Genomic DNA, 144,179 nt, shown 5'->3' with positions numbered 1-144,179 from the left:
TGGCCGCCTTCCTGGCACTGCCTGCTGCTCCTCCTCCTCTTGCCAACAACCCCCCCCAAAAGGACGGCTTCCTCCCTCCCATTCTCTCTCTCTCTCTCTCCATTTTCAGTCTGGCTGTGCCTCACTCTCACTCCGAATGCTTGTCTCCACCCAGTCCAGTGACGCCCCCCCAGCCTCCGTCCTTTCTGACCACCGTTTTAGCCTGGGACGCCGTGGGCGGCGCCGTGTCCCAGCAGCCGCACCCAAGGGCTCGCGCTCCCCTCCAGCCTCAGGCTTGTGCGGCTCTCCTTGCATTCCAGCCGTGCTGGGTCACGAGGGCCACCAGGAACCTGAAAAGGACCGGCTGCCTGGAGACTGCTCTCTATTGCTGCTCTTCCAACATTAAAAACCACAACACAATGAAACAAACAAACAAACAGCCCGCTGGGAGCTGAAGGCCTGAGGACCACAAACCTGCGTGAGCAGGGACAACCCACCCCAGCTAAGCCCAGCCCCAGGCACCAGCCCCCAGGGCCACGAACAGATAAACGGCTGTTCCTTAAGCAGCTGAGTTCTGGGGCCACTGCTCATCAGACTGGATGACCTTGTTCTTCCTGGAACTTAATTTCTCTGGCTTGATTCCATGTTACTGCTGCTGGCTCTTTCTTTCACTCCTTCTGCAATCTGTCTCTCTCTCTCTCCTCCTTTTCTGTTCTTTTTCAAATGTAGAAAGAAGTGGGATGTATTAACTTCAGCGAGGCTAGGTCACAAAGTGGAAATAAAAAGACCATCGGTATCCAGACCGTTCTCTGTCCTCACGATCCTTGTGGAAAAGTGCAAATGACCACTGGCTTTTGGGTAATGAGGAAACCACTCTTCTCTGCTCAAAGCTTGTAACTGGAATGGTGCTTGTCATTATCTGCATCCTGTTTACGAACATCAGACTTTCCTAATACACCTTTGGAAAAAACCCACAAAATTTTTAATGTACCATCTGTGTGAATTATCGACGCTCACTGCTGTATCAAGGAGAGGTGAATCATCTGGCTTTTGATTTCCCACATCTACTTTGCATCATTTGTTGCTGTTAAGGTGGCAAATGTGCATATATTCTGTGCATAATCAAGGGTTATTTATATAGTCACTGTGAGTCACTATACAGCACATTCAATTACTTATGCAATCTTCCTTATGGTTATTTATGTACAACAGTAAAAGCCAGAGCTTGGTCTATTAAATAACGGTACAGTGTGGACATACACTCCACCAACAGGATATTTAGTTAAACCAGAAGAATGTTTCAATCCACTGACAGTGATATGTCACATTTCTGACTTCAGTCAAATCAAATGACAAACCTGAAGAATATTCTTCAAGCAGACCTGCCTGTATATGTTTTCAGACGTGAAGTGAAGCTGTACCCCTTTGTAAGCACCGGTCTTCCTTTGGGTTATTCCAGTTGGCATTTCTTCCTGACACTACCTTACGCTGGGCTTAAGATATGGAAAAGCAACTTTTGGGCTGGTTTACATGAAAATACTCCATGATCATTATAAACACACTAAATGCAGCACAGAATACCCCAATCTTCAGTGCCTTCCATGTCTGCACGCAGGATAACAGAGCATGTTTTTAGCTGCCATTGCATGAGGAATAGCAAAGCCAATTTTTTAAAAATATGACTGAATGGGAAGTTTATTTAATTTCCTGTGAACTATTGTGACACACCTGGATCTAGGGAAGTTTACTGGCATGTCCTGAGTTTTTAATGCCTTGAACACGAAGTCATTCAGGGGATCTAGTTTGGAAGGATTCATCTTCCGCCAAAAGGAGTGCCAATACTTGTTAGTTTGAAATATATTTTATTTCATCGAATCGGAATTACATGAATGAGACTGTTTGTTTCTGAGTCCTCCAGACTTCAACCTTTGAATGTTTTTGTTCTTTCTTTTCTCCATCCAAAGCAAGCTTAAGGAAAGTTAAACAGCGCGGACCGCAGGGCTCGCACTGCCGTGCAGCACGGACTTCAGCCCTTCGTGTCTCCTGAGCACGTGACTCCCATTTCCACTGAGCTTCTTACCTGCTAACTGCTTTTTCCGTTCGTTGCAGGCCTGACCTGAACAACTGGGTTTCTCCAGAATCACCTTTTTGCAGGTATTTTTACTTTATCAACTTGCCTTCTTTGTCTAATTTCAATAGAAACAGTTGCGAACGACACTAGAAACAAGCCTACGTCGGCTCATCGGGAACTGTATCCCCCCCGCCTCCGGATTTGAAATAGTTTAGACCAAGACTACAAATGAGAAAAGATATGAAAACTTCAGTAGAATTCTAACTCTAGCCACTGAAATAGTGATGGTTACTTTTTTTTTATGATGTGGACACTAATTTCATACATTTATTGGCATTGTCCAAAATATTGTCTCATTCTTTAATGGAAAAAAGCCATTAACATTCAAATGAAGGATCACATTAAAAATAAAAACTTGTGTGTAAGAAACAGCCTCCAAGAACATTCAAGTCGTGGTCAGAAGGAGGGAAAACCATTTCAATAGCCCACCAGTATGAACTCTTGATATTTAATCTATGGTGAAGCCTTAAAAAAAAGCATAATGCCACGTATTCTGCTAAAAAATGAACTAGTTTGAGTTGCCTTCTTTTTCAGCTCTGTGAAGGAGCCATTCTATTAATTATGTCAGAAAGTATGCAGAAACAAAACCCCAATAATTAGGTGTTCATAAAAATTTTTACAGCCATACATCGTGGGATTATTTTTAAATTAATGTTCTGGTTGTGAGATATTCATAAAGAGAAGTAAAAATGTATTTCCAAAGTCATAAACACTCCTGATCCTTTCTTTTCCTTCAAAAAATAAATAAAAGTCAACATACTCATTTATTTTTTAATGTTTGCTTCATCCTTAGAAGGCACACTTTGGAGTCATCCTGCTGTGAAGGTGAGAAGTGGTGGCTTGGAGATGCTGGTATGTGCAGAAGCTGCCGGCTTGTAGGCTGAACTGTGGATCCGACAGAAGCTGCGCCTGCGTGCCTGCATTTATGTCCCGAAGCTCCCATGTCCCTGTGTGACACGTGGTGAGGTACTTACCCCCTCAGTTTCTGCTGCGTGGGGTCCAGTGCCCACAACATAAGACGTACTATGCAACTCACGGCACTGCTGTCATTTCCATGTTTGGCTAATGACTTAAGATTAACTTCCATAAAGAGTAAATTAGAAACAATAGTTTATTAACAACTTTGGGTTAATATCCTTGTTTCTCGAGAAAGGCACACAGAAGGGGAAGGCGGGATTGGTGGTAAAAGCTGTGCAGGTGTCCAGCGTAGGGACACAGCCTCACACACAGTTACATCTCCTTGAAACTGAGAAGTGGAGATTCCTCGTGCGACCACATCCAGGCTGCCGGCTTCGGGAGCAGTCACGCCAAGCACGGGAGCGAAGCGGCACCTCCAGATCAGCATGAACTAACGAGAATGTGCTTCGTGTTCTTTCCTTGCCGTTTGAATGGGAAAGAAGTGTGGTTCCAATTGTATATTATACTGTGTTCTGCGGCAGAGACGGACCCAGTAGTCAGCAGAGAAAGCGACGGAAGGAGGCAAGCTTTACATGAACTACAGGGAAGGGGAGCTTCTCCTTTAACTCAATTCTCTTACAGGGTTCAAGAGATACTATAAAAGTGTGTAAGAGAGAGGGGAAAAATCAAGTCAGAGCTCTAACTGAAACCCCTCTTCAAACCACAAAGAGTTATGTAAAACGTAGTCGCCATTTACTTCATCCCTGACACACTCACTGACACCTGCACACACATATTCGGTCTAATTCATGAAGTGAATCCTATAAATCTAGTTAGACGTCAGGAAATTAGGTCACTGTCATAATGACGATCACAGGAACGTGACAGCCTCCTTGCTGAGGACGGTCTGAGCCGCTGTAATCCGGAGGGGCCTCGGCTATCCCGGCAATGGAGACAGAGCTGAGTCTGTGCAAATGTGTTCTGCTCTCCAACATCCTTCTTAACCAGTGGGAGGAGTGTCAGGTACTCTGGTTGATCTGAGAGATCACGGTTGTAAAAACCAGCTCACAAAGACTCTGCTGACCCAGCCTTCACTGACTGAGTGAACCTGAGACAGCAGGGAGGCGGCAGGGCACAGCGTTGAAGGAAGGACGCAGCAAGCAGCACCCAGACGGCGGAAGGTTCCCCTCCCGGAAGACCGGGAGGCCCAAGATGGCTGCAGAGTCAACCTCCTGTAGACCTTGAGCTCATCGTAATGTGAATGATGAATGACACACACCCACAAACGCCATGACAGTTTCAAGGTCAAAAAGTGGGTGATGGCCCGATTCCTGGGAGTCCCAGCCCCTTCACCAAGGTAGTTGGAATAACCCTCCCACTTGTGAGCATATGAAGTCACCGAGCCCACAAAAACCAGCCACACCGCACCTCGTGGCCTTTCGCTCCCTCACCTTCTGAGACGGCCCACTCTGTCTATGGAGTGTGCATCTCTCTAAATAAATCCACTTTTACTCAACTGTGGCTCACTCTTGAATTCTTTCCTGCGTGAAGCCGAGGACCCTCACTTGGTGGCACGTGTCCCCAGGACTCAACTGAGACCTGGGACACAGCCATCCTTTTGAGCCCCATCTTCCTGTATCATACCCCAAATATGCTCAATGTTGTCAAAAAGATAAAACTAATTTTCTCACTGCTTCATTTCTTCCATTTAGTTGCTATCTTTGATTGCTAAAGTTTCATGATTATTATACAACCATAATTATTCTTTTCTTTTCATTAACCATTTTCCCTATTAATTTTCCTTAAAAATCTCTTGAATCCCTGCTCAAAGGGCATGACACCTCTCCTTGAGACAATTTCAGAAACAGCTACAGCTTTGTCTTAAGAGAAAATTACCCCTATGTCCTCAAGACACCAGCTTTGTTCTCATAAGGTGAAATTCATGGAATTACGGTGATTTTTTTTTTTCATTTTATTTCAGCTGATCTGTAAGTTTTAATTAGCTATAGAAATGGATTTACACTTTGGGAAGAAGACTTTGACTCTTGCAATTTCTTTGTAAATGGTTTTACTATAGACTATGAATTTCATTGCTTTGGTGAATAATTCATTCGCTTTCACTCTCTGCTGTCAATCACACATGACTTCTTCCTTTTTTTTTTTTTTTTTTTTTTGAGTGGTGTTCACGACTGATAGCAAATAGGAGCAAATTTGCCCAGAAAAACCACCGAGTCTGCAAAAAGAAAAGTGCTTCTCCCGAAACGTGTGCTATTTTGGTTGTTCATCTGCCCAAATTGAATATGAAATTTAACATGTCCTAAAATCTTCTGATTTTCTAATTTATTTTGCTCATCAAAAAGGAAAACAACTCCAGAGCTCTGAAACACCCGTTATTTGAAGTCTCTCCATACCGGCTTCATTGCTGTATGGTTACTAGTCACAATGAACGCCTACGGGAAAGGTAGAAGCCCATTCATTCAAGCATATTTGTTAATCCTCCCTGAGCAAACACCATCGGGATGCGCATGTAGAAGAGTCCTTACATCCTCTGAGCCGACAAGAGATCACACATTTGAGGCGACAAGTGGCCTGGAGCCGACAAAGAAACATGGGAAAAGGCAGGAATCTCCAGCGTCCGAATGCAACCTTTTGCTCATTGTGCCCTCATTTCAATAAAATCAGCCTTGCAGATGAGAAGTCCCCGTCATGCACGGAGGCCAGGACACTTCCGATCCAGACCAAATGAGGACAAAAGTCCCCCCTCCCCTCGGGAGGTGGAGCTGGGATGGACATCAGGAAACACGAACGCAAACCCTTCCCTCCCCAGTGAGCACCCCACCCATCCATTTTCACACCCTACGTAACCAGCTTGCCAAAGAAACTCACTCGGGACCGCTGCTCACCTGGGCCTGCTGCTCCCCCCTCGAGAGTGTCCTGTGCATCCCTTGATAAACCCCTACTTTACTATCTTAACCTCCGCGTCTGGTCTCTGAATTCTTTCTGCGATGCGACAAGAACCCACTCACCGGCAACACACTTGTGTGCAGAGGGGCCCTAAGGCGCTTCAGTCAACTCGTGGGGGTGGAGGGAAGGGCTTCCCAGTTTTGCTCAAGCTTGGCCCCACCCAGAATGCCTTCCATGCCTGCCTCTTATCTATTTGTAAGGGTTTGATTCAGGGCTAGGTAACCAAACCACCTCGCTCATTCTTTTAATTTCTAATAGCACTTCCGGTAAATACGTCTCACGCTCTAATGAGAAAATAAAGCAAGATTGCATCCAGCAGACCTGGTCTTGAACGCTGGCGTGCTCCACAGCAGACTAGCCTTACAGCCTTGGTCCGACCACGGTGACCTCCTGAGCCGGCTGCTTCATCTGGATTACTGGGATATGGAGGTTTACTTTAAAAGGCAGACGTACGGATTGAACAATACAATGTCGTAGAAACACCCGGGGCTGCCTGTCACGCGGTAAGCACCCTGAAAATTTAATCACTCGTGTTACCACTGTCACTGATTCTATCTTTCTTTGTGCAAAAGCATTATCTCCAAACTTGACCATAAAATTCATAAGGTTTATATAAGTTTCTGTATTTTTACTCTTTGAAGCTGGGGGAATTGCAGATAAAAGGCTTTCAATTAATATTTGGAATAGGAATAAAATACTAAATTTCTAATTTTGGTATTGTGATTAAAAATTTTCACTTTTACTGTTGCCTATACTGTGAATTGCTGAGCTCAAGCATAACTTGATTTCCCAGCTAAGAAAATTGTTTTATAAATATATTTATTCAGGAAAATTTTAATTACATCATTTTTATTTTAAGACGATTACGGTTACAGAGAATTCTTAGAGCCATAATGACTGTGTTTGAACTGCATTTCCGATATCAGCTGGAGTCTTGGCCACAGCCTCTGTGGCTTTGGACAACACGACAGCGGTGTCTTGCCAGCCCTGTATGAGGTGCGTAAGCACTGTTGTGCTTCCTGCCCCCTCAGGGAGAATGTGAGAATTATTAATTCTATGCAAAAGCATACGGGTCTTGAATGCAAAGAGGTCTGAGCCAGTATCAAAAGCATGTGGGTTTCAGAGTGTTGAATGCCAGGAATGTGAATCATATTATCCAGTCCTAAATTTCAGAGTAGAACTGAGTAGGTGGGTTTTTCCCCCAAACTTCTTAGTTTGGAAATCGATCAATATTAGGATATCTATTATTATGCCTTTTAAAAAAACTGAAGTGTAGTCATTTACAATGTGTCCATTTCTGGTATGTGTTATTTTACTACGTCTTAAATGGAGTCTCAGAATAAGATTCAGTTCCCAGTCCAGTCTGTTCCTTTTTCATGTCCATATCCTGACATTCTGCATAAGCTTTTTAGGCGAGGTGCACACATAAGTTCTTTTTTCAGCTTGAATGCCGAAAGTACTGATGTTTATAAAGTACTGGAGAACGATTCAAAAATGTTTTACTTGCTTCCTTTGTTATTCAGAAGTAAAAACAGTCCACTCCACTGATGCTAATCTCACATCTCCAATTTTAAACAAGTTGTCTTTCAAGTATTTGACAAAAAGAATTACCTAGAGTATAATATTTTACTAACTGAAGAAAACTTGTGATCGCTGTATCTTGCAAACCAATCAATCCACTTTAAACAACGGCATCAGGTTTTAGGACGTGAAAAGCAATAGTATCTTTACCTTTGCAGCGACATGCAAAACGAGGTACGTGCGATCCGTCTCTCTTCCCTCCTCTCTCTCAGGTCTTACAACAGCCCCGCAGTGCAGTCACCGCATCGCTTTGGGGACAAGAAGGCGCAGCGATGCTCGGGCTCTCAGAGCTCCCTGTGACAAACCTGGTGTTTCAGTTCAGCCTTCCGATAACAGATTCAATTCCTACACTTCACTAATTCCTACACTCCGGAGAGACTGAACCTGCTGTGCCGCTCCTGCTAATTGCTCGTACACGTTTTTTCCTTGTGAAAACACGTTAAACTGATTTGAGAGCCACACTGTGCTCTACGTATATAAGACGCAATCAAATGCGCTAACTTTTCCCACTTCAAGCTACACGTGCAGTGGAAGCCGAGGAGGGTAAGGGCCTTGTGAACCTCCCTGGAGAGGTTCATCCAAACTGGGATTCACAGCTTCAACACATTTCAATCACGTACTGAGCAAAAGGCACAGACCTGGCACACTGGTAACAGTCATGGATGAGTGCTTGGTTCAAATCCCACCTGCGTTTAGAAGGAAGCTTCTCATCTTCAGTTTTCTTACCTCCTTTGGTAAGTTTCTGTTTTATATTTTTCCTGTAATACATGTCACATCATAATTTAAGATTTATTTTCTCATTCAGACTATGAAATTCTTTTTCTTTTAAACTGAAGTATAGTCAGTTTACAATGTTGTGTCAATTTCTGGTGCACAGCATGTTTCAGTCATACATGTACATATGTATATTCCTTTTCATATTCTTTTAAATTATGAGTTACTACAAAATATTGAGTACAGTTGTCTGTGCTAAACAGAAGAAACTTGCTGTTTATTTTATATATAATAGTTAGTCTCTGCACATCTTGAACTCCCAATTTATCCCTTCCCACCCCCTATAACTTCTGATAACCATAAGTTTGTTTTCTATGTCTGTGAGTCTGTCTCTGCTTTGTAAATAAGATCATTTGTGTCTTTTTTCTTTTTTTCTTTTTTAGATTCTACATATAAGTGATATCATACGGTATTTTTCTATCTCTTTCTGACCTACTTCACTTAGAATGATGATCTCCAGGTCCATCCGTGTTGCTGCAAATGGCAATCTTCTATTCCTTTTGATGGCTGAGTAGTATTCCATTGTAGAAATAATACCACAACTTCTTTATCTAATCATCTGTGGATGGACATTCAGGTTGCTTCCATGTCTTGGCTGTTGTAAACAGTGCTGCTATGAACATTGGGGTGCATGTGTCCTTTTGAACTAGAGTTTCCTTCAAATATATGTGCAGGACTGAGACTGCTGGATCATAGGGTAAGTCTATTTTCAGTTTTCTAAGGAATCTCCATACTGCTTTCCATAGTGACTGCATCAGAATACATTCCCACCATCAGTGGAGGAGGGTTCCCTTCTCTCCAGCATTTGTCATTTGTGGACTTTTGAATGATGGCCATTCTGACTGGTGTGAGGTGATACCTCATTGTACTTTTGATTGGCACTTCTCTGATAATTAGCAATACTGAGCATTTTTTCATATGCCTAATGGCCATTTGTATCAAACTTTGAAATTCGTAAAGCCGAGATCTGTCTTGCTAATGTTCCCCATTGATAGCACTTACTAGAAGGTGGAGCACAGAACAGGCGTCCACAAATATTTATTGAAATGAATAAACACACTTTTATATTGTAGCTTGCTTCTCAGGGAAGTTCAGTTTCTAAGACCATTGATCTGACATTCACTTAAGCTCCATTTGCTCCCACAGCCCCATTAGGTATCCAAATTGCACTCCATGATTAAAAACAGTGCTGTGGTGCTCCGAGACAGTGAACGGACAGGTCTGAGCCGCTGCCCGCTCCCGGGGCTGAGGGCTTCGCTGTGCTGACCCCCTCTCCTGCTCTCCCTGTGGCCACGTGAACCGAGCAGCCTGAGTTTACCTCATTTCCATATTCATCTCCTTCCCACGATGGGTAAACACAAATGAAAGCTCTCCTTTTATCATCACAGGTGATTTTAGTTTTCAAAACTCAATATATCCATGGGTGATACGTCTCAAATGCAGGCTAATGGAGCCTCATATAAAAATTACCTGTGCTACGTTTATATCAAGGTCAGTATGAATAAGAAAAGAACATGGAGAGAAGATGAAAAAGAATCCTCAACTTGAAGTATATCATATTTGTGCAATTAAGAATTCTCAAGGCCGTGATGTTTACTTTTCCACACCTTCATTCACTCGCCGTATAGGACAAGTGGTCTAGCGTCCATGAACAACTTACACAGCGTGTGTGACAGGACGGAAGCACCGCTATGCTGCCCAATGAGCCGCAAGCTGACACAGACCTGATCTGTGAGATCCTGAAGACGCTGACGAATCGTACAGCATGGGAAGCCCCTGCTACTCACTGTGTCGTGTCACTAGCTCTAAGCTTGGTCTCTGAGAAAAAGGAACTCCAAATGCCTCAGTTGAATGATTATCTCCCTGCTCCCCTCAGAGTCACAGCATCTGTGATGATCACAGCGACTCAGCGAGTGCTTTCTGAGGCTGTTTACTACGCTCAACAAGAAGCTGCAGAGTAGGGCTGGCTGGGGGTCGGGTCTCAGCTTTCAGCTCAATCATCCTGTCAGTCTGGGTTGACGGCTGACGTCCTGACCTACGAGCAGTAGAGACAAAAGGCACGAAGCTTCTCCCAGGATGCCTTTAGGGAAACTGGACGGTGCTCACTCACCCACAGGAGACGATTAGCGAACCACAAACACATTACGCAGATGAATCCTAAGATCTTAACAATGGCAGTGATCTGGGACACGCGGATCGTTAACTGAATAGGATTCCAGAAGAGTGAAATGACTGCAGGCGAGGGTCCTTCTGAGAAGACTTCGTGGAGGGAGGCTTTTGAAAATGAGCATTATTTGGAGGGCTAGAGAAAACTGGAGAAAATTTCCAAAGGAGAACTATACAAGCAAAGCTACAGACAAAAGAGACAAACGTGAGAGTTCTTCCCCAGACATTTAAGGAATTGGATTTAGAAGTGCAGAGAATAAAGGCAGGCAGCAGAAAACATTTTGACAGGTATGCTAGGGCCCAATTAAAAAAGGGTACCGAATGTGAGAAAACAGGAGTTAACTTTAATGTCTTAAATAAAATGCAGTTAATCACATATTTAGACAAGTGAGGTACCATGATAAAAATTATAACTGATGAAAATTAAGACAGAAAGGAGAGACGACAGTCATGGAGGAGACTCGGAGCGGAAGAAGCAATGATGGCGCCGACCGGAGGGGACACGCGCGAGGCGAAGAGGAGGTGCTTGACTTGCTCTCACTGATGTGAAAAGCAGGTGGGACCCCCAAGTGAAAACCGCAGTAGGAAGGGTCAGGGATGCAGATCTCGGCGGCAACCTAATGCGTTAGAACTGGCAGTTGTCGTAAAGACACCTGATCATCACTGGCAAATGAAACACTGAGGTCCAGAGAAATTGAGAAATTAGCTTGTGAACTGAGTTCAGGGCTCCGATCCAGCTCCCAGCCCAGCAGCATCTCCCTCAAGACGGCGTCTTCGCAGTGAGCATGGATGGAGGCCCCGGAGGGGAGACGGATGTCAGGAGAAGAACTCAGGGCTGCAGATGGTTAGCGGGAGGGAAGGGGGAAAGCCAGCGAGGAAGTCGCGGGGGTGGTCAGACACAGAAGGGGATGGTTGTATCGTGGTTCATGGGGCTGAGGGAGGAAGACGCTCTCCGGCTGAGACGGCGTTCAACTGTGTCCGCACTTATGGACGAGGACGATGAACAGAAGTACTGCATTTGGCAACAGGAAATAAACCACAAACTTTAAGGTGAGCAGACACCTGGGTAAAGGAGATTATGTGTGAAGACAGGAACATAAATTAGTGAGGGATTTTTGAGAGGCTTGGAAGAGGACAGCAGAATGACATTGGGTCGTTTGCTTCATAATAATGTGAGTGCGGACAAATGTGAAGACGGAGCAGAGGATGTAAATGCGTGAGGGAGTCCACGCTGGCCAGCTGTGCAGCGCGTCCAGGACAGAGATATTCAGGGAAGGGACCGAAAGGCCTCAGACACACAGGTTCGCTTCAGCCATGGGAAGGGGGGCTTTATTCAAGACCAAAGGGAGAGATAAAAGGATGTTTTGGTTATAAAAACACAGCTGTTAAACTAGAAAGAAAGATAAAGGTGAACGCCTTTCAAATTTATCTTTATTGGTAGGTCTGTTTGGAGCAGAGTAAAAGTCAAACTCACTCACACACAAACAGGAAGGCCGTGAGGCGTGGGTGAATTCTTATTTCACAAAGAGAATTCCTGAAGAAGTTGGTATATTGGGGGGGGGGGTGAATTAAGGAGATCAATAAAGATACTGTGTAGGGATGCAAACAACAAAACAGCTGGCTGTGGCTCAGTACAGATCCCCCATTACAAGAGCAGCAGAGGAAGCCAGGCCCAGCTTTGTCTCAGCAAGTCAGTGATGTCACAGTGTCGGCCCCGCGTCCGTCCACAGCGGTCTCTCGGCTTCTCCCCCAGGGTCCAACTGCCGTATCTTCACAGGGCAACAAATAAGGTGAAAGGAAGGGACAGTGAAAACAGAAAATCTCCTCATTCATTTGTTTGTCGTTTAACAGGAAACAAATTTTTGACCTTATTCAAATGAAACCTATTTTATTATCTACATTGTGTGGAAGAATCCAGGTATGAAGAACCAATTAACAAAGTCTGATCGCTCTAACTCCCTAAGTGGCCTAAGTTAGACGTGACGGCCACGGTCATCTTCAGGGGCCGCACTCCTTTAAATCACAAACACCTGTTGATGGTGTCTGATGCGCGGTGCAAAAGCCCTGCTCGATCAGAGCGGCCTCGCCTTTAGTTTGAGTATCTTTAGTGTCAAACACCAAGACTGAACATGTTAATATGATGCCAAAAATGTGTTTTATTTTAAAAGACATATCTTTTCAAACTGTGGGACTGCAGTATTCCACCCACTAACCTAACAGCCAAATGCAAAGTTTCACCTGTGAGCTGTATCAGTCCAAATGTTGTAAAATGACTTGATAAAAAAAAAAATATGAGAAGGACTAAAAAGTTCACAATGCTGGTCTCTAATTTAGGATGGAGAAAATTAAATGTAGCTTCTTTCATATTGTGTAAGTTGCATGAATGACTAACTGATAAAAAATGAAGAAATGCAGCATTTTCATATGATAGCCCACAAAACAAGTCATAATAAATTTAGGAAACTTGAAGTCATATCAAGCATTTTCTTCACCCCAATCACATGAAACTAGAAATCAATTACAAGAAGAAAACTGGAAAATGCACAAATATGTGGAGATTAAACAACATACTACTGAAAAAAGGGTCAACGAATAAGTAAAAAAATATCAAGACAAATGAAATCAGAAATACAACAGATCAATACTGCCAGGATGCAGCAAAAGCGGTTAGAAGAATGAAGGTCTTAACAATCAATGTCTACATGAAGAAAAAAGAGCTCAAAGAAACTACCGAAGTTTACACCTCAAGGCACAAGAAAAAGAACAAGTGAACCCCAAGATTAGCAGAAGGAGGGAAGGAAAGAGAGATCAGAGCAGAAGTACACAAACACGAGGCCAAAAATACGATAAAAAGATGAATTAAACTACGAGCTTGTTTTTTGAAAATATAAGAAAATAACCATTACAACTGATAAGGCAGAAACACAAAGGATCACATGAGAATGGCTGTGAACAGTTACAAACCAACAGATGAGCAAACGTGCAGACGTGAATAAACACCGAGAAACACACAGTCTTCCAAGCCTGAACCACGGAGAAACAGAAAATCTGAACAGACCATTTACCAGCAAGGAGACGGAATCAGCAATCAAAAGCCTGTGAACAATGAAAAAAGCCCAGGACCAGATGGCGTCCCTGGTGGATTCCACCGCACAGTCGGAGAAGAATTAACACCAACCCTCAAATTCTTACAAAAACAGAAGAGTAGCAAACACTTCCACACTCGCTTGACGAAGCCAGCACTCCCATGATACAAGAGCCAGCCAAGGACTCCGTACGGAAACTGAGTCACAGGCAGACGTCCCCGAGGAACATGGGCACAAAGAGTACCAACAACACGTTAGGAAGCAGAATTCAAAGGACCGTCCACCACAAGAGTGGAATTTATTCCAGAGACATAAGGACGGTTCAACATTCACAAGCTAGTCAACGTGATACGCCACATCAACAAAACAAAGGCTAAAAAAACCGTATGATCATCTCAATAGATGCAAAAGAGCACTGGACAGACTTTGACATCATTTCATGATAAAAACTCTCAACAAAGTGGGAATCAAAGGGCACGAGCTTCCGTGGAGCAGGCCACTTCGGGGAGGCCCACGGCCTACAGCACACTCAACAGCGAGAAACTGAAACAAGGTAAGGACGCTCACTCTCACCACTGTATTCAGGAGGGCGCCGGAAGTCCCAGCCAGAGAAAGCAGGCAAGGCAAGCCAGCTGTCTAGATCGGAAAGATTTTCAGATGTTTTCAGATGTCATGACATTATATACAGTAAACCCTGAAGAGGACACCAAACCTGTTAGAACGAGTAAACAAATTCAAAACAGTTGCTGGATACAAAATTAATATACAAAAGTCAGTTGCGTTTCTATACACTGATAACAAACTGCCATAAAGAGAACTTTTTTAAAGATCCATTTACAACTGCATCAAAAAGAATAAAACACCTAGGAGTAAATTTAGTCAAGGAGTGGAAGACATGCACACCGGAAACTGTAAGACATTGATGCAAGAAACTGAAGACACAAACAGTGAAAAGATGTGTCCATGCTCGTGGACTGGAAAAATTAATACTGTTAAAATGGTCACACTACCCAAAATAGTCTGGCGGTCCTGCACGCGGGCTGCCTGAGACCCCCACGTATGAGACTCCGGCCATGCGTCTGGGGAGGAGTGTCGTGGGGGTGACGACGCGCCCCTGCCGGTGCGTCCTGGCGGGAGGCTCCAGGTGTCACTTGGCCCCGTTACTTGTGGTGCTTACATTGGATACCTGTTAGTCTTTCCTTCTGCAAAATCACCAGACTTCATTTTGTTATTAAGAAACGTTCTGAAGGGGCTAGTTTAGTTCATGTAAAAAAATGCTAAGCAGTCCTGCCGTGAATGGCCGTACCACAGCCTGCCAGTCCTTGGGTCTGCAGATGGAAACTGAGCTGTTCCCAGGTTTGCGCTGTTATGAACATTTTAGTGCGGCTGTTTTTGTGGACCTGTGTTTTCACTTCTCACATGTAGATACTGGGAGTGAAACTGCAGGTGATCTGGTAGATGTATGTGTAATTAAAAATCTGAATAAAGGAAGAGAGATACACAAAACCAGGAAGGCTTCCAAGGTAGCAAATGTGTTCCCATTGCTCCACCGACCTCTTCTTAAATTTCAGTCATTTGAGTGGGAGACAAATGGTGTCTCCCTTTGGTTTTAATTTTTATTTCCCTGATGATTAATAATATTGGACATAATGATGGCCATTCATATATCTCCTTCGGAGAAGTACCTTTTGAAATATTTTGTCCACTTAATAGTGTTTTTTTAATGTATTATGCCTTTGTAGGAATTCTTCACATATTCTAGACACAACACTTTGTTTTTGATTCCTTTTTGTGGATTATTTGCGTATTCTGGATACCCACCCACCGTCATGTGTGCAGACTGTGAAAACTTCCTTCCAGGCTATGCCTTGCCATTTCAGTTTTTAATTACATCTTTTAATTAGGAGAAGTCTTCATTTTAACAAAATCCAACTTTCATTTAAAACATTACGGCTATGCCCTGACGCGCTCGGTCCGGCAGAGACTCCTAGGTTTCCAGCAGGCCTAAGGCAGCCTGTGAAAGAGCCTGGAAGAGGGGGTCACTTTCCTGCCATCACGAGGGGCTACCCTGCGGAAAGACAGCCCTCTCACTAGAGATGCGGGGACTTCCTCTGGGTTTGTGTGGGGCCCAGCGGGGGCCTGTGGACAGATGCTGGCCCGGCCGAGAGCCAGCGGTGGATGGTGATGGAGATAATACTTGACCTTGATGGAAGATTTCCCCAAAGGAAGCGAAGTTTTAAACCAAACGGGAAAAGAATAACTGGAAATGTCATGATTCTGTTAGCCCTTGGCCAAGGGGAAAGAATGGGGTCTTGAGAAAGGAAACCCAATTCTTATCAAAACAGAGTTTTTTAACGACCCTGCAGACACTGGGTTTTGCAGTCTGATTCCTCCCTGCCAACAGTGCAGCTCAGGAGTGCTCTGATATTCAGAGCGCTTTCCCGTGAAATGAGACCGTCTTCACTCTTGGGACTGGCCGCGTAGATGGTGACCAGCAAATAGCCAATCAGAGTCAGTGACTTAAATATTGACATTAATTTTATTCTGCCAGAAACATTATTTGTTTTGATTTGACAATAACTGGAATGGGTATGGATAGAATTAGCATTTCTTTCTTTCTTTTTTTCTTTTTTTGAATTAAGTGTTTCTTAGTCTGAACAAACAGCCTCGGAAAAGTAGTGACTTCTGACTCACAGGCCGGTGACTAGTCTGCTGCCCCCAGCTGCCTACTTGGAATCAAGAATTCCCAGGGCTTGGTTCAGGGACCCCAGCCTCAGAGTCAACTGGAGTATTTGTTAAAAACGTAGACTTCTGGCTGCTTATCCGATGTGTTGAGTCCAAACATAGAGATGTTAACAGCATCTTAACCACCCTGCCCAGAATCTCCCTCAGATCTGAGAATTACCCTAGACCACTGCTTCTCTGACTAATGATGTTGAAATGGCTCTGGGGTTTAGTTGTGAATATGGCTGAAAATGTACCAATTTCTGGTTTTGAACTTTGTAATTAAGGATGCATTTAGAAACCCTCTCCTTTTACCTCAAAAACATGCAAATCTCAACTGTAAACGATGGTGATTAAATCATCCATGGTCTGAAATGCCATGGCTGGGGGTGGGTCTAGCTCAGTGGTGGAGTGTGTGCCCGGCACGCACGAGGTCCTGGGTTCCATCAATCCCCAGCACCTCCATTAAATAAGTAACTAAACCTAATTACCCCCCAACCAAACAAATAAATTAATACATTAAAAAATTTTAAAAACTAAACACTACAGCTGACAACTTTGACCTTGGCAGACAAATCATTGTAAAGCAGAATATGCAAATGACTTTTCCTCTGCTAAGGAGGTGATTAGCTTTTCCGGCCGTGACTCTCGGCTTCGCTTTCTCTGTCACGTCAGACCTTTGAGCCATCCTCCATCTGGCAAGAAATTTCGTTGTACTTTCTTCATTCACTGCCTTTGGGAACCACTGCAGTCTGTTCAGATAGATGAGTGAGTCGCTGACGGAAGCCCTGTTTCGTTCCTGGCTTCACGCATGTTTTTTTCATTTGTACGTTTGGAAAAAAAACAAAACTACAAATATCTTAAGAAAATAAAAGAAAGGGGAGGATTATGACCTGAGAGCCCGTGGATGTGTTTATTAAAGACACAGGGATGTCCCAGCCGGCGCAGAGCAGGCTGCGCCACTGGGCTTCGGAGGGGCTGGGGCTGGGCTGGGCAGCCTCTGGGGGGCGGGACTGTCTCAGCCGGTTCTCTCCGCAGGTACCTGGTGTCTGTACCTTTTCTCTCTGCACATCAGCTTTATTCTTCCCACTTGATGGACTAAGTCCTCTCCTAAAGGCGCATGGGTGTCCTCAGCTCCAGGTTCTCTGCGCCCTCCCTTTTAGGCGCGGAGACACCCTGAACCCAGACCCCTGGGGGGAGACTCTGACCCGCCCAGCCTGGGCCGCAAGAGCGTCTGCCTGCTCCGCCAGGACGGCGCTGGGCCGCTGCCGGCAGGGCACCGCGGGCCCGGTCCCAGGAGGGGGCAGGTCCTGAGGAACGGGACCGTTCTGGGCCGGCGGAACCTGAGGTGTCGGCTGCCTCTCTGCTTCTTTGCTCTCTGTCTCTGCCGCCAAAGGCTTCCCATCCAACAGAACCCGCCAGCTCAGGAGCACCCCCAGGTGCGCCGTCCTCCCACAACGGGCGGTGACCGAGTCCAGGTGTCCCCCTGACACAGCGCGCAGCACCTATGCCACGGCCGTAGCTCTTCTCACACGGCCCCAGAATGGCGTCGTTTCATTCCACATCTTACGAGCAGTGTGATCAACCTGCACCACACCACGCGCAAAATTCACCTCAATAAATACGGCGTAAAAAGAAGAGGACGGCCAAATCCCCATTCGGGCGCTGAGAGCAGCTTCCTGAGCAGAACGTTCGTGGCAGCTCCGGCTTCAGGTCTCTGCTGAGGTGTCGCCAGCTGAGTGAGGCCCGACCCCCCGGCTTCTGCATGCCAGGTCGCAGCTCCTCCCGCCCCCCCCCCCCCACAGTCCTATCCCCTCTTCTGCTTTCTTGTCTCGCATTATGCAGTATATGATTTATCTGTTTCTCATGTTTAATGCCTGTCACCCCTCACTGGAAAAGAAGTTCCACCAGTGCAGGAACTCTGCCTTTTGACTGTTTTTCTCCAGTGTTTTAAACAAAGCCTGGTATGTAATAGGTGCTCAATAACTGTTTGTTACATTAATGGATTCACTGCTGGATTATAAACGATAAAAACAAGTGGTGTTTTTTTCAAATGGAGACACTTTCAGTATTAGCGTAAGTCTAGGGGTCACGGCACCCCTAGGGTGGGCTCTGCCCAGCATCATTTGAGGCAGACCTGAGGGACGTTCTGCGGCAGACTGCATCAAGTCGGTGCCCGCCGCCCGTGTGCCTGGGCTGTGGCGCTGCCCAGGGAGTGGAGACTCCAGACGTGTTTGCTTGGATCAAGTATGAGTTCTCTTCTCCTAGGATGGAGTGTGTGTGTTTTCATTACACTAATCTCAGAGAAACTTTTCCTGGCAATTGGTCAGCACCAGAGAACCCGCAGTGCTGGGCTGCTCCTGGAATGGCCAGGGTCTTTGGGGACCACGTCAGGCTGGCTAGGAGCTGGAAGTGGGCTGGCGGGTGCCAGGGGGGCCTTCTCCTCCAGCCGTCCTCGGCTTGTTAACTCCTGACGCCCACGACAGGCACTTCACAGCTGGGTGTCCAGGGGGTCAGCGCCACCAAATTCTTGACATCTTAACATCATCACCCTCCCATCCAGCTGCCACAGCATCAGCCTGCAGTCCATGCACCACATTTCTCCAGGCTGAACAACAGCAGAACGGGGCCACGACATTCCAGCAAGACGCCGTGAGGACCAGGCAAGGCCAGTGGTGGGTGCAAGGGACCATGCCCTCCTCTGTCTCTGGCTGGAAAACCCAGGACTGGAAAATGTTCTATTTATGGTATACATAAGTCAAACCCAGAACCTGGACTGGCTGACCTAAGCTATCCGAATCGAAGTCCCTTAGATAGAAAAAAGGCAGTTTGTTACGAGGACCACGCTTGGACAGGGCATGTCATGCCCCACCTCATCCCTGCCGCCTCTGGGCTCAAGATCCCAGTTCCCACTTAGACTCTGGACGTGCCCTGGGTCCGTGCGCCCAGACGTGCAATGGTATTTGAAGCCCAGTGTCTGCCAGCTTGAGCTCTTGTCCCCAAGTCCCCATTCCCTCAACGTGCCCCGTGGTGCTTCCCGTCCCGGAGAAACGACTTTGCTATTCGCTCAGCTTCTTTGCTGTGGCACTTAGGTGTCCTCTCTTATCTCAGTCGTTTCCTGGAACCCGGGACGTACTCCCTGTCCGTCTTTCAGCTTGATCTTGAGGACATGTGCTGAATCTGACTCCTCCTTGCTCCTTCCTCCATCCGGTAGTCCCCTGACACACCAGCTGTTTTCCAGGCCTGTCTTCCTTGTAATTCGCACAGCGCCCAGAGCAGCAGGTCCACACGAGATCGCCCTCCATGCCTTCCTGTCACACGCAGAACAGCACACCTTCTCACCCAGCCCAGGCCTCCGCCTGCATCCCCACCTCTGCCACCCTGTGTACTTCCTGCTTCCCTCCATCCCAGTTGTCATTCTGTCTTTCCTAGAATCCCCCAGAATCATGGCCACTAATTCGTTTGCCTTACAGGCTCTTCCCCCGGATATTTAAAGGGCTGGTTCCTGACTTACCTTACACTTATGCTCAAACGTTGTGTCCTTAGGAATTCCTCCCCTGGTTGTCCTCGCTGCCAGGGCTCTGTCTCCAGCAGCCCTCTGTGTTCACCCCACACGATCTGTCTTTGTGGCACTCATCACTGCCCCAGGTGCACGTCTATTTTTCATTTGTCCATGTTCTGTCTTCTGGGACTATTGTCATGTCCACTGCTCGACTCCGGGACCTTGAATGCTGCTGAATGAGTTCCTGAATTCTCAAAAATGAATGCTCGGTTATTGATCCTATTACCATTTACCTTCCAAATACTAGGGGTTTTGTCACCTGAGCTACTCAGTGTTATGCAGCCCAGTGTCACTGTCGGGCAGTTGGATGAGTGGGGGCCCCGGGCAGAAGGGTGGAGGCGGGGAGGAGGGCCTGAAAGATGGCAGCGTGCCCGCCTCCAGCACAAGGGGGCTTCACCTCCTTTAAGTGAGGGCCAGCGAGAAACCAGTTAGAACCCGACAGCCACGACGGCGCGGTGGCGACGGGGACCTAACCGCACCCCACCAGTGGGCTTTTCTGCGCGCAGCACGGGCGAGGATGTGCACAAAGGGGGGCGCGCACGAGTAAGCACTCTGTGGCAAGAGCTGTCCATCAGCCAAGGGGCCACCTCCGAGCGAGGGTGTGAGAGGCGGGCAGGCGGGAACCACTGCCATCCGCCCCCCTCGGATCAGCCCGCCTCCCGCGCCCGGTAATAAAACCGTTAAAATCTTCTGCTACACAACGCGTCTGTCTCCCGTCTGACTTCTTATCTTTAGAGTAAGACAGGAACTGGGGTCTTTTCCCATCCCCTTTGGGGTAACAGTACCAGGATTTTAAAAAATTCTATGTGAAAACCCAACAGATGTGCGTATATACGCACACATTTCTTAACGTGTGCGGAGGCGCCGGGGCGGCGCGCGTTTCCCCGGTGCGCGCTCTGCGCGCTCACCTTCCTTGCGCAGCTCGGCCGCCTCCGCCCGCGGCCGCCAGCGAGTCCCCCCGGTGCCGCCGCGCCTTCACCCCCGTCTCCTTGTTGCAGCTGACGGTTGCTCCTTCTCCAGAAGGAGACACAGGTTGGTTTGTTCGCTAGTTTGTTTACCTGAAGTACAGCCGGCTTACAACGTTGTGTCGGTTCCTGGTGGGTTTGTTTCTGTCTTGCCAAACGTGTCTGTCTCTTTTTCTGTGTAAGTGACCCAGCCTTCCCCTGGGGCCACACCCCCCACTGCCAATCACGAGCTTTCGGGGGCACCTGCCGCCACCCCGACTCCAGGTGTGTGTGTCGGAGGCGCCAGCGTAGTCCGTGCTTCTGGCGTGTCCGCCGAGCCGACCCGGGCCGGGCGAGCCGGGAGGACACCGACCCCGTGCGGGGAAGGGCAGCCCCTCCCGGCCGCTCGGGGCCTGGGACGGCGCGGGCCGAGCTGCGCCCAGGTCAAAGCAACACGCGGATGGGGCGAGGCGGAGGCCCGAGGGGCCGGGCCTGCGGGCGCGCTCGCTCTGCCCCTGAACTCTCGGCTCCGGGACCTGACGCGTTTCCCCTCGGTGAGTTCGGCTGGGTTTTGTCACCCGGCGTAGCTTCTTCGCCCTCCAAACGCCCGGTGTCATCCCCCTTCACGCCGCTGCCGGTTAACCCTGATCCGACTCCAGCCTGTCCCGCTCCCCTTCCCCGCGCCCCAGAGCGGGAGCGCTTCGCAGGGTCTCAGCGACCACGGCTGGGTCAACGCTAGTGCGTCATGACGCATCGTTATCCTCGCATGTTGATTTATCCTGTTCTCACCATCAGATTTTCCTTCAGCAGCTATTTGGTGTATAATAATATTTCTAACTTAAAACCCCAGCAGTGGTTTTCCACTACCCACTGAATAGCAAGCTGCCTCTCTTTACGGAGGACAAAGACCGACCACCCGAGTCTCAGGTCACGGTGGGGCGTCGGGCACATCGTTTTCTATGGTTTCATCAAAATGTGTGGCCTCCTAGCGAGATGCCGCCTCCCGTGTCTGCTCTGCTCTGGTCGTGTTCTTTGCTGGGCTCGCAACCCTGCACCTCGCACGTGGGCCCTACGCGTCCTCTCCCTCGGGTACCAGGCCCTCTGGGAGCACTCTTCAGACCCCCTGTCAGAAGCCATCTTTCCTCCTCGGCACTCGGTACTGCAGGGGTCGGAAGGCAGTGTTTTTCTCCGCAGTTTGTATTACATAACAGATGCTACGGTCACTGAAGTTTGGGACTACAGTGTACCAGGTCAGTGCCTTGCACGTAGCCAATAACTCAGTAAATATTTAAAAATGGACAACAGAAAGAAGGCGGCTTGTACACAGGCAACAACAGTAACACAAGTGCACCGTCCACCACAGATCGAAGAGGTAAAATGTAGGTTCACGTTTCCTTTTCTCAGATTATCACACGCTAGTTTCCAATGTAAAAGTTAAGAAAGGGAAAGGCGATTTGCAAATAGCTGCAAGGATCCAGCAGGCTGTCCGTGCACTTTAAGGATCACTTTCGTGATGGTTTATGGCTCTGGGACAACCTATCAACAGAATATGGGCTGCACCGGCTCAGTAAGTGTACGGCAGCTATATTCCAAAGTCAGGCTGCTTTACAAAAGGAGTTATTCAAAGATATGAAAAACATTTTCCTTGTAGAAATCAGTAACTAAAAAAAGATTATTCTCAAAAACATCCTTCCTTTTGCTGCTCTTGTGGAAACAAAAAGACAACTTAAAATAAACAAAATGTCATTTGACTTCCCTTCCAGCACACACAGCAGTTCCAAAAGATCTAAGAACAAACACAGCCAGAGCCAAACTGAAACCGATGCAAATGGGAAGGCCTTCCGAATAAACCCCTCAGAATGGCCTCAAAATAACACGTTGACATGTCATTTGGTGCATCGAAAATTCCAGGGGCCAGTGTGAAAGTGCCAACTGCAGAATGCGGCTGCGTAAGAAATGAGAGGCAGAGGAGACACAGAAACACACACACACAGGATCTAAGAGAGCCTCCAGCAACTGCCCCTGCGGTCCCGTGGAGCTGAGCGTGACTGCTCTCGTGGTACTGCTAACAGGGCCGCCCCGCCGTTCACACAGCCCATTTGACTCCTTTCCCGGGATCGATCAGCCTGAAGGTTCTCCACTCCTTGAACAAAACAGGAGGACAATGATCCAGGCAGACATCTGAGCAAACACATGCTGTTTACACAGGGCAGCATGCCTTTTAGAGCTCCCTTACCTGCTTTGGCATATCAATTATTTGTACCTTCTGCCTCCTCTTACGCAAACTCAGGGCTGTGCTAGGCCTCGCTGATTTATTCTGATAAACTCTCCCTGCCTGCCTCTAAGAGCAGTTTGCATGACCTTGACCTTGGGAAATTCGTTCCCGCGGTATCAGTACCTCATCTGGTGTGCAATGACTGAGAACAGCAAATCACAAAATTGAGTCTCCAAATACGAATACATGTGTTCTAAAATAAAAGCCAAGTAGCATTAGTACTTTGGATCAGTGGATTACAGAGGGAGGGAGGGGCCCACACGGCGTGAGCAAACTGGCATAGCCCCACGTTTCCTCTAATTAGCGATGTACCTAAAACTTAAGGCAGAGTGACTCCTACAAATCAAAACAGAAACTCAAGCAATTCCAAGCCACTCTCTTAACTACGTATTTGATTTTCTTTCACAAAAATCATTCATTCACAAAAGCAGATCTGTTGCCAACATAGTCAGGGAGATTCATTTGACTCATGAAATAAAGGGAAAACCTCAGGCAACATTATAAACAATAATTACCACCACCGATATTCAAAGTGTGTTACTGATTTAATGATAATAATGAGATAGAATCTTTAGTAGAAAGGAAAGCTCGACGCTCCGTGTCCACGTGGTAGGAGCCCAGAAGTGCAGACACAGTTGCTGACAGTCTGCACTGCGTGTGAACACTGGGCCCCTTGACATCGCCACCCTGCGTTGATTTCCATTTAATTTTGATCTAGAAGCCATAGCTGTGGTGAAACCCAGCGACAACACTCCGCTCTCTGGTGCACACAGGAGTGTGAGATAAGATATGTGATAGCACATCCCTCCTCACACTGCAGGAGTGTAATCAAAGCTAGTTGAGTGAACATGATGAATCAGTAGATCTTAAACCATAATTTGATTATGAGTTTCATAACGTAAATGTCCCGTAGCTCCCAAGACGACAGCCTTTGAGCAGAAGCTGTTTTACTGGCAGACGGACTTAAGCAATGCCGACACGGAGCCGTTGCCTCCTGCAGGCCGCAGCTCTGGGACGCAGTCGGTGCTGACTGAGCATGGCACAGGTTACTCCCATGTAAAATGTCATCTCATTTCTTCCCTGTAAATAGCATTAAAGAGGGTTTGATTGAGGAAATCACACATCAAAATAAGCCCATAAAAATCAGAGAACAGAGGAGAGTATTTCTTTGTGCTTTTAGTTTGTTGGATGTAATTTTACTAACAGTGCGTTTAAAATCATCCCACATGTAGGCACGGGAGTGACACTACGTTGGACTCAAAGGTTCTAAATTTTTAAAACTTTTCTTTTTAATCAACCGCTAACACTGTTACACAGACTTCGTGGGGGTGGGTTTGAAAGGCCATGTTATTCCCCAAGCATCTCCCACGTATGAGGATTTCTGACCACCAGGCCTCGCCGCTCCCACCCCACGCCCTGCTGACCGGAGCACCGCGGTGACGCAGGCGCCGCACACACCCAGGCTCCCTGACAAAGCCCACACGGAGGTCTGTCCCACCTCCCAGCGGGAGGTCTGGCCTTAGCTACCAAGTCATGTCACTTCTCCACCGAGGTTCAGGCCTCGCTGATGAGGTGGAGTGAAGCAGGCCTGCTTACGTCACCTGGGGACCTGAAGCCGCCACCAAGCTTTGTGCCTCTCACCTGGACAACGGACCTGAGAGCAAGTCAACAGCGAGGAGGTTACTAACTTACAATTATTCAGGCAATTTAAGTCCAAGTTCTGGTTTTGCTTGAATTATCCAGATAATCGCTGCAGATCTGTCCTTTGCTAATGGACAGCTGACTTTGGGGAAAACGGCTGAAGGCAGCCGGTAGCCCGAGAGATTCCAGCTCAAACATGCGTCCCTGGAACTTCTGCGGGCAGCTGGGCCCAGTGTTCTTTCCTCAGGTGAAGAGAACGTCTAACCACGCACAGGGAGCGGGTCGGCAGCGCCTGCTGTGGCCGCGGGGAGACGCCACCGCGGGGCCTCGCAGAGCATCCGGACACCTGCTCCTCCCTGTCTCTGCCTGGCTGGGAGCAAAGGAACGCAAGGGTTGCTGTCGGCCCTTCTGTCGTCCCCAGTCGGTCAGACGCAGACTACGTCATGGTTCTCCTGGGCTCAAAGCGGTCCTGCCAAACTCTTAAAGGGACAGGGCATTTGCTCTCAAGAGACCCCCGGCCGGAGCTGAGCTGTGGGCTGCCCTCTCTGACCCCTCGCGGGGTCCCCTGGAGGCTCACTCGGGGAGTCTCAGCCTCTCTCGGTACCTGCGCTCACCAGCCTGCTCTGTCCTTTACCTGCTCCTGCCCCCCGTCTCTTAGGGCCCTTCAGCTCACCTATTCCATTTCTAAACTCTCAAGAGATGAAGAGACGCTCAAACCGGGGGCGTGCGGACCGGAGCCCTCCTCTGAGCGCCCCCTGCAGGGACGCGCTGACCGGCCCCCCTGAGCGCGCGCCGGGCGGGAGGCCTCGCCGCAGGCACCCGGAGCCCCGCGCGGGCGCCTCAGGGCGCTGCTGGAAAGCTGAGGGATTCCGTTTGTCTTCTTCTTCAACTGACGGTCGTATCTAAAAAGCACAGCTATCAAACAGATGGTCTCGGATTAAAAAATAAGTTCTAGGGACGAATCCGTGCCACACAGCGCCCAGAGCGCCGCAGGGAGACACGCGCCACGCCCCGCGCGCCCCGCGGGGAGACGGCCACACCCGAACGCTCGGTGTCCGCCCGGGGCGAGGCCTGCAGCCACGGCTGCCACGCAGGGAAAGAAAGCCTGGTAAATGGACAGAGAAGGCCTAAGGGGGACGTGTCGATGAGAAGTCAGAGAAGACCTTTCTCGGGGAGTGACACTTGGGCAGTGGTTGGAAGGAAGCACTTGACAGTCTGGGGGACGGAGGGTGTGCCAGACAGAAGGAAAGGCAAGCGCCAGAATTCCCAGGTGGGGACAGGCCACTGGGGAGGCGAAGGAAGGAGGGGCGAGGGCCACGTGCACGCCGGTCTTGAGATGAAGTTTGGACTTTATTCCAAGTGCGGCTGCGGGGCCTGCAGACGGAGACTGGCACTAGCTTCGTGACGCTTTGAAGGGGTGACTCGAGCTGCTGGTTGGGTTATGGCCTCTGTCAGGGCAAGAGAGAAAGCCTGGAAACCACTCAAGAGCCTGCTGCGATTTGGCCCTGAAGGACAGGAATTATGAGAAGTGGTGAAGTCACAGTTTTGGGATGTATTTAGATAGGAAAGCTGACAGCGGTTGCTGATGGTTTGGAGTTGAGGTTCGAGCCAAACAAAGGAGTTTGAAATGGTCCAAGCGTGTGGGCTTAAGTGCAAGGTGGGACCGCGCTCTGAGATGGGGAGACCCAGGGAGCCAAGGTTTCGGGGGCAGGAGAGCATTGTTCCCTCCTGGGCATGTTAACTTTGAGGCACGTGTTAGTTGTTCAAATACAGAAGCTAAATAACCAGATGTCCAACTCTGGAGTTGACAGGAGAGGCTCGGCTGGAGGACAGACGAAAACACTTCTTTAAAGTGAAGCTGAGATGCTTCACTGAGACGGCGGAGTGGAACGGAAGTGTCCCCTCCTGAAATCCTGGAATGTCTCACTTCCTTCTGTCTTACTTCTACACACAGAGAAGTCGCCAGCTACACCGCCATCACCACGGACGCCCACCCTGATGATGAGACTCTGATCATAACCACAGTCCCCTGCTCAGCATCACTCCTGTCCCTTCTGGCTTTGCCAAGGCTGCTTTCCTTATGGTGTCTTCACCAAACTACGGATCTAGGTCGCTCACCTTTAAAAAATTACATTACCTGTCATTTTCTGCATCAGTTTAATGAGGCTCTGACTCACCCTGTATTCTGTGCCCCTGTTTCACTGTGGTCCATTTGTACTATATTGATTTCATATTTGATCCAACAAACATTATTGAAGAATTATTGGGAGCTAGGAGTTGTGACCCTATATATTTACAGTATTTATAAATATTCTGATTCTTTTCAATGTCCATTCCATGTTGGGAGTACTGTCTTGTAAATACTAGTGTTAACACTCATAATCATAACAGTAATCCACGCTGCGTAAGCTGCAGTGTACTCCTCACAAGGGACGGTCACATACGCCACCTCAGTTAAGCCTCTTAATATGATTACGAGGGAACACTATTATCTCCATCTGATAGGCGTTTCTACAAAATATCTATTACGGCACCTGCTCTGGTAAATAAGGAAGACGTGGAGAACGGCAGAAAAATGACACCTCATTCCACTGACTTATAATCTGAAATAATATTTACATTTAATTAGACAGAAAATGAGAACAGATCAAAGGGACAGTTGTGAAGCAACTAGTGGCCCTCCTTCTGTGGGCAAACGCAGCTCCCTGTGAGGAGGAGGGGCCAGGCTTCCAGCAGTCCCAGAAATGCAGTTGTTTCAGGAGTGTGTGAAGCAAGCTGCCAGTCATTTTCTGTGGTTATTTTTAGTGTGAGATGGGCCGGAGGCTGGGCTACACCGTGTGGGTCGATTCCGGACAGCGCGCGCGCGCGTGCACACACACACACACGCACACGCACACACACACGCACACACACACTCACACACACACTCTGCTGCTGAAGAGAGGCCGCCCCCTCCCGGGTCGGGAACGGGCTGTGGGGGAGTCGCGAGGAGGACCCAGAGTCACTGCAGGTTCTCCTGTGTTCACGCTCTCCAGCCAACAACGAGGGCCGCGCAGAGCGGCAGGCCACAGGGAGCTGCTTTCCCTTCCTCTTCGGCCCCTGCCACGAGGGCTGTGTCTGTGGTCCCCTCCAAGGCCTGGGTCTGTGCCGTCAGCCCGAGGGCTGCCCCCTCGCCAGGGCGGCCGCCCCCGTCCGCAGCGCGACGCCCCGTCCCAGCCTGGCGCGCGGGCACAGGAGCGGCCGCGTGCTGGGGGCCGGGCTAGTGCGTCTCCCCCTCGCTGCTGGCCGGCAGCCGGGACGCCAGCCTGCGGCGCCCCCGCCCGGCCGCTCCGCACAGGCCGCCGCCCCCACCCCCCCGCCCGGCTCCGGGGCTGGGGCCCGCCCCCCGCGGGGACACCCACCTGGCGGCCACGGCCGGGCCGGGCCTCCTGCCCACCTCCGTCCCTGGGCCCCTCCGGGGAGGCCCCCGGGCCTAACCATCACGTGAGCGCTGCTGCCCCAGGCAGAGCCCCACAGCCTTCCCCGGACGGGATCTGCGGGCCATCAGTGCCCTCAAGACAGAAGCAGTAATTCACCTGAGAAACAGCCCCACCCAAGGGAGTTTCAGGGGCCCGCTTACTGCGGCCGCCGCCCGGAGGTAAACGGAGCGCCCAGGGCGCGCTAGGTGCTCTGAAAGCCCGCGCAGTGCTGACGGCGCCCTCCGTCAGCGCTTCGGGGCTTGCCTGGGTGCCAGCAGGTGTCTCTGCCTACCCGTCTTCTCTCGAACCCCCAGGTCCCCAGAAAGCACAGAGCGCAGAGCCCCCGGTACCCGGGGGAGGCACTTGAGGTTAGGGCCTTTCTGTTTGTTCATGTGAGTCACTGGAAGACTAAATTCTCACTTTTTTATTTCTCAAACTGCAAGTACTTATTTTTTTAATTTACATTTTCTGCAGCGAAAACTCATCACTATAGTTTAAAATATTTAATTACTAAAGGCAGATCAATTTATAAAAAAGGAAAGAAAAGGAAAGGGAACTTCGGGCGGGCAATTTTATTTGCTCAGTGAACAAACGCTGCAATATTTACAATTTTTCCGCCTTGCATCAAAGGTAGGAGGAACGGACGCTCAGAACGGTCTGAAATGCGTGAACGGCTCCTTACGGCAGGACGCAGCGCAACGGGCTGGCGGGACACGTGAACACCAAGCATTTCAGATGAGACATGGCCGGGGAAAGTCAGTTCTCCTGAAGCCGTTGCACAGCGACCTGCTCTAGCTCACAGAAGGAAGTGGGTGATATTATTTTATGAAATCCAAGCATGCAAAATAAACTTCCTTGTAGCTAATCCCGTCACAGAATAACGAAAATTTCCTGTAAATATTAGAATGAGTTGCTGGACACTGTAAGTTTTGGGTGCCCACGTACGTTAGGGCTAACTTAGCACTGTCTGCAAGCCTGGCGCGCGGTAAACGCGGCGCTCCCCCGCGAGCCGTGTCGTTCAACGAGGCCGTTCTTATCACAGGCAGCGCTGCTGCCTACCTCGGTTAATTGTTAACAGCCCGGGCCTGCGGCCTTCGGTAACTGCGCTATCAGGCCAGTGCTGTGCGGGACAGTTATCTGAAGTGAAACTAACCCCTCACTATCTTTATCTAAGCATTAAACAAATTATCTTTTATGGGAGAAGGTCAAACGTGTAAATCTAAGATTCAAGAGAACACGTTATTCCTCAGGAAAGTCGTCCTAGGGGTCTCAGCACACGGGGGGCCTTCACACACGGCCCACAGCAGAGACTCTCCCCTGCATTCTCTGGCTAAGATTTTGGTTCAACTCTAAGATATTATTTTAAAGAAGACAGTTTGTTCTTCCATTACAGTCCCCTTGCTTGTTTAATCTTTGCAAAGAGTAAGTTTTCTCATGGAGAAAGATTTAGGGAGACACGTAAGATGTTTATACAGGTTAATAAGCAAAAGAGAGACATTAAAACAAGCTGAGAAAGCTAGTCTAACCCAACAAATCCCAAAGCAAGTTTAGCAATAAAAATGCAGTTTGTGGGAGTTTGCGATTTTACTACATATAAAATGGATAAACAAGTTCATGCTGTACAGCACACGGAACTACATTCAACACCTTGTGGTAACCTATAATGGAAAAGAATATGAAAAGGAATATATGTATGTATGTATATATGTGGGTGATGGAAACACTATGCTGTACACCAGAAATTGACACAAGATTGTAAACTGACTAAACTTCAATTAAAAAAAAAATGGGAAAAAAGTCAATTTGGCCAGGAAAGAATTAACAACAATAGGGAAAGAAGGCAAATTATTACAGCTGTGAAGCAAAACCTCAGTGATGGTTCTCTATTATAATTTCCTTTTCCCTGACAAGATATATGTAATACAATGAATCTTGTTTAGGAAATACACTAGCTTCTTACAATTTTTAAAATGCTCAGAAGAAGAGGGTTTGCTTTTCTTCTTAGTGTAAATGAACAATTGTACAAAGGTAGAATGTTTCATATAAAATTGTGGGATTTTTTTCTAACTAAAAAAATAATAGTTTCCATTAAACGACCAGACATTTCTTTGCAGGTCAGAAGACACACTTTCTTAAAGGAAGAACATGAATATTTCAACAGATAATGTACATGAGGCCTCTTGCATCTCTAATGGGCTCCTCTGAGACCCCTAATACCTTTTCCACCAGGCATAAGATTTGCTCACCTCCTATTCGCTGATACTAAGTGTCCAGTGCTCTGTTCTCAAGGTCACAGTGACCTTTCTTCTCAGGAAGCATCTTGGTCTCAGTCAACCACAGGCAGTCTGAATGGGGTGTATAGGGACAGGTCTGTTCCAGGGTCAATGTCAAGCAGCACTTTTTGGCAAGAGTGTAAATTGTGTGCATTTCAGCAGTAGGAGAAAAGGCTCTGACGTTTAGTTTAAAACCCCCGAAATTCAGGTGTATCACCACTTGGACTTGAAAACAGCTGGACCTCTCAACTCAACTCAGCAAAACATTCAAGGTAATGGAGGGTGAGACACCTCAAGATGGATGTGTGAGCCCACTCCCTTCATTTCACAATTTTTCAAAAATTCAACAAGAAATGATAGTTACATCACAAAAAGTCGATGGGAACTGAGGGCTTACCCCATGAGCTTTAACATTCTCAAAAGTTACTGTATTTATGACAAACCCACAGCCAGAATAGCCAACTGTGAAAAACTGAAAGACTTTCCACTAAAATCTGGAACAAGACAAGGATGCCCACTCTCACCACTTCTATTCAACATGGTATTAGAAGTCCTAGCCACAGCAATCAGGCAAGAGAAAGAAAGAAAAGGGATCCAAATTGGAAGAGAAGAGGTAAAACTGTCATTATATGTGGACGACATGATACTATATATAGAAAACCCTCAAAGCTCCACACAAAAACTACTAGAGCTGACAAAAGAATTTGACAAGGTAGCAGGATACAAGATTAACATACAGAAATCAGTTGCATTTCTTTACACTAACAGTGAAATAGCAGGAAAAGAAGGTAAAGAAACAACCCCTTTTAAAATTGCATCCAAAACAATAAAATACTTAGAGTTAAATCTGACCAAGGAGGTGAAAGACTTAAACATGGAGAACTACAAAACACTGATTAAGGAAATTAATGATGGCCTAAAGAAATGGAAAGATATCCCATGTTCTTGGATTAGAAGAATCAATATTGTTAAAATGGCCATACTGCCCAAGGCAATCTACAGATTTAATGTGATTCCTATCAAACTACCCATGACATTTTTCACAGAACTAGAACAAATAATCCTAAAATTTACATGGAACCACAAAAGACCCAGAATTTCAAAAACAATACTGAAGAAAAAAATGAAGCTGGAAAAATAACCCTCCCAGACTTCAGACAATACTATAGAGCTACAGTAATCAAAACAGCATGGTATTGGCACAAAAACAGACATATGGAACAATGGACCAGAATAGAGAGCCCAGGAATGTACCCACAGACCTACAATCAATTAATCGTTGACAAAGGAGGCAAGAATATACAATGGAGAAAAGACAGTTTCTTCAGCAAGTGGTGTTGGGAAAACTGGACAGCTGCATATAAATTAGTGAAGCTAGAACACTCCCTTACACCATACACAAAAATAAACTCAAAATGGCTTTAAGACTTAAATATAAGACAAGACAAGATAAATCTCCTACAAGAAAACATAGGTAAAACATTCTGACATAAACCTTAGCAATATTCTCCTAGGGCAGTCTACCCAGGCAATAGAAATAAAAGCAAAAATACACAAGTGGGACCTAATTAAAATTAAAAGCTTTTGCACAGCAAAGGAAACCATAAGGAAAATAAAATGACAACCTACAGAATGGGAAAAAAATCTTTGCAAATGATAGGACTGACAAGGGATTAATTTCCAGAATATATAAACAGATCATACAAGTCAATAACAAAAAAAGACAGCTGAATCAAACAACAGGCAGAAGACCTAAAGAGACATTTCTCCAGTGAAGACATACAAGGGCCAACAGGTACATGAAAAAAATGCTCAGTATCACTAATTATCAGAGAAATGCAAATCAAAACTACAGTGAGGTATCACCTCACACCAGTCAGAATGGCCATCATTCAAAAGTCCACAAATGACAAATGCTGGAGAGGCTGTGGAGAAAAGGGAACCCTACTACACTACTGGTGGGAATGTAAATTGGTGCAGCCACTATGGAAAACAGTATGTAAATTCCTCAAAAAACTAAAAATACATTTACCATATGACCCAGCAATCCCACTCTTGGGCATATATCTGGAGGGAACTTGAACTCAAAAGACACAACCACCCCAGTGTTCATAGTAGCAATATATACAACAGCCAAGACATGGAAACAATCTAAATGTCCATCAACACATGACTGGATAAAGAAGATGTGGTATATTTATACAATGGAATACTACTCAGCCATGAAAAAGAATAAAATAATGCCATTTGCAGCAACATAGATGGAACTGGAGATCATCATTCTAAGTGAAGTAAGCCAGAAAGAGAAAGAAAAATACCATACGATATCACTCATATGTGGAATCTAAAAAAAAATAAAATAAAATAGAAAAAAGAGGACACTAATGAACTCATCTACAAAACAGAAACAGACTCTCAGACATAGTAAACAATTTTATGGTTACCAGGGGAAAGGCGGTGGGAAGGGATAAATCTGGGAGTTTGAGATTTACAAACGTTAACCACTATATATAAAAATAGATTTTAAAAAACTTTCTTTTGTATAGCACAAGGAACTATGTTCAATATCTTGCAATAACCTTTAATGAAAAAGAATAAGAAAACGAATACATGTATGAATATATGCATGACTGGGACATTGTGCTGCACACCAGAAATTGACACACTGTAATTGACTGTACTTTAATTTAAAAAATATTGGGGCTTAAAAAAAGAAAGTTACTGTATGTAATTAATGGGAAATTAACACAAATAGTGGACTAAGGAGGAATGAAGGAAATGATAAATTGTCTTGCAAGTTACTTACATTTCTTCTACACTTGCCTACTTCTTGTGTTACTTGTGAATGAGAATTTGTTAGACTCTATCAAATAAGTCAGAATAAAACCAGTGAGAGGCATGACAAACCTCGACTTCGCCTGTCTTGAACCCCATCACTGCGGGGATGTTACAGTGATCTCTACTGACGTTTGGGAGCTGCTCTAGTACCACATTCCAAAAATTGCCTTTTATTTGCTGTATTTAGGCGTAAGGCTAGCTGGACCGTTCTTCCTCTTAATGCTACTGGCACTGGTCCATGCAGAATAAATATAAGACAGACCCACAACTATACCAGGACCCCTTCTAGAAGGCATCATTAAGTCTTAGGAGAGAACCTCTTGCAGTCACCCCCAGTTGGCTTGAGAGAGCTGGTGAGCCCTACCTTCTTTCCCGTCCCATTTTGGGGGGATGATCACGTGCACTGTCTGAGAAGACCTGATAAGTTCGTCTTTTCTGTCAATGCCTCAGCCTTCTTTACAATTTCTGGCTTAGGATGAGCTGAGTTTATTGTGGCTCATTCTGCCACCTTGAAATCAGCTCTCACTATAGCAAATTTCAGATTTATTTCAAATTACATTTAAATTCATATATCACATTCTAAAGATTCCTTTAGATAGGGGAACACTTTGATAGACTCTGTTTGGGGCTGATAAAGAATTCCTGAACCTCAGGAGAGGGTTCATTTATCACCCTACTGCAGAGTCTTGCTATCAGTCCTACTAACAGTGGTGAGTCTACAATTTCTAGAAAAGAAAGCCTTAATATTTGCAGTCTAGTTTCAACTGAGAAACACCCTGGCCTTGGGTTGAAGTTGCTTGCAATCCTCAGCACCCTGCTCTATCGGTTTATTCTGGAGAAGAGCTGATGCGAGCAGGGGCCGGGACAGAGATCAAGCAAAGAGCTCAAACATTTTTCTGCTTTCCTTAAGCTCTTGCCCCGCAAACTGCTCCCCCAGCCCAAGCCACCTCTCAGCCGCCAGTATTGTCGTTGGCACCTATGAAGCAACGACTGCCTCTGGAATGACCACCGACCTGCTGGTTCTCTCCTGCTAAGACCAGTTCTACTTGGGAAGGGACACTGAGGTATGGTTCCCTGACGTGGCCAGGGCCACATGGGCTGCCAAACCCAGAGTGTGGGCAGGGCTGCTTTCAGTATACGGGGACTTGGGTAAGTTTTATGTGGGGAGGCTTCTGTATTTACAAGCAAAATTCAAGGGCTCACGTGAGGTACAGCAGCCCACAGATTTAGATTTAGACCTAGAATGCTGGGTGGAGAACAGGTCTTTTTTGTTCACTGTCCAGCCAGCGCGTGAGACTCCCTGTGCCATTCAGGCATTATCACCTCCTGCCCAGATCTAGGGACCATCTCTTCATGGACTTTAGTGACAAAGGCACTCTTCCGGATTAACGTCATACGTCCCGCACAGTAAAAAGGGAGCAACACTGTTATTTAAACTGTTATTATTCAAATGATCTATATTTAAACCAAACAGGTATTCCGGCCTTTGCAGTTTCCTGGTACCCATTATTTAGCACTGACTGCGCTGATACTGGCGACACCGTCTCATCCACTGAGCCACCCGTGAACACTGGATTCTAATGACCATCAGAGTTTGTGACCATGCTTTGTTAAGACAGACCTCAGATGCCGCTCTTACTCTGAGCATCCAGAATCACGTGAAAGAGAATTTATTTTCTCATCATGTTCAATTTACTGTCTGGATTTTATATTGTAGAGACAGGGCAACACATCTTCCAACCATGTCTCTTTTACTTTTTAGGTCATGATCACTGAATTCCTACCGTGTGGTCTCTGACAACGTTGTCCCCACCTTCCACACACAAACACAAGTCAGGGGGACAGTTAGGGGGCCCACGAGCTAAACCAGAAGGACAGCTCCCTTCGCACAAGGAAGGCCAGTCCCTCAGGTGGTATGGCTGAGTAACGCCCAAGATGGCCACAGCGTCACTGCCCCTGGTGGAGGCGAGAGAGGACACGGATTCGCATGGCCTGTTCCTCTTATGGATTTTAAGGGTCTCAAAGTCCCTTAAGAGAAAGAGGTCTGCCTGGTTATGTGTTGTGAAGCCTGTGGAGGAGGGGAGGTGACCTCTCTTGGGGCTGGTGGCATGGGGACAAGGAGTAGGGGAGTTCCAGGGCTCCTCCATCACAGGCAGGCACAGAGCAGCAGCAGAGGCAGGTGGGCGAGACCCTACACGGTTCAGGCCACAGACTGGTGACGGTCTTTTGAGCCCAATAGCTGCTTCCTCCACGGGTCAAAAATCATCCCGGGTTAGTGGGTCAGCATGATTCTGGCACCCCAGTCTCATAAGACCTTGTGAAAGAAACACTGTGCCAGCTAGCTGGACTGATCTGTTCACCAGGCCCTCCACCTACAAGCAGGGACTGGACACCAGCTCTTGGGACAACCTTGACGGCGTGCGTCCTGCCTCTCCACCTGGGGGGTCTGGCTGGCCTTGTGCAATGGTCATGGGAGAGGCGGGCTGTTGGGACAGGGTTGGACTGTTCCCCGAAAGAGAGTAATGGGGACTAGGGCCAAGCAGTCCAGGCCCTGGTGACCTTCCCTGATGACACCACAGGCCCACAGCACAGAGGGGTCTTACAGTATTTTCAGGAAGGCACTCCGGAGTTGACACCAGGCCCTACACGGCCAGATCTCAGAGCGGTGCTGCCTGTGAGTGGCGTGGACGAGGGCTGGCAGATGAGCACTGATTCATCCGTGAACATCACATAGGCGTTGCCTGGAAAAACTGTCCTTTAGGACTCAGATCGTCTATTTCAACCCTGGGAAAAATGACTGTTAGCAGTCTCTGCCTGCTTATGCTTAGATGCAGCCAGACGGCATCTCAGCTCTCTGTGCTGGGCAAGCCCTCTCTGCGCCAGACCCCGGGTGGCCCTGACATCAGGGTTTTACTCTCCCTTCTCCTGGGCGGTCCCGGCTAAGCCCAGAGGCTCTCACGTCTCTCATCCTCAGAGGCCCTCTCGTCTCCTGTCTATAAAAGACCAGCGTCTTGGTCTTCACCTTCCTCCTGTGTGGCATCTCTAAGGAGACACGGGGAGCATCCTGAATGTCTAGCCCCAGGCGGCAGGTTGATGTCTCCCAAGGTTCTGAGTGGGTTGGGCAGAGGAGAAACTCTGGGATAAAATCTGGACTCTACGGGGATGGAACAGACTGGGTATGAGTCTGGGGAATTTCTGCCGGCTGGACCAGAGACAGATTTACGATTCCCGCCATCGTTCCTTTCCCTGGCCCTCACCCAGGTCCCGCCTGGTGCTCGAGGGAGGTGAGTGTGTGATTCACCACTACCGGGAAGAGGTGCTGTATCGGACCCAACAGGAGAATGAACAGAAGCAATCCAGAACACCCGCTGCAAAGCCGGAGAGAGGGACTTCCACAGCGGGAACACTGGAGGAGATGGACCCCCAGTGTGCTGACCCTAAAAGGAACATCCTAAAGAAGGCTTCCAGCTGGGGGTAGCTGCTTCTAGAAACTGTGTCCTGCCCCAACCCCCCCAGAGCTGTGCACCTCAGGATAAACAGCACCAGTGGTGTGTTTGGGTCCAACCCAGCAGCTGGCGTCAGCTCAGGAGTGAAGCAGAGGCGAAGGAAGGCGGGGCTCCTCCATCGCCCTGGGGCTGGGAGCAGGCATCTTGCCCACAGCAGCCTCTCCTCGCTGGCAGGACGCCAATTCAGAGCCGTAATTCCTTGGCCAGAGGGAAAACAGGTGACCTGTTCTCTGTTTTATCTTTTCTCAGGATAAAGTTACTTTTTCTTTTTCTTTTTTCTGCTATACATCAAGAGATAGCAAAGGAAAAACAGTCACAAATCCCCGTGTTTTTTTCTTTTTTCTTTTTTTCCATATACACTTTGAGCCTGTTGCTGTTCTTGGGAGAAACAAAATAAACGTGAAAAGAACTCATGGAGACTTTTTGGGACAGATTAGTTTATAGGGAAAAAAATTAGGGCAACTGAAATATGAAAATAAAACTGTGACTCACAAACCAGAATTCTGATTAACAGTGTATTATGTAATCTGTTATCAGCACCTGGCAAAGAAACAGGAGTGCATTATATGGAACAACATTTACAGGAATACGTATAATCATCCAGCCCTTTTTACTTAAATATCTATGCCACTATTTAAATTTTTCAGACAAAATTTATCTTTTGACTGAAAGCTGTTCCTTGGTACAAGAAAAGATGAATTAAGATTTGCCAAGGTATCTGAACGTTGCATGATATATGCAAGTGATGTAAATAGCCCCCAGTTGTCAGAATACTCGTAATAATAATTTGATTAAAAACGACACTTTCAGATACCTACTGAGAGAGAGCGACAAGGGAAAGTAGAGCTGTCTACATTTCTACAATAGAAAAGAAATCACACCAGTTGCTCAGGCATTTGGATTCGGGCACTACGTTGCCAAAGCAAAGCCATGTTGTTTGAAACAATTACTATGTAAGAATAGCATGTTTTTATGTTTTTTCAAGGTTTGCTTTTTCTAAAACCCTTTATATAAAGAAAAAAATGCAGTTTCACAGTAATTTAAGTAAACTAGTTTAAATGCAAACATCACGGCTTTCAAGTTTAAATACAGAGACAGGTTATCTTGGCGAACATATCCCTCCTGGGGACTTGACACTGATTTTTGGAAGCACATTTACTTCTGGAGGTTACCATCAGCACTCTCCCTTTGAGACAGGTGATGTAGCTCTCAGTTTTCCAAACCAAGACTAGCGTCCTTCCGCTGGAAAAGCCGTGAGTTCCCGGCCCTGTGCTCTGGGCGGTTGTGTGTTCTTTGAATGCCGCCTCCTAAGCCCCCAGCGTGGGCACTGGGGGGGGGGCACAAAGCTTCCTGCCCATGAGAAATCAGGATCTTGGTCAGAAATACCTCCCAACATAAACACCCGCAGTAAAAGCCACGACCTGGGAGAGGCCGCGAGGATCAGAACTGAAATTCTACAGAATTACAAAGCGCTGAATTGACACATTTTGTGCAAACGGGAATGGATTTTTTTTTTTTAAGAAATCATAAGACATTTTAGCCAGAGACAGCAGAATGGGCAAAAATGTCAAATAAATGAATAAGCTGTGTTTAGTAAATGGCCAATAACTCATTTTGTCTGAGGCACAAATGATGCCAAAGATTGATGAAACTGTAGACCAAAAAAGGCCATGCGATTTGGAGATCAAAGAGTTACCTGTCATGTATGAGCTAACAATTCCACTGACAGGTCAGGCAGACGCAGTCAATAGTGTATCCATTCTAAACACAACAGTATTTCTGAAGTGCTTTCCTAGTGGCCTGAAAAGAGTTAACGCACTTTGTTTAAGTGCACGACTTACCACTGTAGAGTAATCTGGACACAGTGAAAACCCTCCTCGTCATGTCTGGGATTACCCACCGCCCCAAATCTACAACCAAAGTCAGGTTACACTGAGAGTGACAGTGAACTCAAACTCCTCAGGTTTTGTGAAGAATTCATATTCTAAACTACGAGGCTAAGCCATCCGTCACAATGCAGAGAGGCCTTCTGTAAAGACAGACGTTCAATCAACTTCTTAAAACAATTGAACCTTTAAGTTCTTTCTAAGTTTCATTATACAAATGAAGTATGTTCCTAGAAAACAAACAGACTATACTCTGCATGAAAAATAAAACCTAACCAAGGATGGAAAGAGTGTAGCTTTTTTTCTTTTCTTTTTTTTAAAGTAAGAAACCTAATGCAAACAAAGGTGCACATTCTTGGAGAAGTCTTATCTGAGACAAGCATTCTTTAAAAGCCAGTGTACAAGCTGAAAGCAGCTGGCCTCCCTCCTCAGGTTGGTTCTTTGTTCTTTTACTGTAAACATACCAATTGTTTACCTGTTTAACTAAGATCTGATGGCCTGAAAGCACATTAAAGGTATTGGCCGCGACTGACTTGTCCTGAGCTACAATTTGTACGTAATTAAGAGGCTGCTTGGACTTATGCAAGAATATACGTACACGTTATCTTTCTTCCGTAAGTCGTGGTTTCTCAAGATGAAGTTTTCTAACATGAGGCGAACCCTGTGAGATTTATGACTCTCCAAGGAGGCAGCAGGAACTCAGCTCCCTAAATAGCCACAGAATTTGGTAAAGGATCTGTTGGATTAAAGAGACGTTGTTCTGACCTCAGCGTTGAAGTATTTCTAAAGTTCAAAGAAGACGTATAGAGATTTATTAGGATGGCTCTTCTCAATCCTAAATTTACAACAGAAATAAGTAAAAAGTCCATTTGAAGAAAGGATAATTTTTATCTAAAATAATTATTATTTCTTGTATTTTTGGAATGCTACAAATAAAAGCGTTTATATAAAAGATTGTTAGGTTTAATGGCTGGAAGGTGATTAACTGGTATTTTACCATTTACTTACGATCTTTCCAGGGCTAAGCTATCATTTCTTTGAGCTAAATAAAGAGCCTTCATATTTCTTCTGTGTACACACGTAAGTCTTCTTACATGAGGAGGCCACGGAGGTAAAGGAGATGACGTGCCAGAAAGCCGAGGGAAGGGCAATTAGTTGAAAAGTTAATATTTCCACTCACTGAACATTTTCTATTTAAAACTGATGGCATTTATCCATTGTTTGGATTCACTGAGGTGGGTTGCTTTTAATCTGTTACTTAGCAACTATATAAATTTAGTTAATAGCTTAATATCCAGGATCCAAGTAAATGTGTTCCAATTCAGTGGAAATCATAACTTGCTGGTAACAAATATTAATCCTAAAATGCTGTCTTTTTTTCTATTTGATTCATAGCAAGCAAAACTGAAAATCAACATGGTTTGTTGAGGGATGTAGATGTTTCCTAGGTGTGTGTACCTGTTTCCAGCTCAGCCACCGTCGACAATGTTAATTCGTCACAGTTGTCACCCGAGGCAGGCGTTCAGTGTCTGCCTACCACGGCCCTGGGTCTGAGCAGAGGTTACCCAAGTCTGAACTCTCCTGGGTGACCCTGGCCGTGCTGCTTCCTTTCCTGAGCCTCTTCTGCGGGACAGGCAGAGTCACACCGAGTTCAGAGGTGACGAAGCAGTCTTCTGGCCCCATGGCTTGCCACCTTCTTTGTGACTTGAAGCGGATCCGCACACCTGCAAGCCCCCTTCAGCGGATGTCAGACCGAGGCCTTAGGTGTGGATGGGTTCTCATGTTGGGTATCTCTTCGTCTGTCTTGCCCAAGCTTATTCGTAATGCCTTGTCTAGGGCTTCCATTTTCAATTTTTAATGTCGAGTGGTAGACTATAAACATTTATGAAGCCACTTAAGGGTTAGCCCACAGTTTGACACTTTCTGTCCCTAATTCACAGTTCTTCACCTCGCACCTGACCCCACAGAGGGTTCGGGAGGGAAGGGAGAGCAGCCACCGCTTGCCTTTGTGAGTCTGGAGGCTACTTAACTGCTCTGCTCACCTGTGTTTCCTTTGGTTTTCTGACGTCTAATTAAAACACAAAATGAACATAAGGAATGAAAGGTGTAAGATCAGGAGGGCCCTGGCATCAGGTGACCAGGAAAACGGAAAATTCCAGGTCATTCTAAGAGCCAGGCAACGGCAGTTAAAAGGCTTCTGCAGTATTACCAGCCCAGCCACCTGCGCAGGCGCGCTTAGCAAAGCCAAGCCGCCGTGTCACATGCCCCCCGTCCACAAAGCGAAGCTGTCCCGACCACAGCAGGTCCAGGAGCAGCGGGCCTCCCGTCTTCCGCTTCTTCGCTGACACCGTGTCCTCGGTGAGCCAGGTGGGAGCACAGCCATCGACCCCTCTCTGCTCTTCCTGGGGGGGGGGGGGAGGCAGGGGTGACGCTCCTCCTGTCTGTGGCCGTTTGTTCTAATGCTGTCGAACTGATGACAGGGCTTGAGGCTGGCTCGGTGGGAAGTCAGGAACTGGGGAAAGAGGCTGGGGAAACGGCACTGAGAGTCATGAAGGCCACGTAAAGAGCCGGTACCTCAGCGGTGCCACATTCTTCCTGTGTCCTGTCCACCTACACAGTGGTCTCTCTGTCTCTCCCTCCGTCTCTCTCTCTGTTGTCAGTGTATCTATTTAATGTGATAAGAATGGACAGAGGGGGGATTGGGTCTCCTGGATTTTATATGGGCACTTTGTTTCACAAAACTGCATTTCTCTTCACCAGCACAGTTGCTCACTCCCTCTTCAGATTTTCCGTTCAAGTGATGTCCATTCAAATACTGGCTTTCTTGTGGTTTTAAGTTATTTAAATTTAACAGAGCTTTCTTTTACTTCATTGTGTGTAACAGTTCAAATGTCACAAGGTGCGTTACTGTGGAGCTACCTGTTTTAATAACCGTACTATTTATACAACTTATTAACCACTGAATCTAAAGCTCTAAACAACACCCGATGCAAACTCATCTTCAGTTCCACCTGGTTTTATTTCACGGCTGCGTTCCTGATGACGGCGCTGCTTACAAATTTATCCACGAAACAAGGATTTGGATATGGATAAAGTCTAGTATTTTCATTCCATTATAATTCAGAGAAAGTCATGCTTATCCAGCTTAAATACAGTGAACACTTGTTGGCGTTACAAAATTAACCAGGCCAGACCATTTGTACTGTAGCAGCTAGAGTTGTGTTCAGCTACGAATAAAAAGTGCTTCATCCTCAAAGACGTTCTTCTCGAGTTGAGAGTAAAGCCTTGCAAAACCTCAAGTTCTGTGCTCGTGAGCAGGAGCGGTTTGCTGAGCGGCAGGAAAGAAGTGATACGTTAACACAAGCTGTGACGCTGAGGACTGAAGCTGGGAACAGGGCAGGGGCTGGGGAGCAGACGCGCCCAGAGGGATCAAAGGGAAATAGCCTGTGGTTTGGTAAGAGTGCCATCGCCTCTGGAGAGGATAGCAGATTCTCCTTCATACAAAAATTTTAAATTAAAATGCCTACTTCTTAGTGCTTTGTTCTTTGTATCTTGCTGGCAGTGTGAATATTGTTTTTTTAGCTTACACGCAATCTAAACTTTCAATGTGTGCATTTGAACTGTAAAACTTTTACGTAGCCAAGTATGTAACTTTGAATACCATAGTCAGTGGTTAACCTTAAAAAATCATCTGGGTAAGCCATAAGAAATAAACAAAGTCCATGTAATATGGCATTGTCTTGAAATACCTGTGATGCGCCTTTTTCACGAGAAGAGATGCATCATGTTAATATCACATTCTATTTTAACAGCATAATCTGAAACGAGCAACTCCCTCTTCACACACGTATTCTAAGCTTGTGTCTGTCTAGTGCAGATGCTGAAGGGGACTATTTTAAGGTGTTGCATTTTTATGTCGATATAAATGAAACCTTGAAAGTTTATATATGCTTATTCTAGCTTTGAAAAAGAACAATTTAAAACCGATTAAAACCTATACGTCTGCTTAGATTCTTGCTAAGATGCTGAGACCCCATTCCAAACAACTCCCCATGCTGGGAAAAGGACCCATCGCAGCTCCGAGTTGAACAAGACACAAGACATTGGTAACTGGACTTTGCACATGTGCCTTACGAAAAAGTCAATTTTTTTTTTCATTTTCCTATTGCTAATCATACCTTCAAGAAAAACAAAGACCAGTTCTGTGGACATAACAGCACAAATTCAATTACCTTCCAAAACTCGGTTTCTCTCTTTGTAAATTGGATTGGTTACAGCCTTATCATTTGTGAAAGGAAATAAAGTTGTTCATAAGGAAGAGGGTATTTTGTTCATGTTTCAAAGGTTTTAGCTCAGTGTTCTTATATTTTGATGAAATTGGTGGCCCCTACCTCCTCCCTCTTTCCTTTCACACCCAAACCTCCTGGAGGATTTCTGAGAGTCATGCTTTCAAATCTGGCTTCTCTTCCCCCGTTACAATCTGGTTCATGGCCATTCGTTCCACCAAACTGAGTACCTGCGCTCTCCAGTCCCCTCGCCCTGAGCGTCTTCGTCCGTCCGTCCGTCCTTCGGTCCGTCCGGCAGGTGCAGCATGTGTCGCCTTGGCCTATTCCCCCTCCCCTCCCCTCCCCCCGCCCCCCTCCTGGGGCCCGGCCGCTGCCTCTGCTCTCTCTCTGCCCTTTGAACAGGGCAGCGCCTTGGTTTCTTCCTCTGTCCTGCTCCAAGTTCTCCTCGTCTACCCTCCCCACCAAATGTGCCTCTCCAGGTTGTCGCGTGGTATGTGGTGCACACCTCCGGGTGAAGCCCGTTTCCCTGGTCGGTGTTACGAAGGAATTACATGCAGATGTGTGCAAATATCATAAGTGGTGGAAAGGCTATAAAAGGTGTTCCCTCGTCAGATAAGGGTAACAGAGGAAATTAAACAGAACGTACTGTGGCACACCATTTCTAAAACGTTTTACTTTTCAGTAAGTGGTATGTTAATAATTGATGGTACTTCGATTTAAAAAAAATACTAATAAAAAGAGAATGCCCACTAAGGCAGACGGGCTAGGCCGACCTGCGGCAGGTAGAGCGTGCTGTCTCGCTCAGGCTAACGTTCCCGTTCATCTCTGCTCCCAACTGACCGTCTCAACAGAACACACAGACGATAATGAAGAAGAAAAAATTAAAGGAAAAATGCTGCAGAAACCAGACTGTATCTCATCGTTTGACAGTACGTTTTAAAAATGAACCAAGAATTCGTCTGAAGCGTGTGTGCTGAGACAGACACAGGAGCACCGTCTGAAGGAGGAGCTTGGGGTCCCGGGGTCCCGGGGTCCCAGGGCCCCGGGAAGCGGGAGGCCCAGTCAGGAGGCGGACGGAAGAAGACGGAAGCACGGATCTGTCGGGAAGACGGGGCGAGGCAGGGGGGCAGCCTCACTCGACGGGGAGGCTCCCGGTGCCAGAGCGGGGGCCGCACGGCCGGCTCTCCGGCTGCGCCCCGGGGACCCTGCGGCGGCAGGCCCTCCGCACCTCGGCCGAGGCGCCGGGAAGGAGGCCGAGGCCCGCCCCTGAGCCGGGCCCGCAGCAAAGCAGAACCGACTCCAGCTCCTTCAAAGAAAGCAATTCAATGCGAGGAACTGGCTACGCGGGAGGAGCGGCCTGGCTAGCCCTGGGCGACGGGAAGGCCTGGAGCGAGGACTCTCGGCCCAGGGCTGGGAGCTCAAGCCGGGCTCCGGGCTGCGAGGCTGGCGCCCTGGGGGCTCTCGTGACGTCGCGGGGCGTCCGTGCAGCGTGATGGAAGACGCCGAGGGCCCCAGGTGCTGCGGGGCGCACCACCCACCGAGAAGGTCCCTTCCTCCCGTGCATACTCCCTCCCTCCCTCCCTTCCTTCGTTCCTTCCTTCCTTCCTTCCTTCCTCCCTTCCTTCCATCCTTCCTCCTTCCTCCTTCCCTCCCTGGACTCAAAATACCCAGAAACCAGAGGACAAGGGAGCGTGGAAAGTGGCCTCCTGGGAAGCAGAGCAGCAGGGGACTGCAGGAGACTACGTGAGAGCAGACGGGGACACCCAGGGACGCAGGGTCGGCGTGACTGGAAAGCCGGGGAGCCCGGAGCGCCAGGCAGCGGGCAGCTTCCACGCCCGTAGGTCCTCTGACTCCGGGTCCCCAGGGCGGCCGCAGGGGCGCTGGCTCAGGACCGCCCAGGTGACCCCGTCCTACATCTCACAGCAGGACCCGCAGCCCGGCTGTCTTTACAGGCCGTCTCCTCCCCGCTTTGGGGCAGCTCTGCCTCTCTTCAGCTTTCCCTGGCTCCGGGGGGCCGTGTCTGGAACGTGCCCCTCAGGCTGCCGTGGGGCGGAGGGCTGCGGACGGGTGGGAGGCACGGCGGTCTGCGCCCCCCACCCCCGGCTTTGGAGGAGCATGAGCTGACACCTGCTCCCCGGGCAGCAGAAAACACTCAGTTAGCAGCTTCCCTCTTGGTGGTTTCCACACGTGGCCAGTTTGGTCCCGGAGCCCAGAGGAAAGCTGCTGTCTCAGCGGAGCTGAAGGGCGGCCTGGCCTCCGTCCCCGCGCGCCGCTGGCCACTCCGCTGGACCTCTGGCCCCCTGCGGGCACGCGCTCTGCTCAGTAAACGAGCGCCCTTGACTAGGCATTGTTTTACTGCTTTGCCAGGGTCTCCAACATGCAGCCAAGTGGGGACACACTCATTACAGGGATTCCAATGGCTGCCTAGTTACAGACAAGGCAAGAGGCCTGCATGCAATCCGCCCCTCCGAACGGAGGGGCCGTGGTACCGACAGGTGAGTGCGACCAACCAGCAGGCAGCGGCGCCGACGCAGCCACCCTCAGCTTTGCTGTAGGGGAGCCCGACAAGCTGGCTTCTGTGAAGCGAGGGACGCCCGGACGTGTTCCCGGCGGAACTGGGTGAAAGCAGACGCGCACACAGAGAGGAAGAAGGAACACACAGAGACAGCAGTGGCGTCTCCACTAACAGCCAGACAGGCTTCCCTTCTATTCCCTGAGAAACCAAGCACAGCCTCCTCAGAAGGAACTGGCACATTCCTCCTGATTTAGCAGTTTTAACCCTAAATGTCTTCTCAGCACGGCAGAGGCGGTCACACAGCAAAGCAAGCCTGGGACACAGGTCAGGCTGGCGCTGGCAGAAGCCAACTGAGCAGGCGGATCATTGCTATTTACAGAGGGTAGGAAGCAGGAAAGGGGGACGGAAAACGCAGCGCCGCACCGAGACAAGCAGCAGGCCAGCTGTGCGAGCAGCTCCCGGCTTCCTGCGCCGCACGTGGCCCGGAGGGAGGGCGGCGCTGGGTTACCCTCCCCCTCCCCCGCCGCCTGCGTCCCGCCGGCCCGGCCGCCTCTCTCACGCGACGCCCGTTGACTGTGCTAGGCGTCTACCGCAGACGTGAGGCCAGGCCACGGGAACGTCCCCTCACCCTCTCGCTCACTCATCCGCTGGGTGTGGCCTCTGCGAATGCTTTCTGAGTGCCTTCTACGTATCGAGCACTGTTTGTGCGCTGGACAAGCCCTGGCGAGGAAAGCAGACAGAATCCCCGCCGTTGGGGTTTTCCATCCTACGGAAGGGGTAAGAGACAATGAACTAAAGGACCAGAATACAGAGTGGGCGGCACCGAGCTCAGCTGTGTGAAGAAGAGCAGGGAGGGAGCGAGAGGTGGTCGGAGAGTTTCCCCGTCTGGGGGAGGATCAAGGAGGGTTTCCCCAGGGAGACAGCACTTGACTCAAAGCCTGAGCGAAGCGGGGAGCGAGCGGGGCGGGAGTCGGGAGAAGGGAGACGGGTGCCGCGGCAAGGGGGCCGCCAGCAGAGGGGCCCTCGTGGGGCAGAGTGAGCAGGGAAGGGAGGGCAGACACAGTGGGCCGAAGGTGGGGAGACACAGCCCGAAAGACCCTCCAGGCCATCGCAATGAGCTCGCCTGTGACTCCGGGTGGGATGTGAAGCCACAGACGGCTTTGAGCAACAGTATTTCTTCAGCTGCCACGTTGAGGCTGGACTGAAGAGAGTCAGCATCCATTGGGAGGCAAGTCTGGAAGCTGCTGCGATGACCCAGGTAGAGGATGGTGGTGGTTTAGAGAAGGAGGGAGGAAGTCTGTGGGTTGTGAACATACACTGAAGAGAGAGGTGAGAGGATTTGTTAATGGACCACCTATATTGCAGGCGACAAATGAGCCAAGTCAGAAGTGACTCCAGGGTTTTCCCCTGAACAGCAGGAGGGCCGGAACTGCCCTCACAAAACTTCACGAGGCCCTGTTAGGAGACCTGGGAGCAGCGAAGTCGGGGCTCACTGTAGGACCGGCGAGCACTTGGATGTCTGTTAGACATGCAAGGGGAAATGGCACACAGGCAGACAGATGTGAGAGGATGGGGTTCATGGAGAGGTCTGTGCTGGAGATATAAACGTGGGGGTTGCCAGCTTACAGACGGCTTTTAAAGCCACAGAAATGGCTGAGATTTGAAGAAAGAACTAAAGAGACTAGAAGTGCTCACAGGACTGGCCCGGGGACAGGGCTGCCGTCCCCAGCAGCACAGCCGTGCTCTGCATGAGCCCTGTGGGGGCCATTCACGGTGGTCTGAAGGAGACAGAGAAGCAGGGCAGCACAGGCCCCCGAAGGCTAAGGGGGCGGTGAGCTGGCAGCCACACGAAGGAAGTCCCTCAAGGAGAGGAGCCGAGAGGCCGCCTCCGGCCCTTCACATGGAAGGAGGAGGACATGGCCGTTTCCCCGGGGAAGCCAGGGTCTCGGGGACCCCAGCAGGCAACGTTTCACAACGGGGACAGGCGAAGTGCCAGGGAAGCACAGAGGAGGGGTGGCGATTCTGACTGAGGGGCACGGGAAAGAGCGCAGGAAAATGGGATATAATCCCCTGGGTGTTGACGTGAAAAATGGGTAAGAGCTCAGGAAAATATCTGAAAATATCGTGCAGCGAGTGGCCAAGAATCAACGACGTCTCTTCCGTGGAGGCGGCCGCCCGCAGGGAAGCCTCGCCGGGAAGATGCTCCTTTTCCGTAGTAGCTGGGCTGACCACACGCCCCCCCCCCCCCCCACCTTTGCTGACACCGACGTGGGTGCTGCTGCAAACACTGCGGGTCAACAGGGACAGACCTCACCTCGGAGGCACCCGGCACGAGGCACATGGTGGAAGAGGCCCTGGAGCACCCGAAACAACGTGCATGCGCTTGACGAAAAACGTGTTTAGGATCTGGATCTGGGACAGACAGAGGCGCAAAATTCTGTGAAATTAGTTTAGCAGCCCCCAAATTTAAAAAAGTTCATTCTGTCTCTTGTCCATAAAGGGGAAGAAAAATGTGGGAACTAATGTAGACTATAAATGGGAAATTAGCAGGATCCATAAAAAACACAGAGACATTTTCCCTAACAACACCTGGCTAGATGTTTCCCTAGTTCTTCAGGGAAGTGGTCTTAGAAATTCCTGCAAAAACCACACTAAGCCTTGGTTATAATCCTTCGTGTAGACGAGTGGCAGGTGCTGCGAGTAAGGGCGATGTCTGGGTGTGGGCTACTGCGGCTCCAAGTTCAGCTCCCCAGTTCAAGAGCTTCGAGACCCGGTTTAGCTCCCTAAGTCTCAGGTTATTTTCAGAATGCAGATAATACAAATATGTAACTAATATAATCGTCTGCCTTAAATGAGTTAATGCCTGTGTGGTGTCCACAGTGTGATAATTATTCAATAAAGTTTAGCTACTATTATTATACATACATATCTGCTCCTAAAATAATTCTTTAGAAACGCTCCACTAACCACTTACTCCTAGCATTGCGTTAGCTGTTCTCAAGTACTGTTTTCCTTGCCTTTATCAGTTTCAAACTAAAGAATCTGAGGTTTGGTTAGTAGCTGGTCGGATTTCCACTGGGCGCCCACAGTAAGACCTCCACTCGCCGTGGGTAAACTGAGTAAGGCACACGCGGCAGGCAGTGTTTCCTTGTTTCTGCTGTTTTGGTTGTGCTTCAGCGTCAAGGGCATCTGCGTCGTATCTGGAAGGATATTCGGTGTTTCCCAGTTAAGGGGAACGTCTGCTCTGGAAAGAAGGCCTGGATGTTAGGTCACGGAGGCACGAGAAAGGTTCTGGGAGCGTGGGAGGCAGCGGTGCGGGTGACTGGAGGACATGCAGGCGCAGGTGAGGCAGGCATTAAGGCTGGGTGCGTAAGATGGCACCTTTCATGATACGCTGAAGAACACGGACACTGAATTTTAACATTTATTGGGGGTATGTTAACGTGCAATGGCCTGTGTCGTGTACATACGTTCAGAGTGCACAGCGGGACCCGTTTTGACACAGGTGGACGCTGATGAGATGGTCCCTGTGATAAAGATAAAGACACTGAACCTGTTCAGCTGCACGCTGTTAGCAGCCCTTCCTCCCCGCAAGGCCACGTCCTCTTCCCAGAAACTACGGATTCACTCCTGTCGCTGTAGGTTTATATGTACTTTTTAGGATGTTTTATAAGTGGAATCATAAAGTTGTCCTTTTTTACCCTGGCTGCTTTCACTAAACACAACTAGGTTGGGATTCACCTGCATCTCACATACGCCCGCAGAGCATCCTTCTCACTGCTGAGCACTATTCTGCTGTGAGAGTGCACCCAAACACACTGCTCACGGCCTCGGCTGTGGATGGACAGACGGGTTGTCGCCAGGGCTGAGCTACTGCAACGCTGTCAGGGACATCTGGGCAGAAGCGTGCCGTCACAGGCTTTCGTTTCTCTGGCGCAGACGCCTCGGAGCAGGAGGTCACACGGTGAGTGTCTGCAGTGCCAGGGCGCTGTCAGCGCAGGACCCAAGGTGACTGAAACACTTTACGTTCCCCTGGCAGTTCCAGCTGCTCCACATCCTTGTCCGCACTTGGTGTGGTCCGTCATTTCATGTGAGCCCTTCACGTATGTTTTGTGTCTCAGAGTGTTAGCAACCGTGGTTGCATTTTGGACAATGATCAGTAAAAGGGAGAAACTGGAGTCTGAGGAGATCAATCGGAAAACACAGTAACAGTGCAGGTGGGCAGTCTGAGGCCTTCCACGTAGGCCGTGGAAAAAGTAGAAAGAATCGATGGAATGATAGTTATCGGGTCAAATTTACTGTGTGGACATTTGGACGGCGTTGATGACGGATGGAGAGAAGTCTGGAACGTTTCATCTGCTTCCAGTTTGGACACTGAGGGCTCCTTACCCAGAAATCAACACACAGAAAGGCGGTAGCTGGGGTGGAGGGTGGAAGAGAGGTGGAGACCCTGGATGCTCATCTGCGTGTCATGCAGGACGTTCAGGTTGAAATGCACGTTAACCAGCTGACAAGCTCGGCTGGAGAGCTGGATGTGGAGACGGCGGCAGAGAGAAGACTGTCACGGTGTGGGAACTTACAGGCTGCTGCTGCGTTAGAACAGATGGAGGGCACCGGAGGGAATGTAGCCGTGCGAACGAGGGGCCCGATGCAGCGCAGCCCACCTGGCGGGAAGGAGGAAACAGCCTCGTATCATCAAGGCCCTGAAGGACCGGCCTTTCAGGGAGGGGAGAAGGAGCCTGTCCATACAGAAGACGGTGAAGCTGGCAGCTGGACACTGTTGGTCCTGCAAACAGGAGTTTTAACGGCATGCTCGGCGTCTGCACCGGCTTACAGCAGCCAGGGGTGCATGGGAACTGAGAAAATAAAGACGGGAGGGACTGTGTGAGAAACGTGGCCATAAGGGCGAAGACAGGCCGGAAGGAGAGGCCTTTGCACTCAGACTCGCGGAGGTGATGAGTGATGTGGACAGGACGAGACAAAAATGGGAGAATGAGCCGGGAGAGAGGGACAGAAGGAGACGGACTCGCCCCTCGTCAAGCAGCTACTACGAGACAGACGACTGGGGTCCGGCGGGGTTCGAGTTCAAGAGCAGAAAAAGAGGCAGGGGAAGAAAATCAGCATTGTTTTAGGTCCCGCGTGGGTGCGTTCTACAATTTATCGTGTTTACAGCCATCGTGCTGCAAGGCAGCACTTACTGTCCCTGCTCTATGATAGAGAACAAAAGGCACAGGAAGTTGCAGTAGCGCCCACCGCGCAGGGTCATGAGTGAGGGAGCTGGGAGGCAGGTGCATCTCAGTCTTACTCCAGCAAGACAAGGGGACACGGGCGTCCAGTCTGAACATGGGGCGCTTTTCTTTGATTTTCCACAGAAAGACAGGAAGTAAGTATAAGTGAATGAAGAGATTTTATGACCAGAGGCAGAAGGAAATCAAAGGTTCACATGTGATGGTCCTATTTTTTCTACGAGGCACGTCCCTGCAGGTGTACACCTGGGGACAAGCGGCTAATGATTAAGACTCAGATCAGGTTTTTTTCAGGAAATAGAAGAGATGACTGACCGGAAATAAAGGAAGTATGTCTGTTCAATTTCTAACTACATTTAGGAGACTACCTTTGGCGTTTCATCTATACGTCTATTATTAGCAAACGAAGCATATGAAGTTCTTAGTAAGGAATTAACACTTGTGACTATAACTGGAAAAATAGACGTAAACTGTAACTTGTGTGTAATATTTTGCTTCACACTTCATTTTGGGTATGAACTATTTTAACTTGTAAGAACTATCCTGGAAGATACTGCATTCGTTGTACTTTTACGGCCATGAGTCTTCTGGGAAGCCGGCAGACGCACGCCACGGGGGCTGGGTGTACAGACCTTCTTCATTAAACTCAGTAACTGTTCTTCTCAAAAATGTATTCTGAATTATACGAAAGACAATAAAATGAGCCTCTCTGAAGTATCCTGAAATGAAAAGACAACTGATTTCAAAGAGCAGACGGGGTATCTCCGCCTCTGTTCGTGAAGGCCAACAGTCATTACAAAGCAAACCCATGACGGGGTATCTCTGCCTCTGTTCGTGAAGGCCAACAGTCATTACAAAGCAAACCCATGTTAATCAAATGTTTTGGATACGTATTTTAAGTAAATTGAGACAGAACTGATTCCATTTATTGGGAGAAAAATAAACTTATCCACAAAGTGGCACCAAGAGAGTATTAGAAAGCACAAGATGGCCCTTCGGTGTGCGTGACAAAACCGCAGCGAGGAAACGAGGAAGTCCTGGAGTGTTTCTACGAGCCTGGGAGGGAGTGAGTCGTCGATGTGAAGTGGATGTGGCGGGAGGTGGCGGCGAGGACACCCCAGGGCCCCCGGACGACCGAGCGTTTGAGCCCCTAGGGGCGGGTTAGGGTTAGTCAGGTAGTAACAGAGAAGAAGTTTACACATAATGGAAAAGGAGTGCTTGACGCTGACACAGTGGTTCCCACGCGCTGGGAGCTTCCTTGCACCTGGACACCACATGCGAAGAAGGAGCTGCTGTTATCTGGCTTCTCAGACGAGGACACTGGGGCACAGGGCAGCAAGCCACCTGCGTGAGCTGTCACAGTGGCGTGTGACGAGGCTGGGCTTCAAACCAGACGCATAAAGCACGAGAGGATGCAGGGACGCACCCTTCTAGAACATCCCTGAAGGAGGCGGCACTGGTGATGGCACAAGTCCAAGCACAAAGCGACAACCTGTGCGGCGGACAGCAGAGAGGTTGCTACCCTCAGACTGTGTAACCTTGTGTCAGAAACGGCTTCATACCGTGTGATGCCGCTCACACGCGGAATCTAAAAAAAGAATAACAGAGGACACTGCAGAACTCATCTACAAAACAGAAGCAGACTTGCAGACACAGCAAGCAGTCTGTGGTCACTGGGGAAAGGGGGTGGGAAGGTACAAAAGTGGGAGTTCAAGATTTGCAGACATTAACCACTACGTATAAAAATAGATTAACAACAAGTTTCTTCTGCACAGCACAGGGAACTATACGCAGTATCTTGCAGTAACCCATAATGAAAAAGAAGATGAAAAGGAATATATGTATGTGTATGCATGACGGGACACTGTGCTGCGCACCAGAAACTGACACATTGTAACTGTGCTTCAATTAAAAAAAAAAAAAAAGAAAGAAACGACTTAAGAATTCCGGCTTGAAGTTCCGTTTGTTCTCCTCTGTTTGCACGGTGGCTATGCCGCTCAGCAGACATCTGTTTGGCCAACAGATATTTATCCTGCATTGAGCACATTCCAGATATTCTCCCGGGAGCCGGGGACTCAGTGAAGAAGGAAGCTCACCTTTCACCAGGACAGACAACAGACAGGTGCATAACTGAGTCTAAACTGCACAGACAAAAAGGTCTGATGGTGATAATTTGGGGGAGGAAAGTAAAACCAAGCCCAACAGAGTGACTGGAGTGAACTGAGACGGGCCGGGCCGGACAGGCTTCCCGGAAGCGGTGACATTTGCTCTGAGGGGCGAAGGAGAGGAGAGGACGCAGGTGCGCAGAGCGGTCTGGCAGGAAGAACACGGTGGAGAGGCACCAGGCAGAGATGAGCAAGGCACGGTCAGGAGGCAGAGAGCACGTCAGTTTGCTGGAACCAGGAGGGGGTGGGGGGGGGGAGACTGGGAAGCAGAGTTCTCCTGTCAGACCATATATGGTCCAGAGGCCACGGCAAGGATTTCAGGGTTTTTTTGTTTATTTTGTTTTGTTTTGTTTTGTTTTTTAATTTTAGTGGAAACACTCTGCGGCTTTACCACTGAGTGCGCAATTACATCATCATTTCCAAAGGTACCTGTGCTAAGATTTTCACACCATCAGTGTAAACTATTTTTTCCTCACGGCTGCATTCTTAGAGACTTTTCTTCTTATATAAATACTTAGGAAAGCCCAAAGCAATTCCTGTATCATTAGCGGCAGCCTGCAGACCCTAAGAAACCAAACCGAAGCTCAGTGGGATCCCCCAGCCCTGGACGAATCCCAGCAGAGAAGCTGGCAGGAGCGCAAGGCGTGGGAGCAGACGCCCATGCTTCTGGAGGACAGCGCGCTCCTCGGCGCTGGCGTGCCAGGCGGGTACAGATTCACAGTCATAAAGTGAGCGCGCCGGGGGCTCAGTGAGCCTCTCATTTCACAAATGAAGAAACTGGAGTCCAGCCAAGGTGCTCGCTTGCCCAGGGTCATAAAACTCATTAAGCGGAGCCAGAATGAAATTATTCCTGTAAGTGAGATGCCGAGGAAGGGAAATGGAGAGAGATCTTCCCTTTATGTTCACGGACTTTGCCAAAGCTTTTCATTCTGTACTTTAAGTCACTCATTCATTGAGGCTGAAGCCAACATTCTGCGCAGCCCAGTGACCACCCCACCCACCCTGCCTTTCCCGTCCCTCCTCCTGCCCTGCGGAGATCAACCGGCTCCCTGTGCGCTCACCCCCAAACCCACGGATGCTGCTTTGATAGGCTACCTGAGACATTTTTACGCCCCCTTCACCTTCCCTCACCAGCCTTTTCACTCTGGCTTCGTGTGGCCACCACCGAGCAGGTGCAACCTGAGACTCCAGGTCTCAGCTGCACGACACACTTAACCTCTTGCCGCGAGGATTCTCTCCTGACCCGAGGCGGTGCTGGCAGGGAAGGCTCAGCATTCCCAGGTCAGGGAAACCCGGAGGAGGCGCCGACCCTTGGCCAGTGCGGGTGGGACGTCAGCAGGTAAACACACTCCGACTCGGGCTGAGCTGACCCCAAGGACGACTTTATGTGGCCCCTACGACTCCCAGTGGAACGGCCCTGCCGCCCAGCGCAGTGAACGTCTCAGCCTTGAATCACAGCCTTTCCCCGGTTTCACGCTTCCCAGTCCCCCTTCTGCCCCCTGGAATTACCTCTGCAAACCAGCTCCCTGAGCCCAGCCCGCCCCTCAGGCTGCACTACCCAGGGGAACGCCCACTGAGCTGTCCGCGTCTTCATGCAGCAGCTTCTCCTGACTAGGTGCTCGTCTGGGACCCTGAAATGCTCTCTTTTCTTTGGTATATCTGTATCTATGTCTGTGTCTATTTATTGAGGTACAGTCAGTTTACAATGTTGTGTCAGTTTCTGGTGCACAGCACACTGCTCCAGTCACACATGAACATACATATATTGATTTTCATATTCTTTTTAAGTTACTACAAGATATCAAACACAGTTCCCTGTGCTCTACAGTATAAACTTGTTTATCTATTTTATATATAGTAGTGTGTATCTGCAAATCTCAGATCTTACAGTTGGCATAAAACATGCTTTCTTAAACATTAAAAACACAGTTCTGGAATGAATCTACACAGGAGTGCTGTGGTGGGCCACCACCTCAGCCACCACTTACATTATACCCAGAACTATACCACACAGCATTTTTCATCAGTTGGAGAAAGAATTAAATGGCAAAGTGAACGGTATAGGAAAAACCACGGAGAGAAGCCATGAGACCCGTGATTCCCAGGGGAGAACTTACGGGTTCACGAACTTCAGTAATGACTTAAGTATGTTTTGATGGAGAGAGAAGAAATAAGAAAGACCAAAGTCGTGAAAGACAGGACTACTATCTGGGCGGCTGGTCCAGACTTCTACACAGGGAGAAGCAGCCCCAGGAGGCTCTCTACTGTGACTAAGTCGTCTCCGTCAGGAGGGGAGAGAGCGTGGAACCAGCCGTGTCAGGAGGGGACTGCCCCAAGGGTGGGAGAGGACGGCAAAAGATGGTTTCTCTTCTTCGCTTGGTTTCACGTCTCAGGATGTACAGGGAGCTTGTGAATGGGACCACTTAGGCCACAGAAGGGACCAGAACAGACACGTGGCATCTCCTCTCTCAGTGGTGTTTCCAGTGTGACCCACGAAGGCATGTGGTAATCCGTCCGTACTTCCCTCTGACCAAATTTACTGTGATCTCTGTTCCGGATAATGAATAAAGATCGGGGTACATGATAGTACTCTTAAGTAAATGTACAGTAGTTTGATTAAATGTATCTTACAAGTATTATTTATAGATGTAACTCTTTCAAGTGGCCAAAATGGTATCGTTTGCCAGACAATATTCTAAACACTGGAAATCAGAGGTGAGTGCCACCGAGCCTCTGCTGTCAAGCTGATCGTGGTCAGTGGAGCAGAGGGATAAACAAGAGCTAAAGTGCTCTAACGATTTTAATGAGGAAGCAGGAGCGCAAAGAAAGAGCCCTTGATCCACCGAGACTCCTGCTCTGCTCCCGGGTGAGCTCAGGTCTCGGCAAGAAGGCGGAAATCTCAGCAGAGGCAGAGAAGGGTCATGACACTCCCAGCGATGGGGGAAGCATTTCAAGAGCTTGGGAGGAAGAAGAGCAAAGCGGCCAAGGACGTTTGGAGGCAAGTAATGATCGGACCAGTGCTCTCGGAGCGCAGGCTTCGGAGAAAGACGAGGTGAGAGGTGAGACGAGAGAGGCAGGCAGCAGAGATCAAAGGGATGAGGGGGAAAGAGAAACTGGGAGCAAGAGTGAGATCAGACTCCAAACACAGCAGTAACTTCTTCACTGCTGGGCGGCGGAGAGCCGTGGCCGACGTGAAGGGAGCGTGGACATGGCCGGCTTGTGTTTCACACGCAGCACTGCTGTGGCTGGGCGTGAGATGAGCTCGAGGAGGCCGAGGTTTCCCCGAGGAAGGGGAGGCTCTGTTCACGCGCAAAGGCAAGGCCGGGTGGGGGCTGAGCGGCAGCTGAGATGTGGAGCAGGAGAGAGCAGGACACGGGGCTGGACAAGACGGTGAGGATGATGGTTCTGTGCAGTCAGATGGCGGCTTGGGTGAGAGACAGGATTGTTACTTATAAAGTTAGATTGTAACCACGTCACAGAATATGAGGTTAATGGAGAAAAGAAAAAAATAGCATATAAATCCCGTAAGGCCAAATGTAACTTCTTTAAGAGCATTAATGTATTTCCATCTCGCCCTCTGTCTTAAGCCTATTCTATATAAATGTAATAATAACTTGGTAATGTTTCTGGACCCCTCATCTGAGCACTAACTGCACTGGCACACAGGGCTCATTGGGGCAGTGACCACGGTTCTGTGACCGGTGGCTCATGGCGGCACCTCAGGACCTGAGGGGCACGGACGTGAAGGGTGCTCATTTTTACTTCAAATCTACTGTGGGAGCCGCCCCTCCCGGCTGCGCCCCAGCACCCAGCGGCCCCCAGAACTAGTCCTGTAGCACCCCGCCACTTCATCTTCACTGCAGTTAGCTCCCTCGGTCCCCTTTCCTGTCCCCATGAGAGGATCAGCTGGAATGACCCAGAATGGAGGGGCTGGGCTTCTGCTCACAGTCCTTCCAGCCGGGCCGTCACGGCAGGGGGCCTAGAGGGCAGGCGCCTCCACAGACGCAGGGCGGCCTGTTCCCCGCGGCCGGGTGCCTCCCCTCCAGGCAGCACGGGTGCGGCCTGTGCCGCAGGCGCCCAGACGGCCACTCCCGTGTGGCGTCTGGTCCAGCTGCACCTCATTTCACCCCCGACTCCTGACTCTGACGGCTGGCTGGCTCTCCGGGCCACGTGGGCAGCACTCTTAGCTGGACCATGAAAAATCAGTGTAAGCTCCACGGCACAGCGAGCTTCCAACTCCATGATAAAAATGAAAAGGCAAAACCTCCAAATAGAGGGTTCCGAACATAGGCTGCTGGGTATGTGGGATCCAGCTGGTCTCAAGCTGACCTCTCCAGCTGTATCAGCTTCAAAACCTTGGATGAGAACTGCCAACGATACACCTTAGAACAAAGTGGACTGCCGAATTTGCCTGCGTGCACGGACAGTTCGTGACATCAAAGTCCACATGGAATGAGGCTCTCAGGGAAGGCAGTGACGACGCGCCTGTCCTGATGCTCTAGGACAACACTGGGGCAACTCACAGGAAGCACAGCTACCCTAACGTGAAGGGCGCCGATCTGGGGCCGGAAAGAGCCAAGGTTTCTCCGCCCATCCTGAGACCCCAGGCTGCGGCTCAGAGAGGAGAGAGTGAAGGGCGATGATGTCCTCCGGTCATTTCTGGAGGGAAAGCTCACGATGGTAGCAGCTCTCTCACTGAGCACCCGCGGGTGCCAGGCACTCCATGCACACACTCGCCAGCCTGCTCTGCAAGTTAGACGTCATTTGCGTTTCATTGATGCTGCTCAGAGTTAAATTCTGTGCGCAAGACCACAAAGCTAGTAAGGGCCTTCAGCTTTCCTTCTGAGGGGCTATTTGATCTGGGGAAGAGAGGGTCTCACTTATGTCACTGTTGTAACAGTTGTTTGAGTTTCAGCTTCCCCTACACCCACATTTCAACGAGCAGTGACACACAGGTATGTACAGGCATGAGTGTGCATTCAAAACATTCTGCTCCAGAGCGTGTGATCTTGAGGGCAAACACACTTGCTTCTCCGTCAGAGAGAATAACTGAAGGTTCAAGTGTCTGAAGCAGAAAGAGGTACAGTGGGGCCTTCGAGGCAGGCCGGCTGGACTGCCTTTTCACTGGGAAGAGTGGAGGAGAGATCAAAGTACAGATAGAAACAGAGACTGCCATCCTCCAGGGCCAGGGTCACAGCTGATGCAGATAACGCCGAGGGGCCAGGCGAGCACCGTCAGGTAAAGCCCAGCGTCACTGAGCTACTGACACACAGGCCACAGCTGAGAGGAGGCAGGTCTCTGAAGGGGAAGCCCTTTGCAAAAGTGCACGTCCTGCTTCGACAGAATTCTCAGATCACTCACTTGCTTTTTTTTTCACCAGGTTAGGCAATGCCTGTCTTTTCCCGGACCACCTCCCCACTCTCCCATGGCTTAAATATTCAAATAGGAAACTGACATTTCAAAAGAATAAACAATTGGCAGGTTGGTGCAGTCTCCCCAGGGAGCGGCAGAGAAGGAATTATTTGCTGAGAGAATTGACTGAATGCTTTGAGGTAAAGAAAAACAAGGGCTTGCAGTGTATGTAAAAGTGTAGCATGCTAAAGTGAATGCGTCATTGTTACTGAGTCTAAGATATGTTTCATGTCAAAGTAAGCAGTCCAAAATTAAATAAAAACTGGGAAAAGTTTTGTTGTTGGTGAGAAACCATTGTTCCCATATGAGCTTATCAACTGTCTGCCTACAATGATCATCGATCATCTACGTGTTTGCACTTGTGAAGGTTCGTGCCAACCATCTGGCTCCCAAGAGGACGAAACGAGAGACCATCAGAACACAGGGAAAATCTCTGAACACAGCTCCTGTGTAAAGCCACCTTTCTGCAGCAGCGTCAGAAATTCAGAACAGAGCTGATTCACAATCGAGGAAAACCACCCAAAGGGCCGGTTTGATTTTGAGGGCTTGTGCCACTTCAACCCAAGGGCACTGCTAACATTGAGAGGGGGATCGTTCTGTTCATGGTTTTGATGTCTGTCTTTGACAGACAAGGTCTGAAGGTTGTCTCAGTCCGAGTTCTACCAGAGAAACAGAACTGGACACATACACACACACACACACATTTTTTTCCACGGGATTGGCCCCTGTGATTTTGGGGTCTGGCTGGGCAAGTCTGAGGTCCACAGGCAGGAGGACAGGCTGGGAACTTGGGGGCAGGAGCAGGGAACGCAGCTACGAAGCAGAACTCCCTCCTCCTCAGGGAACCTTCGGTTCTGGTCTGACAAACGACCGGACGAGCTCACCCCCGTCGCTGCGCACAGCCCCCTGCGTGGCGTCAGCTGGCTGCAGACGCCAGCCCCTCCCGCAAACGGCCTTCCCAGGGGCGCCCGGACCCGCATCTGAATCGCTGGCTACCGCTGTGCAGCCACACCATCACATAAGCTACCCATCTCGCACCTGACTGAAATTCACATTTAGAACGTGACCTCAAGTTTCCAAAGAACGTAATACTGAGGCTGAACAAACAAAAATTCAGGGGTATCTAATACAAGGCACCTGTAACGGTCTGCGGAAAATAGGGGACAGGTTGAAAGGACACTTTTTCCCATTTCATTTTTATTTTAAAACTTGTTCCCCAAGTGCATATATTTGAGTTGGCACACTCCTCCATTCAGAGGACACCATCGCATTGGTTTCAATAAATGATTTGATTTTTATTTTTCCCTTGCTTATTTTTTTTTTTCTTTTTTTCTTGAACTAACTCCCACCCTCCCCTAAGACGCAGGAGACTAGACTGCGGCGTGCGCTGCACTCTGCGCACACGGGGGAGGGCAGCGGTCCAGCGTGCAGTCTATTCGCCACACTCGCACACTGTGGTGCCCTAACACACGCACGGCTCGCACACGTGGCGTCGCTCACTTACCCGTGGGCAGCACGCAGGACGGCCCCGCGCTACGCACTCCATTCTGCAGCTTCCATCCCTCCGCGCCGCGTGCAGCGTCCCGCCCACGACGCTGTGCGCCGTCGGGCACGATGCTCCGCGCCCTCTCCTTGCACGCACCCACCGTATCTTACTTCTCAGCTTTTCCAGCTGTGGAGGCCAGTCACCACTGCTTCGCACACAAATGCGGAGTGATAGATTTTATGTGCGTGTCTCACGTCTCTTTTTGGATCTCTGCAAACGTTCTCTGATAACTGCATAGCCCAGCAATGCCGACAGTCTGTGACTGTGATTTTCCACGTGAATTAACAAAAGGAGAGAATGTCATGTGACATGCTCAATACACACAAAACACAGGTAAAATCCAGTACATACCTTGATTAAAAACTCCTGTGTGATAGGTAACTTTAAAAACGTTTCATTTAATATTTTAAAACCTATGGTTGTAAGTGACGTGGACCTGCAGGTTACCCCGTTGTCTCCTTCTCGCGGTTGTGACATCACCTGTATGAGCCTATTTATAAAGGGGCTTGAGCAGACGTGTCTTCGTTAGAACCGCGGTGTAACTCATCTGAGTCGGGGACTTCCAGGGGAGGGTGGAAGATGTTGTCCGTCACTCTTCATACTCAGCTTGAAAGACATTTGCTCCTTCAGGCTGAGAGGATGCGTAAGGAGTCCGGGAAGCTGCACGCAGCCCCAGCGTGAGCCACCGCAGGCCCCGGCTGGCTGGGCTGGGCGGGCATGCTGGGCCACCAGGGCGCACCGGCCGGGAGGCGCGTCCCCGGGAAGGGGGCGCTCCCTGCCACGTGTCGTGGGGAGCCGCACACGGTTACGACCGACTCTCAGGGGAGAGAAAAGCCGCGCCGCCCTGGCAGACGGCGGTGAGAGGAACGGGGGGGGGGGGGGGCGCGGGGAGGGATGTCTCGCTGGGACGGAAGGCGCGCCGCAGGTGGCTTCGCAGTAATTACAGTTCGTAAAGGCGAGCTAGGCGTCCCGAGGGCAGGAGAGACGGCCGCCCGGGGGAGGTGCCGCTCCACAGCCGCCTGGACGGGGAGGCTGTGTGCCGCTGGCCCGGGACACAGAGCCGGCCGCCGGGAGCGAGGACGCGCGGCGCAGAGGCCCGGAGGACGCGCGGGCGCGGGCAGAAGAGGCGTCCCGTCAAAGCCCGGGGCCGCTCGCGGAAGAACACAGGCGTCCGCCCGCCTCCGCCACAGGGCCTCGAGCCAAGTCCACGACCGCCTCGCGGACGGAGCAGGAGCGGGGCAGGAACGAAGCCGGTGCGTGGACCTCACAGGGCGGAGCCCCGCTTTTCAAAACACAGGTCCTGCTGCTCCTGCAGCAAAACCAGCTCTGAAACCCCGCGAAGGCGCCGCTCTTCAGGACACACAGCGGCCGCTTCCGTCCTGAAGGTGCCGGAGGTCGCCACGCAGGGACAGACCCTGCCCTGGGCGGACTCGCCCTCTCCGCGGACTCGCCCTCTCCTGCGCGGGGCCCCACAGCGGGCTCTGTCCAGGGACGGATGTGCCGCCCACCGCCGCGGGGCCGGTCCCTCAGGGCGGTCAAGTGCCAGGACGGAGGAGGATGTGCGCCTAGAGCCCGGGGCCCAGGCTTCAGGACCAGTGGCTTGTCCTGTTAAGCAGCACTTACACAGCGCTTTTTTTCCCAATAAGAACAGGTCGGCCCAGGAACCAAGGAGCAGCAGGAGTGATGCTCACCATCCTTCCCGCTGACCGGCCGGGGGGACTCCGTGCTCCCGGGGCCTGCAACTCCAAGCTCTGAAGACCCAGGAGCCCGGTCCCCCGGCGAGACCTCCCTTGCCAAGGGACACAGCAGAGCCCCAGTGAGCCGCGGCTGCCCTCGGGAGTGTGGGACACCTGGTGTCCAGGAGCCAGCCGATGAAGAGGGGAAATGCCGCACCACCAGCGGTGACGGCCCTGGCCAGGAGGAAGGACGGCTGCCTTGGCACGACGGGGCAGAGAGGGCCGTCTGAGGGTGCCGCCTGGTCTCACGGCCACACTGCAACTGTGAACAGAAGCCTACAGCGACCTGGACTGAGAAAGCTGCCACTGACTAGGTTCTCGTCTCACTGCAGAGAGAATTCAGAGACGAGACAGGGAGGTTAAGAAAGTCAAGTGGGGATTTGCTGAGGGGCAGACACTACGCTCTCAAGGGGAGGGTGGGCAGGCGCAGGCGAGCAGGTGCCCTGCGTTTCTTTGGCAAGCAGGTCATGCGGGGTGTAAAAATGAATGGCAGATTATTCACTGGGGAGGGAGGGCTCTGGGATCACATTCCCTGATGTCCAGCCCAGCTCCACTTCCCGAGGGGAGGCGCGATTTTTGTCCTCATTTAGTCTGGATCGGAAGTGCCCTGGCCTCCGTGCATGACGGGCACTTCTCATCTGCAAGGCTGATTTTACTGAAATGAGGGCACAATGAGTGAGAGGTTACATTCAGACCTGGAGATCCCTGCCTTTTCTCATCTTTCTTTGTCAGCCTCTGGGACCCTTGTCACCCCAAAATGTGTGACTTCCCATCAGCCCAGAGGTTCCAGCTTTACTCTGTCTGACCAGGGACCCCCGTTGTTCACAAGACCATGCTTTTCTGTACTTGGCCCGTGCCCCTCTTCTTTGTTCATATCTGGCTGTCTGCCTGCTCTGACAGGAAGATTTTAATTATTAAGTGTTCCGATCTTTCAGGTGTGAGGGTTGGACCACATACAAGGTACATGTCACAGAAACTTGCATGGTAGCTTCAGTCTGCAATTGATTCCTCCATTTTCGGAAACTTTTGCTCCATCCTAAAGACTGCTTCCATCTAAGTCTGCATTCCACGCCTCCCAGGAACTGGTCATGTCCAGACTCCAGAGAGAGTGAGCAGTGATGCAGGCTAATCGCTGTGAGAGTCACTGCAGGCAGGGACGCTTCTAAGCCAAAGCAAATCGTATACCCCCAGAACAAACACCCCCTGAGGTCAGGGCCTCAGGCCGGTGAGTGCTCTCTGATTAGTTTAACCAGTCTGCAAGGTCACTTTAGTCAGTCTGGCTCAGGGGCATGTGCCTGTGATTTGGTTTCTGCTTATTTCTGATTTTTTTTTTTCATTTCTCACAACTTGCAGTGAATTTGGGTAAGAGAAGAAAATCTTTAAAATGCGTGTGAGGGAGTACGGTTTCAAGACAATGAGTAACCGTGTAGTTTTCCCTGTCTCACTCGTAGGCCTGTCCATGTCCGTGAGCCTTCGGAGACAGTATATGCCACTCCTGGGGGGCATGTGTGCCCCACGGGACACCTGGAGAGGGGAGCAGGACTTCCCTGTGTCTAGGAGGGTGGCGTACCCTCCCACGAGTGAACCCCAGCAGACCCACTGGCATGAGACTAATTCCAAGCAGATGTCGGGTTGACTTAAATGACTCAGGCACACAGTCCCAGGGGACTTCAGACTCAAAGCAACTACATTTTAATGAAGGAAGACATATGTGAGGGATTTGAAATCTGCCACGTTTTTCGCTATCTTGGCCAAATAAGCAACTGCTACTTTGCTGTCCTAGAACGTTTGTTATCACGTTGGCATGGATTAGCCTAAAGCCAGGAGATCTGGGTTTCTAACTTCGAGTGTTTTTCTTGTAAGATAGGTAAATCCAAAGACTCACGGTTCTTTCCAGTGATAGTATTAACTGTACAAGAACTTTTAACCATCTCGTCAGACACAAAAAACAGTAAGTGGGAAAACACAATGCGGTGACTGCACTAATACTTGCCTCAATTTCACTAAGTTTTCTGATCTTCCACACATATGTGTACATATGTGTATGTATGTGTACAACTGTATCAGTGTACATGTGTGTATGTGTATGTATGTGCGTGCATACAACAGTACCCATGCACATATGTGTGTGTATGTGTACATGCGTGCATGTATGTGTACAGCTGTATCCATGTACATGTGTGCGTGTGTGTGCATATGTGCACAACTGTATTGTGTACGTATGTATGTGTGCATGTGTGTGCGTATGTGCGTGTGTGTACAACAGTATCCGTGCACGTGTGCGTGCACGTGCACAACATACATCCGTGTATGTATGTGCGTGTGTGTGCACAACGTGTTAAAGCGAGGATGCGCCACCTGTTATTGGGAGGTCCTGGCATCCCTCAGGAACACTCTGTAAGAACGACACAACTCCTCACTGTCAGCAGAGTCGCTGCTCTGAGCTGAGGGTGAGAAAGCCGCTCCCTGCTCCCTGCAAACGTGGACTTCTCCCACAGAATGTGGCCCTGGGCGACGCGGGAAGCCACACTGTGCTGTTCTAAGCCCCCGCGCCAGTGCGCTAGGCGGGCCCGGGGCGGGGCTGACGGGCCGTCCTGACACGCCGCCTGCTGGCGTCTTCGCTCGGATCCCCCACTGCATTCCTCACCCGCCAGGCGGCTCTTCCATCACCTCACGCTGCGATTTACTAGCTAGCTGTGTTTTACTTCTCAGGAAAGAATATTTTCTGTTTAAAAATATGCAGAATCAGACTTTTAATTTAAGGGACCACAGAAGAGTAATAATAAAATTACACACCACTTTTCCTCCTACGCAGACATTTTCAGGAAAAAACGGGTCATTTTAGCCTCATGTGTGAGAGAAGTACGTATATTTCTATGGCTCTTGCTATACGCTAAGGAAGACGGTCTCTTTGCTTCCTGGACTGTATTACGATGCAGAATGGATGGTCCAGTCAAAAGAATTTCAAAACATTAGACAGTTTGTGGGAGAAAAGGAGAAACTAAAAGCCTATGATGCTGCCTCTCTGCAAAGCTCGGATGATGTTGTGTATTTTCTTTTCATTTTATTTCTCAGTAATATTCCTCACATGGTTAAATTAAATCAGCTTGAACTTATATTGAATTTACTACTGGAATATTAGTCATTTTACATCAGATTCTCTTTTTGGTCTTAGCACCAATATTTGGCCATAATAATATTTTCTAATATATTTTAAAATAATTTTACAATAATTTTAATAGAAATTAAAATACACAAATATGTGTTTTAATGTCTACTTATAGTCAAGTTAGAAATTATTCTAAAATATTAAAAGAAAATATAAGTAAATATATTTATAATGTAAAACCATAGCCAGATGCCCAAATAAAAAGACTGATAAATAAGATTAAAATGACTGTGTTGCAGAAAATTAGCTTAAAAAAGAGCTGCAAAAGAGATAAAACACAATGGGAACATATATTCTAACCTCCTTTGTTACAAACGGCTCTGATACATAACAATAGAAAGCCAGGCAAGGACATGACCTTGAATTTTGAAGAAAGATATAGACGTAAAGTTTTGTGAATAAACTCGTATGTATTGAACCTCATAAAACTTACAGAATATCAAATATTACCCTAAAGTGTACGAAACTCAAAATAGCTATAGTGCTTTTTTTTTTTTTAAATCAGAAAATGTGTGTACAAAACTCAGCTCTAAAATCTGGCCGGTCTTATGACCCATCACTTAACCTTTCTGTGCCTCAGTTTCCTCATCTGAAAAATGGGGACAGCAGCAATTCATAGGGTTGTTTCCGGGATTAAATAAGTTAGCCTTTATAAGTATTCATGAGATGTTTAGCTGCAGCCAGCACCACATATATACATTATCTGTTAGTGTGGTGTTACATTTTATCTACTGTAATGAAAAATACTGAAGACACTGACAGACAGTATTCTGTACTGGTAAAGATGAGAGAAAACTACACTCATATTCTACTGAGAGGGGAAGGTTTTTCGGAATGGCAGTTTTAAAATGAATACACATTTTGACCTCTAGATAGTTTACCCCAAACAAAATTTATCTTACACTCAACACCAGTAGAAAGAAGAAACAGTAAATGTCCAACCTGATGTTCACTGAAGCATTGTTTGTAACAGCACAAAAGTAGGACAAATCTTCAAATACGCGGCTGGAGGGCACTGATTTTAAAGTGTCTGATGTATCTGTGTGATGAAACGTTATGTGACAATTAAAAAACAGAGCTCAGTGTGTGCAGACGCTGGAATGAAGCCTGTGGCATCAAGCGGGAAGGGAGCTGCGGACAGGACAGTGGTGAGTCTTTGACATTCATGTGAGGAAACTCACGCACTGATTTGTGCTTAAACACCGAGGAAGAACGCCCAGAAGGGGAAGTGCCACCCCGGGCCCTGAGGTCACGTGCGGGGACTGCCCTGGGCTGGCAGGGAAGGGGACTTTTTTCTTTTCACTTTATACCTTTTCATGGTGCTGAACGGTTTTATAACTGACATGTTACTTTTATGTAACAAAACCAGAAATCTTACTGCCTTTAAAAACAAGAACAGTAAATAGGTGCGTTGAGTCTGTCTCAGACTCACTAGGGAAGGAAACTACTGAACTTGACTGTGAGCCTAAACTAAGGCCAAGCTCCAAACTTGGTGTCAGTTTTTCCTCTCTTACCTTTTTTGATTATTTCTTTACATACATAATAAACGTGTTAGCAGATGCCTGAGCACCACGGCCTTCCGAATAGCTGGTTTCAGAACCAAAGGGGGCCTTTTCACAGAATGAAAACAGATCCGTTCAGAGCCCACGAGAGCAGGCCTCTCACCGCTTTTCTTTGACCCCCCCCGCCCCGGGAACTGCTCTGAAGGCCCAACGCCAGGAAGCGCGACCTCGGGTGACCTTGGACAGTCTCCTGAGAACTCGGCGTCCTCGTCTGGATGACTGAGACATCACGTAGGTGAACTCCTCGATCTCGCTCACTGCTTCTGTGGGCTTAGCACAGAGGAATTTAATTTTGGAAAAGCCATTAAGTTGTAGGGCGTCTTTTCTCAAACTTAAATAGCAGCCATTTATTAGTTCTCTCTATCGTGCGCAACCAGGGCTCCAACTGGGAGAGCACCCCGTAAGGCAGAGAGTCAGCACGTGTGAGTCGCCATAGACAGCTCGTGAGAATGCTCCTGAGCGAACATTTAAATGACGCTATGACTGTACTTCACACAGAGCATGCACAAACCCACAACGCCAGTCGTATTGTTAATAATGGTAAGGTTATGGGGGGAGACACTCGCCGTGTGTTTAACAGCTGGGAAAGGTGACTGTGACGGCAGATCCACGTACAAGGTCCTGCGTGGCATCATGAGCAGCAGTGAATGCAGCAGAGCACCACGGAAAAGGGCCACAGCAGGTCAAACGAGGAAAACGTTCACCAAAACGGGTACATCACACTTGTGAACTCTGTGACACGGGCACAGAAGGTGTTTGTTTCAGCGTGAAGAAATGGTATACCAGTTAGCCATGTCAACCCCAACCTTCCCACAGTGCATTTACCACATGGTAATGTGTTTTAAGTGTGTAACGCTAATATTCAGATGCTGCATTTGAAAATGCGGGGAGGAGGAAGGATCTGTCAGTGGCGGGTTGGGTCCGGCATCACGGTTGTTTGGGAACACGTCCTGCCTGCCTGCTGGGAAAGGCCTCTGAGAGCAGACGCAGCACAGAACTCCGGGAGGACCCCTCGGGTCCCCGGCCCCTGGTGCACACGCTCGGGACAATTCCCCGCATGCAGGGTGGGCGGGCCTCTGGACGAGGAGCGGCCCCTCCCCACTGAATTGAATCACACAAGACCCCCTTAGGAGACTGCAGGGCGAGAGCCCACAAGGACGGACGTCTCCTGCTGGCCTGGAAAAATGAGCTGCTGGGCGGTGGAGGAGGGGGTCCGATGTCTAGGACCAGGGGAACCTTCCGGGAGCTCAGGACGATCCCAGCGACAAGCAGCAAGAAGATGGAAACACAGCCCAGCAATTCCAAGGGACTGAGCGCTGCCCACAGCGAATCTGGAAGAGGCCCCTGAGCCCCAGCTGCGGACCAGCCCCCACCCACGCCTGGACTTCAGCTGCTGGGACCCCAGGCCTGGAAGCAGCCTCGCTGGAACCCACCCTCATGACCCTCAGCAACTGTGAAATAACGCATTTATTTTAAGCCACTAATTTTGTGGTAATCTGCTGGACATCAGCTGCTCCTTCACTGAGGCACCACAGGGTCTGGGGGAGAACACTGACGGGTCTGTGAATGAGTGTCTGCTCAGATGGCAAGTAAACGAGTGACCAACTCTGGATTTTTAACTGGCTTTTGGGTATTTGATGATAAAATCTAACGTACTTTCAGCTTTAGCTTCTTATGATCTGTAAGTCAGAAAAAATCCATTAAAATCATTACTTATATTAAGGTGAAAAAATAAAAGATGAAAATAAAATACTGAGATTGACTCCATAGGTCACTGAGAACTGTTCTGCCTCATTGTGTTGCAGTCAGATCAAGTGCTTTGGAAAGGAAACCGAGAAAGGGTTATGAAATATGTCTTTGGTTGACGACAAGGGAAAAAATAGCAATAAATTAAATGACGCATTTATAGCAGAGTGAACCATATTTTGCTTGCAGTAATATCAAAGGAATAGAATAAAATAAAACTCCCTGTTTTCTTGATAACAAGAGCCAAAACACAGGAAGTCCACGCCTACCCAGGATCATACGTCGACCCGTGAAACCCCTGGTCCCCCCCCCACCTCCCAGCACAGCAGCACTGCTCGACGCCCTGCCAGCTGGGGGAGGAACCCCAGGGCGAGGGGCTCAGACAGGCAGCAGCCCACGCGTGCTGATCCCGCTCCCTCCCGTCCCGCACTGAGCCCTCCCTCTCCCTGAGTACTGGTTCTCTCAGTAGCGTCCTGGCCGAACTCTAGAATTTTCACTCATTTCAGTTGTCTGAAAGTTTAATCCGTGTGCCCTCACATCCTGGAAGGGGAAATAGAGCTCTCTGGGGCCTGTTTTATAAGAGCACGAAGCCCACGCAGGAGAGTTTCACCTTGATGACCCGGGCACCCTCCACAGACTCCCCACCCAAACACCACCATGCTGGGAGTCAGGCCTCAACACGTGAGCTCTGAGGGCCGAGTATCCACCCACGGAAGGACAGCCCACAGCACCAGCTTGAGGTTCAGCCACGGAGCTGACACTCCAGGAGTCCTCTTTTTCTCCTGTTTATAAATGGAACCAGCTTCATCGATTTGGACAGAATTTTGCCCCAATTTTCATTTTTTATTTAATTTTTAAATTAAATTAAATTTTATTTATTATTACATTTTAGTTTTATTTTTATTTCCACTATACTATTAAATACTGTAGTTACAGGAGAACATTCACCTTCATCATTCTTTGAGGAACTGATAATCCCCAGATAAAAGATGTGGAGTTTTTTAACTGAATTTAAATATAAACCCACAGCCCTTAGACTTACTATAACCAAGGCTTAGTCCAAATTTCCTTGGTAAGAGCCTCTCTTATCGATGGGAGCCATACCACTGCCTCTCTGTTACACATTGTTATTCTCAGTCATAAACCATACTCAGAAGGACAGACAGACAATCATAACTTTGCTGAAAGTCCCTACGGCGTCTATCTCCTGTAGCAAAAGTTTTCCTTTAACTGGGTTTACTGTGCTAAATGCCTGAGTAGACGTCCCGCGGCCTCACCGCTACTGATCTGGGGTTCCCTGCTCAGGACAATGCACGCAGAGCGGGCCACCCACATATGCGTGAATTCACCTGAACCGTCTCCCGCGCCACAGAAAGACAAGCGCACAGCCCGGTGCCCCATCTCACGGAGGCGGGCTCACATTGTCTTTGGAGGACCTTCCCTGTTAGGAGAAGACGGTGCCGGGACATGGGAAGAACCACATGACTCTCTGAAGTAGCAGGCGCACAGAGAGAAAGGGCTTTCAGAAATGGCAGCTCTGAGGCCACCACAGCGCGGAGACACGCGGACAGCACCCTCGCCCATGGTCCTGCTAAACCGCTATTGGCCAAAGCAGCAGCTTTTAGAAAAAGAGCCTTTATGTTTGTTTGGGGGTTTTTTTGGCTACATATCAACTTTTACAACTTCTACTCTCTCAGGAGTGTTTTCAGCAGTTGATTACTGAGGGGAGTTAATTTAATAATGGACACGCTCCCCCAGTCCATCCTGTCACCCGTCATGTTGCCAGCAAAGCAGGCATCACCTCCGGTCCAGGAAATGAGAAGGACAGGTAAAATGTGATTGAGCTGGCTGTTATGAAACTTGGCTAAGACCTGGGAACATATGCCTTTGCTTTTTGTATATTAAGTACCAGAGAACTTGGAAAATAAAAAACTTACTGCCTTGAATGTAAATTGCATGAGAAGATGTAACTTTGACAAATTATTTGACCATTAATTCATATTGCAGAATGATATTTATCTCTCCCAATTTTATTTTTACCTTGATCTAATCCATTCCCCACACAGCTGCAATAATTGACATTAAAAATTACGTTGGGAAAATACATGGTGAATGCTAGTCGATGGACTCAGCCAAGACTCCTATTTTAAACATCTAGAAGCACTAAGGAAATTATGACCACAAAAATAAGGATAGGAAATCCCCAGAGATGATGTAGACGAGGAGAAAAACAGAACTATCGGAGGTGAGAATGCCAACGTGGCCAACACACAGACACACAGCTGTGTAATAATTCTATTTTAAAAGCTTGAAGTTAATATAAGACAAAGAATAAAAAATCCAAGACAGGAAAATAAACACTATTGGCAAAAAATAACATGGTTTGAGATAGAACCAGAACATCTATAACCAAAAACAAACACAGCAGCTGATGTAAAATACTAGTGAACATGTTAAATGCCACACACACACGGACGAGGGCAGAACCGTTAAACATTAGGACGGATTTTAGGAAATTACCCACAGTTCAGTCAAAAGACACGAAGAGACAGGCTCTCTGTGGAGACAGAGGCAGAAAGATCACGTGCGGTCTGACCACGGTGCGGGAAGGGGCGCACACAGGTGCCGGGCAGCGAGTAAACGCCAGCAGCTCCTGAAGAACCAACCACAAACCTGACTACGTAGGTGAGACACCAGGGAAAACAGAGAGAAACGCCCCTCTGACGGAGCTGAAATGCTGCAAAAAGCCAAGAACACAGGGGAGGCAACGAGAGAGAAAAGACAAACCCCTACAGAGGAGTCACAATAGACTGAGCTAGACGTCACAGCAAAGCCACACAAGACAGGGGCCACCAGAACACGGTCCCCGCCGCGCTGAGGACAGCAAGGCCCGCTCAGGTCTCGCTGAGGCCTAATTCCACAACCACCATGCGTGGCGGAAGAAAACCTCACACACAACAGTGACAGACCTTGCCAACTCGATACTCACCAAAACAAGTACTGAAATGTACCGCACTTCAGAGAGAAGAATGGAAATCACTTCATCCTTTTTGATTAAAATTAAAAATTGTGCATTAAGAAATCAGTCATTAACTATAAAATTAAATTACCGGTGACTCAAGAGAACAACGCCAGTAGCAACTATTCTGGAATATGAATAACCACAAGGATTAGCACAGCGTGAGACGAGAACGACGGGAAAACGGCAGCTGGGGAGTCAGGGCGCAGCGTCCTGGGACCCGCTGCTATCTGGGAAAAGCTGGGGATTGTGATGGATAATACACTCAGCAGAGTCAAATGAACATGTTAAAATATTTAAGGTAACTACTTAAAAACTAAAAAATGTAAAGATTTTACTCCGGTACATACGCACACACAAAACACTCAGATCAGCAGAAAACAGAAAAGGTGAATTAATTAAAAAATCAGAATAAAAATACGATAGACATTAGTTCAAATATATCAAACATTCAAACTAAACAGGAATGTGTGAAGCTTAGCTATATGCAGTGAATGTAAGATTAAATTATCAAGGAGCAGCGTGTCTGGAATAAAATCTGCTACTCAGTACAGACAACGAAACCGGCCAGAACACACGCAGTTGCGCCGCGAACAGCGCGGGGCTAACCCAGCCCTCCGTGTCTGTGGCTCCTGTGCAGCCGCGGACCCAATCACGGACCCCACAGTGCCACAGTGCTCACTATAGCAAACTGCCCGCACAGACGTGGGCCCCTGCACCCCAAGCCTGTGTTGTTCAAGGGTCAGCGGGAGTCAGAGCCCAGGAAATTAACCAGAGACTCACAAAAATCAGACTCAGACGAGCATCTATTCAAGAAAACCGGCTGAATCTCAGAAACAACAGGGAGTTTTTGAATTTTGTCTTGTCCTGCTCCACGCCTCCTCTCCCCGGCTCCACGGCGGCTGTAAAACCCAGCGTTCCCGCACTCCTGGAGAAGCCAAGCTGGGTATGGGCCTCACCAAGGAAGCCCATCCTGAGAGAAGGTCCCCCCTCGGCCTGCCTGACATAAACCCCTGTGCGAGGCTCAGCGAGAAGAGCCCTGCTCCCCGGGATTAAGCGGCGGCAGCAACGAGCAAGCACTCGCACACGCGCCCTGCGCACCTCAGCGCCAGCAACGAGGGTTACCCTCGCAGCCGCCTGACGTGGTCACATCAGCTGGAGTGAAAAAGAGGCCGGCAAAAGACTGAAAGGAGCACGGGGGAGTGAGAGGTTCACAGGGACTCCGAACATCTCCGACATTTCCCTGAGGGCGTGGCCGAGCAGGCACGTACGAGGGCCCAGGGAAGCCCCAGGAAGGCCCCGGCACCTGACAGCTGTGCAGTAGTAGGAAGCGAGGCCTCGGGCAGGGCGGGAAGCTTGGAGCACTGAGTGCATGATGCACAACGCAGAGTCTCTCTCCAAAGAGTGGGAGATTTACTGGGTCAGGCTGCTTTGGGAAATCTCTAACCATCGGCCTGTTCTCAGCTAAGCAAGCAAAGATATAAATGGCAGCACATGACAAAAACACAGATGGCAGGGACTTCCTCGGCAGAGGCACTAACACAGCAGCAGCAGGAATGGGGAGAGTCACGTACCAGAGCTGTCACACCCTGTCGTTTACCACACTCAGCTTTCATGAGAGAACGTGTGAGAAATACAAAGGGAAACAAAACGGCAGACATGCACTGGCAAGAAGCACGTAACAGAAGCTGTTCCTGAGAAACACAGGAGTCAGACTTACTAAACAAAGACTTTCAGTCAGCTATTGGAATATATGAAATATCTGGAAAAAAAAAAAGGAAACTGTATCTTAAGAATGAAAGAGAAATATAAGTAATACCTCATTAAATAGAGAATGTTGACAAAGAGATAGGAATTATTTTTTTAAAAAGAACCAAGTGGAAATTCTGGATTTTAAAAATAAAATAATTGAAATGAAAAATTTTCTAGAAGAGATCAAAAGCATATTTGAGAGACAGAAGAAAAAAATAGTGAAAGTGAAGGTAACACTGATGATATTATCCAGCCTGAAGTGGGGGAGGGGGAGGAGGTGGGGGAGGGGGAGGGGAAAGAGGAGGAGGAGGAGGGGAGGGAGGGGAGGGGAGGGGGAGGGAGAATGCACAGAGCCTAAGAGACCTCTGGTCACCAACAAACATACCAACATATACATGATGTTAGTCCCAGAAGAGAAGGAGAAAGAAAAGTGAGAATGTTTAAAAGTAATGGCTAAAATAATTGCCAAATTTTAAGACAAACATTAACCAAAAAATTCAATAAATTAATTCGAATAGATTAAGTCCGAGAAATCTACACCTCAACACGTCGCAGTAAAGCCGCTGTAAGATAGAGAGACAACTGTGAGAACAGCAGTGGTGAGGCCGCTGGGCCGCGGAGCATGTCCTCACTACGGGGACAGAGGACTTCTCACAGGAAGCATGGAGTCAGCAGGCAGTGGGGTGACACATTCAAAGGACTGAAAGAAAGAGGCTGCTAATAAGAATTCTATATTGAGAAAAACTTTCTTCCAAAAATTAGGAAAATTAAGACATTCACAGGTAAAGAAAAACAGAGAATCTGTTGCTAGGTGATCAGCCCAACCAGAAACACCAAAGGGAGCTTTTCAGTCTGAAGTGGAAAACCCTTGACAGTAACTCAAATCTCCGCAAAGAAATAATGAACACTGGTAAAGGGAACCACATGGGTAAACATCACACACAGTATCAATGCATTTCTCGGTGTAACATCTCTCCTCTTTTACTTGACTTGAGGACAGTGGGCTTATAAAGTATAAGCACGTAATGTAAATGAAAACAACAGCACAAAGGAGGAGAAGGAACCAGAGCTATATTGGAGGAAATCTTTTAAAATTACTGAAATTAACTTGGTATTAATGTGAAATAGACTGTAAACCAAGGTTTAATTATAATCCCCAAGTTAGTTACTAAAAACGTAAGTTTAAAAAAGTCAGTAAAGAAACACAGGGAATTAAAATGGTAAACTAAAAAATATTTAGTTACAAAATAAGTAAGTAATGGAAAAAGAGGAACAAAAAATATGGTATATATAAGGTTTATAGTAAACAAATAGCAAAAACAGCAGATACAAATTCTGTCTTATAAGTCACGGCAGTAAAAGTAAATGGATCAAGCGTTCCAGTGAAAAACAAAGACTGGAAGAGTGGATGCAAGATGTGCGTGCTGTACGTAAGAGATATACTTTAGGCTTAAAGGTGCAGGATGATTAAAAGTAGAATGAAAGTTAAAATACATACTATAAACTGTATATAAACTGTAACCAAAAGAGAGCTGGAATATCTCAAAATAAATGGAATAAGTAAATATTTACGGCCAGAATAAATGGAAGACATTCCATATTCATGGCCAGGGATAACTTAATATTGCTAGCATGATATTGTTCCCCTAATTAGTCTGTAGATTCAACACAATCCTTTTCAAAAAATGCAAGGGATTCAAAATAGCCATAATAATCTTGAAAAGGAAGAATAATGTTGGAAAGACTCAAACATCCTGATAGCAAAACTCACTAAAATGATATGGTAATCAGTAACCAAGGCAGTGAATTACTGAAATGAGGACACAAATATAGGTTAATAAAATAGTATTTAAACTAACACATATTCGTGGTCAATTGATTTTTGATAAACATTTAATGTAAAAAATAGTCTTTGCAACAAATGATGCTGGGAAAGTTCTCTATCTGTATGAAAATAATAAAATTGGATCCCTTTCTTACAACATACAAAAATTAACTCAAAATAGATAAAAAACTAAATGTGAGAGGTGAAACTATAAGACTCTAAGAGAAAACAGAGGAGTACATCAAATGCTGAATTCTTAAAATATGTTGTCTCATCACAGCAAAATTAAATTAGACAGCGATAATAATAACACACCTGGAAAATCCCAAATATTGGAAAATTTAAAAAGCATAAATTTTAGAAACCCACAGACAAAGGAGGAAATTTCAAGTGATCATAAAATATTTTAATATGAATGGAAATGGAAATAAAATACAACAAAATTTGTGGAATACATCAAAATCAGAGTTTTGTAAAAAAACGTATAACTTTATATGTATGTATTAAAATGAAGAAAGGTTTCAATCAAGAAGTTTGAAAAAGAGTAGAAAATTAAGGTAAAAGAGAGCAGATAGAGGAAATTATAAAAATAAGAAAACAATGGAGTTGAGTAAATAGTAGTTACAATTAACAAAGGCAGAAGTTGATTTTTTGAAAATATTAGTAAGTTGATAACATATAGTGAAGCTGAACCAAAAAAGGCCAAAACAGAAATTATTAATAGTAATGACTACAAAATCAACATGCGTGAACCACTGCTTCCTCGCTGCCTTCCCTCCTCAGACCTCAGCTGTCTCATTAACCTGACTTCTTAATTAATTCTGCTCAATCACAGAACAAAATACAAGAAATGAAGTGTAGAATAGACTGGACAAAGCAGGCAACAGAAATCGCACAGCGCCCAAATATTTATGACTCTGAGTGTGTGTGAGTGTGTGTGTGTGTGTGAGTGTGTGTGTGTGTGTGTGTGTGTGTGTGTGTGTGCTTTCATACTAAGAACCTGGATCAGCCAGTGATGAGCAAATTCAAAACTATGATATGTGTAGAATAAAAACAAAGCCAGACAAAACCTGAAACTCCTTGCATGCTGCCTACACACCTAGTGTCTTCTCTCCTTTAAAACAAATGACCTTTACAAATGATTTGGCTTTTGACAAAACTAAGAGTTGGTTCTTTGGAAAGATAACCTTTAGCTAGACCAACTGAAGGAAAAAGGAGCGACCCCTAATCAACAAAACTATAAATGAAAGGGGACACGTTACAACTGATGCCACAGAAATATAAAGGATCATAAGAAGCTGCCATGGGCCAACACATTCAACAACCTAGAAGAGATGGCCAGTTCTTAGAAATATACAACCACCAAGACAGAATCTGAAACAAACAGAAAATCTGAACAGATCAGTTACTAGTAAGGAAACTGACTCAGTAATCAAAAATCTGCCAGTGGAAAAAATCTCAGGAACAAATTTTACCGAATATTTAAAGAAAAATTCATACCAATTCTTCTCAAAATATTCCAAAAAAGTAAGAGGAGGAATCACTCCCAAGCTCGTTTTATGGAGCCAGCACTACCCTGGTACCAGAGCCATGAAAGAACGCCACAGGGAAGAAGACTACAGGCCAGTATCCCTGATGAACACAGATGCAAAACTCCTCCACAAAGCACCAGCTGAATTCAGCAGCATATTAAAAGGATGGTTCATCACGATCAAGTGGGATTTATCCTTGGAATGCAAGGATGGTTCACATAAGCACGTCAATGAATGTGACACGTTACATTAAAGGAATGATAAAATAAAATATCATATGATCATCTTAATAGAAGCAGAAAAAGCATTTAACAGAACTCAACATCCATTGAAGTTAAAAATTCTTAACAAATTAGCAACAGAAGGAACATATCTCAACACATCAAAGGCCGTATGCAAGGAGCCCACAGCTAACGTCACTCTCAGTGGTGACAGGTTAACAGCTTTTCCTCGGAGATCGGGAATTCCCACGCTCACCGCTCCCATCCAACACAGCACTGGAGGTCTGAGTCAGAGCTTCAGGCCCGAGAGAGAGACGCAGGGCATCAGAACAAGAGAGGGAGAAGGAAACCTGTCACGCTGGCAGACGACACAATTTTACACAGAATCCTGAAGAGCCTACCAAAGACCCAGATCTAACCAATCAGTTTAGAAAAGCTATAGGATATAAAGTTAACATGCAAAACCAGTACAATTTCTATACACTAACAGTGAATTACTTGAAAAAGAAATAAAGAAAATTACCATATGTGCAATATCATCAAAAACAATAAAATACTTAGGAATAAATTTAACCAAGGAGGTGAAAGGCGTTTACACTGAAAACTATAAAATTGATGAGAGAAACTGAAGAAGATAGAAGTAAATGGAAAAGTTAGGAAGAATTAATATTAAAATGTCCACACTACCCAAAACCATTTACAGATTCAATGCAATCCTTATCAAGAATCCAATGGCATCTTTTTTTTACAGAAGTAGAAAAAACAATCCCTAAATTTATATAGACCCACAAAAGCAACCCTGAGGAAGAACAAGAAAGCAAGAAGCATTACAGTTCCTGATTTCAAGCTGCGTTACAAGGATGTAGAATCATCTGCATCCAGCACTGGCATAGGAGCAGACACACAGGCCAGACACGGAGCAGAAACTAGAGGCCAGAAGTCCACCCATGCCTATATGGTCAGGTGGTATCTGACAAGGGAGCCAAGAACACTCAGCGGAGGAAAGACTGTCCACTAAATGAGGCTGAAAAATGTGGATATTCATACATAAAAGAATGACACTAGTCTCCTATCTTACACTACCCTCAAAAATTAACTTGAAGTGAATTAAAGACTTAAATGTAAGCCCAGAAACCATAAAACTCCTAAAATAAAAACAGGAAAAAAGCTTCTTGACATGGCTCTTGGCAATGATTTTTTTGGACATAACACCTAAAGCACAGGCAACAAAATAAAAAATAAACATGTCCTCAAACTAAAAAGTTTCTGCATAGCAAAGGAAACAATCAACAAAATGAAAAGGTAACATGCCAAATTGGAAAAATAAATCTTTGCAAATCCTATTTCTGATAAGTAGTCAATATCCAAAACACATAGAGAACTCACACAGCCCAAGAGCAGACAATCTGATTATTTATATTTAATGTTTTTTTCTCATCGTTATGAGCGGAGGAACTGAATAGGCATTTTCCAAGAAGACCTCTAAACGGTCAACAAATACGTGGAAAGATGCTCAGCACCCTCGTTACCACGGAAACGCACATCAGAACCACGGTGGGATCTCAGGCCTGCCTGTTAGCGCGGCTGTCGGCCAAGCGCCAGCGCCGACAAGCGCACCGAGAAGTCAGAGCAGAGGGGCCCGTGCGCACCGGGGGCGGGACCGCGGGTGGGACCCCGGCTGGGACAGCGGGCGGCACCGCGGGTGGGACCGCGGGAGGGACCGCGGGCGGGACCGCGGGCGGCTGCAGCCACTGCGGACAACAGCCCGGGGCTCCCCCAAAACGGAGACCGGAGCCCCCGAGCTGCCCCGCGACCCTGCCTCTGGGAACACAAGGGAAGGAAACGAGACTCACCTGCACCCCGCGCCTCCGCCGCGCAGGCCGGGGAGCACCTGGGTGACGAGCCCGCGGGACGGACGGACAGCGGAGCGTGACTTCGCCGCGAAGAGAAGCCCTGCCGTTTGCCGCGGCGTGGACGCGCCCCGAGGGCTCCGCGCTGAGGGGAGCGAGGGGGCCAGGCAGAGAGAGAGACACAGCGCGTGGCCGCCCCTTACCCGTGGGACCCAGACAAACACAAAACCCAGACGGGCTGGTAGACGAGAGGCGCCGTCGCCCCCGGGCCGGGGCGCGGCTGCAGGTCACCCACTCGGCCAGGCCAGGGCGGGACGCGCAGCGCGGGGCTCCGGCGGACGCTGCCCTGCCGCACGTCCGACATTGTGAAGAGCGGATCCTGCGGTCTCATCAGACGACAGGGCATTTTTTCCTCTTTTTTTGTATCTATATTAAACTAGACTTACTGGGGTAACATTTCAAAACAGATGCAAGTCAGTCATTTCTCTGTGCACCTTAATCTCATGCGGTGCTGTGTATCAATTACATTCCAGTAAAACTAAGAGAGAAGTGACTTGGCTGCGATGATGTCTCTCACTTTCCAATCCTTCGCAAGTGCCTGTAATGAGACCTTCATCTGTTTCGTTTGAGATCCCATCACTCTCATCTTGGCTACAGACTTCTAAATACAATACGGAACTGCAAGCTTCTGTCTCGCTCGGTCTCTCAGGAGCGTGTGTAAACACTGCTGTCTTTCTTGAGACATTTTATTTCAGGCTGACCACTTCTCTGGGTCTCTTTCAACTCACTGGCTGGCCCTCTTCGCCCTCCTGTGTGGACGCGGCCCCGTCCTGACGCTGTTCTAGTGGCCCTGGGATCAGGCACAGGACTTCTTACCCAGGCCGACTGTGCAGCCTCGCCCATCCCGCGACCTCACTGCTACCCACTCTCCAGCGTGCCCCAATTTTGTGTCCTCCAGGCGTCTCTCTCGAGTTTAGACCCTATGCCCTACTACATACTGGGCATCTTCAGCTGGAATCAAACAGGGTTTCAAATACTTCCATTAACTATGTCACACAAACACCACTTCACACACACCCCACCCTCTCTGCCACAGCAGGGTCCCCAATGGCAGTGCCGCTCTCCTCCGCACCTGAGCCGCTGCAAAGCCTCCTCACTGGCTTACCTGCCTCTCCTGCGGAGCGCCAGCATCAGTTCTCCACGTGGAAGCCAGTATGATTCTTTGAAAATGTGAATCAGATCATGCCACTCTTTTCAAATCCTTTGATGGCCTTCTGTAACATGACATTTAGAATGCTATTTTAAGTCTTTACTGTCGCCTACATAATCCTCACTACTTCTCTGACCTCATTTCCCCCATTTTGCTCTTATTACTTCAGCGTAGACACCTGTCTTGAGATTTCTCTCAAATATATCAAGCACACTCTTGCTTCAAAGACATTCTTCTTGCTCCCCGTCTTCTGGAATGCTCTTCCCCCAGGATGCACATGACTAGCTCAGCAACTGTGAGAGGCCTCCGTCCTTTCCCATCACCAAGTGACTGCCTGTGCTCTCTTCAAGGAGAACCCATTCCTGCCCCCGCGACACAAAGACTGACCGTGCGACTTGGTTTGGCTAATGGAATCAGAGCAGAAGGGAAACGTGGCACTACTGCAGAATTGCTGAGAGCGGACTTAACGTTTTTTATTGCTCTTAAGAAACAGGCATACCTATTGCTTACTTTCTTTCTGGTTTGTGTCTGTATCTCCCTGACACCCTCAGTGAAATCTCTGTACAAGTTCTGGGAGGACATGAAGGAACCGGGCTGTGTGGCTCTGGGTCTACAGAGCTCACAGAAAGTACTGAATGAAGTAGAAAGACCACAAGAGTAAGATGCTGGAAGTGACTAAACTCAGCAGAGGTGGGGACTTAAAGTGAGAGGCGGCCTTGAGAACATGAGGCCTACTCTCCTCCAGCCCAGTTACTTCACTGAAATTTGAGGGAAGGAACTGGATTTTTCACTAATCAGTAGATGGGAATTTGAATCAATCTTGTCTAGGTCTTGAGGAAAGGAATGTCTCTGTTTATACACAAGGTGCATTGAGAGAAAACATCATAAACTCTCAATGTTACCTATTAATTTATCTATTAATAATAAATGTTTAAAGTTTTTTCGTTCTTACACATGAAAGGTAGCTCCAAAGTTGTCAGCACCTGCAGGCAAATTCACTGCACAGAGCAGAATCCCAACTTAAGTGAAGCCGCTCAAAGAGCCTTTACTCTTTCTGTCCCTGTTCATATAAATTTATATCAAGATTATGGCTCCCAGAGCAGGCAGGCACCTGTTTGAAATATGAGTGATTTTGTTTTTATCACAGTTATCCTGGGACTGGAAAAGAGAACAAAATTAGACTGCAACACTGGTTTCTGAGTTCACTGGTTTGTGATTATCTATTGTTTTGTAATAAATAACCACTGAACTTCATGGCTTCAATTACTATCTCTTCCAGTTTTGTGGACTGCAGTCAGCCCTCCACATTCTCAGGCTCCCGAGTCCCGGATTCAACCAACTGCAGGTCAAAAATACTTGAAAATAATCCAGAAAGTTCCAAAAAGCAAAACTTGAATTTGCCAGACTGGGCAATTACTTACACAGCACTTACGTTGTATTTACAATGATTTACACAGCACTGAGATTGTATTGGTTATTACAATAGAGATGATCTAAAGTGTATGAGAGGGTGTTACAGGTTACGTGCAAATACTCTGCCATTTTACATAAGACACTTGCGCTTCCACGGATTTCTACAGCTAAGGAGGGTCCTGAAACCAGTTCCCTGTGGATCCTGAGGAAAGTCTGTACTGACCTTGGCTGTACGGCCCTCCCTCGGCGTCTGTCCCGCGGTGGGGAAGCTGCAGTCGATCGGAACCTGGCTGGCTGCACGTGGAAGACGGCTCAGTCACACGACTGGAGACTGCTGCTGGCGCTGGCTTGGCTCGGCCACGGCTATTGACCAGAGCAGGACTCACCTCATGACTTGGGATTCTACAACATGACAGCTGGGATCTCAGAAGACTTCCAGGAGGAGGCATTCTAAAAAAACCAAGCAGGAGGTGTCATTACTCATTTAACTCTGCCCTGGAAATCACACAGTGCTGCTTTATTTGTTTGCTTTTTATCGGTCAAGTGAGTCACGGGTCAGTCCAGATTGAAGGGACACGGACCCCCACAACCTCTTGATGGAGGGATGACTAAGATTTGCAGCCTCCATAATCTACATACGAGTTTTCAGCTGCACCTGTGGGTAAACTAGGGCTACCTGCCTCAGTTAGTATTAACACCTAGAGTCAACAGACAGCTCATAAGCAGGTTTCCAGGGCATCCACGACGTGACTAAGCTACTGAGAAGAAAAGTGCGCACATGCACCCCTTGCTGCTAACGGACTGCCGCTAAGGATACACTAAACTAGGGCCACTCTCGTGAGTCAATTTCCTTTTACCCTAACTGAAGTCAGTGAGCACTTTAAGAAACGAGAAATTATCTCAAAAGCCTTCGTATGAGCTACTCCATTAATAAATCCCTTGGGATAACTGAGAGCTGCTCGCCCTGGCACATGTAAACCTAATGGATAACCGAGGTGAATGGGTTTAACCATCACAACACCACAACCAAGAGAACAGTTGGGGAAATATATTTTAAAAGTGTGATTGGAACAGTGTATTATGATCTTTAAAGTCAAGGATCTAAAGGAGCTATTCCCAAGTTGAGCTGTTTTCTTGTGGGACCTCCAGAGAAACAAGGGACTGAAAACCCAAGTGCAGGTGGCTTATAACCTTCCTTTAAAACGTTCGATTGTCCTCTTTTTAGTGACCTTGCTCTGACACTCACCCACTGTCATAATCACCATTCTTCCCTGTTTCCGGTCTGAACATTTGAGGTCAAGGACCAGCATCTTGAAAATACCTGTACTCCTCACGGCACCAAGGGTGGTGGCTCACTTTGCAGACAACAAGCAACAAAGGGGCTGTGTGCAAAAGCAGTATCTGACCATCCTTGAACACGGCCAACAATCTTGCAAAGCAATTGGACTGCATACAGTCTTTGAGTATATCACCACACACCTTGCTTTTTTGCAGCAAAACAACTCTAACTTGTTTAATAAGCACATAAGAATCCTTATTATGGGTACAGGATCCTGTGCTAGAGCCTACAGAGAAAATACAATCGCAGAATGCAGTCATGGTTTATACCCGAATGCGTTCACGTTGACGCATCTGGCTCACTGTTCAGCGGCGGGAGGATATTTAAGTTATTTTCGCTTAGTGATAATACAAAGGCCCTCCTCTGAAGAAATTAATTTTCCTGCTTTTCAACAAGGAAAACAAAAACAGTGAGATATTTTTGTTATAAAAAGCGTTGGAAAAATAACTGTGTTGTAAAAGAAGTATTCATCTTAGTCATTCAGCTAAAGAAAAATTATGTTGGAACCAGTTCTGACAAGTTGAAAGCTTCCAAGTCGCAGGCACTGGTCACAAGCGGAGGCGGGACCGAAAGCAGCGGAGCCCGGCAGCGGGGAGGCCGGTGACCGCGCCTTCCTCCAGGGGGCGCCCTGCCGGGGGCTGCGCGCGGCTCACCACGCCGGGCCTCCCGCCCCCCACCCCGCTCGCGCCCCCCGCTGGCCGGGCTCCAGTCCTAGCAGCGCCGGCCTGACAAACTCCCGCGGCCGCGGCCGAGGGGGTGTTTCTCGCTCCGCTCCAGGAAGCAGAGTAGAATTTAAGGCCCCTCCCGGCCCCGCCGCCACCGACGTGGGCCCGATGCGGGAGGCGTGCACACCTCTCTCCTTGACCCGTTCCGTGTCTGGGCCCACCTGTTCCTCCCGCCGGGCCTGCTCCCACTGACGCATCGCATGGTGCATATTAAATACACCTGTATTCCGTATGAAGCTGGTTTCCATGAACTTTTAAAAAGGTATCCATAATTACGATTTCAAACACGTGCTTAAATGAACACTTGCAGTATGCAACCGGCAGTGCAACGTCTGCAACGGTAACACAAACCCGGCGAGTCTCCTAGTGTAACTTCCCGACAAGGCTAAGTTCTTGTGAACAGCAAACTGACAATTTAGGTAACAATGCTTCATTCCATAGATACTTAAATACATTTTAACTTTGATTCTACAATTTTCTTTCCATTAAGAGGCACTGCATTTTCCCTGTGCCTATAATGCGTAAGGAATTACTCAAACAGACATGCATTCACTCCTTTCAAAGTCACAATTTTAAACCCCCCCTAAAAGGAGAAAGTATGGTATTGCTTTTCCCCAAGCAGTCACCGCGATACAACCTATGCTCATCACACAGTGCCTGGCAGGTGGCAAACTCGAAATAAACAGTCACTGCATGAACCGTGGGGAGAACTTCGGTCCTGATGACACTCGAGCACCAGGTAGGGAAGATCAACGTGGTCACTGGGAATCGGGTAAGTGGTAAGAAGCTGAGGGTGCACAGCAGGGGCTGAGTCACGCTGGCAGACAAACAGGCAGAGTACTAGTACCAGCCCACACTGGGATCAGGGCTGAGTGATGTTGACACGAGTTTCTCAAAATATCACACTTCCACTGATCAGAAGCCATAGTAGACTCTGGACCTTTGGAAAAGGCCTGGTGATTTCAAGTACATAGTTCGGGTGATTTTGCAGTAAGGTAAAATACAAGAAAACCTTCCGACTTCTACTTTAAAATACTGACTTTCCATAATTTGCTAATCTACTGGTTTTTTTTTTCCCAAGTTAGTTTTAAACAAGTGGACTGGGGATGCCCATAGTAAAGAATAAGATTTGATCGGACTCCTGGGGATATATCCAGAGAAAACGCTAAGTCAAGAAGATACACACACTCCAATTGTTCACATGCGCACTATTTACAACAGCCATGACGTGGAAGCAGCCTAAATGTCCATCGACAGATGACTGGATAAAGAAGATGTGGTATATTTATACAGCAGAATACTACTCAGCCATAGAGAAATTAAATAATGCCATTTGCAGCAACATGGATGGACCTAGAGATTATCATACTAAGTGAAGTAAGTCAGAGAAAGACAAACATCATATGGTATCACTTATATGTGGAATCTAAAAAAAGATACAAATGAACTTACTTAGAAAATAGAAACAGACTCACAGACATAGAAAACAAATTTATGGTTACCAAAGGGGAAAGGCCGGGAGGGACAAATTAGGAGTTTGGGATTAGCAGATACAAACTACTATATATAAAACAGATAAACAACAAGGTCCTGCTGTATAGGACTGGGAACTATATTTAATACCTTACAAGAGCCTATAATGAAAAAGAATATAAAAAGGAATGTATATGCATCACTTTGCTGTACACCAGAAACTAGCACAACATTGTACATCGACTACACTTCAACAACAGCAGCGACAAAACAATAAGCTTTGGCTAGTTCTGGACATAGTGTTGGGAGACACGCTTGCTTTGGGGGATCGACACGTCTATCATTCTTTCCTTCATCCACTAACTAACTGATCTTAAATACAGTCTGACTGATGAGTTTTGGCAAATGTATAGACACATGCAACTAAAACTCTTATCAAGAAACTGAATACTCCTACCACCCCAGGAATCGACACCATGCCTCTTCCCAGTCAGTTCTCAAACCTCTCCTGGAGCTACCACTACTTTGATTTCTGTCAGCATACATTTTACTTTTGATAGAAGTTGATGTAAATGGAATCATGCAGTATATATTTTTACTTTCACATTGTTTTCGTCAGCGTAATGTGCCTAAGATCCAGCCATGCTTTGTATGTATAAACAGTTTGTTCTTTTTATTGCTGAGTAGAATTTTCTACTTACTGATTATCCATTCTCCTGTTGTCAGATATTTCCTGCTATGAACATTTTTGTATTTGTCTTTTTTGTCATCATATTTTTTCATAACCCTGGTAACTTATAGGACATGATAGATATTAAAATTTAAATAAAATTGCTTATCAATTTTCTGAAATGTTTGCACTACTTTACATTCCTCCCGGAAATATGTCGAGAGTTCCTGATGCGTCATCTCCTTAGTGACACTGGGTATTTTGGGCTTTTTTCATTTTAATGGATGTGAAGCAGCAAGGCATTGTGTATTTAATTTGAGTTCCCCAGACGTCTAATGATACTGAACACCTCTTCATGTATGTGTTAGCCTTCCAGCTATCTCCCTTTGGGAAGTGTTGCCAGTTTTACTTGGATATTTGCTCTGTATTATTGCATATTGTTTAATTTAGATACAAGCCTTTTGTCAGACATGTGTTATATTTTCTCCTAGTTTGTAGCTTTTTCTTTCCTTTTCTTAACTGGCATCTTTTGATGAACAATATTTCAATTTATTGCTTCTTTCTCTTATAGTTGAAAAATTTTATGACAAATCTAAGGAACATTCATCAACCCTAAGAGTGAGAAAACATTTTCCTGTGTATGTTTTTAGTAGCTTTATAGTTTAATTTTTTTTGTTCAGGTCTACAGTCTATTTGGAATTAATGTTCTGAATCACATGAAGGAAGATCAAGTTTCATTGTTCCATTTGCTTCAGTACCATTTATTGAAAAGAGTTTTCCACGGAGTTGCACTGACTCATGTGACTGTTCTGTTCTGTTGATCTATTTGCCTATCTTTCTGTCAATACCATGTTGTTGAAATTAATGTAGCTTTACTGTAAGCTTTACAATTAGGAGGTAAGTGTATCTAATAATACAGAATGTTACCTTGAAACCAAGTAGGGAAAGCCTTCTGAAATTGTTTTTCATTGTGTAGACTGTCTTGGCTATGCCAGAACCTTTTCAATTCCACATACATTTTAGGAACATCTTGCCAATTTCTCCCCTCAAAATGCTGGTATTTTGATCCAGATAGTATCGAATCACTAATTTAATCTGAGAATTAACATCTTAACAATATTGATTCCACTTTATGAATGTGGCATGTCTCTTATTTAAGTCATCTTTAATAACTCTCAAAATGTGTTTTATATTTCATTGAGAATTTTTGCATATTTTTCAGTAAACTTATATCTAAGAGTTTTATGTTTTTGATTCTGTATTGCATTAAAAGAATTTTCATTTTCCAGTTATTTGTTCTTATTATGTAGAAATGCAACTAAATTTTGATCTTATGTCTCCTGGCATTTCCAGTATTTTTTAAAAGATACTTTTGGATACCTTTGTTGATCTGAAAACCTTCTTTTAGGATTTTTTAGGGTGTTTTTTGAACTGATTAATTCTCTCAGCTTTTGATCATCTAAATATTTCTTGATTTTGCTTATTTTTGCTGAATACTGAGTGAAGGATTGGGTTTTTCTCTCTCTGCACACTAGAAGTCTCATTTTGTTGTCTACTAGCTTCTGTTACGTCTGGTGAGAAATCAGTCACCATTCTTACTGTTAGATGCAGTGTGTCTTTTTCTCTCAGTCTGCATTCAACATTTTAAAATTATCTTAGGTTTTTCAGGATTTTGACTTTAATGTGCTTAAAGGTGGTTATTCTTGCATTTATTAGACTTAGTTTTGCCTTGTCTCTTGGACATGCATATTAAGGTTTTACAAGGAATAGGGGCCTGCTAAGCTATTTTTTCATGAAGTATTTTTTCTGTCATATTCTTTATCTTCTACTCTTTTGACTCCAATTATAAACAAGTTAGAAAGCTGGTGTTGTCTACAGGCTACTGCTTTCTATTCATTGGTTTCATTTATTTTTGTCTCTTTGCTTTGATTTGGATAATCTCTACTAATCTGTATAAGGATAACTAACTCTTTCTTCTGCTGTGTTTGAACTGTGTCTAAAATTATCACAAAGGATAGGAGGGGGAAATTCACTTATGTGGCTTTAAATTTCTTATTTTAAATATATTTTACATTTAAGATACATATTTAAGTTTTAGAACTTTTCTGTCATATACTATATATATATTCCTTTTCCATAACATAATTTTCCATTTCTTCTTCCAATCTATTTTTTTTTTGTTTTCTGTTTTTGTTTGTCTGTCTGTTTGCAATTCTTAACATGGTTGTCACAGTCCTTTTGAAGTGTTCCTTATTACAGCAGCTGGGTCGTCTGTTGCTCCGCCCTCTATTGACTGTCTTTTCTTAGTTACGGTAACATTCCATGCTTCTTTGCTTGTTTTTCAGAAAAAGGTTTCATGCTGGGCATTTACATTAACTAAAGTAGAAATTAAACCACAATATATTTTGCTGTTGTCTCGTGTTGTTATTTTTCCTAACGTGTTCAAGTGGTATTCCTCCCTCAGGGGGCGAGCGGAATGAAGGAATGCTTTTTCAGATTCCATCAGGAGTTTAGCTGAGTTTGTGTGGTGGTCTGTCACCATAAACTGACAGCATTCAGCTGTGCTTTCAAATTGGATTAAGGCCCTTTTTAGACTTCAGCAAAGCTCTTTGATCTTGTCAGAGTTGAAGCTGGAAGTGGCTCAGACTGCAATTTTAGGTGGTTCTGGTTCACTTTTGGATTCTTGTCTGGCTGATTCCTAGAATACTGAGCACTGTGGCTGCCCAAGTCTGCTGGAGACTTTCTGCTTTTCACTGTCACCTCCATGGCTTTACTCCGCAGTGCTCTGCAAAGGCAGGTGAGAGGACTGGCAGCCAAGGCATTCACACTGCTCACCGCTGGTTTTCGGCCCTCCACGAGCAGCAACCGGCTGGTTTCACGGCGTCTCTGCAGGGCTCTCTCCATGACGGGCCTACTTTCCTACCGGCCGGTTCCCACACGAGGCCCTGGACCCCAGAGTTGCAAGTGGCATTTGATAACCGGAAAGGGCTCATCTCTCTCTGGAGTTTATTTCATTAAGCTATCTCGGTGACCAGCACCCTTCAGGAGCTCTGTAAGAATTACACGTTTCAGCATAATACCTACTTCTGGCTCGCTGCTACCACGGGAGTAAAGTTCCTTCATGAACTCCTGCGTGCTAATTGGAAATCCAATTGACCTTTTCCAAACACATGAATCTCTAACTTGTATTAACACCTGCAGTGGGTAGCTTGCTACATTTTCTACAACATTAAGGTTATACTTCCATAATTTTTGCCCCGTTTACTCGCCCGCCTTACAGTGCCCACAGTTGTTAATGACACCATTAACTAATTACTGATGGCATGACGGTAGTGGGAAATTTATTTCGAGAGCATGGATTTTGGTGTTGAGAGACTTGGGCCTGAGTCCGACACTGTCATACACTAGTGACCTACCTATGGCCTCATCAGAAAGTGATGACGCTGATAGTGGTTCCTTCCACTAGTTGTTATGAAAATTAAACAAGTGACCACATGTAAAATGTGCTGCGTGCCTGGTGCACAGCAAACACTCAGTAAGTCTTCTTATTGTTCTACATTATTGCAAACAATTTTTATTTTCTCACACCTGTCACTTTTTTGCCTTCTGTTTTTTCACTGTCAAATTATCTAATGAGAATTTAGATGTGTTCTAGTAGATGGGCTGCTGTTAAAACAAGGAGCTTCCTTGCATAGCAGAGAACAATCTGCTCCACTGTGTCTAAGTCAGTTTGACAGACAGACGAAGGCGAGTGAGAAAAGGTGGTAACGTTTAAAATTTTGTGAACACAGTTACTTTCGTTATTTAATTCTCTGTCAAAGCTCTGGCTTAATGAACCGTAGGATAATTTAATAAATGAATTAATCAACTCTTCTGAGACTATAATCAACAATTAGTAATTTCAGGTGATTATTTTAGAAACAAAAGCATGTAAATGTCTACATTTCGCTAAGGAGAATGCATTGAAATGGTAATATCCTTTATAAATGGGAAGAACACAATATGAAAAAGACTTTACATTTGTAACTTCCATATGAATGTGAAACAATGTAATAAGGAGTAATGTTCGTAATACTTTGTGTTGAGCTGCTAAATATGTTGCTTAAGGTAAGTTACAAACTTTATCTTTGATATTTGTGGAGTATCTACATTGTACCTTGGTAAGAATTAACTTAGACTTTCTAAGGAACTAACAAAAGAAAAAATATTTTAATTCATTACTTTTTGAATATTGACAAGATGTCCTGTTGATACTTCATATTGCCAGACAACATAAATTTAAAAAAAACCCAAAAACTTGGATGGCTACTCTTTGCCTTCATCTCAAGGCTCAAACAAAATGCTGGCCAGGGAAACGTCCTCTGTGCCGTCCCCCGAAAGCCAGGATGGCTGCGCACATCTTTTTCTTCAGGCCTGGAGCAAAGCTTGCCCAAACTAATTTCTGATCTGTGGGCTTCTGCAGTATCAACATTGGCTGACCCTCCCAGTGTGAGGACACCTGCAGGCAGAAGTAATCCTCAGGCTCCCCGGTCACAACTGCAGCCGGAGAGGAAAGGAAGAAACACTACAAGGAGAAAGAACACTGGACCTCCACTGATACGGCGCCCAACCCCACCCGCCGGCACACTGACTGCGGATCTCTCAGGACTTCAGTTTTCCCTTCATCCGCCTACAGCATTCCTCCCTGAGGACGGAATGGAATGAGCTCCCCCAGGAGGTCAGCAGGGGACCTACAACCCAAATCTTAATTTCTTCTTTTTAGATTAATTTTTTACAAAGCATAGTGTTAGAACTTACTGCTTTAGAATTTGCCCCTCGTATTATTCAATCATTTGCTGGCCCTATATATGCATTATGATGCTACACAAAATGTTTTCACATGAAAGTCTATTAATTACTTAAACTTCTATCCTTAGGCTACAGATACTTGAGTCCCCTGGTCAAGTCTCCGAACTCATCAAGAAACCTGGTTGCTTTTTATGAACAGGTGATAGTTTCTGAAATTTAGTTTCTAGCACACAGTGTGTTCCATCTCCTATTGAATCACTGTTGTTAAAAATCAGACATTTATACTTAAAATATTAAATAGATATTTGCAATATGTTTAAATACAAAGTCAACTTAGAATATATAAAATCTTAGTTCAAAATGTTTAAGACAGGGCAAATTGGTAAATAAATAATAAAGCTGAGGTCAAAGAACTATAAATGGAATCAATCTATACTTAATGAGAATTTCTTGGCTAATCTTCATTAAATTTTCTTTTTACTCAATAGGCTTCTATTTTTTTTTTTAAATCTCTACCAAGAAAAACAGTTGCTTGACTATTTACAACAGCCAAGACATGGAAACAACTTAAATGTCCATTGACAGATGACTGGATAAAGAAGTTGTGGTATATTTATACTATGGAATAGTACTCAGCCATAAAAAGAATAAAATAATGCCATTTGCAGCAACATAGATGGACCTCGTTATTCTAAGTGAAGTAAGCCAGAAAGAGAGAGAAAAATTCCATATGGTATCTCTCACATGTGGGAAAAAAAAAAAAAGAGAGAGAGAGAGAGACACACAAACAAACTTATTTACAGAACAGAAACAGACTCACAAACTCAGAAAACAAGCTTACGGTTACCAGATGGGGAAGGGGGGTGGGAAGGGATAAATTGGGAGTGCAAGATTCGCAGAGACGAATGTATATAAAATAGATAAACAACAAGGTCCTACTGTACAGCACAGGGAACTGCATTCAATATCTTGTAGTAACCTATAATGGAAAAGGATATGAAAATGAATATATGTATGTCTATGAAACACTATGCTGTACACCAGAAATTGACACAACACTGTAAACTGACTAGACTTCAATAAAAAAAGAAAGAAAAGAGTTGCTTCCACTATCTGCTTAAGAATGAAAAATTCCCTTGAAAAAGGCCAGCTTTGCCTGCTGCCTGCACAATTCTGGTGACGACTTAAAGAATTCATATACTTTAATTTGTGGAAGGGTAGCTTCAGCAGCAAGCCGAGTGGCCACGGACCTGCTTGTGGTGGTCAGGATAAAGCCTGTTCAACGCGTATTTTCTTAGTGGCTGTCCTGACACAACCGCTTATTGCATTACCAAGTCCCGGGCTCACCATTCAGTCTGCCTGCACGACTAAGGACTTCGCAGCTGCTCGCACAGCTGAGGGGCGGCCGTGGGGCTGGCTGATTCTGGGGAGGCGGCAGGAGGAGTGAAGTTAACTGAGCGTGCAGAGAGGTGGCCCTCCCTCAAGGGAGGCGGAGAGAAGCTGAATTTCGGGTTTCTAATGCACGGAGGATGAAGCCGGATGCCACTCCAAGGGCACCACCTCTGCTAATGCGGGTTAGAGCCTCTCCAAAAGACGGAAAGCTTTTAAGGAAATTATAAATATTTCTTTTCACCACTGCTTAGTCCAGGCATAAAATCTTTCTCAGTCACATTATCTTAGTTGAATCTCAAATAAGCTTTATTTAATTTCTGCCACAGTAGAAATTATGGTTAGAAACTGAAACACAAATAACAGCACATATTTCTTAATATTCTACTGGTTAAGAGAGAAAAGAATCTTTCTCTTTTCTTTCAGTTTGGCTCTACCATTTATTAGCTGTGTGATTACAGGCATGATTTTATACTTGTTGAGGCTAAATTATATCATCACTAAAACTGTTTAAAGGTCACTTATGTGGAATAATTTAAAACGCCTAACTGCCCAGCAAAAAGTGTCAGGGAAGCAGCAAGTACTACAGGAATCTGTTACTTGCTACTGTTACTGGTTTGGTGGTGTGAGTGCCACCTACCCAGTCTTGACCAGCACAGACAGAACGGCAGTCACCCCAGCTAACCAGCCAGGCAGGAAAGGGGGGGGGCGTCCAGGTCACCTGGACGAGCCCGGGGTGGAAGTACGCTCATCTACAGTGCTGGTGTGTTCTCCTGGGCTGCTCGGCCTCAGCTTCCTGACTTGTGCTCCATTTATACTTTTATGGCTGGAGTCCTGGCATGAGCTTCCGATCAGCCCTCTATGCGTTAAGCTGCACCCAGATCACATGAAGACACACCAGGGCTCAAGTTTCTGCGTTTCTAAGAACCCCGGGTGCCGTCAGTGCTGCTCTTCATGGCGCTCCCCCCACCACGTGGAGGGTGGACTGTCCAGGGTCTGTGCTGCCCCGTCTGTCGGCCCCTGAGTGCTAGGCAGGAACCGCAGCTTTGCTCCTCCTTGTTTTTAAGGCCTCCAGATCCACCCGCAGCTCGTGGCTGCTGCCTTGGACAACACAGCCGTAGACCACTTGGCTCACCTCTGCTGTTGTTTATCAACATTCCCTTTGTGTCACCAGGCTTCTGGGGGGCTCTGCCCTGAAACCAATGACGACTGTGATTCCTAATCCTTATTAAGAGACTCCTGGTCCTTTGCTTCACCAGCCCTCCTAGGACAGAACCAAGGCTGCCATCGGGGCACCCAACAGGCTGCCGGCTCTGGCAGTCACCGGAGTGTTCTCCGGATGGCCACACCGTCCGTCTTCCCGCCTTCCCGCTGCAAGTTGGGCGGGGTCAGCATGCCTGAAGACTGACTCTATCAGCAGAGAGTATTTCCATTTTTCTCTGCTTGGGAAATTACCGCTTTGCTCCTTTTGCATCCGATCACCTACACGTGTGCTTCTCTTTACTTCTCTGACCTAATGACTCACAGCTCCCCAGTGAGGTGCTTAGCGGACAGATGTTTAAAGAGACAGGAGGAAGACGGAGGTGACTGCACTGGAATGATGCATTAAACTCTCATCTCCTCCTCATGGTCGTCAAAGTAAAGGAATGTAGAAACCATGTATTTATACAGAGTTCTGTATTTTTTTTTTTTTTTTTTGCTTATTTTCATTAATTTCACTGCAGTTTAGCCTCTATTCAGATTTCATCCTTTCAAAGAAGGTGCTCTATTAGTTCTCACTTCCTCGTGTTTCACTTACTTCTTTGCTCTTGATTTCCAACGTGGACCACACTAAAGATGTGAGAACACTAAGCTAACCTCTAAGGAAAGCTTGCTGAACGTGCTAGCATTTAACACAGCTGCCTTGGACACGTGTTTACACGCGTTAGTGTGCACCATGTATGCACACACTGCGGGAGCAACACTGCACAATAACACGGCTGCCTTGGTGACTGTTTAACGCAGAGCAGTTATTAACATTAAACTTTGGGACAAACTGTCGGCTTCTCTGTCACTTCACCCAAGTTGGCTCTCCTAGGTAACAGGTCTGGTCCTGAACAATACTTCAGTTGTAAGAGATGTTTCTTCAGCTGCTATTGAAATTATTTGGTATTTAGAAGTATTTTGTTTTTCTTTTGAATCAAGTAAATTGCTAGGACACTTACTTTCCTAATTCTTGCATTACCTGTGCAACGGGAAATACCGGATGTAGATACGACAAACGTGTACGGACCGTCTTCTCACACGGATTAGAGGGTGTGAGTCAGCTTCAGCTGCGGCAGCGGCATCACGGTTAGACTCCATTCCTTACGTCTGTTTCTAAGAGATCCCTGGAAACTGTTCTCTAGTTAATGAATGAAATGCACTGGAACAAACATTAAGCAAAAGGGTAGGAAAAGTCGATTTGGTTTAGTGTGGAAAAAAGTAAGAATTAAAGGACGTGGCTGAAAATGAGTGGAGACCAGGACATTTAAAGGGAACAAGTCTGAAGATGTCGATCTGGGGATACACGAGAGGTGAAACGCCACAGTCTGCTGGGGCGGGGGGATGTTTTGCTATTTAACTTTAAGAATAAAACACTACAGTTGGAAACCAAGAGTAGTCCTACGTATTTTAAGGGTAGAAGCCACCAGTCCTTTCATGGAGATGTGTCAGGATTAGCGCACCCAGAGGGCACACAGTCTTCTACACCTGAGCTTCTCGCAGAACCCCACGCCGCAGGGCAGGGCCGGGCAGGGACGCAGGGCCCAGTCCTCCGCTCGCCGCAGGCACTGCTGGGAGGACGGCGGTCTGTTGGGTAATTATTCGATTATCCATTTCTATTATCAGCTACTCATGTTCGCCTTTATCACTCTCAGACTTCCTATTCGGACTGACTCAAATATTTTCAATATTAGAAATCATGAACTCTACCAGTTTTTTTGTTTTTTTTTTTGCTACAGTATCTGATTTTGACAACAGAATTGTTCTAGAATCAGGATCATGGACAGTGACGAATCTAGTGAACTAACCCAGTGCTACCATGAAAATTAGCGCAGCTGGTCAGTGGTTACTCGGTGTTTAACGAGACGGCAAGCACTTAGTGATCGGCGGAGGATAATCACTTAATCCAACACAAATAATGCTGAACTTGGAGAAACTTGGCAGTGATAGACCAGCGATAAAATGGACTCCCCGATTAACTTCAAACAAGTCTTAATTTGACGTCAGCAGTTACCGACGTGAACAGTTCGGGTACACATTTCATCCGAAAGACTGAGCATGTTTTCAAACCGTAACTGGTCTTCAGTTCACGCATTTGTTGAGTCAGCAGTGTAGAGTTCTCGTCTGTTAGAGGCTAGTCCAGAAAGTTCTTCTTGTTCGACGCCCAAACCCAGAGTTCGTATCTAAGCTTAATCAGTGATTATTAACCCATCTCATCTGCCAACGACAGGCCAAAGCTTCCTTTCTTAAAGATAGTTCCCACTTGATTTTATTTAATATTCTTATATCGCTTGGGTGAACACAGAGGAAATAACGAGGTACTGTGCTGTGAGCATTAAAGTCCACTTGAATAATGGAGTTAGCTTTGAAGATTTAAGTGCTACTGAAAATATTCTGGATCTTATGTGCCGTTAGAACGTTGAGACGTAATCACACTCATCTCACAATTCTGCTTTCGTTCCACATTGTCAGTATTTTTGTACGTAATTACATTGTTAATTAGACGGAAGATTCACTTTTCACACATCTTCCCTTCTGCTGACACGTTCAACTCATCTTCCTATTGCAGTTCCCATCGTGTTAGAGGGGCGCCTGCAACAGCTCCGTGTTCCCAGACAACCCAACACCCAGGGAGACACGACGAAAACCTTCGCCAGCTACCCTCACTGCCTCCACTCCTGAGTTTTTAAAATCACCTCATCGCTAAACTTTTAAAAAGCGGCATGCTTTTGTCTTCATTCTTTATTTTCTCCTGACCCTTCCCTCACTGGTGAGATGATGGTGCAAAGGGTTCAGTGACGTCCAGTGCGGTCCGCCCACCCAGTGAGGGGTCTGCCACCACCGTCCATCTCACTCTCTCGTCGCCGTTTTGACCAAAGCCTTGGTCAGGGTGTGCTCCTTTCCCATGACTCTCTCTCTCTCTCTCTTTTATTGCAGTCGTGAGTTACAACGTGTCCGTTTCTGGTGTGCAGCACCGTGTCCCAGTCATGCATACGCACACGTATCTTTGACTTTATCACTTGCATTTCCTGTTTTGTTTCTTCAGTTCCTTTTTCCCTCTTTCTTATCTCTCTGGTCTCTCCTAATTTTCAGTTCCCTCACCATCCTCCCCTCCTCTAAGTAAACACTGAACGATGGTGACGTTGTTAGACCTTGATCTCTGCTTTCTCTCTCGCACAAGTACAGCTTCGACTCATCTCCTGGACCCACCTGCGGTCACTTCCTCCAGGGATACTCTCTGGCCCTTCAGATTACGTTTCAGCTTTTTTTTTTTTTTCTGGTAAGTGCTTTCATTTCTCCTTTTGTAGTCAACTTATTCAAAGTCTGTCCTGCTCCTTAGATTCCATGGTTCACGAGGCCTGGAATACACCAAATCTTTCTGACCTTGCATGGAGTCTCACACACTGTTTTTACTTATTGGGTAGATGGATATAGCATCTTATAAAAATCCAGAATATATTAGGACTCATAATTTGATATTCTTGGCCAATATTATGGTAGATTTTTCCACTGCAGTTTTGAGAGGACATACAAATGCACATTGCATTGTCTTGCTAAATGTTATTAATAGATATTCAAATATTCAAAACATGAAAATAGGTTTATATAATACCTTGCCCTTTGAGAAATGCAAAAGTGAGTAAGGACCAAAATGAGTATCATCGCCAAAACACACCAGCGAATTGGTCACATGAACGGTTTTAATATTAATTCTGCCCAAAGCAGAGGGGACAATATTATATACTACTGTGATTAATGCAGTTGTGCTAAGGCAGGTGATGGTGAATGTGTCGGGTGGTCTCCTGAACTCATCCACACAAGAGGAACAGGTGTACAACTTCCCACATGAACTCTGCACCACTCTCTACAGCTTTTATCCCCAGCATCTTAGACCTTGTACCTAACCCTGATCATAAACCCTCCAGCACCTCCATACAGATCTGTGGTCATGAGGTTCTCCATGCCTCATTCCCAAATTTCTAATCTCCAGTTGGATTACCGTAAGACATCGTAACTTTCCACTTCAGTAGATGTCCCGGAAAACACTGCTATGGAAACAGTGCTGAAGGTGCCTCGGACTCCCTGCCAAGACCAGGGCTGCCCCCTTCCCACCACCCAGTCAGTACAGCTTTAGTCTGCTTGGGTCCTTGCTGCTCAGTGACCACACATCACCCTCCAGGGCTACTTCTATGCAGCAGGAAATACTGACCACAAAAAAGGTAAAGAAACCAAAGAATCATTCTGCCTAAAACTGAGAAACAGATCTCTTTTTAATGTTAAAAAAAAGTGCGTTCAGATCTCAAATCTGAACACAGTTCTCATCATGCACAATGTCATTCAACATACTTGGATGAAAATTCTTCATAAATTAAACACTTTTAAGACAAAAATAGAAAATGTTAATTAAGAAACCTCACTGAAAGTCAGTCTTGTGGAATAAATGAACGTAAAGGAAGCAAGGGGGCCCATGTGGCTTGCTGGGTGCCGACCTTGTGCAGCTGGGTCGGCGCCCAGCGGGGCGTTTTGTGTCTGTCCTTTCGTATTCCTCTTCACCACCACTGCAACCTAATGCATTCTGGTGCCCTGAGCGCTTCTGAGTCAGGCGGGGGAACTGCACACACTGGTCCTGGCACGAGCACTCCAGATCAGGCAAGAGAAAAGAAGTGATGAGGTTCAACGGAAAGTACAACAACCACGCGCCCATGTGCCCCAGTGTCCTGTCCTGGGACGCCGCCGGGGCAGTGCCCGCAGACACGGGTCTTTCCCTTCCGGTACCTGAGTGGCGGTGGATGTCAGGGACCCAAGTTCAACCGTGGTTTGATGGTACTAGGACCCGTTCCCACTGTTATTTTAAAGGGAGCACCCCCAGGACTTCAGCGTTTTGTCAACAAGTCAAATCTGCACCACAGGCACGCCCAGCCCTCCAGGTGTATCCTGCGCCACCATCTGAGGACTGGCCCTTCCACATCTCCCGAGACCTGCTCAGAGAAGTAGGGGTATGAGTCCTGATGCTAAACTGCTCTGTTTTATTCAGGGGGAATAAATGGTTCTAGAAAGAAGAAATCTCTGCCACCAATCCCTGGTTGTACTGTCCAGCTCAAAATTATCTACGTCATTTGCTCAGAGCAGTGCATTCAAACTCACAGCGTTTCCTGTGTGGCTCCACTTCTCCTCTTCTCAAGACAAGTAATCACAGCCCACACTTCTTAGAAATCATGGCAGGTACTATCATTCCCATTTTGGGGACGAGGACATCAAGGCTCAGAGGGAGACGTTAGCACCACAGGAAACATAACATGTGTGATTAGGGAACATAGTCCAGACAGCCGGTATGTAGCACAACAAGTCTATCTGATTTAGACCTTAGTGTGGTTAAAAACAACTGTCCTGAGCATCACAGGGAAAACGTTTAGAAAGGGCTGAATATAAAAACTGCCTTTAGCTTTAGTGCAGGGAAACTGACTATTTGCCATATGCCTTTTCCCCAAGAGGAGACTCAGGCTTTATCAGCACTACGGGAGCTGGAGGAGAGGCAGCTGCTGTCTCCCTCCCCTCTGCCGGCGAGCCGTCAGGGCGACAGCAAGCCGCCAGCTCCCGCAGGGCGCGCTTCAGCCTCCCTGGGGACCTGACACAGGCACCTGCCGTTAGCACTGGTTGAGGGACGAGCTTCCAGCCGGCCAGGGTCAAGCGCCGATGATCCTGTTAATTCCGACCAAGAGCAACAGGTCAGACGCCGGGTCCAGCTTCATGGTTTGTTTCTTTTCAAATTGATGAGATTATTAGCATTTCAGTCCAGTGCCAATTATGCTTTAGAAATACTGGGCCTCAAAAGTTTAAAAATACATTGATTCAAAAAGGGCATAAAATAAACTTTCTAAATGAGAGACGTATTAGATTTAGGGGGAGATAGTATGGAATAGATGCTGCCTTCAGTGTGTGTGGGAAGGAAAACCTGTGGCAGCTCACGTGAAAAGTTGGCGAGGAGAGCGAGAGGCCAGGCACGAGGAGCAGGGGGAAGTTACTGTCCCTCTGCGTCTCTTTCCTAGCGTAAAGGTTGAGGGCGACATGAACTGCCATGTCAGCCTGTCACTCTAATTCAGAACAATCTGGGTTTTCAGAGGGAACAATTATTTTAGAGCAATTTAATTTAGATTCTTACCTTTGAAGGCTGTGCACCTTAATCATCATCTATCTACAAAAGGAATTTAAAAATAGATTAAGCACAGCGGGGCAAAAACTAGCAAGATGGATCGCTCTGTTTCCAGATAAATTCTGTGCATACATGTGTTGCTCGTATTTTTTAATTATGAGGATATCTTACTAAAATTAAGTCATGTTAAGTTGGGAATGGTTGAATTAAGATACATTTTAACTTAACACCATTTGGATTAAATATTCATGGTATTTTAAGGTCAATGCTGTACAACTATTTCTCGGACCAAGTTTCTGTAACTCTGCACTCGTAAGACTCGTTATGTCGGCTGCTGGCACTGTTAGAAATAAAAGAGCAGGAGCAGGACAGATTTAAATATGCCTGCCCCAGAGTGTTTTCAGGGTTATAACCTCATGTAAAGGAGTCAGACTCTGTCAGAAAAATTACTTTCCTGATTTCAAATATATTTCCTGGCTATAATGTGATGGAATGAAGGAGTTTTAAAAGTGACAGCAATTTCTTTAGTAAATATGCTTACAGTCATCAGCTCTCGCTGCATACCGAATCACTCCCAAACCCAGCAGCCTCGAACAATAGACGCCTATTTCACTGCCTCTCCTGTGGGGAAGGGCTTGGCCGTGGCTCACGTGGGTGGCTCTGGCTGAGGACTCCTCGTGAGGCTGTGGTCAAGGTGCTGGCCAGGGCCGCCGTCATCCGCAGGGCTGACTGTGGCTGCGGGAGCGTTGCTAAGGCACCTGCCCACACGCCCGGCGGGAGGAATGCAGCCCTTGCTACGGAGACCTCTCCAACAGGAGCTTGAATATTCTCAGGACTGGCCGCTGGTCTCACCCACAGGAAGCAATCCCAGACAGAAAGGCAGAAGCTGTGGGCATTTCTCCAAACTCCTACTTGTGTGACAGGTCATCCCTATTCAGCGTCGGGGGCACCACCGGAGGCACGCACGCCGGAGCGACATCACTGGGGCCGCCACCAAAGCCGGTTACTCCAACTGTGTATTTCTACTTCATAACCATCAGAAGGCTTTTCCCCAAATAAACAGAATAATAAATAGAGCAGCACTAGAAACATGCTCTCAGACTTCATTCATTCCATTTATACCATTATGTCTTAGATTAACACCCCTTAAATGGCATTTTGTTTTTCTGACAGCCCTACTATTGCCTAAATTCCTACTTTAAGATTCATTAAAGGAATACTATTTTTAATAGATACACTTGTCCTCCATCAGGTGGCCCTCACTCCTCTAGGAAGAGGTTACAAAAATATTCTTAAAGATCTATATGATACATGTATACACAGGGGGTGGAGAGCTACTGGGAAGCAGCAGAAATGCGCGTCAGTGCAAGAGTGTCACAGAAGAGACACATGAGCACTTTGGATGGACGTGATGGATATAAAGAAGCGAAAAGGGTTGAGGTCACAGACCCACTGATGACTGACTTTGTCCATGGTTTTCACTTCATCTCCACCCTGGTCCTCTGAACTGCGGATCTTGATGTAGTAGGGGTGAGAAATGTCTCAAAAGTAGGGTGATTACTCGTATGAGGGTTGGAACACAAATATGACAGAATCAGGAGTCATGTTTTGGTCATATTTGTTTATCTGACTCAGGGTCTTTGAAAAAGACTAGGAATAGACTTACCGTATGACCAAGGAATCCCACTCCTGGGCTTATATCCAGAAGGAACCCTACTTCAGGATGACACCTGCACCCCAATGTTCATAGCAGCACTATTTACAATAGCCAAGACATGGAAACAGCCTAAATGTCCATCAACAGATGACTGGATAAAGAAGATGTGGTATATTTACACAATGGAATACTATTCGGCCATAAAAATGATAATATAATGCCATTTGCAGCAACATGGATGCTCCTGGAGAATGTCATTCTAAGTGAAGTAAGCCAGAAACAGAAAGAAAAATACCATATGAGATCGCTCATATATGGAATCTTAAAAAAAAAAAAAAAAAAGAACATAAATACAAAATAGAAACAGACTTATAGACATAGAATACAAATCTATGGTTGCCAAGGGGGCGGGGGGGGGGGGAGAAGGGACAGACTGGGAGTTCAAAGTTTGTAGATACTGACAGGCATATGCAGAATAGATAAACAACATTACACTGTATAGCACAGGGAAATATGTACAAGATCTTGTGGTAGCTCACAGAGAAAAAAATGTGACAATGAATATATGTATGTTCATGTGTAACTGAAAAATTGTGCTCTACACTGGAATTTGACACAACATTGTAAAATGATTATAACTCAATAAAAAAATTAAAAAAAATTACAATCAAAGTCTAAGGTCAATTCACTGTATTTTTGAACGTTATCCTTCAAAACTTTTCCCTTTTCTACTTGAAGCGTTTGGCTGCTGAAACGTATCTGAACTGACAAACTTCTGTGCTGAGAAGGGGGCCTGTTTAGTGATCCACTCATTCCAGACGATGAACACGTCCATCATTCACGGTGCCCCTAATTACACAGGAGACGGGCTGGGAAAATATTCCTTCTTACCATCCCTACTCTGCATAAGAAAACCTTAATTAAATTTCTTACAGTTCTTTCAATGGCTCCCATAAATTAAATTTAATATTTGGAAACCTCTCTTGAGGCTGTATTTGCTTGACATATCCCCTTAGAAGCTTCTTCAAAATTTCAGTATCTTTATTGCTTTCCCTGAATAGCAGAAGCAGTGCATGCTGGTGAGCTTCAAACAGCAGAGGGGCGCGTGGAATAGAAGCGGAAGTGCTCTGTGACCGACGTGGGAGTCGCGGTCACGGAGATTTACGCAGAGCACCGTCCTCCGTAATGCTTTTGAAAAGAAGTTCATTTGTATGTATTTTGAAACAGCTGCTTTGAAATAGAAAAAAAAACAAAAACAAAAACAAAAATAAAAACCACCTCAGCCCTTTTGAAACGTGCTTGGATGAAGGCACAAGACACAAGGAGGACGACAAACTAACAAAAGCAGACCACTGACCAGAGTCGGGCCACACTCCGGGGGGGGCTCAGAGCCCACGCGGGCCCGGAGCCCTGGGAACACGGCCGGCCGCGGGGAGGCGGCCACGGCGCTCGGGCTCCGCGGGTGCAGGGACTCGTGGGACGGACGTTAGACCGCCGAGCAGACGGCGGGACGGGGGCCGTGCCTCGGGGGCCCAGAGCAGCAGCGCCCGGAGGGCGGGCCCCACGCCTCTTCACCCAGCACGACCCCCACCCCAACCCCCCCGGCCGGGCAGGCCCTGCGCTCTGGCGGCACCCAGTAAACGCCGGTGAGAGAGGGCGCGATGAGGCGGTGAGTGGGTCGAGTACGTTGCGATCGAGCGCGTGATGCTCAGCGCCCGCGATGAGAGACGGCTGGCCACTCAGCAGAAGCTCCACGAAAGCTCAGAGCAGAGCCGCGGAAGGCCTTCGGTGGACCTACGTCCACTGCTTCGGTTTGAAACTTCTTTTTGGGGGTTCCATAATCATGATCCAGCCCCAGAGCAACCCTGCTGTGGGTCTTTGGCAACATCGTGAAAGCAAAAGTCAGGGTTTCGTAAGGTGTCTTTGGACATGCACTTTTACATCAGCCGTATCACTGAACATACGGCTCTGTTCTCCCCCTGAGCAGCGACCTCATGCTCAGGAAACACCAGGCGTGAAGTTCCAGGAAGGCAGGCAGCGTGCTTGTTTATCGCTTGAATCCAGTAGCCTCTCTCACTTCGGTAACACCGGGCGCTGATCCCGGTTCACTGACTGAGCCAAGGCGTGCGGTGGCTCCGGAGCCTTGTGACGCTTCACAAGGACGTTCTTTAAGTCCCCACTGTATCCAGTTCCGAATGCATGCTCTTCCACTAAAACTCTCAGATTTTATTTCTTAGGAAATAATCTAGTCACTTGTTTTCATTGCGTATCTATTATTTTAGTTGATTTACTAAATCAAGCCTATTACATTTTAGATATAAAAATACATGTTTTTTAACCCTCAATGAGTTTATCATCTTAGAATAAAAAGTAAAATCGCTCACGCGTGTAATTCAGATGTCGACTGTGCCACTTCCGGGAGCTGGCCTGTGCCTGCCTGTCACTTCATTGTCTCTGTTCCGTCGTGGAGACTGAACCCCCATCCCCTCACCTCCCACCTGTCCTGTCCTCGCCCCAGACCAACAAGGACCCACGGAGGCAGCTCAACTGGCAAGGACTAAAAAAATGCACTTTGTTCAAACAAATCCCACTTAAACGGCCTCATTTTTGCATGAACAGCGAAGCACATTCACCGCCTGGCCTCCCTGGCATCAGCCTCCAGATGTCTTCCCAACAATTGGCTTAATGAAGTTCAGAGCAACCATCTCCCCTCCCACACGCACGACTATTCCTACGGCATGTTAAAGTGTTGCTCTGCTCGCTTTTACTGAATGTGCTCCTCTTTAACATTCATCTTGGCAGTGACATCCTTGCGCAACAACAACAAAAAGCGTCACTTCCAGGAGAGCACGTTTCTCAGCCCGCAAGGAATACTTCCGCACCCACTAGCTGAGACGGAGACGCGCTCCCGCTTCTCTCCACCGCGTTCGCGTCCCCCGAGACTGCAGAACAGAAGTGAACCGCATACGAGGATCCATCTCACTGCCGACAGGTGCTTCTGTCTACGGAAGGTGTTGACACCGTCTTCATCTCCCAAGATTTCTTCCTCCCAGCCCTTTAAACCTGGCATTTTTTCCTATTTCTTACGTACCGCTGTGTGATTTCAAGGCCTTTTCAAATTGGATCGCTTCCTATTTATTTAGTAATCTCAACTATTAAGCACGTATCTCAAAGACCACAAACAAGAACACTAAAAGCAGCCACCTGAGCAACCAAAATACAGAGCACGTACTGAAGTTCACGCCAGTTAGTTACGGAGCTGCTCACGGACCCTGACACAAATCACAGGCTAATGACCCACTGTGACAATAGTTTTAATGACTTTCGCTGTCTGTGTTCTGAACTCACACCAGTGGCGTTAGTGCGCTGCAGAAAACAGGTCACAGACAAGAGCTGTAACAGCTGGAGGTGTAAACACGGCTGACCAGCCAGCGGAAGGACCCAGGCGGAAAACTGCCAAAGGCACCCTCAGGACTCTCAGAGCCGACGGGCTGGGCCGTTTAACAGAGGGGTGACTTGGTCTAGGTGTGTCCAGGGCCTGTGGCCTTTCAGTGTGGGAACATTACCTGTGCAATTACGAACACCTCCTCAGAGAATGCACACACGTCCCACCCCGGTTCATGCCCTCCTGCTCACCTACTCGCCAAGCGGAACACGTGAAATGGTCTGCGGACTGACGTCCCTCATCCAGCCTAAGGGCAAGCATGCAGGCAACTGGGAATAATAGTTTGGCTTTTTTGTGTGGAAATTTTTAACAGGTGGGAGAGAGACCCCACAAGGCTACACTGTGGATAATTTAAAAATAAGGCACAGAACTTTCCACTCTTCAATCCTTTCAGTCATTTCAGCTATGTAACTCCCAGACACCCTCCTGACTCTAGGTCCTCTCAGGGGCCCTCAGTCCTGTCTGTTTTCTTCTTTTGCAGAAAGTTTGACTCTTTCTTCCTAGTCTCCTTCAAATGCAGCCATCAGACCTCACCCTGGGCCTTCAAGAGATTCACTAAGAGACTTTCCTCAGTAAAGACGGTTCTTCCCTAAGAATTATTTCTGGCTTCAGCTAGTAAAACCAGCAATGCTCACCATGTCTGCACAAGAACAGTACATTCAGGAAATATATTCATACAGTGCGGGTCTGTTTTCAGTCGTTTTAAGTTGCAGGCCTCTACTTTCTGAAATTATCCACGGGGCAAAGATAGATAAAGAAGATACATCAGCAATTTGTTGCTATATTGACAGCAAGCAAAAAGACCAGTTGTTTGTTCAGGCATGCTGAGTAAGGACACAACTATAATTCGCTCTTTTTTTCAGAATCACTGCAGTCTCCAAAATTTTATCCTTAGAGATGTCTTCTACCGGCGAAGCCCTGTCCTGCAGGCAACACTCCTAAGTGTCATTACTCACTAGACAAATACACTTGGGTCCTTAACATCTGCATGAATTTAATTTGTAAGATCACAACCTTTGTGAGGTCACACATACACAAACAAAACTCTAGGAAATGATACAAGTCTTGCCTAAATCTGGGTAACTTTTAGATAAATTAGGGTAAATTTTAGATAAGCTTTTTACCTATTTGGGGGGCTGAATATGTACAATTTTTTAGCTCTCTGAAATCTTGTGAATTATAAAACCAAAGAGAAAGAAAACAGTACCTTAAAACGTAACGCAACTCATCAGCTTATTAGAAATCATTTCCAAAGCATGATGTCCATAGCGCTCAGAACTGCCTTCTGCTCTTGGCAGTAAACAGCAAGGTGCTGTCAGCTGTTACTGAAATGAAAACAAACCTAAACGCAGGTGAGTACAGCCCTAAATGTTATTTAATTAGCCTGGAGAATTGTGTTAAAAATTAAGAGCATCTCAATGTCTGGTGAGAGACCGAGGGTTTCCAGCTCTGTTCAGAGGAAAGGCTTCAGGGAGTGAAGGCCAGCTCTCCTGCTCTGTTCTTAAAAAGAGAACGTAAGTTGCTCAGACACAGTGCAAGCTCCTTCCCAAAGTGTCACTTGAGCCCATGTTCTTTTCATTGTAAGAAGCATTGTGGGAACAAAATGACATGATTGCTGGCTGATTCCCACACAAAAAAATGTAAGTGCATCTATATCTTTCGTAAGACTATTTTGTACACTCTTGTTATAAAATTACCTCTTGTACTCATTTGGAGCATAAAGTGTTTAACGTTGCCCTCGTATGACTTCGCAGTTACATCCCACGAGATCCCTGGACTATGCATTTGTATTCACGGCCCTCAGCAAAGGACTTCAACTTGTGGGCTCTGGGAGGAAAACTCAACTTGGGAAAGTCAGCACTGACATCCGGAGAGAGAACTGTGTGCTAATAATTAAGACAGTCATGCCCCAAAGTAAAACTAGAGTCAATTGTCAAAAGTTAAATAGAAGGATGGGATAAATGTGTCAGAAAGTGCTTCTGCAAATGCAGTCTACACATTTCTACAAATTATAGAAAAGAGTAGATGTCAGATTAACCATTTCTGCAATGACCAATACTAGTTTGATTTGAATCATATTTATGATAACATTATATATTTATTTGCATACCTTTGATTATATAAAATAGGTGACAATTAATCTACATGCTTGAGAATTAATTAAAACTTGTTACATTATAGAGCTAATCTGAAATGAGTAGCAGGTGGAGGAATGTCAAGTTTGACCAGCAGATGCACAGTGAAGAACACTAAATTTGGAATGGAAAATTCTAGATTCAAGTTACATTTTCTTTAGGAACTCACGTCAGACAGTTTTGATTAGTGAAACATACAGCTCTTTGAAGCCAGACACTTGGATGAAAACACTGGTTCTGTTCTTTGCTAGTCTGGACGTTTGCTGCCTTATCTGTTCACAGAGACGTATTTCTTCTCCCTCAAGGTGCGGCGCAGATTACACAGACAGCACGTCGAGGTCCCGCCACTTAATGCTGACACATAATGCATGTTCAATAAATGTCAGTTCTGTTTGTGTCTCCTTCCCTCTCACTTCTGGAATCATAGTTTCCTTATCTCTAAAATAGAAGTTACAGTAAGGCTAATGTAAATAAAGCTGGGATACTGTTACTAATTAATAAAACTAATGATAAATTTTACATGAAAATGCTTTGCAAACTGTAAAGCCAAGTCACTCTGTAGAATTTATTAAGATGGATCATTGTACGTGAAAAAGGAGAGTTCCTGGCCTGTCCGTTACAGCCAAAGCAAAGGGCATAGTAAAAACACACACTTCTAAATGGACTTATCACTCCACCAAGGGAATAAACCATTCAGAGCACTGAAGTCTGTTTTATTTACGCTGTGTTCACCGAGTCTGTTCTAATGGTTTCATGGGTAGACTTCCAAACAGGGTGCCGTTCTTCAGACAACCAGTCTCAATCGTCAGGCCAAGTTTTTTTTGTAAAATCTGTTAGTCTATAGATCTTTCAATAGATCTCTTAGGTGACACAATAGTAAAACAATTCACAAAGTGTCTGACACTAAAATGTGAGAATTTGGTAATACAACAGCCTGAAAAGCAGAATAAAACCTCCAAATTCTAAAATGGAATTCCACACCCAGGTTACATTTACATGTAATTCCAGACGTACGTTCTCCTGCTTTTCTCACTCTCAATCCAGACCCCGTATTCCTGGCTTTTTTTACGCTCTACATTTTTTCATTAAAGTTTTGGAGATATAATTTGTTCCTATAAATTGCACCCATGTTAGGGGTACATTTGGATGAGTTTTCACACATGTACACACCTGTGTGCACACATCCATGTAGCTATCATGTAACAAAGACACAGAGCACACCCATCGCCACAACACGCTCCCACGTGCCCGCAGTGAGCCAGCGCACCGCTACCAGACCCGCCGCCACGAACAGCGGCTGTTTTCTCTTTTCCGCCGCATGTGTTCCTCAGTACCCGTCTTCGTTTGCTCAGCCTGCTGTTTCTGAGATTTATTCATGTTTCATACATTGGTTATTGGTTTACTCTTACTGCTAAGTAATATTCCATGTATGAATACACCAGCGTGTGTTTACCCAGTTACGTTTTGATGGACAGTCTGACCCCTGTTCCTGACCACTCTGAATAACGCTTCTATAAACATCTGAATATGAGTATCCGTGTGGTCATATTTTCATTTCTCTTGGACAAGTGCCTGAGGATGTAAATGCTTAGGATAAGCCTTGTTTAACTTTTTAACAAGCTGCCAAACCAACTTCCCGAATCGCACCCACTTACATTTCCTCCAGCATTGTGTGGGATAACCGAAATCTGAATAAAGTTGAGTCTTCTGCTCTATCAATATGGTGTACTTCTCCATTCATGTAGGGTTCTTTTTTCTCATTGCATCATTCTGCAATGTTTCATTTCCTTTCTTATATATATTTTTAAAAAGTAACCCTAATTATTTCATGTTTTATCCTGTTACAAATTATGGCTTTAAAAATACTAATTATCAATTTCCATTTCTAGTTTATAGAAATAGAATTCATTTTACATATTGACCTTGTGTCAAATAGTCTTACTGAAATCATTCTTACAGCGATTTGTAGATTTCTAAGAATTTTCTGCGCACATAATCATATTGTCTATTTATTAAAAAATTGCTTCTTTGATTCTGGAGCGTATGCTCTTCTCCTTTCCTTAGTGCATGTGTTAAGGCTTCCAGCACAACGTTCAGTATACGCGGTGAGAGAAGCACCCTTGGTCTTCCCCAGTCTCATGGGGAGAGTGTCCATGCTCTTCTTAAGAATATAATTTTAGTTTTGCAATTTTGAAGATGTCTGTTTTCAATTTGAAAATTTTTGATCTCCCAAGAGCCTTTATTATGAACAGACACTGAATTTCGTCAAGTATTTTCTTCTGCGTTTATTCAGACAATCATGTATCTCCTTTCTTTCATTGTGTTAATAAAGTGCATTGGGTGGTTTTCAAGTGTTAAAATTGACATTCCTTGGATGGATCCCACTTGGGCAGGTACGTCATTTCGATATCTTACCACATTTGATTTGCTAACTCTATGAAAAAGGTTTTGGGTTTATGAGTGTAGGAGATACTGGACTGCGGGCCCCTCTCTTTCCCTTGTCCTTGTCTGGCTGTAATACTGGCGTAATGCAGGCTTATAAAAGGATTTGTTAAGTGTTTCCTCCTCCTGTATTTTCTCCATGAGTTTTGTGGAACTGATATCAGTTTTCACTAAATTCTTGGTTATACTGGCATTGAATTTATCTGGCTTTAAAATCACTGCTGTGGCAAATTAGCATTAATTAAAAATTGATTTTTTGTGGAGAGATTTGGGCTCTGTTTCTTTCTGAGTCAGTTTTGGTAAGCTGTGATCCTCAACAAATCTACTTCATGAAAGATATTCAATAAACTGGCAAAAAGTTGCTTATAGTTGTCTCTTAGTATCTTTTTAATGTCTGTAAAATCTGCAGTGATGGCCCCCTTTCATTCCTTATATTCTGAATTTATGTCTTCTCTGTCTTTTTGTTTTTCCTTGATAACTAGACTTTTGCCCCATTTTAACAAGCTTTCCATATAATGTGCATTTGGTTTACCTGTGGTTTTCAGCTGCTTTCTCTGCTTTGTTTTGCCACCTTCTGAGTCTCACCTGCATACTGTCTGCTCCTTCCCGTCTGGTCGCTCCGGCTTTAGCGCACGCGTCTCTCCCTCGCCCTCTTTTTTCTCCGCCCGTCTCTGTTCCTTCTCTCCTCCTTCTCTCAGATTACTGATTTCTGTACAAATCTTTTAAATCAGGGTTTGAAGCGATGCAATTTCCCTGAAATCTCACCTCCTTAGTATCACACAGATTTTGACGTCTTGTTGCCATCCTCATTTAGTTCAAAACGTTTCCTGTTTCTGCTTTTTCCTGTGATTTGCTTCTATTACCTGTGAGCTACGTGGAGGCGCACATCATACTTTCACCAATACCTGGCGGCGTCTCATTCTCTCTGGTATCTGTTGCAAGCTTAATTCCAGTGTGGTCAGAAAACACACTCTGGATTGCCTCTGTCCTCATGGCTGTGCTGTGGTTTGTTTTACAGGTAATTATAAGGCCTATCTTGGTGAATGGTTCTACATGCATTAAAAGAGTATCTGTTTTTTAAGTTGTTGTTGGAGTGCTCTGTAAAGTTTATTCAACCAAGCTGGCTGATAATCTCTTCTAAATCCCCCACCCTCAGGGACTTCTACCTACTTGTTCTGCTAATTACTAAGCTCTGAGTGTTGACAGCTCCGCTCTGCAGAGTTGTCCGTTTGCTTCCTTTCAGTCCTGCCAGTTCCACTTCACGTGTTCTGGGGCTAGCAGTTAGGTCCACGACCCCCTAGAGCCCTTCTTCTTCTTGGTGAGTTGCCTTCTTTGTCATTCTGTCTTCACCCTTGGTGATGCTGTTAGTCACACAGTCCACTTGCTCTGAAATAAACCCAGCCACTGCTGCTTGATTATTGTGCTTTTAAATTATCATATGACTTTAGAATTATTACTTTAAGAAACATTGATATCTTTGTAGTTAAAACCTCTGCTTTAAATTAGAATGATTAAATTATTGATTTATAAAGATTTTCATATGACTGGGTTACATCAACCGTATTCTAATCGTTTTGTTTCTCCCATCTGTGCTTCTCCTTTTTATCTTGTTCTATTCCCTTCTTTTTGATTACTTTCTCATATTTCATCTTACCTCCACTATTCATTAGCTATTACCACTTTGACGTATATTATTAATAATTGTTATCACGTTTAGGGTTCTCAAAGAAGCAGACTCCAAGAGAGAATTTAAAATTCATTAGGAGTGCCCTTCGGATTAACACCTGTGATGGGGGAGGAAACAGGATTGGACAGAGAAAGAAATCAAAATATGATGTAGACTTGATAACTTCACCTGAATGCACTAGAATTCAAACATTTCCCAGTCCTGTGAAGACTGGAAATTGTTCACTTTAAAAATTTGTCCATCAATGGATGACTGGATAAAGAAGTTGTGATATATTTATATAATGGAATACTACTCAGCCATAAAAAAGAATAAAATAATGCCATTTGCAGCAACATGGATGGACCTAGAGATCGTCATCCTAAGTGAAGTAAGCCAGAAAAAGAAAGAAAAATACCACATGATATCACTCATATGTGGAATCTAAGAAAAAGAAAAAAGAGGACACTAATGAACTCATCTATAAAACAGAAACAGACTCGCAGACATAGTAAACAATCTTATGGTTACCAGAGAAAGGGAGTGGGAAGGGATAGATTTGAGAGTTTGAGGTTTGCAAATGTTAGCCACTATGTATAAAAATATATTAAAAAAAAAACAAATTTCTTCTGTTCAGCACAGGCAACTATATTCAATACCTTGTAATAAACTTTAATGAAAAAGTATATGGAAACAAATATATGTATGTATATCAATGACTGGGACATTGTGCTGCACACCAGAAGCTGACACAATGTAACTGACTGTACTTCAATAATAATTAAAAAAAAAGATTCTTGGCTTCCCACCTCTTTCATGAGGTTTCACCACGTGTGTGTGAAGACAGGTGTTCAGCTAAGCGTTAACGGAACCCCCATTCTGATTTCTGGAGCTCTCTCCTCAAGGTGCCCTCCTTTTCAGTGTTCTACCCTCCAAATTCTGCCCACAGTCATTTTCCTGAACTTTCAGTTCTGGAGACCCACGGCACCTGGAAGTGAAAAAGCAGAATCTCACAGGCCAGCTTAACCCCAGGGCTGGCAAAGTTCACGTCCCCCGCGCTGGGCCGCTGAGAGCCATCCAGGAAGTCAGGGCTCGCGCTACAGCTGCCGTGGCCACGGACGGTGCTCCCAGTGCGGAGGAGGAAAACTCAGCCAAACAGGCGAAACAGAGTCCACGCAGACTTGCTTCTGAAAACAAACTGCTTATTTTGGAATAATTTCAAACATGGAGAACATTTGCAAAGATAATAAAGTGTCTACACACCTTTGCCAGTGTCCTCTAGTGTCACCATCTTAAGTACCATAATATATGTCAAAACCATGAAGCCAGAAGTGATACAGTGCTATTAACTAACCTCCAGACTTTACTGAGAAGTCATCATTTTTTCCACTAATGCCCGTTTTCTGTTAGAGGATCCATTCATCGCATTTAAACGCCTAATTTTGTATGGTTTTCTGATTATGACAAAAATACCACTGCAATTCATAGGGCACAAGATGACCTTTCCACACACGATACCGAGACGAGCGGGTACTGCCGAGGGACGTGAGCCCTGACCTTCCCCCATGACATACAGAATTTAATCTGCAGTGGATAATAGCCTTAATGGTGACATGTTACATTACAAAGCTTTTGGAATGAAACAGGATAATATCTTCATAACCTTGGAGTGAGCAAATATTCCTTAAATGTTTAGGGCACAAAAGCCACTAGGCATAAAATCCAGATGGATAAGGTGGTTTTATTAAACTTAATCACATCTGCTGAATAACAGCTCTGAAAGGCTGGTGATGCAGATCTCTCACTGGGAAAGGATCCTTTCAGCACGTACACACGACAAGTGACTCATATCCTGAATATATAAAGGAGCGCTAAAAATGCTGCAAGTCCACAAGCTGGGTATCAAGATAAAGAGTCAAGTGGACAAAAGACTTGAGCAGGTATGTCCCAAAGGGGTTACCTAAGCGGCCACGGACTGGAACGTCAGTACTCACCGTGGAAACGCAGAGATGCCACCCCACCCCCGCCCCGTGGCTTACCCAGGAAGGGACAACACTGCGTTGTGCAGCTGGGACGGCCACTCACTGCTGGTAGGAGAGTAAGTCAGAGAACAGCTCTGAAAACCGATTTGGCAGAATCTACCAAAGCCCAGACAGGCTTCTTACTTAGGACCCAGCAGCTGTCCTTCTATGCATATTCCTAAGAGAAATGAAGTGCGTAACTCCACGAAGAGGCACACGACCTGTGTCACAGAAGACACAGATTTATTCATAATATCTTCAAACTGGAAAAATTAAAACAAATACCCTTCAATGGTGGAATGATTTTTTTAATGTGGTAAATTCACATAATGAAATATATTTAGCAATATAAAGGGACACACTGCTCACACCCAGGAACATCAACACTGTTGAGCAAAAGACTTCAGAACAAAAGTGAATACTGCATGAGGGTGACGGCAGCAAACAGACGGCCAGGAGGTCTCAATGCTTGTTTTCCCCACGAAAACAACAAAAGCAATAAATAAGTAACCAGAGACCGAGGAGCACATCCCTGGGAAAGCTCCGGACTACGACAAGGATGCAGCAAAACCCCGCAAAGCTCGAGACCCAAGGACGGCCTCCCAGCACAGCACAGGGAGCATGTTCCCTGCACCCCCCGCCCACCATCCGGAGCAGCTCGGGGCCAGGAGCGGTCCCGGTGGAGGGAGTTCTCGGCACGGGGGGAGGGAGATCAGCGACTTGTGCTCCAGCCCTCAGATTCTTTACCGGTACTGAGCCAGGTCCCTGCCCGTGTCGCCTCCCTGGGGCTCTCTGGGGGGTGAGACCCCACTGACCACTGCGCCTGGCCCTCTGAGGTCAGGGCACCGAAACACCTCAGCATCCGCAGGACCAGAGCTGCCACTGCTCTGCACCCCGCCTCCTCTGTCCCCTGGTCCCCGGTCCCAGCACTGACCTGCCATTACTGAGGCCAAGTGGCCCTATGTCCCACTCCCTGGCCCGAAGGAGGGGCTTTGACCCTCCGTCCCAGGCTGCCCGCTGCAGCTCTGCCCCACCCCCAGGGTCCTAAGTCACGGCTGGACCCCGATGACCAGGGCTCCTCTGATCATCCGGGCTCTACGCAGGGCTGTGACCTGCCAAACTTGAGGGACGGCTGTTCTGTGACTACCCCCAGGGGCCTGAGTGGGGACTTCCACCCACCGTCCCCAGGGAAGGCAAGAACTGCCCCCGCCTTCCAGGTCCAGGCCACCACCACACCGTCTGAACCCAGGGCCCACAACGCTGAAACCCTCTCACCTTCAGCCTGCCACTGTGGCAAGTGCCAGAAGCCACAGGAGATCTGCACAGTGCCTCGGATGCCAGCTCCCCCACCGTGTGCCTGCACCCAGAGCCCCAGTGCTGCGGTCATTCTGGCTGCCCTGAACCCAGGACCCCAGCTCAGCCGCCACTCGGAGTGGCAGCACACCATGACTGGCACCAGAAGGGGCCCGTTGGCTACAATTCTCCCCCAGGGCAAAGGGGAGAGCAGGCATCTAGCAGCCTTTGCTTCTGAGGCTCCGAACACTTGGGGGACCACTGCAGCCTTGGCCACGAAGACCCCACTATCTCTGTGCATTGCCGCCAGCTGGCAGAGCTGCATGGAGACTGCCGCCACCATACCCCCCAGTAACAGAGACACTACCCCCCACCCAGCCAGTGCCCTCAGAGCCAACCGCAGGTGAGAGTCTTTCTCCAAAAAGGCTGGAAGAAATGATTGCTCCACCAAATGCACAGACATCAGTGCAGAAACATGGAAAAGCAAGAACACAAGACACCATCAGGGGAATGATAATTTTCCACTAACTGACCCCAAAGAAATGAAGGTCAATGAGCACCTGACAAAGAATTCAAAATAAAACTCTCTGGTAAAGATAAATATACAGTCAATTTCAGAATACTCTAGTACTGAAAAGGTGGTGTGCAAATCACTTTGAATTCTAGTTAGGTGAAAAGACAAAGGTTCTAAAAATAATTATAGCTACAATATTATGTTAATGGATACACAATATAAAACCATGTAGACTTACATCAACAATGTAAAATGTTTGGGGTCAAGTAAATACATGTAACTTTTGATGCAAATGAAGTTAAGTCATTATCAGCTTAAAGTAGACTGTTACGAGACGTATCATGAAAGTGTGATGGCAAGCATACAGTGAAAACCCATCACGGATACACAAAGGACAAAGAGAAAAAAAATCAAAGAAAGTCACTACAGGAAATCACCGAAAGATGCAAAAGAGGAAGAGGAAGACAGGAACTACAGAACAGTCAAGAGACTCACTGACGTTTTAGGAACCCTCATAGACTTAAAGTGAAGGGCTACAAAAAGATATGCCATGCAAAGACCAAGAGAGAGCAGGGGCAGCTTTGCTTACACAAAATCGCCTTCAAGTCAAAAGCTGTAACGAGATACAAATACTGCTATTCGATAATGAAAAAGGAGTAATTTTATCAAGAGTACATAGTTGTGAATATAGTTGCATCCACTATGAGAGCCCGAAATGCATTAAACAATTATTAACAGATCTGAAGGCAGAAAAAAAAAGACAGTGATGCAATGACAGTAGTGGATTTCAATACACCACTTTCAACAAAGGATAGATCAGCCAGACAGAAAATCAATGAGAAAATAACGGACTTGAGCTTCACTTTAGACCAAATGGACCTAACGGACATACACAGAATGTCCTCCAAGAACAGCATGGTCTATACTCAGGAGCACACGGCACGTTCTCCAGGACAGACCAGACGTCACGCCACAAAAACGGTCTTAACACATGTGAGACTGAAATCACATCAAGTATCACTTCTGACCACAACGGCATGAAACTAGAAATCAAATTCACAAATGCATGGAAATTAAACAACAAATGTCTAAGCGACCAACGGGTCAGAGAAGAAATCAAAAGGCAAATTAAAAAATACCCCGAGATAAATGAAAATGAGAGCACAGCACACTAGCACTTGTGGGGTGCTGGGAAAGCAGTCCTTAGAGGAAAGCTTAGCGGGATAAAGGCCTACGTTAAGAAAAAAACATCTCAAATAAACCTTATACTTCAAGGAACTAGAAAAGGAAGTGATGGGGACTGCGCTGTGTTGCAAGTAAATCTTTTTGTTGTTGTTGTATAGAAACAAAGTAAGAAATTAAACCTGAAGTTAGCTGAAGTTTATTTAATAAAACTGGAGTAGAAATCAATAAAATAGAAGAGAAGAACAATTGAAAATATAGACTAAATTGAGTTAGTTTTTTTAAAGGTAAACAAAATTGACAAACCTTTAGCTACAAAAAGACAGATGATTCAAATTAATAAAAATCACAGGAAAAAGGAACAGCAAAGCTGCCACTACAGGAATTAAAAAACAAGAGGCCACTGTGAACAATTACATGGCCACAAACCAGACAACGCAGAAGAAATAGATACATTCCTAGAAACATACAACTTACCAGGACTGAGTCATGAGGTAACAGAAAATGTGAACAAATCAATACTGAGAAAGAGACTGAATCAGAAATGAAGACTTCTAACAAACAAAACCAAAGGACCCGAGGGCTTCACTAGTGAATTCCACGGGACATTCGAATAAAAATTAATAGTAAGTCTTCTCAAGCCCTTCCAAACAACTGGACAGCAGCGAGCACTTCCAACTCATTTCACAAGGCCAGCAGGACCCTGACACCAAAGCGAGACAAGGACACCGCAAGGGAAGAGAGCTGCAGGCCAGCATCCCTGACGAACACAGATGCAGACTCTTCAGCCAAACACTAGCAGACAAAATTCAACACCACACTGCAAGGCTCACACACCGTGGCCAAGCGGGCCTTACCTCTGGGATGTGAGGACGTTTCAGATCAGTACATGTGAGTCACCAGAACAAAGTTTTAAAATCGTATGATAATTTTAATACATGCAAAAAAAGCACCTGACAAAATGCAACATCTTTTCATAATCAGACCTCTCAACAAAGTGTAGAAATGGAGGGAGTGTATCTGAACAAAACAAAGGTTATATACATGATACACCCACAGCAAACGTCTCACTCAGTAACGGAAAGGTGAAAGGTTTTCCTCTGAGATCAGGAACAAAACAAAGACGCCCACTTTCCCCACTCCTTACACAGTACTGAAAGTCCGAGCCACAGCACTAGGCAAGAAAAAGAAATAAAAGAATGCAAATTGGAAATGAGTAAGTAAAATGATCTGTTGACAGATGACATGATCTTATAAGAAACCCTAAGAACTCCACCCAAAACAGTTAGAACCAATAAATGAGTTCAGGGAAGTTGCAGGACTCAAAATCAACACACTTTACATTTCTGTACACTAACGATGAACAATCTAAGAGAGAAATTAAGAGAGCAATCCCATTTATAATAGCATCAAAACAATAAAACACTTAGGAATAAATTTAACCAAGGAAGTGAAAGACTTGTACACTTAAAACTGTAAGACACTTGTGGAAAAAACTGAAGACGACACAAATAAATGGAAAAGTATCTTGTGTTCTTGGGTTAGAATAATTAATATTATTACAATATTCACACTACCCCCAAAATCTGCATATTCACTGCAACCTCTATCAAAATCATAATCCCATCTGCAATAACAAAGCAAGCAGACAAGCAAACCCAGCCTCATTTATTGTGCAAGGGGACTAAACAAGTATGTGGATACTGGCGGCAGGGGTCACTGGGATCCATCCTGAGGCTGGTACCACAGGGGTACCAACCGGGAAAAAGCGTGAGGCAACCCCTGGGGGGGTTGGAGGTCTTCTGACTCTAGACCTGGGGGGTGGTTCCCCGAATGCACAGATATGAGAAGTGCCATCGTGAGCGGGGAGGGTGGAGCTCAGGGGCAGAACACTTGCTCAGTACGCTTGAGGTCCTGGGTTCCGTCCCCAGTCCTTTCAATTAAATAAATAAATAAGAAAGAAAGACGGAAAGAAAAAAAGGAACCTAATTACCTACCCCTCCAAAGAAAAAACACAAGCAAACAAAAATAATAAAATTTAAAAAAACAAAAAGCAAAGAAAAGTCATCATGCTGCATGTTTAGGATTTGTACATTTTGTTCTATGTATGACGTGTTGCAATTTTAAAAGTAGCGATAAAAGAAAAAAATGGAACTATGTAAAAATATGCATATCTGCACATTTGGCTCCATTGCTTACAATCTTTGATTTTATCATTACACAGAAATGAAGTCCAGAACCCTTACCATCAACCACAAGGCCACGTGAGGGCCTCATTTCTTCTAGCATTCTTTCTTTCCTCATCCAATCCTCAGTCCATTCTTTTGTTTCCTTTAATGAACTTTATCTTTTTATAAAAGTCTGCTCTGAAATGCTTTCTTCTGTCTCAATAAACTTCATTTCTGCTTCTTGCTTTTCCTTTGGTTCCTAACTTAGAGTGGTTTCATCAAGCGAATTAGTGAACTGATTCCGCATTTAGAGCATTGGTAATTGCAGGAAAAGAAACAGTCTTTGTGACAACTTTTCAGCAAAAATTGTGTTTCGAGGTTACCAAATACTCCCAATGGATATTGCAAAGAACTTCTTTAAAACCTGTAAGTCGGTGAGAACACACTGAGTGACGGAATTAGAAAACCACAAGGTTGCAGCTGTGGCGCTGGCCCTGGTGACCAGGCACCATCACGGGACACTGAAAGCACGGGGGGGGGGGGGGGGGGACGCCCAGCCCATAACCGGACTTCCCGAGGGGCCGAGGTACTGGCTCCGGGCACTTGCTGACTTGGGGAGTAAAATACTGTGGGAGCCCATGACTGGGTTAACAACTGGGTAACCGACCCCAGCCGCCTGTCAGCTTTAAGAAGAACAAGTGTGCTGAGTAACCGCCTCGCAAGCAGGCGCCTGTGCATCGCACTCCAGTCTCCCTGCTGTGAAAAGCAGAGACACTGCCTTGCTGGCACAGCTGAGGTTTTAGGTAGCACTCTGCTCCTTGCAAAGCAACGACCCAGGCCCTCGGCTATAAGCGCGGGGCGTGCCTGCTGTTAGACGGTCTGTATCCCCAAGGCGAGGGACTGGCTGCCCGGTGGTCTGCTCTGTAATTAATGTATTTAAAGAATGTATCCTGTTTCCCCCTCCCCATGACTTCCCTGAAGGTAAACTAAGCCTTTGTAGTCATTGTGGATTCTTCGATCTCTATCCCATCCTGTCTTTCCCTAAGTTCCTGTATCCCATCACACAGCTGTAGGTGATTTTTCCTTTGATTGTACACAATAAATGTGGGGGCATTTGAGAGGCTTGGTGAGTTGGTCCCCGACTCCCTCTTGCTCTCTTGACTTTCCACAGAGTCTTGAGTAACTCATTCCATCTCGGTGGGATTTACGCTGGTCAGAACCCACAAAATATAACCTCATGTTAGAGAGATCCTGCTAGCTCTGCATTAACCCAGAAATCAGATTTAAAATAACTGACAATGAGAAAGCCTACATCACGTGTTACACGCCACTGAAATGATGCAAAAGAAAGCACAGAACATCACCTGTGGAGTACGTCTGATCTGGTCTCTGGATTTAACTTTAAGTTTACAGAAAATGCAGGGTATTGAAAAACAAAACACATCAAAAGGAAATGATTCAGAATATGTAGATACTGACAAGCATATGCAGAATAGATAAACAAGATTATACTGCATAGCACAGGGAAATGTATACAAGATCTTGTGGTAGCTCACAGCGGAAAAAAAAATGTGACAATGAATATATGTATGTTCACGTGTAACTGAAAAATTGACACAACATTGTAAACTGACTATAACTCAATAAAAAAAAAAGTAAAAAAAAAAAAAGGAAATGATTAAGACAAGTCCAGAAGGCAGAATGCTGCCAAAGCCAACGTCACGTGCATGGGAGTACATGTACACACAAACACACACGCACACACACACAGGCACACACACAAGTTTGGGTTGGGTGGGGGCAATGTTACAGGTTAAGAGAGACACATGCAATTCTTAGCCTTAACTATAGTCTGTTGATTAAAAAATACTAATTTTGAGGAAACAATCTGAGAAACTTGAAGATGGCTGTAAGTATCTGATATTAGGGAAATACTACCTTTTTTTAGATTTTTTAATGATTTTAAGATTATGTAGAAAATGTTTTTGTATTTTAGAGATGCCTACCAAAAATACTTAGGTGTGAAATGTCTATGTCTATAATTAACTTTCAAAATTCAGCAAAAACAGTGAAATAAATATAGTAAAATATAAATAATTTTTATGTCTAACTTTAGCAAAACGTCTCTTTATCAGATGGGTTTCTCTGCTCCTCCACCCTGAGCTGATTAAGTCAGGACTTATGGAAACACAGCGGCAGATACTTTTCATAGCATTTGTCACAATCACACTGACTCATTTACTTAAAGTTTGTCTTCAGTGCTAGGCAGTAGGGCCCATTTGATTTTATCAAACACTGTTTGCAAGTGTTCAATAACTATTTCTTACAGAAAAAATGAAGCATATGGATAGTTTTCAACTCTCTGATCAGTTAGTTTCTTACTTTTTCCACATTTTTTCCTTTATGTTGGACAACCTGACCACCTAACCTCAATTTACAAGCTGAAATTTTGTAAATCTCCACTCAAGGGTTACCTCTTCCATGAAGTTTTCTTTTATCTTGCTAATCAAAAAACTTTCTTGTATGATTATTACTCTATCATAACAAGACAACGTGCTCGCTATTGGCATAAGCAGCTGTTTACTGGTGCTGTTGTGGAAAAACGTGTTCCAGCTCGGTGTTACAGCTCAGTTGTGACAGCAACCTGGATCCGGGCGAGAGACCAAGCAGCACTCAGAGAGTTGCAGAACTCAGGTTTACTACGCCAGCGGACCCAGAGGAGTTAACACTTCAAGCTCTGGACCCCATCTGCAGGCTTACACAGGTCTTTTATAGGCTGCCAGTTTTACACTTTGCAACATCATATGCAAATAAAGTAGAACAGAAGTTGACCAACCAGGAACAAGCTTTGTAGAAATAGACCAATCAGGAGTTAGCTCCATGCAAATGAAGTACTACTAATGGACCAATCAGAAGTGAGAGTAATAACCAATCAGAAGTGCGAGTAGTAACGAATCAGGAGTGAAGGAAATAAACAATCAGAAGTGAGCTCAGGGAACCAACAGAATTCTAGGTGTAAGTCAGCCTTTAGAGGCAAAAAGGGAGATAGAGCCTCTGGGCCAGGGAACCGGACGGTGCTGGGAGGAGAGCAGCGGCCCTGCCTGGGGGTCCTGCCGGTCTTTTTATGGGGCTTCCCGCCTCAGTGCCTGTAAGGACGCTTTGTATTTCCCTGTGCCTCGTCCTCTGTCTTTCTTCCCTACACACACTGTTACTTTGTATGTAGTGTATACCCTCGGGTTTGCGCTCATGTTAATACGTGCACAATACACCTTTCATTGTATTACTTTTTCAAGTTCTAGTATTCTTTCGTGACAAAATATTGAGGGTTTTTTTCCCCAAGTGTTTTGCAGTTTCATAAATATTTCATAAAGCTAACTAACACAACAGGATTAACAACTTCCTTAGATAAACCCGGTCTTTCATCACCGATGCTCAGTACCCGCGCACCTGGGCCAGAGCATCAGCCCACGGAACGTGGGAGCAGGGAAGCCAAGGAAAAAACTGAAGCTTTGAAGTTTGAGACTTTGCCTGTCACATTGGCTCCGTTATCACCAAGAAGACAGTAGGAGACTGGGAAAGCCTTGAGCCAAGGAATTCAAAAGCACTGGAGAGGAAGGAAAAGCTGTAACGCTGAAGGCCAGTCACAGACCAGTCCTCGAAAGAAACAGGGTCACCTGTGGTTTTGTTGGGCTGGCAGCTCGGGAAGGCTCGTCCATTAGCGTCCATCTGTTAATTCCTGGCGATCTGTTGCTGTCCTGGTCACGTGTGTCGCCCACAAGCATTAACCAGTGTCCCACAGCTGTTCCTTGCCCAGCCTTGGTTCCTCTCACCCCATCCGCCACTAGACCCGGACACAGAAAAGAGAAAGGTCGGAGTCCTCTCAAGTGGATTTCCACAAAGCAAGTGGTAAAGGAAGACAAAGCCCGTTTCCCCAGTCTCAGTCCGCTGGGGTCCACGGGGGCCCCGCTGGCCCTCCTTCCTCTGCACGGTGCTTTGTGAGACCGTGGGCTGGGGTGCAGACCCCCGCTGCCGCCCCAGGCGGGGTGGGCACGGCTCAGAGGGCTTGCCAGGGAAGTAAACTCAGGGCCTTATAAACAGGAGAAGCTCAATTTCTTCATTCTTGTTCTTAAATTATTACCCTTGCTTCTAGCATCGAACGAATAGAAACCTTCCATTCTGCAGGTGTGACGCACCTGCCCGACAGAACTTGGTGCTTTTTGCTTGCTGTCACTACTTGATTCTTTGGTTTTCCTAGAAGCATATGGTTTCTCAACTGAGCTTTCCTTTTATTGTCTTTTATACCTTCTTAAAATTATACTTTCAACAAAACAAGCGGAATTTTACAAGTATTTTGACAACTATGTTCAGGGAACCATACTTTTCTCACACCGTATTTTATATGATTTCCCAACAGACGTGTTTTAGAAAAAAGTGTGATGCCCCACAATATTAGGTAGTTTGCAGTGTCGTTGTTCAGAAAGTTAAGAGTAAGCTGTGAACCAGGTAGGGGCCAGGACTTTATGCGGAGTCATCGCTTTGTAAAGGCTGAACCAGGTCAGAATGAGGAGTTAACCAAGACGAAACACTGTACGGCGCTAGTACCTTTCTTCAGACCGTCCACGTGGCCGTGTCCACAGAATCAACAATTATCTGGAAGCCGAAAGTTTTCATTTATTTAGTAAGTTGGATGACTGCTCACTTGCAAATGAAAACGCTGGAGGCATTTATACACTCGGACAAATCTAACGTTGTATCTGAAAATCACGATGGTCAGAACAAGACCCACAATGACTCTGGAGTTGATGAAATACCATTTTCTTAGAACAAAATCTCACTGTGTACTCAGTAAAAGGGTCAGATTTTGGTTTGGAATTTAGCACGTTCTTCAAGTGCAGCTTTACGCTCATCTTTACTTATTTATTTGTGACATAATCGACAAATAACATTACATTACTTTCACGTGTATGACATCAGTACCGAGACCAACAGCTGGTGTTCAGCCTCTTTGAAAGCCCAGCTGAGTGTTCAGAACAAACACACACGGTCACTCCGGTACTGCATCCACCTTCCTCAGGCACTGAAGCCGCAGGGAACAAGAAGTTAACAGCGAAATGATTCAAGCCTTGTGAGAGACACAACAATCTGACTTTCTAAAGAAGGGCCTGTTCAGGCTATTTGCCAGGTGAAACATGACCTGTCTGGTTTCTAAGTGTGAGTTCCAAGGATAGTGCAGCTGTCTCCTGGAGTCAGGAACACGTTACTCTTGATTTCTTGTGGAAACTTGTGTAGGAAGACAGGATTTCAGAAGACAAGGACCTGAGCCAGCACATAATCGGGGGCCGCGTCCCACCGCGAACGAGACGAGGGAGGAGAACCTGGCAGGGCCGCAGCTCGACGGCGCACCGCGCACAGAGCCTTCCCTTGTACCAAGCGAGCTGTAATTCCAGCCCCACTCTTCACATGAGGAATGGTGCTATTTAATTGTCTCCTGTTACTGGAAAATTCTTACAGAAAATATTAAAGCATGTAAAAAACCCCTCATTATTTAATTCTATAAATTTTGCAAAATAAAAGCTTCCCTGTTCAAAACAGCAAAGATTCAGGGGAGCACTGTTAAGTCTCACAGCTCCACCTGGCACCTCTGCATCCCCAAATCAGCGAGATGAGAAAACGCGCCCTCCCTCCACAGACCACGTTCTGAAACCCACGGCCTGAGAACTGTGGGTAGAACCCAGATTGCTGGCCCTTGTTTATCAGGTTTTAGAAGACTGTGCCCTGTCCTAAGGGAAAGGGGGCTTTAGTTAAAAGAACTTTACTTTTAATACTGTATAAAAGGAGGGGACGTCTGGAGCACAACCTCTGTGGGTTTTACGGGGTCACACACAGTATTCAGAGTTAGAAGAAGCACCGCTCTGCCTCTCTGGAACAGGATGGAGGACCTTCCAGCAAGGCCACAAGGAGAGAGCTGGATAACATACAAAATCAACTTGAACCCTTTGCAGAGTTGCTGAAGAAACAGGATTTGAGAGGCCCAGGTCTCCTCAGAGGAAAGGGAATCCCAGAGATGGGAGCTAGTATCACGTGAGCTGCCTTTCAACTCAGGGTATTTGCTAATAACCACACAGAACCAGAGGCTGATGAAACAGTCAAGGACGCAGCAGAGAATCAGCAGAGCAAGGCAGACTTGGGTCAAGCTCACGCGGGGTAGGTGAGACAGAGAGAACTTGCTGCTGGCCAGCCATCCATGATTCAGTAAGCCTGATCCGGGAGAAGGGGGGCGTTGGGCAGGGAGGTCAAACTCAAGGGAGCTTCCCCTTGATGCATTTGCCGAAACTTTAACTGGGAAACAGCAAGATGCTAAACATAAAGCCACCCCAAAAAGCAGAGCAGAGGTTCAGTAGTCTCAAGCTAATTAAGAGATGAGAATGAAAGTACCCTGAGATGGGGGGGGGGGCAGGGCGCAGCCACGAAAGGGTGACACAGCGATCAGCACCAAGATGGCGGAAGGGTCGCCTCCCAGTAGACTGTGTGCGTCAGCGCACGCTCACTGGACACAGTGGCCGCCAAGTGACACTCCCACAGGTGCCAGCGCAGTTTCCAGGCTGCCCACGGAAGGTCAAAGGGTGAGTGACGGCCCATCCGGGGACCCCCAGCCCTGCCCCAAAGCAGTGGGAACAGTCCTCCCACTTGTCAGCATATGACGTTACCGAGCCCAGAAAAACTAACCACCCCCACGTCCGGCCTTTGGAAACAGCCTGAACTGACTATGGAACGGGCATCTCTCTGGATACATCCACCTTCACTCAGCTGTGGCTCACTCTTGAATCCTTTCCTGCATGAAGCCAAGTAGCCACGGTTGGCGAGGCGCATCCCAGGGACTCAGCCGAGAGCTGGGACACGGCCATCCTCCTGCCCCACATTCCCTGTATCAATACTAAACAGAAGGAGTCCTACAGAACCCTCCAGCATGAGGCAGAGCAGAGGCAGGAAAAGCCACACCCCAGCTCTAAGCGACATGCCCGATGGGACCACGGTGACCCTAGTGGCTCCTACTGCGTCTCCCCGTCTAACACTTCCTGTATTTCCTACAATTTCCTGCCTTCAGCATCTCCTTCTCACCGGCCCCTTCCCCGTCGGGATTCCCACGTGCCCGACTGTGCCCCATCCTGACGGAGCGCACAGGGCCGGGGGATGTCTCAGCTCCCCCTACAGCACCGTCCTCACCCACTCTCTCCCCTCCTGGTCCCTTGCTCCTGAACCCAAGGCAGTTCCCCTTCCGCTCCTGCTGGGCCTCAACACGGCTTTCCCCAGAGGCCCCGGTAACGCCCACGACCCTCCACGCTCCGGACAATGAACATGCTCAGTCTTTACCTCCGCAGTTTTTCATATCGTTCCAAGTGAAAACCAAGCAAGCAAAGTGCCACCCCCCTTTCCTGCCGTTTCCCTCGCTCCCTGCTTCCTCCTCCCGGCTGCTTCTACGGCGCCTTCCTTCTACTCCCCAAGTTAATACTGCGATTTTCTTTTCCTTCAGGTTTCCACGTGATTCTGGCTAGCCCTTCCACGGGGTTCCAGATGTCACATACACGATGCCGACCCTAAGTCCAAACCTCCTGTTCAAGACCAGTCACACACACCCGGATGCTGCTCCGAGTCTCTGTTTGGACAGTTCAAATGCTCTTCAGATTCATTGTATCCAACACAAACTAGCCCGTGGCAACGGGCTGCCGGGCTCTCAGACTTTGCCACCGCCTCCCAGTGCCTGTCGTGGCATCACAAATACATCACGCATCTGCCCTCCTCTCCCCGCCTCTCGTCCTGCCCAGCGCCAGGCTTTTCCTTGGTGACGGCAGACGGCTGGTAACAGACTCTGTCTGCTTGCTTTGGGGCCTTTAGCCCATTTTCCAGACTGAAGTCACGGGGACCTTTTACACACTCCAGATCTAATCAAGCACCTCTCTGTTAGACACTTCAGTCAAAAACTTCCCTCAGCTTTAAGGACAAAACCTGGTCACCGTCAGCCCCTCTGGCGTCCTGGTGTACTGCTTCTTCCTTCTCCCATTCCAGTCAAATCGTCCAGCTGGCCGCTCCTAGATGAACCCCACTCCCGTCTGCCTCGGGGACTTTGGCCCTTCCCAAGCCTGTGGTCCACTGAGCTCATTAAATCCTTCGCTTCTTTCCAGTCTGAGTTCAAATACCACTGCCTTCGGGAAGATTCTGACATTTTCCGACAAGATTATGCTTGTTACAGCCTCTACTTTCTGTATGTTTTCCTGAAAGAGAGTTTTATGTTTCAGTTCTTGATTATTCCCTCCCCATCACACATCCACCACCCCAATTCCAGTCGGACTGATCATTTCATGAGGAGAACGACTGTGTTTTGTTGCCACGGCACCCCAATACCAAGATAGTTCCAACAAATAGTAGACACTCGATAAATACACGGAAAGTAGGTGAGCACAGATGAAACAGGCGGCTACGTGAACAGGTGACTGAGCAGACACAGCATGCACGCTAGCTGAGTGCCCTCAGCGAGGTAGCAGGTCGGGCTGCGTGCTGCCCGTGGCCCCTCAGACAGGCAGCTCTCCTCTCAGCCTGCAGGTCCTCTCCTCCTGAGCCCCCGTCGGGCACCCTGGAAACAGACTAGAGAGCCCCTCATATCTTTATGGATTAATTAGCGAGTCAGAGTCCTCTCCCCTCTTACACCCAATATACACACCTGTCACGCGCACTCACGCACACACACAAGGCGACTTCTGGGAAAAAGAAAGTGCATTATTGTACTTAGGGTGTAACTTCCCCAGAATCCTCTAATTCTCTTAAGGTTATTTTTCCAAGTTAGTGTACTGCCAATAAACGGGTTAAAATATGGACTCTTTTTAGAATCTTATGTTGATTCATTAGTTTCCTGGAAATAACCAAATCAAACTATCGTGCTTTTCTTCTGTAAGGCTTTTTTTCCCTTGTAATTTTTCCTTTTTCACCTCTCAAAAACAAAATAAATTTGCAATTTAAAATAAGAGATGTTAGAAAATAACATAATAGGTTTGAAACATCATGCTTTTAAAACCCTCAACGTTCTAAGTACTCCCATCTTCTAAATGTCTCCTAAGAAAGTACCTGGCTGCCATTTAATCTTCAGGTGACATTAAGATTCTAGAGTAACGTATTTAATATATTTATTTTCATAAAGGGAAGAATGGGTGAGGGAACAGAGGAAAAAGCAGGGAAACATTGTTTTATTATTTTGCCCTGTAACCAGTGCATATACACTATGGCCTCAAGTTATCTGGGGTAGAATTTGGGCATATAAGTATTCTGTATATTTGGTCTGATAAAGTTTTATTCCTTAAAAGATGGTTGGCAGCAGAAGAGCTTCTTAATATAGTTCATGAGAGTACGCTATTGAAAGGGCACATTCAGAAAGTACACAGTTGTCCGCCCTCATCCACAGTTTTGCTTTCCAAGGTTTCAGTTACCCATGGTCAACCATGGTCCAAAAATATTAAATGAAAAATTCCAGAAATAAAAAAATTCATAAGATTTAATTCCCATGCCATTCTGAGTGGTGATGAAACCTGTGCCGTCCGGCTCCGCCCCACCTGTGGCGTCAGCACATCCTGCCCGTCAGCCGCTTGGCAGCAGCGGGGCTATGAGACCGTCTGCTGCGGCCCCCAGGGCTCGTGTTCAAGTCGCCCGTACTGCGCTGCATGGACCCAAAGCACGAGGGCAGGGATGCTGGAAATTCAGATATGCCAAAAAGCCACTGTAAGGTGCTTCCTACAAGTGGAAAGGAGAACGTTCTCCACTTTAATAAGGACAGGAGAAAACCACTGTATGGAGATTGCTTAGATGTACAGTGAGAGTGAATCTGCTATCACTGAAATCGTGAAGGATGAGAAGAAATGCGTGCCCGTGTGGCTGTCACACCTTAGACTGCAAGCGTTGTGGCCACAGTGCGGGCTGAGGGCTTAGCTATGAAGACGGAAAGGCATGATTACACCTGCACAGGTGCTTAGAGAGAGACAGACCACATGCACGTAACTGCCGCCGCAGTATACTGTTACAATTGCTCCGTCTCATCATCAGCTGTTACTCATTTCTTCCTGAGCCAGATTTATAAGGTGACCTCCGTCACAGATCTGTCTGCGCGGGAAGAAACACAGTCTAGACACGGTCTGGTGCTCTCGGAGCTTCCAGGCCCCCCTGGGGGTCCGGGAACCCTTCTTGCTGACACATGGGGACCACTGTGTACACACGGCTCTTTGGAAGGTTCACAAAACACGGCTGTTGCTTCCGTTGGAGGTAGTTGCTGTCCTTTGCAATCTTGGATATTCTAATGCCAAAGAATTGCTATTCAAATGTGTAGGTAGCAGAAGGAGCGTTGCCTATTTGACTTTTTCTGAGGCTCTAAAAATATTTTTTCCTATGAAATGAAGTTGGCATTTTCCTTTATCTCTGAGACCCTGAAGTCCACGTCTACCAGAGTCCTTACTGACAGCAGATATGGAATTGATGTTGTTGGAATGGATGTTGAGTTCCCACTGAATGATGCTTCTTTTCTCATTATCCACACAATTTCTTGTAGCCATTGCTTTAAAATAACATGCCTTTTGCATTTGGGTTCTTCTGGTTTTCCATCCACAGTATAATTTTAGGACTACTGTCTGTTAAGTACCTGAAAGTCACATTTGTACAAACAGTTACTGTATTTCCAAAGTGAAGGTTCTTTGCCTCAATACTTGTTTATCGATGTGGAAGTTGCTTTAACATTTTTACCTGATTGTTTCCTTTTTCAAAGACTGTTACTAAGCAAACGCACAGTGAGGTGTGTTTTTAGTGCCCCCAGCAGCTAGTTTTGCACCTTCTCTCTCCTTTGCAGGAGCCCATCTCCAAACACTCCTAAAAATGGTATTTCCCCTACCAGGAAACTGACTGACAGCCTAAAGCGTGTCACTTCTTAAGCCTGATTCCACCTAGTAACAGCAATGCTAATAACGGATTTTTATTCATTGCTTCCTCTGTGACTGACAATCAAAGCACTTTTCAAGTAACACGAGGTGAAGCACCTCCTTGCTTTCTGTGTTTCCCCAGATTAAATTTCATGGATTGCAAATGAGTGAGATCTTTTCAGTGATTTAAAGATGTGCAACACGGTATCGCTCCTGAACCGCTGGGTCAGAGAGCTGGTCAGAAGTATGCGGTAACCTCTACAGAAGACGACGCCGTGGTCCACGCACAGCCTGAGAGTCCAGCTCTACACCAAAGACATGGGTTTTACCTTTCCTAATAAAAAAAAGTTGCAGAGAAAGAAATGATGATTTTATGTCGACATCCATAAAAAGAAAAAGAGACAAGGAAACAAAGCAAGAGTGAATCAAGTAAAAGATAAGGAACAGACCACCGGAAGCCAAGTTTATCTTGGAAAATTAACACGGATGCACTCTCCTTTCCATCCACGCTTACCAAGCCTTACAAATGTATCATGGATATAGAACAAAATCAAAGATGCAACATAATCTTAGAGCTAGAAACGTGCTCTAGACGTCACCCCACCTAGACCAAGTCGCCTTCCGAGCTACGTGGAGGTGAAGTGGCCGTGGCCGCAGGCCGACGGGCAGCAAAGAGGAGCCTGACCTCAGGTACTCCGAATTCCAGGCCATCTGCTTTTTGGCCAAGGTGTACTTCTTTTCAACACTGAGTTCTTTTCAGGCATTTTACAGTAAACTGATTATTATTTAGAGCCTAATGACCTGACTTCTGACTCCATTCCACATTAAAAATACGACCATGACAAAGGCATTTAAGAGGGAAACATAAAACCTTTCCTCTAGAAAGCGTTACTGAAGACACCGATTTCAGAAGCCTGCGTTGCTGACTAAAAGAGACAGGCCTGCAAGTGGCTTTTATGGGGCTTTTTAGTGATGGTAACAGCTGACACTTCTTGGGGACTTACTGTGTGCTGGATGCTGGTCTAATTTACTATCTGCAGTAAATTATTGAATTTTAACATCAATTTGAAGCATATACCTCACCCAACTGGAAGGTATTTTAGTGGAAACTGGTAATGCCAGGCAGCCTGGCCCAGAGGCTAAATGTGTGAACACAGCACACACGCACAGCCCCGCACAGAGCAGCGATGTGATCGCTCGGTGCAGCCCCATACGCACCTCTGAGCTCCATGCACAAAGCACTGCAGCCTCCTCCCTCCCTCCCGGAGCCGACCACTGACCTGAGTGTCAGGTCATCACCCCTTTGCTTTCCTTTGTGGTTTCTCACTTACAGGCGAATAGGAGAACTGGGGACGTGTTATGTTGACACATATATTGATACAATTTATCTTCTTTACCATTTTATTTCATTTTATTGAAGTCCAGTCAGTTTACAGTGTCTGTCAATGTTTGGCGCACAGCGTCATGTTTCAGTCACACAATGCACACACACGCATTCGCCTTCACGTTCTTTTTCATAGCTGCTGCAAGATACTGCGTGTAGTGCCTGTGCTGTGCAGGAGAGATCTGCTGCACATCGGCTTTACACGTAGCGGTTAGTATCCGGATATCTCAAACTCCCGATTTATTCCTTCCCACCCCTTTTTTACCTTTTTTAATGTGACCTTTGATGAACAAAATATTTTAAATTTATAGTAGGCATACTTAACCAAGTGTTTTGTTATGGTCAATGCCATTCTGGTAAACTAAAAATGTAAACAAATGTTTTACATTAATATCATGACACATAACCACTTTAGTTTCTTAACCTAGTTTTTAATTTATAATACATTTGTATTATTGTATTATATGATGTTAATCATATTATTGTGTGAAACCACTTACAACAAAAGTAGAACAGAACAACAGCCTTTATCTAACCACCCCATCTCCCTTACATTTGAGATAAACTTTATTTTGAATTTTATGTTCCTTTTTTCCTTCCTTTCAACTTAATATATTTTTCACATTTATATTTACTGCTTTAAAGTATTTGTGTATGTTTATTTGCACATATTCACACAGAAATTTTAGTTTTATATAGTTTTCAACTATATGAACAAGGTATGTGTTGTATATAAGGTTTTGGAACTTGTTTTGCAGATTCATCCATAATGTTACACATTCATTCATGTTTTTAAAACAATTTAATTAATACATTAATTAATTTTAATGGAGGTACTGGGGATTGAACCCGTGACCTCCCGAGTGCTAAGCATGCACTGTACCACTGAGCTACCCCCTCCCACCCACTCTCATCCATTTTAATGGCTATGTAGTGTTTACTGTGTGATTGTAACAGTTTTTCATCCATCCTCTCGCTGAAACATGACAGACCAGTCCTGGGGAGGGGGGAGGGCCGGGGGGGGAGCTGGTATCTGCGACAGTCAACTTGTTTTTAGGCTGCAGCGCATCTCGCAGAATAAAGCACTGGGTCAAAAAGTAAATAAACGCGCAGCTTTCCAAAGTGCCGTGACGCTGCGTCTGCAGAAGGGAGCACTAGCCCCCCTCAGCCCACGTCCCATCAGCCCGTGGGCAACACCACTCTCCCTGATCCTCGACAGTGTCGCTCTTCCAATTCACTCATCTGCTATTTAGGTGTAAAATTACCACTTTCTATGGTTATGCTTTGCAGTTCCTAATTGAAAATGGCATGAACAACTCTCCCTAGATTTGTTGGTAATACGTGATTCCATCTCACTGGCAAGTATGTAAACCATCTTTCAACTGAAATATCTGTGCTTTTCTTATGGATTTATACTTTTTCTTACATGTTCTTGATATCAATCATTTACCATTTGTGTGTACTAAGACTATCTTCTTTCAGTTTCTATCATGTTTTCTCCTTGTTAAGTTGGCTTTTGAAGAAAAATATATTTTCTCTTCATAAGTTACACTGACCTTTTTTTTCTGAGCAATGTTCTTTGTGTCTTAGATTTATCTTCAACTCAAGTTGTAATAAGATTGTGACATTTATTTTCTCCCAAAAGTTTAAGGTTTTCCTTTGAAGAGTTAAGTCCTTGTTATGTTTAGAGTTATTTTTTAATATGGTGGATAATATGCCCCAATCAAACATTTCCCATGTTGATAATCATTCTTTTCTACCGTCATTTATATAGCAGTCACTCCTTCCTCCACTAATCTGACAGGACGTCTGCAGCGTTTGCCACATTTCTTCGCGTGTGTGAGCCAGCTTCTGTGTTCTCCAGTCTGTATGTCTCCTTGGCGATACCGGACTCTCTCCTCACGACCATTTCAGAATAAATTTGGACACCAGGTGGGCAAGTCCCTGCCCATCGAGCTTCATTTTCAAACGTGCTCTGACTATTCCTCCTTCACTGGACCAACTTTTTTAGAATCGTACTATCACATTTTATGAAAATGCATGTTGGGATTTTTAACGTTATCATACTGAATCTATAGGTAAACATGGGAGAACTGAAGTCTACAAAACGTCCACTCCTTTCATGCACACACATCGCAAAACTCTCTTTTCATACCCGTGTGAGACTGTTTTTCTGTAGAAGCCTTGTGCCTGTTTTGCTAAACTGATTTCCAGACACTTAGCCTTTGCTTATTTGCTCAGCATTTGCTTAGTATTCGCTGTAAGCTGTGTTTTCCTTTATATTTGGGTTGTCTGCTGGGGGTGTGTAAAAAGACATGATCATCAGTCCTGTGTCCAGTCACTACTGATCTCTTCTTACCACTGCTGAGAAGCTCCCTGAAAATTCTTTTGGGTTTTCTAATTAAGTAATCATGGTCTTTTTTCCTATTCTTATCCTCCAGTTTATTAATTTATGTTTGTTTTTTTCCCTGAATACTCTGGCCAGAATCTCCAGTATACTGATGAGCATAAGTAATGGTAACGATCATCTCTGACACTTGGTTCTAAAGAGATTCCTTCCCTTTAAGAAACCTTCACTTGGGAGGACATACTTGGCCCTCGAACCACCCGTAGATGCGATTTGTTAGAATGAAGTTCCATTCTCTTCCTCATTTTTATTCATAAGATATTTTTTCTTTTCTGATCATGAAGGGTGTTTAATTCTGAAAATGCTTTCTGCCTCTGTCGATAATATGTTTCTTTTTTAATTTAAGTGTATATATTCCTAAATACTCAATTATCTTTGCGTACTTAAGATCAATCCAATTTACCATGGTACAGTAATTTTTGCAAACTGCTAAATTCCATTAGAAAATAGTTTATTACGATTTTTATATTAGTAAAATACACATAACATAAAAGTTACCGTCTTCACTGTTTCCAAGCGCGCAGCTCAGCAGCATCACGCACGTTCCCACAGCGCGCGACCACCGGCCCGGCCAGGGTCTCCGGGGTGATCCGGCTCCCGCGCTGCCACGCCGCCGCGGGCCCTCGGCAGCCCCCGCCCGCCCCGGCTCCGCTCCCCGTGGGCTGCGCCGCGCCGCGCCGCAGGGGGGCTGGGCCGCACCTGCCCTCCCCGCGGCCCGTTCCTTCCGCCTAGGAAGTGTCTCCAGGTTCATCCACGCTGTGGCCCGTGTCCTGCCTCTCGCCTTTCCAAGGCTACAGCCCGTCTCAGGGGACGTAAGCACACACCTCGTCCCGCCATTCACTGCCCCGGCAGGGGCGCCGGGGCGCCTTCCATCCCGCGCTAACGGAACGAAGCTGCAGGGAACGCCGCCGGCCGCCGCCCTCGGCCGTCCTGGGCGTGTGCCCCGAGGCGGAGCTGCCGCACCAGGCGTAACTCTGCGCTTAACCTGTTTTGAAGAATCGTCGCACAGTTTTCCACACTGGCTTTACCAATGCTGCGTTTTAAATTTCGTATATGCATTAATGATTCGTAAGTATTAATAAAATTCCCTTTTTTATAGTGTCTTTATTTTGTTTTGGTAAGAGAGCAATTCTGATTTCATAAAATGAATTAGAATTTCTTCATTTTTTTGTTTTCTGGAAGAGTTTGCATACAAATGTGCATTTTAAATTATTCAGTGGAATACTGTATATGAGTTTATCTGATAAGCTTGTCATACATGTTAAATAAATCACCTGTATACAACTAAATTTCTCTCTAGTTAATCCAGCAATAATTGAGACAACTGGATTAAAACATTCTACTATAGTTGTGAAGTCTTCTATTTTCCCTCCTATTCTGTCAATATTTGCTTCATGAGTTTGGCAGTCATGTTACTGACTATGCTGGTAAAAATACTGATAGAGATTCTTGATAAACTGAGCCTTCTGTTAGCATGTGGCTATTGTTCATCACTTAACAATGTTTTGATTTTTATCTATTTTGACTGATGTTAATCAGGATTCATACAGAATATAATTTACTAAAATTTTTACTTTTAAACTTTTACGCCCCACAAGGACTTTAAGTATGTCTCCTGTAAACAACGCGTAACTGGAGTTTTTGAGAAGTCACTCTGACGATCTTGGACAGTCACCGGAGACTTTAATCCCGTAACAGTGACTGTAACTGTTGCCGTGTTTGGGTTCTTTCCTCCTGTCTGTCGTGTTTGTGTGCTCAACTCATCACACTCTTCCTGTGTCTCCTTTTCCTGCTCTTCCTCGTCTTGTTCCTGATCTTTTCAGTTTGTCCTGTACTGTACACTATGTGTCCAGTCTTCAGGGAATACCTTAGACAGTTCAAGAAAACACGGACTGAGAACCATTAAAGTGGTATCACTCTCTGTGTGAGGTATGAGCTATTGTTCTATCTTGATTTTTCAGAGTTTTTTAAATTGTTTTATTCAGGATATTTGTATAGATCTATGCACAAATACAATTTCATCGTTTCTGTTTCACCTGATACCTTCCTTTGGAATCTCTCTTCTTTCTAAAGTTCTGCAGTGCAGTTAACAGCATCTTTCAAGTTTTGTTTGTGCAATATTGCCATCATCTTATCCTCCTTTTTGAAAGGTAATTTTTCTAGATGTGCAATTCTAGGTGAATTGTTGTTTTTTTCTCTCTGAATTTTTGTTTAATTGTCCTGTCGAACTAATGATACTTTTCTTTTTTCTTTCTTCTTTTTTTTTGAGGGGGAGGGGTGAAGTAATTAGGTTTATTTATTTATTTTTTAATGGAGGGACTGGGGGTTGAACCCAGGACCTCGTGCATGCTAAGCACGTGCTCTACCACTGAGCTGTGCCCTCCTCTCTACCCTCCCTGAATGCTGAAGAACTGACTCTAATGTCTCTGGCATCTATTAGCTGCCAGTTAAACGATCACTCATTTATTGGAAGTCCACCATTTCTGCCCTTTATCTTTGACCTTGAAGGCTTCCATCTTTTGACAAAGTGCTTCAGTTCCACTCCTCTAAATCACAGCGTGTTTACTGTGCATGAGTCCCCGTCCCGTCAGCTGGAGGACTGGTGCTTCTCATCAGGCCTGGAAATCCGCTATGTCAGTTCTTACAATTCATTATTATTTTCACATGTTTTTAATTCTTTATGTATTTCAAAGTATTAAACATACTTTATTTTATAGTCTCTCTAAAAATTCTGCTACAGGCACACCTTGATGGTACTGTGGGCTCGGTTCCAGACCACGGCACTGAAGTGAGCATCACAATGAAGCGCGTCACGTGAATTTTCTGGTTTCCCAGCGCGGGAGAAAGTTGTCTCCATTATACTGTGGTCTACTAAATGTGCAATTTCAGTATGTCTGAAAAAACAGTGTACAAGCCTTAATTAAAAGATAATGCTGTTGGGCAAATGACACCAATAGACTTGCCCAAGGCAGGGCTGCCACAAACCTTCAATTTGTAAAAAACCTAATTTCTGTGAAGCACAAGAAAGTGAAGCACAATAAAATGAGGAGTGTCTGCTCTCACAAGCTTTCCAAAAGTGGTTCTTCTGACTTATTTTCTGTTGACTTACGTGCATTATATTTTGTTTCCTGATATTTTCAGAGATTTTTGAGTTGGAGCTTACTTTTCTTTGACTTTGATTTTCAGAAACCTTCAAGACCTGCATTTGCATTGGGCTCATCCACAGGGAGTCTGCACTGGTCTCTGCAAGACGCCTAGTATCATATTTAACGCAAGCCTTGAATTCAGATTTTAGAGTCTCAACAGACAGGGTGAATAATGGCCTTGGTCCCATGATTTATTAAGGCTCTTCAAGTGAGAGTTTTCTCCGCTCAGAAGCAGGGCTGGGAAAGACAGGTCATTTTCCAAAGCACACACTGCTGGTTTTGTACAAATGGAAATCAGAGGGAGACACTGTCTCTTGCTGTCTCAGTCTCACTCGGGGGACCTCCAGTCTGAGTTTGCACCTTGCTCAAGCTCTGTCACCTCACCATACGTGTGCCCCTTGATACGTGAACATCAGAATACTTTGGTCTGACACACGCACGGGGGACAGACATTGGCTACACATCTCCTAACCTCTGTGGCGTTGCCTTTTATTGTATTTCTGATCATTGATTCATACTTATTTTGAATTCCACTCACTTACGCGGCATGAATTTTTTTTAAAGAAGTATTTTATCTAACATTCTTAGGAGATGTTTCTTTAAATGTATCCCATATCCCCAGAAGCCAGACTCCAAGCCAGCTCTGGCCTCGTCTAGCTCGAGTAGAGGAAATACTTGTTTGTGATTCAGTGTGTTGTCAGCCATAAGCCGTGGGCCACTGAGGAAGCGATCAAAACAAATCTGACTTACAGAACCACGTTCAAAGAGTCAGCGACCACAGGTGGATACAGAACAACATTCCAAGGCCGGACTGCTATGAGCGGGCGACTCCACTGAGGCTTCTGAATGTTTTGGTCACGTTAACTTGCTCAGTAACCGCTGTTCAACCTCGTCAGGGTCTGGTTGTGAAATCTCAACCAATCCACAGTCAGTGCTTTTTTTCTAGGAATTTTCTTTCACTTTTTCGCCTGTAGCATTTTTAGTCACCTATAAAAATCTGCTTTTGCATCACTTTTTCTCTGAAGTTTTCATATATTCTAATGAGAGTCCCTCTGACCTCTGGGCTTCAATATGATATTGTTTGCATATTAATTAGAGCATTCATTGTGAGCAATTTTTAGTTAGAGCACTAGATTATGAGCAATTTTTTAAATTTGGAAAATATTTTTATGGAAATGGACGGGACACAGTTTTCAATGGCTTCCTTAAAGGTACTAGGTAATTGCCTGTTTCTTTGGTGTCCTAGAACTATTTATATTGTGTCTTTATATATTTTTAAAAGCATACAAATCATGTGTTTACAGCTGCATTAAGTAATTAATTGATTCCATCCATTTAACCATTTTTCTGGATCAAGAATTAAATATGCCAGTGACAGCCCCTGAGCCTTCTCCAGTAGCTGCCACTCCTTCCTCTGAAATGCAGCCAGGATTTTCAAACTTTATAAGCAGCGATTCACTATGTACGTGTTCTATATCTCAGGCAACGTGTAAATTTCTGGCTGCTTTTGCCCAGTATCATGACTGAGATTCATCCACACCGATCCATTTGTCAATACATCATCCGTTCTTATGACCAGTTGGCATGTCTTTGTGTTTAGGAGCGTATTACATTCTCCCTCTCCACAGGCCATTTCCACCTGAGGGCTGCTACGGACTGAGCTGTGTCGCTCCGAAGTTCACACACTGATGTCCTAACCCCCAGTGTTTCAGAACGTGACCTTATTTGGAGATAAATCTTTATAAATGTAGCAAGCTAAACTGACATCATCAGTGTGCACCTGATCCAGTACGATGCTGTCCTGGTGAAAAGGGAGCCTTTCGAGGCAGACAGCCATTCACGGAGAAGCCCACGTGGAAGTGAAGCCGACCACCAGGTGCCTGGGGAGAGGCCAGAAGAGGTTCTGCCTCACAGCCCTCGGCAGGAACAGTCCTGCTGCCTTGCAGCTCAGCCTCGAAATTCCAGCCTCCAGGACTGAGACAATGCATTTCCTTTGTTCGTCACAGTACACGGCACTTTGCTACGGCAGCCCAGAAAACGAATGCTAGGACTGTTGAGATACAGCTGCAATACATGTGACTCAGACTCTTTCCTGAACGTGTATCTAGGCACTTCTACTGTATCCATGCCTCGTCTGTGCCTAGGAGTTTGTCATATATGTTCATTTAGCTTTTTCAGGTATTTCCAGATAGCTTCCCCAATTTACACTCTTATGAAGGGTACAGAGACTTTCACATGAAGGAGGTGACAGTTTCTGCAGGTTTGGGAGAACTTATTGGGTAAAACAGGACCACGACACTAGCCAAGTTCATTCATGCTACTATTATAGAGACTCACACTGGGAGAGTCTGTTAACGAGCGCTGCCTGTTGAGTGCACGAATTCACTACTGCGGTTTAAGCACTGACAAGCTGCAGGCTGGTGCGGCGAAGAGATTCGACAAGACTCCGTCGGTCGTACAAGCGGGTGTCTGCCAAGAGAACCCCCACTACTGGCCTGTCTGGTAGGGCTGCGTCCCCCTGCGTTTGGAGACACACTGAGCTTGAGGCCGTGAAATAAGATTTCCAGTAAAGCACCCTAACAGCTTTGCATTCGTGACAGGATTTCATCCCGCCCCCTCCCACCACCCATGTCCTAGAGGGACTTCTCCATTCTGACACTTTTCTGGGGGATGTTTTGCCTAAGTTACTAAACCTCTAGGTTCTGGTCTCTCTCATCTTCCTAAAAGGAGCTCTCAGGAATAACAGTACATTTACAGCTGTGAAGTATCTTGCCCAGAGCAGAAGCAGTCAGTGCAGGCATTTTAGATTGATAATATCCCTAAGTTTTCATTGTATTGCAACTTAGAATTTCATATGAAGTGGTCCTATCCTGGATCTTAGACAAGAAATTTTAGTTACTGAACTGTCCAATTTGTATTATCACAAACAACCACATTTTAAAAAACGAATTCTTAATGATGCCTTAAAATAAAGTTTTTGAAAGATTATACTAAACAGATTCAACAGTTATCTACGTGCCAAGACATGGCGTTAGGTGTCTTGATGGACAAAAAGATGTATGACCAAATAGGGCTTCATGTTCAATTAACTTTACTTCCTTACGCCCCCCAAGTGTGTACCTTCTTCCTTTATTGTTTACAATTATTTTCTAGTCCCTTCTCCTTTAGCCGACGCCATACTGAAAAACCTCATGAAGCTGGATTTTAAAAAGCCATGTTCCTTAACTGAGAGACACAAGACATGAATGACGACTACAGCCAAGCAGAGGGCAAAGTTCTGCCTTGGCTCTATCGTCAACTCTGAACTTAGTAACATTAAGATACACACTGCTGTATATGAACTAGATCAACAACAGACTGCTTCTGTGCAGCACAGGGATACACTCAGCATCCTGTAGTAACCGATAATGAAAGGAACGTGTATATGTGTACGTACGACTGAAACATGGTGCTGCGCACCAGATACTGGCCCAGCACTGTAAACCAACTATATTGAATAAATTAAAAAGCGGTAACACGAGTTCCTCTCCACACGCAGACGACCGTCACGATGAGACTGCAAAACCCCGAAGGCCGGATTAGATCAGTAATAGCTTGTTCTACTGCTGTGGCCTCTGACTGACAGCTCCATGAGGAACGTTTCTGTGATCCTGCAAGTCAGAACTAAACTCCATCCTAACAAACAAGATACACAGCACTTTCAAGAACTTTTTCCAGAAAACTTTTTTTAAAAGATGATTCCATGATCCCCCACTTATATAAGGAAACACATCTTACAGCTCTCTGCTCTTGGTGTTAAAAAATGACACTTTCAGAAACAACTTTCGTCCTATTTATGAGAATGATGTTGCTGTGGAACAAGATGACATTTTAAGAATTGTCAGAAAAGACGGATATACTTAACTAAAAAATTTAAGGCAAGGAATTTAAATGGCTTCAATGACCCCATCGTTAGTGCAGAAGGTTCTCCCTGTGTAAGGTCCTGTGTGCTTTGTTTACTGTTTCTTCTAACTTTGCTTTTCCCCTGTTATTGCAAGTCCTAGCAGGCGGTATTTTCTACCCTTGTTACATGAAGTTATTAACTTCCAGGACCAAGACTTGGGAAGGATTAGGAACCAAAATAAATTGCTCAATAATTCTCTAGTCAGAAACATTAAAATTTATAGTTGTTGGAATAATTTTTAGCCTTTTATTTTCTCATTTAGGGTGAAGAGTTTACTTCTTTGTCTAAATCCGCATGTTTGAGAGGTCTTTTGGCCTAATTGTAAATCGTTTTGTTTTGTTTTGAAGGTGGTACTCCTGTAGGTAAGAGTTAAGAAACACTGAAAAATGCCCAGTGTTTCAGGGAACCAAGGGAAGTGGGTCGGCCTAATGTTGAAAAGGTCTGTCGGACGTACCAAACTACTAATAGGCATCTCTGTGTGCCACTGCTCACTGCTCACATTCAGGATTCAGCCACCAACATGCGTGGAGAAAACCACACCTTGCGAGTGTAATTCATTCATTTGACAACCGTTTCACCGAATCCCTACAACTGGAAAATATACTAGGCACTCTAGTTCAGTCTTGATTATTTCAAGAATCTTAAATTCTATTAATAACAACTATTTAGAGCCCTTTGGTATCGACTAAAAGTTTATAACAATGTGATGAGTTGATTTTTTTTAACTGAAGTCAGCGCACGCATCAGGTGTTTCCGCGCACAGCGTGGCGCCTCCAGGCTAAGCAGGTTGATGCGATAGAGGCCGTCGGCGAGGACAGGCCGGAGGCCGCCCAGGGGGTGCTAGCCCTCGGCTCGCGGACACGGACGGTTTCACGGAACATCAGCAGCACGCAAGGCCAACTGCGAGCGCGATGGACTAGACGAAGAAGGAGGCCGCTCTGTGAGTGCGAACGCCGTTCCCGCCACAAAAAGCCGCGGCGTCCCCGCGCCCGGGACACTTGGACGCCGCCCGCGGCGCCTGGGCCCCCGGGTGCGCCCTCCCCCCCCCCGCCCCGGGCCCCCGCACGCCCCCCCTCCCCCGGGGCCCCGCGCGCGCCCCCTCCCCCGCCCCGGGTCCCCGTGCGCGCCCTCCCCCGCGCCCCCCCCCCCCCCCGCTCCCGGGCCCCCGCGCGCGCCCTCCAGCAGTGCCCGCCAACAGCCGCTTCCACACCCTCCCTGGAGGCCCCCGACGCGCCCCAGCCCCGCCCGTCCTCTTGGACCCGCTTGTCCCCGGCGCCTTCCCCTCCCTGCAGCGAGTACTGAACACGCCTCGGTGTCTCACTAAGAATTACTGACAATACAACGTAACAAAAGGAGCTGGTCCTGTAGCTCCTCAAGCGCCAGACGTGGGTTGCCAGACGTTCCAATTTCAGATACCGGTGAACAAGAAGTGTGCATCTTAGAAGTGACGCAACACTGCACTTCAAAAATCACGTTTACTTTCTGGATTTAGGTACGCGCCTCCTGCGAACATTAAATTTAAAACCTGCAACATCCTTTATCTTCAAGCAAAGTATTACCTTACAAAGGTTCCTGTGGTCCCCGAGGAAAATAAACCTATGTAGCGTATGAAGTAAGTGCTCAGGAAATTCTTTTTTCAGCTTAATTATAAATGAATACATGATGGATTCTTTAAAAATGTTCTGGATCAGACATTAGTCAATTATGGCCCATGGACCAAACCTGGGCTACCTCCTATTTTCAAGGACAAAATTCATTCATTGTAACAAAGACCATATGGCCAGCTAAGCTTAAAGTATTTACTATCTGACTCTTTAGGGAAAGAGTTTGCTGACCACCCATCCTGGAGTCGGGCAGAGTGAAATTTAATTCTAAAATTAGGACTGAATGTATCCCAGCTTCAAAACACTGACACATCTGCGTGTGAAGCGTAATTATCACACAACAAACAGAACGCCGGGACTCAGCTTCCTCACCCGTCAGCGCGGCGTCACGTCGTACGTACGCATTCACGCAATTACGGTGAGCATCGATTTATTAGTAACTCTGAAGCGCCCGAGACACTACCGGCACCTGAGAAGCGCCAATTCAGGACCTGCTATTTCTGCACTTGCTTACAGGACTGCTGCCCCAGTAGGCCGCCCCGCCGACGTCCAGGTGTTAAAGCTCACTTCCGGAAAACGAAAAACAGTGCGCATGGACGTAGCCAGGTAAGTTGATTTATGTTCTACCACTGGCCAAAAACGGCCCCACACACAAAAAGGAAAAAAGAGGACGAGAGAAAGAGAAGATAAAAAATAAAAAGACTGTATACAAAGCGATGGCAATTATTCTCTGGAAAACTAGGAAACGGTTACTAACACTGATCAGAAGCAGCAGCACACGCGACGGCTTGTCTGGAGGCTCCACCCCTGGACCACGGGCAGACCTGAATGCAGTGGGGCTCTGAGACACCCACACCCCGACGAAACAGGAGGACGCCAAGTACCCGGCTACACACCCAGCTTCTGCAGGAAGGTCAGCGTAGTAATGACTCTGTCCCCAGACGGCAATTTAACTTCTGTGCCTCCCGTTCTGACTTCACGGGGCTTCTTAGAAGAAAAAAGGAAAACCCACACATGGAGGCAAACCCGTTGGGAAGATTAAAAATAAATGTATTAAAATGCAGCTAAGGGGGGAGGGTATGGCTCAGGAAATCTAATTACCTCCTCCCCTTAAAAAACAAAAACAGAAACACAGTTAAGGAAGATGCAGGGTAACTTCCTATGACATTTTATTAGTAGGCAAAAATCACGTAAAACTCTCTTTAAAACAATGTTTACAAATACAAATTTTATTAAATAACCTGAAATTGTATCTTATACCACTGTAATGTAATGCAACATTTATTTGCTATCTATTATGAGTTGAATATATTCGTATGTTGAACTCCTAACCTCCGCCCCATCCCCCAGTGCCTCAGCACATGGTCGTATCTGGAAATAAGTCACTGAATTTACCTGGAGGCCTGGAACAGATCCTCTGCTAACGCTTTTAAAGGGAGCAGGCTGCTGCCGCCTGGATTTCACATCTCTGGTGTCCAGAACTGTGGGACAACACATGTCTACTGCTCTAAGCCCACAGCTGGTAAGATCTTGTAACTGCAACCCTGGTAAACTAGTGCTCTGTCCAACTGCCGACCAGACTCCTTGAAATCACATCATGAATTAGTCAGAAACAGCCCCTGGGACTAAAGTCCAGCGTGAGAGCCAACAACACTCACTCCCATTTCCAGCCAACTTGTACGTTTAGAAATGTTATCCTTTCTGAGTAAGTGCTTCACAACACCATGACGTCAAGTTAAAAATTAAAGAGAGACTAAAGAGGGAGTTAGGTGTGTTACAGATTTTTGGTATGTTTTGTGAATGCTAATAGTGGTACCTAACACTCAGTGTTTATCAAGCATCAGAAATGACATTCTTGGGTATTTTCATACATTTAAAAGTCACATCTACCCTATACACATAAACTGAGAATATCAAGCACGTAAGAGATTTGCTCAAATAACGACGCAAACCAATTCTGATCAGGAATACACGTGCTCTACTGGCACAAGATAGAACTGACTGCGACTGACCACAGTGACGGTAACAATCTCTAGTTGGCACTGTCAGTGTTCGCCTGTGAAATCCAATGTGTGAGAGTTCCAAAATCTAGCTCTCTGTAAAAAATTACGCGTTCTAAAGAAAATTATTATAACATTTTCTTGACAACAGGTAAAGCCTGTTGCAAGAAGTGGTAAATGATTACAAAATTTAGCAAGTGACACGTCAGTACACCCCTTGTTTCATGGATTCAAAGCAGCTACGTTAACATTTAAATAGGAAAACTTAGTATATGATCAGATTTCAAAAAATAAAATAAAATAAAAAGAAATTGCTCAGAAAAGGAAAAGGAAGTAAGACACTCACTTCGCCTTGCCCTGAACATGTGACCTGCCCAAGGTAATTCACTGAGTGCACATCCCACTACCACTGTGAAGAACACATGATAAATTCTAACTCCACTTTAAAAGTTCTGGATTAATTTTAAGAGTTAAAAAAACTCTTATTCAGAGATTTAATGTAACTTGGATAAGGATTTTGTTATAAAAATCACTTATCAGAGGCGGTCATATTACAAAGTCAATCATGTTTGTGTATTAAATGGATAAAGAGTCTTTTCTCTTGAAAAAGTTTCTAACGTAGTTTTGTTATCAAATATAGTATGTTTTCTTAAAACAAAAAGACTGCAGTTATTTCTCCAGCAAAAATGGCTTTATTCTGATCAGCAACGAATTGCAATTCAGGGTCTGCAACCACGGTGAGCTACATGCAAGTCCCGGCAGAAATGGAAGGGAAACATTTTTACAGAGGGAGAAGGAAGTTGTGGGGCCACGGTTTCCATTGGCTGATTTGTGACGACTCTCGTGGGCTGAGTCCTCCCCAGGGAAGAAGAGTCGTCTTTCATCTTCCTGTCGGGCTCTGCCACTGTGAGGGCTCTCCCTTCTGGGGTTCCAACTCTATTTAATTGAGAGCTCTGCTTATCAATTTATTACATAAGTAAGAAAATAAAGTCCTATTAACAGGCAGATTTTCTTGGAAATTCATGGGAGTGCTAAACAGTCCTACTTTAATCAGTACAGATTTTTAAAAAGGTGACATTTTTATACATCAGAGACTTGCTTCAATATTTCTAGAGTATTTACTAGGCAATTTTTTTCTACAACTGGAGAGAGGCATGCAATATTGAAATGTACATTTCCTGTTCCTGAAGCCATATACAGTTTTCTAGATTCATGAAGTGAGTCCTGAAATAAACTGTTTTAAGTGTCATCTTTCCCCACTTTGTTTAACAGAAATATACATGAAACACGGCCAAACAAAGGTTTGGTAGGTAAAATTCAAATGAGCAAAAAACCAGTCTTATTTATTTAATCAAGAGAAAGAACACAAAAACAGCAGTGCAATGAGTCTCCCAGGTGCTCAAAGTGCCATCCTTCCTCTGCGCCCTTCTCTTAGTTTCAAAAGATCTGACTCAGATATCTGACCCAGAGACATTTCTACACGTTCTTTATTGCTAAGTGACACCAGCTCTATACTTATATTTACAATACTTAATACTTCTGCTAGTGTGATACAA

This window comes from Camelus bactrianus, chromosome 11 (genome assembly GCF_048773025.1).
Source record: "Camelus bactrianus isolate YW-2024 breed Bactrian camel chromosome 11, ASM4877302v1, whole genome shotgun sequence".
NCBI classification, from domain to species: Eukaryota; Metazoa; Chordata; class Mammalia; order Artiodactyla; family Camelidae; genus Camelus; species Camelus bactrianus.
Note: the sequence above shows the minus strand (reverse complement) of the source record.